General features: G+C 40.5%; 12 protein-coding genes and 1 pseudogene across 17 annotated transcripts; 7 read left to right on the forward strand and 6 right to left on the reverse strand.

Moving 5' to 3' along the window:
• The first annotated feature begins 1721 nt into the window (after positions 1–1721).
• On the forward strand, positions 1722–8151 carry LOC116255752 (G-type lectin S-receptor-like serine/threonine-protein kinase B120). Its single transcript, XM_031631717.2, has 7 exons — positions 1722–3313; positions 4513–4629; positions 5830–6050; positions 6182–6392; positions 6601–6838; positions 7337–7487; positions 7705–8151. Exons 1-7 carry the CDS (start codon positions 2017–2019, stop codon positions 8017–8019), a joined length of 2550 nt encoding a protein of 849 aa, XP_031487577.1. The 5' UTR covers positions 1722–2016; the 3' UTR covers positions 8020–8151.
• Positions 8152–10917: 2766 nt separating this feature from the next.
• On the forward strand, positions 10918–11882 carry LOC116268289 (calcium-binding protein PBP1-like). Its single transcript, XM_031650004.2, has 2 exons — positions 10918–11196; positions 11316–11882. Exons 1-2 carry the CDS (start codon positions 11184–11186, stop codon positions 11726–11728), a joined length of 426 nt encoding a protein of 141 aa, XP_031505864.1. The 5' UTR covers positions 10918–11183; the 3' UTR covers positions 11729–11882.
• Positions 11883–14043: 2161 nt separating this feature from the next.
• On the reverse strand, positions 14044–18031 carry LOC116246415 (probable NAD(P)H dehydrogenase (quinone) FQR1-like 1). The gene is made up of 4 exons (XM_031618283.2): positions 17902–18031; positions 15484–15577; positions 15129–15391; positions 14044–14421 (listed from the first exon to the last, which is right to left on the reverse strand). The coding sequence occupies exons 1-4, from the start codon at positions 17922–17924 to the stop codon at positions 14190–14192; spliced, it is 612 nt and encodes a 203-aa protein (XP_031474143.1). The 5' UTR covers positions 17925–18031; the 3' UTR covers positions 14044–14189.
• A 7082-nt stretch (positions 18032–25113) lies between these two features.
• LOC116249463 (U-box domain-containing protein 8) lies at positions 25114–27029 on the reverse strand. Its single transcript, XM_031622987.2, has one exon. It carries the CDS (start codon positions 26764–26766, stop codon positions 25591–25593), a length of 1176 nt encoding a protein of 391 aa, XP_031478847.1. The 5' UTR covers positions 26767–27029; the 3' UTR covers positions 25114–25590.
• A 7957-nt stretch (positions 27030–34986) lies between these two features.
• LOC116267038 (calcium-binding protein KIC-like) lies at positions 34987–35628 on the reverse strand. Its single transcript, XM_031648589.2, has one exon. It carries the CDS (start codon positions 35370–35372, stop codon positions 35022–35024), a length of 351 nt encoding a protein of 116 aa, XP_031504449.1. The 5' UTR covers positions 35373–35628; the 3' UTR covers positions 34987–35021.
• Positions 35629–42223: 6595 nt separating this feature from the next.
• On the reverse strand, positions 42224–46589 carry LOC116246451 (transcription factor bHLH123-like). The gene is made up of 7 exons (XM_031618338.2): positions 46173–46589; positions 44654–45266; positions 44203–44316; positions 44041–44106; positions 43825–43890; positions 43626–43679; positions 42224–42926 (listed from the first exon to the last, which is right to left on the reverse strand). The coding sequence occupies exons 1-7, from the start codon at positions 46508–46510 to the stop codon at positions 42783–42785; spliced, it is 1395 nt and encodes a 464-aa protein (XP_031474198.1). The 5' UTR covers positions 46511–46589; the 3' UTR covers positions 42224–42782.
• An 11351-nt stretch (positions 46590–57940) lies between these two features.
• Positions 57941–63035, reverse strand: LOC116246152 (uncharacterized protein At4g14342). 2 transcript variants are annotated; one of them, XM_031617874.1, is made up of 5 exons: positions 62880–63035; positions 60639–60707; positions 60462–60547; positions 60227–60350; positions 57941–58196 (listed from the first exon to the last, which is right to left on the reverse strand). In XM_031617874.1, exons 2-5 carry the CDS (start codon positions 60642–60644, stop codon positions 58149–58151), a joined length of 264 nt encoding a protein of 87 aa, XP_031473734.1. In that variant the 5' UTR covers positions 60645–60707; positions 62880–63035; the 3' UTR covers positions 57941–58148. The 2 variants fall into 2 exon arrangements, with proteins under 2 accessions (XP_031473734.1, XP_031473735.1); XM_031617875.2 differs by having other exon boundaries at positions 62803–63001.
• A 309-nt stretch (positions 63036–63344) lies between these two features.
• Positions 63345–70632, forward strand: LOC116249298 (uncharacterized). 3 transcript variants are annotated; one of them, XM_031622540.2, is made up of 5 exons: positions 63345–63638; positions 64880–65038; positions 65473–65957; positions 66679–66713; positions 70528–70632. In XM_031622540.2, the coding sequence occupies exons 1-5, from the start codon at positions 63404–63406 to the stop codon at positions 70601–70603; spliced, it is 990 nt and encodes a 329-aa protein (XP_031478400.1). In that variant the 5' UTR covers positions 63345–63403; the 3' UTR covers positions 70604–70632. The 3 variants fall into 3 exon arrangements, with proteins under 3 accessions (XP_031478400.1, XP_049932381.1, XP_031478391.1); XM_050076424.1 differs by lacking the exon at positions 70528–70632 and adding an exon at positions 68269–68368; XM_031622531.2 differs by lacking the exon at positions 70528–70632 and having other exon boundaries at positions 66679–67225.
• A 9943-nt stretch (positions 70633–80575) lies between these two features.
• Positions 80576–83424, forward strand: LOC116248229 (indole-3-acetic acid-amido synthetase GH3.6). Its single transcript, XM_031620895.2, has 3 exons — positions 80576–81065; positions 81363–82291; positions 82665–83424. Exons 1-3 carry the CDS (start codon positions 80743–80745, stop codon positions 83246–83248), a joined length of 1836 nt encoding a protein of 611 aa, XP_031476755.1. The 5' UTR covers positions 80576–80742; the 3' UTR covers positions 83249–83424.
• Positions 83425–90514: 7090 nt separating this feature from the next.
• On the forward strand, positions 90515–91900 carry LOC116265729 (uncharacterized). The gene is made up of 2 exons (XM_031646558.2): positions 90515–91048; positions 91710–91900. The coding sequence occupies exons 1-2, from the start codon at positions 90586–90588 to the stop codon at positions 91757–91759; spliced, it is 513 nt and encodes a 170-aa protein (XP_031502418.1). The 5' UTR covers positions 90515–90585; the 3' UTR covers positions 91760–91900.
• A 9349-nt stretch (positions 91901–101249) lies between these two features.
• LOC116246265 (probable amino acid permease 7) lies at positions 101250–105172 on the forward strand. Its single transcript, XM_031618042.2, has 7 exons — positions 101250–101629; positions 102161–102394; positions 103474–103567; positions 103648–103862; positions 104028–104161; positions 104274–104501; positions 104702–105172. Exons 1-7 carry the CDS (start codon positions 101548–101550, stop codon positions 105113–105115), a joined length of 1401 nt encoding a protein of 466 aa, XP_031473902.1. The 5' UTR covers positions 101250–101547; the 3' UTR covers positions 105116–105172.
• Positions 105173–107344: 2172 nt separating this feature from the next.
• LOC116256122 (amino acid permease 3-like) lies at positions 107345–110920 on the forward strand (annotated as a pseudogene).
• Positions 110921–111194: 274 nt separating this feature from the next.
• On the reverse strand, positions 111195–112987 carry LOC126409690 (uncharacterized). 3 transcript variants are annotated; one of them, XM_050075554.1, is made up of 3 exons: positions 112732–112987; positions 111825–111895; positions 111195–111334 (listed from the first exon to the last, which is right to left on the reverse strand). In XM_050075554.1, the coding sequence occupies exons 1-3, from the start codon at positions 112864–112866 to the stop codon at positions 111238–111240; spliced, it is 303 nt and encodes a 100-aa protein (XP_049931511.1). In that variant the 5' UTR covers positions 112867–112987; the 3' UTR covers positions 111195–111237. The 3 variants fall into 3 exon arrangements, 1 of the variants encoding a protein (XP_049931511.1); XR_007572264.1 differs by lacking the exon at positions 111195–111334 and adding an exon at positions 112474–112568 and having other exon boundaries at positions 111769–111902; XR_007572263.1 differs by lacking the exon at positions 111195–111334 and having other exon boundaries at positions 111764–111902.
• Positions 112988–113914: the final 927 nt, after the last annotated feature.

The raw sequence follows: 113914 nt of genomic DNA on the forward strand, positions 1-113914 counted from the left end.
CAACGGCCATCTTAAACCGAACCCGTTCGAGTCAAGATCATCTGAACTCTAGTTCTGGATGCAAACTTAAACTCAGATCAGATACTCTTTTTCATCGGCTGAATCAAGCACACTTGGTAAATCGACTTAAACGGCTCGGATTCGAGTCAAATATCCAACACTGCAGCAAGTATCCTACAACTTCTATCTGGTTACAAGATCCAGTTGAGATTTGGATCATAACCGAGTGTCCATTAATAGTGAGACTAAACCTGGATCCTACTGAGTATCAAATTCTCACTCGATTGCAGGTCTCATCTAGATTTACATTAACAAAAAAAAAAAAAAGGAGCATAACAGCTGTTGCGACTTATTTCTCAAAAACATTAATGCGTCAGAGTGTCTTTTTGCGGAACCAATTCAACAAAGGCTGCTTAGAGAAATTAATGGAGATTGAAGGATTGCTAGATTAACGAAGGCATTAATGAGTTTAAGATGAACGATAAGCTCCTCAAGAGAAGAACATGGAATTACAGATAGCCGTTCAACAATTGAGTGATTCACAAAAGCGGTTCACCTTTGAAATTTTACATTTTTGTGCTCAATATGTCAAGATAATTTTCAAATCACTGCTGCCAAAACATTTCTACTTAGAATTAGTAATTCTGACGTTTTTGAACAAGAGATTATTCAACGGAAAATCTTTGTTAGGGAACGAATCGTTCGACAAAAATTGCACCACTAAGTCAGATGGCGTTGATGAATGTCGGACCTTCAGGATGGGAAAAAAGACACATTTAGAGGCAGAGCCTACACCTATATGTGAACTAAACCGATGGATATTCGGCAGATAAAGATAAATAAATCGTGTCCGAATCAGAACGTTCGGACATCAAAATAAAAGCAAGCTGGACATCAATGTGAAAGAATAAAAGCAACTAAATCAGATTTTTTGCTCAAATCCAAAGTAAGTGTACTGTCCAGGGGATCTTCTCGGCGCTTCGGATTCAACTGCTCCTGGAAAAATCTGATTAAAGTTGGATTGGCCAATGTTTGAATCTGAACGTGGATTCCTACATCCAGCCTGAAAGCTCGTGTTTGGATCCAAAATCCAGACAACGGCCTCACCAATCAGTGTTTGGATCCAAAACCCATTGAAGCGGCCGAAATCTAATTCTATTTCAACCATAGTTGGCTGACTCGTCAAGTTGGCTCGAAAATTGTTAGAGTCAGCTCGAATCGCTAAAACAATTGGCCACGAGTCAACCTAGCCACAAGTCAAAGTTGGCTTGAATCACCCTTGACTCGGCCTGATTTGACTCTAACTGGGCTCTGATTCCCCGACTGAGACTGACTGAGTCGACAAATCAACTCGCTGACATGACGGTCATATTTCAAATTGAGTCCAAGTTACATTAATTAAAACCTCAGCCGTCGGTGTCGAAAGTTCTTCTTTAAGGGCAACGTGGCATTTGTTCAACCCACTCCTGAAAAAATGCAATATACAAAGGAGAAGCCGTGGAGCCGAGACGGCACACAGTGCGTCCGGTGAGTCAAACCGAACACGCCCACGCGTTGACCACAAGCGCAAGCTACCAGCTTTGACTTGAGCGACATCGATCTTTTGCTTCTTCTGCGGGGCCCACCTGGCCATCGAAACGGCGAATGGTGGGGCCCTTTTCCCTCCCGCTGGCTGCTATATCCCATGCAATTCGCAACTTCATCCTCCTCCCTTCGTTTTCTTTGTGCCTCCTCCTTCCTTCCTTCCTTCCTTCCTTCCTTCCTTCCTTCCTTTCTTTTTCCCCCCGTCAGCCCCTTATATGCCCGAAGCTCCACGCAGTCTTTCCTTTTAACGGCGAACAAGGCCATCGAGTTCTTTAATTTGCATGTTTAGCATGCCTTATGTTGATCTTCAGCGCGTGTAGATAGTTCTCAAGGTCCCTTACATTACATGACCGCGGCAACAAATAGTGTGGATGTAGATGCATCAAATTTGAAGACAATAGCTAGCCAGGCAGATCATGAACCGCTTTTGAGATGAGAATCTTGACAAGAATGAGAAGAATTGCCTTTGCCGCTTCTCCGTCAGGCCTCTCTTTCGTTCTTCTGTCATGGATCCTGGTATTGGCGTCCTCCTACGCGCAAAACTCTTCTCTCTCGATTGGCGGAAAACTGAAGCTGAACCAGACCATCATCTCAGGAGGGAAGGAATTCGAACTGGGCTTCTTTACACCCAGAGGTAGTGCTTCCAACCAGAGATATCTGGGCATCTGGTACTATAACATCACTCAAACGGTTGTATGGGTGGCCAACAGAGAGAATCCCATCGCCGCCGACGACTCCGACGCTGCTCTTGTCCTGTCCGACAACGGAGACGCCGTGATTCTTGACGGCAGTGGGAAGACGGTATGGTCGGCCGGCGTGTCGACGCCATCCCCTAACGGCACGTTCGCGAGGCTCGACGACACCGGGAATTTTGTCATAACCCAGGCCAGCACCGGAGTTCCGCTGTGGGAAAGCTTCAGGCATCCGACCGATACGTTCCTGCGCGACATGCGATTTTCCCGGAACACGACGACGAAGCAGGCGTTAGTATGGACTTCGTGGAAGAGCGCCACCGACCCGTCGCCGGGTCAGTTCTCGCTCGGTCTCGACCACAACAGCTCCGAGCTGTACCTTTGGAATGGATCGGTCCCAATTTGGCGCACCGGTCTGTTGAAGGGCCGGACCTTCACCGGAGTGACGACCATGTCGGCTTTCTACATATTCGGGTTCAATCCAGAGACCAACGGCGACGAATTCTCCATCTCCGTCTCCCCGAGCTTCGCCGGCAAGATGAGATTCGTGCTGGACTACACCGGATCCATTGTAGAGTACCGGTGGAACGAGAGTTCCGGGAAATGGTTCGATTACTGGGGCCGCCCTTCAAACAAGTGCGATTCCTACAACCGATGTGGGGCATTTGGTATATGTGACCCGAGCCGCAGTTCCATCTGCAGCTGCTTGCCTGGGTTCGAACAAAGCTCCGGTGGGTGCGCTCGGAGGATCCCCGTCGGCTGCGCTGGCAATAGCAGCAGCGGACCGGGATCCGATTCCAGCGGGTTTCTGACCATTCCGGCAGTGAAGCCACCCGATCAAGCTCTGTGGATCCGATCCATCCAGAGTAAGGATGACTGCCAAGCAGTATGCCTGAATAATTGCTCGTGTACTGCGTTTGCTTATGCACCGGACTTGGAGTGCATGATATGGACTGGGCGCCTGCTGGACATCCAGCAATTCCCCAGTCCGGGAAACGGTGTGGACATCTACCTCAGATTGGACCGCTCCGAGTTAGGTACCGATTCGTTCTCTCTTTCTCTCTCTTTTATTTAATGCATACATAAGTAAACTGATTTGGTTAAATACAATCTTAAATAATCTAACAAGCGGAAGTTATATTGTCAGTAATTTAATAATATAGAATAGCAGCAGTTACAAATGACATATCACTCTCTGTTCGTTCCTGATTAGGTTAAGAATGCAGCTTAGTGAAATTCTTTTGAAATGTGAAATTAGATAGTAGTTGACTCGTATAGATTTATTAACGAAAAGTTTAAAGCATCTTGGGAACTCAACAAAACTTCAGTTGTAAATATATATTCAAGGCAACTTGATATATTTATGTTGTCCACTTGATCCAAATCATGGTTCTTGAACACAACGACGCATTGAAAACTATTTTCAATTTGTGGATTGAGATTGGCCAAAAGTATTCAAAGAGGTTGGTGTGCGTATGTTCCGATGATTGAATTCATATGCATGGTTTACATTTATGTTGAACAAATTAGCCAACGGTTTTTTATTTGTGTCCGTGGTATTGCTGTCGCCAAATTAGCCACCAGCCGTTAATTTATTGCTAAAACCCGCTCGCGATTTGCTCACCAGATAGTTGACGTCGTTTATATCTATCGCAAGATCTCCCCATGTGCCAGTTGATTCGATCGTAAGATTTTTCTCGAAATCTATAGTTCAAAAATGTTCAGCTAAACCGAACAGCCTTTTTTTTTATTGACCGGCGGTACTCATGTTGCCCGGCCGGCCGTCGGAATTAACGGGTGCGAGAAACTGACTTTAAATGTTGAAAAATATAGAAAAGCACATTGTTTGCATGTGTTTGTTCTTTAGTGAAAGTCCAAATACGCCAATATGACCCCCCCCCCCAAAAAAAAAAAGTATTGATCGAGCCTCCTTTGTATATCACTTTCATTAAGTGATAAATAATCAAAGAAAAGAGACTAGAGAAAACGTTTAATCTTGGAAAGCTAGTCCTGGGCCCATGGGATCATACTGAGATGATGGGAGCATTTACCGAAGATGTGGACACCAGGAATATGTCATAATCACAGTGGTATTGGTTTAACGTTATGCATGATGGAGATGTTGGAAATTAATCTCACCATTCATTCTTCATGTTACCGGATAATTCATGATTTATATATATATGTATTGCAATCTTTCACAATCTAACTGGATGATTAATCTTTTAATTAGCAGAGAACAAGAAGCCTAAGCCTTGGAAAGTGGCCATCTATGTTGTGATTTCCACAATAGTAGCAATATGTTGTGCCATTTTTTTCTACTTTATGTGGAGGCATAGGAGGAAGCCAAGAGGTAATGATATCCTTTCTTTTGTTCATTTTCTTTTATTTCCACATTAAGATGACTATGTTCTTCATTAAAAAAATAACTTGGTTCATGGTAGAATTTAAATTGCCTGCTCAACGTTGAACATTTTTCACAAAAATAAAAGTAAGAGATTTAATTGAACAAGAACCCACTAATATATGGCCGGTTAAAAGAAAAAAAAAAAAAAAAGAGACAAGGAAATGTTACTGGGACCATGTATGGGAAATTGATTTTGAAGTGGTATCTTTAAGGTGCTAATGTCATTCTCAACTTTAACACCAAAGATAGACACGCAACTTTCTTGATTCATACTTTTTAAAAAGCTTTAACTTTTGTGGTAGCCTTGATCAAATTTTACGAGTCAAACAATTGCCGCCTGGTTTGCAAAAGCATAACTAGGGAAAAGGATTGGCCGGCTACCTTATTTGAAGGGACTCCATGACCTGCATAATCCGCTTTCCGGGATTGATATTTCCTTGGTCATTTTTCAGATGATTAATTAACTATATATTGGCAGAGTCATGCACCTAAAAAAGTCTAAAATGACTCGGAATACGTATGAAAATACTTTTTCTGGCTTTCTTCCTTTTCTCTTCAAGTTGAAGTTAGGTCTATTTCGACAACAAGATTCCGGCGACATGGTTGAATTTTAAACACCAGAAGAAACCAAAACTGAATTATGTAGAAGGTAGCCGATTCCATTACAGCTTGGCCAAAATGTCATGATGCTACAGCCATTAGCAATATTGACCTCCAGCATGGGTCCGTCCCGCGTGTCATGTATATTAATCCCGACGAAAGGTCTAATTCTGTGGCCGGTGGTGGGGAACACTAGTTGTCCACATGGATCGATCATATATTTTTCTTATGTCTAATCTGAACCAAACATTTTATTTCCAGATTCAGATGTTCAAACCGAATCACTGTCTTCATTATGAACCTAATATCTACTCACCAAAAGTTCAGCCGCTCTCGATCCTAGTGGTCGAGTACTTCTCCCTTGTATATGGAGACAGCCAGCGTCCCCACGAAGTATTATTGTTGATGGGACCGCTAATGGCTGTTTCATGATATGAGAGGAAGGAACGTGGCTGTCTTGGTAGAAAGCAGTAAACTAAATTTATGGTAATAAGAACTGCAATTTTACGGATTGTGTAGTTAACTATTCCTGTCTGTGTTCGGCAGAGTCGACGAAAGAGGAAGAGAAACGTGAATCAACAGCATACAGGCCATGCAGCAGCATGAACTCTTGCAGTGTATCGTTTGACACCATCCTGCCCAACAAAGAGGGGGAGGAGACAGGACAGGGGCTGCCATTGATAGATTTGGGCACTGTAAGGGATGCAACAAGTAATTTCTCCAATGAAAATAAGCTTGGGGAGGGTGGATTTGGGCCAGTTTACAGAGTAATTGTCATTTCAGAAAACTTTCTTTTTTGCTCCATAGCCACGAAGACAGAAAGAAAACATTGGAAACTTACTTGTCTTTCATATTTTAACCTACTAAGATCACTGTCGCAATGTTTTGATCCATGTAGGGTAAGTTACCAGAAGGGCAGGAAATAGCAGTGAAGAGGCTGTCAAGGAGCTCGGGGCAGGGGCTAGAGGAGTTCATGAATGAGGTGAAACTGATAGCCAAACTTCAGCACCGGAATCTAGTTAAGCTTGTTGGTTGCTGCATTGAAGAGCAAGAAAAGATCCTGATCTATGAATACATGCCGAACAAAAGCTTGGACGCTTTCCTCTTTGGTTGGTTCCACTTCCACTGCTTACGATCATTCAATCTCTTTTCGTTTAGAATATATGTCTATGCATCATAGATACAGATGCTGTTTAATCCTTCAGATGACAGAAAACTTGGAAATACCTACACCGAAAATTCAGCGGTGGAGTTCATGACTTTAGTCACGTTCTGTGTGATACTGAATGTAAAGAGTTTGTGAAATTTCATATGCAGATAAAAAATTGATTCCCCAATTGGACTGGGGGAAGAGATTCAGGATCGTGATGGGGATCGCAAGAGGGCTGCTTTATCTTCACCAGGACTCCCGGCTGAAGGTTGTGCACAGGGATCTCAAGGCCAGCAACATTCTGCTCGACGCCACATTGAACCCAAAGATCTCCGACTTCGGGTTGGCCAGGATATTTGGTGCTGACCAATCTCAAGTAAATACCTGCAGAGTGATGGGGACGTAGTAAGTGCACTCTCTCTCTCTCTATAAACAAAAGTGTAATTTCTATTACTTTCATCTTACCGGTTCAGGGGAGCACTTTTTATACCTTTTTGCCTTCTCTTTTGTGTTTTATAGAGAGATCCAGCCGTATGCCATGTAGCTTTTTCTGGCATCCAAACACTTTATTTGGGTTTTTGAGGCTTAAACACAGAATCTGCTTTGATAAAAATACGCTTCCCTTTTCGAATAGGCGAGCGTCAGTTAAGCCGCTATCAGATCATGGTAACAAAAGTTTATCTGAGATTGAACTCTTACTCCTCCTCAAGCGATATATGGGATTTAAAAGTCTAATCCCTAGTAAAGTGTATGTAGTTCTTGTTGGCATATAGTGCATATACAGGGAAATTTGATTCATTTATGCACATAAACCATAAGCAAATTGCATTTTCCAGTTGCATGATTCAGTTTTTCTCAACAAGTTTGTCTTATGCTCAAACTTTTGAGTCTTTTGGGTTGCAGTGGCTATATGTCTCCAGAGTATGCCATGGAAGGAAGATTTTCAATCAAATCAGATGTCTTCAGCTTTGGGGTACTGGTGTTGGAGATTGTGAGCGGAAAGAGGATGACTCGCTTTCAGCATGAGGAACTTAACCTGAACCTTCTTGGATATGTAAGTGCAAATTAAACCAATTGCCTTCATTGCCAATTAAGGAGAGAAAAAAAGAGAAACTCATCACTGTCCATATTCATATCCAGGATCAAACTCTACAGGGTTGCATCTCAATCGTTTCTTTCCAAAAAACACATCAATACATTTTGGTTTCTGATACCTTCTAGATGATAAAGTTACGGTTTCAAAAATTAATTTGGGCACCATGGTTCTGCAGTCGTGGAAGCTATGGAAGGAAGGGAAGGCGCTGGAGTTATTGGATCCATCGCTGGACGGTCAATGCAACGAGGATGAGGTGATGAGGTGCATCCATGTGGGGCTGCTCTGCGTGCAGGACGAGGCCACCGACAGACCCGCCATGTTCTCCGTCGTCCAGATGCTCGGCAGCGCGGCCGCAAACCTCTATGAGCCACAGATGCCTGCCTACTCCCGGAGAAGACACTTATTGGAGAGTGATACATCGTCCACCGACGGCGACCCCAGATTCCAGTCCATAAACAAGCACACCATCACCATTGTTGAGGCACGATGAGTTTTGCTCAACAACATTACCAGTTTGTAAGAAGATTGCTACGAAACTGATTCGGGTTGCTCAGTGCTTCGTGTCTGTTGTTGAGTGAGTCTACCTCACATAGATTATTGTTTTGTTTTTTGTGATTTTTTCCGTCAGTGGGTTGGACCAAGCTTCTTCATTCTTTCCGGCGAACGTCCTCCCAAGAGTTAGCAGTACTGATTTCATCGAATGTTCAGAACTCTAAAACGTCGCCTCACCTTACAAACACAGCTAGCCTGAAAATTCGTGCTTAATTGATTTTATTTTGATCCCCTTTGGAACAGAGAACTTGATCTATTGCTCTAAACAATTAACATTTAAACAAAAACTGTTGTTTTGATGAATGATTGAGACTTGATGATCTGGATAGTGGCCCTAATTACTCCCTGCTAGCGCCTCAAGCGAGGACCAACCATTTAACTCTCAAATCAAGTAGAAGTGGGTACGTTGTGTTAACTCGAGGACAAACCAGCCCCCACGACATATGCTTTCCTTGTTCGTGCAAATTATTATCCAGCAGAAACACAACACACAAAGAGGCAAAAAACAGATAGAAGACACAACTGTCACTCTTTCGCTTCCCCAAGTGAAGCACATAGCAGAAACAAGCTACTAGTGCAGACAAGAAGACACAGAACAGAGTTCTGCAAATGAAAAAAAAAACCCACTTTCATTTTTTCTCACTGACAGGAGCTACAGTCAAATTGTCTTATCTAGGCATACACAAAGGGCAATTAACACTGACATGGAATGGAAGGAGTAAAACAGGGAACAGTTCCGGTTCACTAGAATCAGACAACCAAAAACATCACACCCATGAAGAAATTGCATCATATTCAGTCACCCTGTTGCTACCATTATCTCATAACACTTTGCACGCCTCTGAGGTAGTAATATAATTTCAGCTCATGTCTTTTCCAGATCATGTTCAGGAAATTAAGGGCTTGCTATCCTCGCTCGCCCTGAATCACTTCCATCCAAACGATTCTCAAACAAGTGATAGAACCAATGATGGTAGCCGAGAACTCCGATAATGCTCATCCGTCATTGTGGACCTCTTTAAATGGAGACCGTATTTGACAGATTATGTTACTTGCTCAAGCAATGGCTCTCCATGTTCGTTCTTGAGCCCTTCGCAGTTGGGGGGATACGAAAACGAAAGGTATCAAAAACTGATCAAGTTTTAACTTTTTGCATGTGAATCGAGCTCGCACCTGTGAGCAATATAAACAGTCCCGCTGCAAATTAAGTGTGATCACACCCACCATGAGAGGTGGACTTGCCTATTTGTAAGACTCTTTTTCCATATTGTGCGACTGGGTTGGGGAGGGCCAGGTGGCTGCTGCCCATGTGAACACTGGTGAACCGCATCGCACCGACTTCTCGCTTGGCTCTACTTGCTGAAAAGTCCTTTATTCTTCATGTCATGGGAACAAGTGGTCTAGAATCTAGATTATGCCGAAGACTACAACTTTATAAATTATGAAAGAACACCGAAGTTTCAGTAAATAATAGATTGCCTATCAACTTATAAGAGTTAATAAATAGATGCTCAAGTTGCAACAAAAACTACCAAAGAACCGCCAAAGAAACAGTTAAATTTTGACGCAAAATTGCAAAAACCCTTTTCATAAAGAACCACTCCTTCTTCGACCGACCAAACATATTTTCATTTTAAAGAAAGTTATTTTGTCATTTTATATCAGAAAATATCGTTTTTTGTCTGTTGGCATCTCTTTGAGAAGCTTTCTCAAAGATTAAGTCCCTTTCTTACATCTGTTTGTTAACTTTTAAAAGTTGACTGTGATTCGTTATGTACCCAAATGCTAGGCATCTTAGTTTTGTTTTTCTTTAATATAGTATTTTCGTTTCTCCTTTTCATTTATGAAAATTTTACGCCTAATGTTTAGACGAAGCTTCCATGGGACTCGACCGATTTTTAGATTTGAAGCAGAATCCAGGTCCACACTCAGATGCCTTGTCAACCTCGAAAATCAGCAACACCCCCAACCATTACCAGTTCACATAACTCGATAGCTAATACCAGTTCTACATGGATCTTTAGGTTTTTTGAGTTTAGAAAGTTAGATCTACGGAGCCCATGGCAATTTCCTACTTGACTCCATCAAACCAAGTACTCCAAGATCGATCAACATAGCTTATCCCAATTCCATAAACCTCATGGCAGCTATTGAATCATTGAAATTTTCGACCCGAATAAGTGTGTTCATCTTTGAAAATTCATACCAAAACCTGTTTGTGTTTTTGACCCAGTTTATCTAATCTAACCACATTGAGTTCATGCCAACAAACCTATATCTACTCATTCAGACATTCTTGGTTTGGCCCCACTTTACAATAACGGATACAGTCTTTCTTTGTCACTTCAATGTTTTTGCCCCCTAAGAGCTGAGTGGAAAAGGTGATGGTGGAGCTGCCGTCTACCACCACAGAGACAAAAGTTGAAATTAAATCTATTTCCCTTGCTGAACCTAGTGAATCCATTAAAAAATACTTGAAGGAATTCGAAGTATAATTTTAGGAAGTGAAAATGGAAAACGGAGAACGTACTAAGCTAGCGTGATAAGACTCAAAATTATGATTCAAACAGAAGCTTTCAAGTAGAATTCTATTTTCTATAATCTGAAAGCCGGAATGCAGTATAAGTAGATGGAAATTCTTTCTTCTTTTTTTCTTTATAGATGTCTCACTGGAGTTGTACATCCGTAATTTTCAAAAAGATCGCCGATGTCTTTCATTTTACGTTACACACGACTCAGATCACTTGATTTCGATTGCCTTCATCACACGGTGCAGACCGTCCCGATCAAAACCAAAGAAGAAACGTGAAGGAGAAAAAAGCAGAAACGAGAAAACGACGAGGGGACTCAAGTCGGGCTCAGGCGCCGACGTCCTAAGTCGGTGTTCCGACTACGACCCACCTCACCCCGGAAACTTCCTCCACTTCCCGTTTCTAACCGAACCAAGAGCGACCCATCTCTCTAAAGGCCATTGATCTTCACTCAACTGGCAACTCCTGGCCTCTCAACTAGCTAGGTTCCCCAGAAATTAACCAACCCCTTTCTCTCCCAGCAACTTCCTGGAAGCACGCTGCATTCACGTCCAGATTCGTCGCCACCGTCATGGAAAAGAGAGGTAGACAGCCAAGCTCGCCTTTATGTATCTTATTTAAAGAGCCAACCCATTCGCTTCCCTCTCTAAGAAGAAACCTGGTATTGACTTCGGTTGGTTCGATCTTCCTTTCCTTCTTTCAGATAAAACAGGAAGGAGGCGTCCGACCGCCTTCTTTCTTGCTTGCGTTTTTTTATTGGTTTCTCCTTTAGTAAGGCGATCAATGGAGAACTTCCAAGACTTGCTACCGGTGATGGGGGAGAAGCTGGGATCGCAGGGGCTGATGGAGGAGCTGTGCAGTGGGTTCAGGCTGCTGATGGACCAGCAGCGAGGGGTGATCACGCCGGAAAGCCTGAGGAGAAATGCCGGGGAGGCTCTGGGGATGAAGGGAATGACGGAGGAGGAGGCGGTGGAGATGGTGAGGGAGGGAGATTTGGACGGTGACGGCGCTCTCAGCCAGATGGAATTCTGCGTCCTCATGGTCAGGCTGAGCCCGGAGGTGATGCAAAGGTCGTGGAGTCTGCTGGCGCAAGGGTTGGAAAATCTTGGTCACTAGCTCACTCACTCTCTCTGCGCATCGAGAATATAATCGTCGTTTTGGTCACAGCTTTTTAACAGGAGTTTTGGGTGCATTAGCCGGATTCTATTTTAGCAGTCCACTTGATTGTATGTGAATAAGAACGTTAACGTAATTGATTCTGCCAATATTATTTCTCTTGTCTATTTGCATTCATAATCAATCTCGGTCACCCGGAAGTCTGAGGAAATTTTCAATTCTTCGGTCTGGTTTTTTCTTTCCTTTGGAGAAATCTTCGACATGTACACATGGTCCGACTCAGTTTAAGTTCGTGAACGGAATCCACAAAAATGCAGATCGCAAACCGGATAAAAGACCAAGATTAGAATAGAAGTCTACAACTCGTAATCTCAAAGGCCAAATTGCCGCAAAAATGTAAATAAGTGTAATGGATCGAAGTTAAGTTAAAACACAAGTTTCCTGGTTTAATCTTCTTTCTTCAGGTTTTGACAGTGATGAGAGAGGAGTCCATGGAAACTGGAACCTTGTGATGGTCATGGCCTACACAACAGCACCGATCCCTCGATATAAACAGCCCTCAAAGACTTGCAGGTCGCCGCAGCTTTATACTTTGTGGCCGCGAAAGTGTTGAGTCATTTCCCGTGGTTGGTCCTTTAACGTGATCATGTTATGGAACTTAAAGTATATAGACTTCTTCAAAGGCTTGCACGGCTTTTCCTCCAAGGCATTGTTTGATGGCAAAAGTTTTGCCAAAAGAGTCCAGTTTCACCGATCTCATCTTTTGCCTATTTTTTTAAACAAGACTTCCTCAGGTCTTTGATCTCCTCCTCTTGGCCTATTTTTTTAAACAAGACTTCCTCAGGTCTTTGATCTCCTCCTCTTGGCTGTTTCGCGCTTCTTCCCGGCGCTGTTCATGCGCTTTGTAGTTGAGCCCGTTTTACGACTGTTCAGATAATCTCATTAAGCATACATACCGTACGGTCTTAAAAGACACTTTTAAAGTTCATTTTTAAATTTGAATAAATAAACGACTAACCTCTATATATATATATATATATATATATATATATATATATATATATATATATATATATATATATAATGGTTGAGAGAAAAATCAGAAAAAAAAAAGATATGATATGACAAAAATATCCATCAATTTCCCTCATGATTGAGCTGGGCCGGAGCCATCATCAATATATGGTATTATTAAACATATCTCTTGCATAGGGCAGTATGCTATGAAAGGCCAAAAGGTTTCACTGTCGGTAAAAAAAAAAAAAAACATAACTTTATTTTGAATATTCTATAAGTTCTTTCACTTAATCTAACATTGAAGGTGATGATAATATGATTAATTAAGCAGCGAAAATATGTTAAAAATTAGCCATCTTCACTGACGGAGCAATGGCTCATACAAGGCCAGCAAACAAGCAATGATGGATATGGTTATATGTTTAGATTAACTTAACACTTGTAAACTGATCGTCCTTGAGGTATTTGGTTGAATTTTGCGGGCATGAAAATGTCAAAAAGGTCTAAAGTGTAGTCTTATCAAACAAATCTAAGTAAAAGGGTATATATCCGACGGTGAGATTCAACAAGAGCTAACTAAAACATTAAGATACGAAAAGTTGTACATGGGCTTATAGTCGACCATGGCTGGCCTCGTTTGATTGATCTTTCAACAGTAGATCAAACCGTTAATCATAATCAGCCATTTTAATCCAACTAGGAAGCACTTGGCGGAAATGAGTAACTTCTCAAAGTCTCTCGTTGGAGAAGCCACAGCAAGCCCCTACTGGCTACTAGCACGGAAGGTGGGGCACCCTAATTCCTCAAATCTCATAGATCCTCTACCTCAATACTTGAAAGAAAAATTCCAACCACTCATTAAGCAAGAAACAGTATTGGTCTTCGGATATCATTTGAAATCATGGGCAGCAATTATCTGATTTATGATCAAGGCCAAATTGTTTATCATGGCGAAATAGCGAAAACAGTGAATCATTTGGAGTTGCTGTTTTGATTGTTTTCAAATGCTCTAAGCTTCAATTCGAACACACACACAGGGTGGCAAACCATTGCAAATGCCTGCAGATTCGGTTAGCAAATTTACCAACTGCTAAGTTTCCAACGAAGCCATTTGGACAAGGTGCAAAAAGTGACAACTTCCAGTCACTCAAAAAATTTCCTCTTGTTTCTGGTGATCTTTCTCGCCAAAGTTACTTCTTAATTGCACACTTCGTGGAAAGAAAGTTATGAGTCGAATCCCGCCGTTTGGATGTGTTTATGAACAAACATCTCCATGTCAAATGTGTGCCCAAAAGAGGTAGAGAACAACAAACCAAAATACATTTACCACAAAAAATAATACATCTCACAGACGACAGGAATCAAATTATACTTCAAAAAATAACCAGAAATGTTCAGAGAATGACGCTCATACAATGATGTGATTCAAAAAACATAGCCAACTTCAAGCAGACCCCTTGAGTTTATTTGCAATGCCAGCAATATACTTGCCCTGGTGGAAAGCCTGTTCCAGTTCGAGCTCAGTTGGCTGTCTGGAACCATCACCAGCGTAGGTGCCTGCACCATACGGACTCCCGCCTTTGACATGCTCCATCTCAAACATTCCAGCTCCAAACGTGTACCCCATAGGTACATATATCATTCCATGATGAACCAGCTGAGTGATGGCTGTCAAGCTGCATAAAAAAACAGACAACTAAAGCTGGAGTAAACAAATATAATAAAGACACGGCAACTACAGTCTAAAATTCTTAACTAAAGTTAAGAATATAAGCATGCAAGCAAGCGAGTCATCCACCATATGCAAGGAGGTCAAAGAAAAAATTTCACACCCTCGAGCCTGATGGACACAGGACAAACATATGATACAGGCCAGGCTTCTGTAGATGAGGGATGGAAGATAAACATATAATACAGGTCAGGCTTCTGCAGATGAAGACCAGGGTGAGAAGGTCTTGCCAATTAGTATACGATGGCCTGATGTTTTCCGACATAGATAATCTTTTTCTAATCGCCACCAGGGATACAGAATTAATTGAAGTAATTCAGAGATGATGTTATATTTGATCCATCCTCCTGAAGTGCCCTTCCCTGGTAAGGATTCTTAATATTGCAAATGTACCATGACCTCGACGCAGAATGTATTGATGCTTCTAAGGTGCTACATAACCTCAACTATAAAGCAGACAATTTTCTGTATGTGGACTTGTTTCCCATATGAAACATATGATGTGATGGTCGTGACCATACGAATAACATATACCTAGCGTGGTTAACGCTTGAGATGGCAAGGTCTTAATATACAACTAAACAAACAAGTCAAAACCTAAATAATTGGTGCAAAATAATTCAACTGTTTGGTCCAAAGACAAAAGCTACTCACGCTGTGGTCTCTTGCCCACCACCCTGTGATCCTGTGCTGTAGAAAATGCCTGCAGGCTTGCCAGCAAGTTGCTGGGTTCTCCACAATCCACCGGTTGCATCAAGGAAAGCCTTAAATTGAGCTGCCATCATCCCAAACCTTGTTGGAAAGCCAAATATGAGACCATCGGCCTCTGCAAGCTCACTGGGGCTTATGATTGGTGCATCACCTTTCGGTGGCGCACTCATCTTCGCAAGAACATCATCAGAAAGTGTCTCTGGAACCTGTAAATGAGATAAAGGTGAACTTATCGTGCATACTATTGTCACGAGAACTCTATATTTATTTTTCCTTGACATCATTATTAGTTACTTACCTGCCACACCTTGGCTTCTACACCTTCCACAGATGAAGCACCCTTCTTGATTGCTTCAGCAAGTTTCTCAACATGACCATACATAGAGTAGTATCTGCATGTGATGAAATTAAGAGCCTCATAGTGCAGTCTTGTGAAAACCTTAAAAAATCTCGCAAGCAAAACTGATTCAGCCAATAAAAAGTTTTAGACTGGGACACACAAATGTAACTTTGCATTAGCAACAGCAATTTCCATGGTCACCGACTAAAGAGGCTATCTCAAGTTAAAACTCGTGTAGTGATGGATTTACAAGTCTTGAATATAGGATAGGAGAATATATGCTACATGGCAAACAGATCCTGCAGAGCAGTACACATGTGAGAAGAATACAGTTGCGTTACAATTAGTGATTAACCATAAAAAGAGCTAAACAGTTTCTCATAAGCTTATTTTCACACAATTGTAACAAATCAACAAATAAGATCAAGAAATGATGAATAGACTGCCGGAAATCAAGAAGCCTGAAGCAGAATTTGAGAAATGTCGAGGAAAACTTTTCTTTAATTGTAACCTATAGATTGTAGGATCTTTTCATATGCAACATGTAAAGAATAACCATACATAAAGTCATAATTTGACCTTGAGGCTTGCTTAAAACTGTGTACAGCGAGGGGAATTGCACCCTGCTCTATCGAGCAGCATATCAAGGCAATGTTTTCACAGGTCTAGGAGATTTCTTTTGTAAACCTATTTGTCAAAAAATGAAAACATAATAAAAACGATCAGTTACTACTGAAAAATTAACTTGGATAGTTCATGCCGTTTCGGACTTCTAGGACAGAGTATCATGAGGTTCTTATACTAAAGAAAAGAGCAAAAAGGAATTACAATTTCAATTCGCCTTGTGAGAGTGGCACTAGGATCTCCAAAATTAGTCTCGAAGAAGGAACCAAGACCTGAAAGTTACCGACCAAGGAACAAAGGAAAAAAAGGGACTCCGATATCAAGTACATGGCCAGTGATGAATATTTGCTATATTTTTAGACTGCTACGTGGAACCCAAGACCTAACTTTCGAGAATAACGGATGCAGATGAAAATATCCTGACATGATTCCTCGTGGAAAAGTTGAAGTTGCACTGCCACGAATTGGCTACCAGTACTGAAACAACTATAACCATCTTCAATCCCCAAACTAATCACGATACCTTTTTATTGCTAACAGGCAAAGCGAAAAGGACAACTGAGAAACAAACAAAGGTCCACCTGGAATTTCACCACCGTCTCCCCCAGCCTATATAGGACAGTTGGTGACAACCATAAAAAAGAAGGAAGGTGAAATATTGGTCACAACGAGAACCATGTCGCACAGTTGCTCGACCAATGAGCGCATGTAAGTGATATGACAAGCCACACTTTCCGAAAATTGGAAGCGCAACATGAAGAAAAAGGCAAGGTTTCTTCGCTTTGCATCAAACATCCACTTGCAGTAATGGTTCGAAAACTCCACGAAGTAATAGTCAAAAAAACAATCCGGCGGATGAAAAAAGGAGAAAAGGACGAATGACAATTATGTCCTAAATAAAACATAAATTCGAACAGCCAATATCAGTAAATTGTGCTTTAATAAAATTTAAAAGCTTTATTGTAAAAGATAAATGCCCGTCAAAGGACCCGGAAGAAAGCAAGAGAACCCAAATATGGAAAGAAGGCCAAAATTCTCAACGACGGATACTCGGACACAAACTGTTAAAGTCCCTATGAACGTCGTAAGAAAAGAAACATTTTCGGCTTTAGCCATAACCTGGTCACATTGCCGAACATCCAGAGTGTGAACGCCACAGAGATGAGTAGCATTGGATGGGTCATCTAAACTACCAAATCTCAAATGATTAAAAGGAAAAAAGGAATAGAAAAACCCGAAAGAAAAGGCTAGTTTGGATCCAATTTAATAACTGAAATAGATCAGTAGAGCGCTGAAAAGGAAATTGCAGAAAGAAACGAATGTAATTTTCCTTTTCTGTGGAAGAACGAAGGCTAAGTGCGAGAGAGAAGACGTGATCCGGAAAAAGAAAAATCTGATCTAGGTGTTCAAAACATGAGGAAAGGGGAAATGATCCCCAAGAATGCTTGCAGAACTGGATCAAAGTTCAAAATAGGAGAAACGCAACCAAGAAGAAAACGAAACAGAGCAAATCCGTCACGGAAGGAAATTCCAGAAGCTCGTCGAAAAGCAAGAAGAAAAAAAAAAACTCAAAGACACCAGATCATGGGTCTCGATGGAAAATGCGGTGAGGGAATGGTCACTCCTAACCCAAAAAAGCCCGGAAATCATAGTCGAAATTTCCCAGACAAAACGATCCGGGAGACCTGGAAAGCAAATAGTCTAACAAGGGGAAGAATAGTGGAGGAAACAGCCGCAAGAAGAAACGCTTACACAATGTAAACTTTGGTGGCCATTATCGAAGGACTCTTCGAGATTCTTCCTTCCACTTTGCTCCTCGGGTCTGCCAGAAATGGAATGAGATGAAATGGAAACGGGAGGGAAGACAGGGTATTTATGGACCTCCTGCCTGCCCCGCTGACCCACCCTCTTAATATCATTATCAATCAATTCTAATTAATTAAATGAATAACTTATTTCTTTCGAATGCTTCCGGGGGTTGATATCTGCTGCTTCTCTCAGCTTTCCTTATAAAATTAAAAAAAGTAATTCAATTATCTTTATACCCCTGAACTTAAAAGGTTTTACCTTCAGCTGTCCCCTTTAATTTCTAAAGCGGAAAACGGATTGATTAATTAAGAGAGAGGTATTTTGGTCTTTTTGTAGTGTTATTATTATTTTTTTCACTTTTATTGGTGTAGTTATTTTTACTAACAAACCCCATTACACTCTCAATTGCATTGAATGTATTGAATGAAAAAAAAAAAATTATAAAATGATCATGTGACTCTTTCGTTATGTTCATATGCGACCTCCTTATTCCTAATCTCAATTATTTATATGAATCATTAGTCTTAAGCAAGAATATTTTAGTGACGCCACGGCAACCTTCTGGCACACACCTGCCTTCTCATTTCGGCTTCCATGAGCCGTTCATCTTGACCGAGGCCCCGAACGTTCGGGCGCGTCGGGGCACGCGAGCCGTTGGATGGAGCGACTCCACCGGTCGCCGGAGCCTGATCGAAGCGTGACGCAGAGGTGACGGGGGCATTTTTGGTACTGGAAGACAATGGAGGCCCGATATCGTCATTTTGGAGGAGAAATCAGAAACTAGTTCACGATTTTCCGGGGATATTTTATTCTTTCTTTTCTTTTCCCAGGAAAACTGCCGTGCAGATTAGATTGTTAGTCAACTGATGGACCTTCCGGGGTAGTTGGTGGCACTGACCGGCTGCCATTGGATCGGGTCGGAGCTCACTTATCCGCATGGCATTATAAATTAGATCCATTTAAGGATCCGCTTACAGACAGCGCAGGGTTGTCTCCCGTCCCGTTCGAGCTCCTCCTTCCCAAATATTTGCTCCGAAGAAATTAAAAATTATAACAAAAAAGAAATCAAATTTCATGAATGTGGTGCATTTTTTTGCCACGAAGTTGGCTGGTTTTCTGGTTTAGTAATCAGAAGGTAAGAAGAGGCACGCATGAAGAATCCACTCATGCCAATTATGATGGTTGCATGTGACCGTATAATGAATTTTCCCCACCCCCTCATGAGAATCGGAATAATTGTTAATACATATGTGGTCACTCTTCTCTTATTTAATCATATCTTATCCATTAATAAGGCACTTTTTCTTTTATATATATATGTGTGTGTATTTTTTCAGATTTGATCGTGCACGTTGTTTATACGAATGAGTTGGAACTTGGAACTCTTATTTGATGGGCATTCAACCAGAAGGGATGTGAATTTGAGATTAGTGTTTTTTTTTTTTTTTTTTGGTATATGTCAAACTTGTATTAAGAATGTTTACTTAGGGGAACCTAATAATTTCTCTCAAGACCATATTCTTATGCCACCAACATTCTAAGATGCTTGTATGAATAATGGTGCTGCTACATCACATCTCATTGTCAGTATGTCCAACCTAAGCTTTGATTGTTGTTCTTTTATTATTGTTAATGAAACTGTGAAACTAACCTTTTATGAATAATGTGCCTTTAGAAAAACATAATGTTCTTGTTACTTACTCTGCATTACAAATTGGATTTACAAAATCAACGCTCTAAGTTGAACAAACTTACAACGTTGCTTCAAGACAGGTAGAGATGGACCTGGAACTTGGGACCGAAATACATACATCCGAAATGAGATCCAGATCCAAATTTGAATGGGCCCCACTAAAAAAGTGGGACCCACACCACGGTCGTCCTGTCCTCACCTCATCATCCACTATCGCCGGAACAGGACCGACAAAAAAGATTGATTCTAGAAGAAGTGCTCCTTTAAAGTTTTTTTTTTTTTTTTTATCCTTTTCACCGTACCCTTATTGTTGTTAATTTACATGCTTTCTGCTCTCTGTTTTTTTTTAATTTAAAAAAAAAACAAGAAAAAAAATTGTTTCATTTGTATTGTATTTCATTGTTAGTTTTATTATAATGACTTTTTTAATTAATAAATTTTAACCATCGAATAGCATACCACAGAATCCAAATCTCGTTTCCCACTCTTTTGTTCACACAAGTGGTGACATAAGATATCCAACAAGATCAAGGCAAAGCCAAGGGGGGCGGTTGGGGCCCTGGCACCCCTTAAAAAAAATAAAAAATTTACATATATAAAAATAATATTTTATTTTTATCCAAATTTTAAAAACAAGTAGAGTATTTCATATACATACTTCCCCGGCTTCATCGCAGGTGATGACCCATCAACAGGAACCGGCACACTCTATTAAACATAAATTTTATCTCATGAATCAACCATGGTGAAGTTTTCTCTCTAGTACTGTATTGTGCGTCTCTTTTAACCAAATTTACTTTAAACACAAAAAAAAAAAAAAAAAAAAAAAGTCCCGGACATTTTAGTTCCACGCACAGGTAAGGTGAACCCCGGGGAATTTTTGTCTTTCGACTTCTTTTCATTGAAGTGGGCATTCAAGGAAGTGGATCCCCTTGCTTTCTCAAGACCATTAGTCCAGGTTTGCGGCGAGCTTCGTACAAAAAATAATAAAAAAGAAACGGTGGAAAATGAATAATTTATATCTTCGACACACAGCGCATCATCCATCTATATTAAAAATGTTAATAAACCGAAAGAAGCAAGCTCTGTAGCTAATCAGACTTTTTGTATCACATGAAAACGAAGAAATCAAGAAGGTGACAAATAAGAAGATGATGCATGTTCCCTCCATGATGCAATGTGCCCTTTTGTTTCGGGGTTGAATGGAAAGGGAATATTCATTGGAATGAACAGTTCATGACGTGTGGTCGCTAGGATGATTTTGCAAACGACGACAAGGAAATGGACCAGCGACACTGTTTGAACAATTCACAAATTCACCAAACATTGCCTGTAAGAGAGCACCATGTTTAAACTACTTCCCTGTGTCCCTTCTATTTCTGCGTAAAACTCAGAGACATGGGTTCCAATGGCACCTTCAATTCATGCTCCCTACTTTGTTTGTGATTTTTGGTGGAACAGTCGAGGCTGGTGGCATAATGAACAGCAGGTCCTTTAATATCGACTACTTTCCCAAAATTTTATGATTTATTAAAATCTGTTCGACTTTTTAAGTCTTTTTATATATAGATGCGTGTGTGGCGTGAAGCAGAACATAAAATAAAAGAAATGGCCAACTGGTTACCTGTGGCTTCAGTTTCACATTAGGAACTCAAAACAATCCGGCTAGTTTGGTGACAAAAATCGCATGTTGCCCACTGAAAGTAGTGAGGTGCATGGACATCGTGTTCCAATGGACGGCCGGCTTTGAAGAATACTCGGCGGTCTGGCAAAACCTTGATACAAGGTTTATAGTTTCCGATCTGCACCTGAATCCTTCTTCCAAATGGATACGGCAGATCGAGTCATCATTGCCGACCTTAGTAGCGGAGACCACATTCTCTACTGTTCCAGGAGTTTTTTTCTGTAGTATTTAGCACTTGGTTGTTCTTCTGCAAGAAAATTCTTTCAAATAAACACGATCAATCGCTTGAACTAACAGGAGAAGAAGAAATTAAAGAGATTGAACCAATCAAAATAAGTACAAGGCTCAATTCGATGTGGTGGCTGTTCTTTGGTCTTCAGTAACAGCAAAAGAAAAGAAAAAGCATGAAGTTTATGGTTGAGCTGAGGAGTGAGGGTTCCCCAAAGGTGCTGTTTATTGGACCCACATGGCATGTTTCCAGTGTTGGAATGAACACTTTATCTAGAGACCTTCTGTCTCAACCGTATACTCCACAAATCAAACAATTGTTGGATGAAGAATCGAACACATTCTCCGACTTTGTCATGGAGACTAGTCTGTGCCTTGTCTAGCTATGAGGCAGAGGAATAGGAAATGAACATGGTATGGTCGGAAGACAACGGCAGCGAAGTTATTTCATAATTCCAAAATAGTTTCTGTCATTTATTTAATAGTAGTAAGTAAACCATTGTTCTGTAGATTACGATTGCATATATTTTAGAAAAAGAATGATGATCATACGTCCGGAGTCGAATTAACTATCTTCTATTCCGGCCGATAAACTTTTCAGATGCGGATCTGCAGTAGACAACATAACAGATTGAAATTTTGTTTTACGCTATATTATATTTTAAAAAATGAGGCTATTAAGTGATTTACTCTTCGAATGTTTTTCCGTAATGAAAAAAAAAAAAAGGAAGCTACAAGTTCCTGATTAATGGGCGCTCAGCAGCCTAAATGCTGAAACCTAAACCAGGGAAAAAAAAAATAAAAGAAAAGGAACACTTCCTTTTTTTCTTGTTTCAAACACTGCCTGGTGAATTTTGTCCTGACAATCTCAAGAAAAAGGCGAAACTTGGTTCCTCTCAAATCGGTGAGGAGTTTCATCGACTAACAAAATATATTAATAACAGGGCGACTTTTTCTCCTTGGAGCATTAATTTGCAAACATGCAACATTTTCAACATGGCGCATTCGGCAACTCGGTTCAACCACAGAAAGCAGTGAGAAACTGGAAAAAAAGGAAAGGAAAAAGAAAGAGGCCTCTCAGCTCGATTGCACAAACAAAAGAAACACATTAACACCAAGAATCTGAACAATCTAGCGGCCAATGCTCAATGTCACAGCGGAGATGCTGTCGCTGCTGTCCTTTGGCATTTCATGAAACCTGGTTTTGTCCTCATCTTGAACAATAATGACGGAACCTCTCTCTCTTCCTGCTTACTGCATGTTTGGCTAACTTCTTGTCGGGGCTCCATTTTTGGAAGTAATTGTATGTGGCTACATGAAAAGAACCACTGTCTTTTCAAACACGCATTCGTCTAAACACCACATAATTCTCTCCCTCTCTTGTTTGCTTATGTGAATGAGATGTTCATTTTTTGCAGCAAGTATCGTCGAAGAGTTTCATCACCTTCGGGAACCGTATGGCCTGTATCTAGACAAAAAAGTTTCCGTGACGAATGCTCGTTTGCATAATATTTCCATGGAACATTCATCTTTTCTGCCTTCAATATAGACACGCATCAAACACTTTCGATCACAATTATACTCTACCGAACCATTCAAGCGGAAATCACGAGTGACAAACACATACGGCGCACAGTGAACATTATAACTGCAAAGATACGAAACAGAGACTACGCTTGACAACAGTTTATGCATATATCAGGAATCCACCATACACCCAACTATATCACAAGCTTTTGCAGTATGGTACGATTATAAAACAAAAAGACAAACCCTTATCTCCAGTTGTATAGATTTAGAAAATGGGGACAAGGCACCGATCTTCTCCAAATCGAACGGTGTCTAAATTGTCTGAAAAGAGAACAGTATGCCACATTGGTAGCGGATACCACTGCTGACACAGACGGGCAATTGTTTAAACCATTGGGCTCACTTTGCTCCTTACTGCTGCCCCAAGTTTTATTTTCCATTCCATTGTTCACTTCCTGACTCAGCAGCATTAAAACGCACGTTGTTTGCCTGGTCATCCGTTCCCAAATTAGCTTCTCTTTTATAGATTCCCAATTGAATAAGCAATAAAGCTGTTTTTCCTGTAATGGAAAGGGTTCAACAAATTCTTCCAGTTGAAAAGGTGATTGCTCAACCGCTGTTTCAATACTCTTTCTGGCCAATACTGCACACTTTCCTATCTCAAAAATAGAGCGCCACACTATATTTTGAGGGCCCTTTCATTAATCAGCTCAAGTTTATAAGATCATCGAAATAGTGACCAGTTTTTTTTAAAACAGCAAAATGGTGAAAAACTTATTCTCAATGTAGTGGTGCAGTGGATGATTCCCCTCTACACTATATCAGCCCACTCGAGAGACAGGTACTTGAAAAGTGTGAGCATCTCCTGGTGCCCAACAATCAGAGGACATGGTGAATACGAATGAAACCTCTTTAGAAAATAAAACGGTTATGACGACGAATGAAAATTTACACATTTAAAGAAGAAGATGATTCAAGTGCCCACACCCACAGGAATGGGAACATGCACTGTTTGTGAACAACAAATTTTACATGCGAAACAGGCCTTTGCTTTTCTTTGAAAATAAAAACCTATGCAGGCTCCATCAGTTTCATGAAGCACGACGAAGGCTACCATTTACTGATGACCAAGGGCTGTTCAAATCGAAGCATCTGAGCATGAGGAGATCAGGAACATACTAAAAGAAACGCGCTGCAGATTCTTGCAAGTGAAACACATCAAATAATTTCTGCATCGACCCCAACGGCAGAACACAATTACAAGCTTGTAACAAATTCCAACTTGATTTATAATTTCCTTGCAGAGAAAACACAGAATATTCTGTTATTGACATGAAAAGAGAAAGTAACTGCAGCATTGTCTTAAGAAACAGCAGGAAACTCTTGTGATTTTGGAAAAATATAGCACTTCCATGCATCTATCAAGTCTAATGTGTCCCTTCGTTTGTAGGAGAGAAAATCATGAATTTTGAAAAATAAAAGACCTTTTCAAAGAGCAATGATACTTGGAGAACTTTATTTTTACAAACAATACCTGGACAAATCTTCTTTGATATTGCCCACAGGAGACAAAGTAGTCTGAATCCACTGCATAACGAATAGGAAATATGCTGAAAGCCTAAACTTCTCGAACGTAGAGAGCCATAAGCCTCGGGATGTTTCCATTGCATCCCTTTTGAGGACAACATAATTCACAGTATTAGAAGAAGGTGAATTTGAGATACACAATGAAGCTACACTCTCAGAAAAAACATGTTAATTCTATAACATTATACAAAAATAAATAAATAAATAAATAAATAAATAAAACAAAGATTAACCATCTCACACGAGTCATCAGTTATTGGTGGATGCTCAAACATTTTTCCCATCAATACTTTACGCTTCCTGCCAGTACATTGTGCACGAAGTTCAGCACAGCACAAACTATTTCCTGACTCGCACCTGACCCACCGGTTGTCGCTCAGATATTAAATCGATAACAAGAATTCATCATGTCAAAAATTAGGAAAACAAACGGTAACAATAACAATAACACTTCAACTTTATATTGCAACTAGCAGTCATAATTACAATGTAGATATATATTAAAACATAAAAGGAAACCCATGATCCTTCCCATACTCATCAATTGGCCTTTTACTCAGTTGCGCTCACATTGAATATATACATAAAGTTGAGCAGACAAAATTTGGTCATCCCCGACTACATACATTGGAACAAGAAAATGAAAATAGCTTGAATTCTATTCTAAGAAGGAACTCGAGACCGCATTTTACATAGCAAAATGGACCGTGTTAAGTACATTTCTTTGCACAGCAGGGCAGGGGAAAACAATAAACAGAATTTCTGCTATTCCAACAAACAGGGGCAAGGAAAATCTCCATTGTACAGCAAGCATGAACCTCCTCACCTCAGGAACAAGCTTTGCAGGTACCACCAAACAAAACTACCAGTTAGAGCCCACTCCCCAGCAAAAAAACGGCAATAATAACCGTCACGAGCCATCCCTGCACCTTTCCAATGCTTGAATTAGGATAGAGGCGTTCCTCTTCACCTTCCCGTTCTCATCCCCAATGAACTCCAAGCAGGATTCATAGACTCCCTCCCTTTTTGCTGCCGCGGCGAAGCTCTCACTGTGCGAGCATATGGAACTTAGTGCAGCTAAAGCGTGTTCCCGCCGGCTCTGCGGCCGCCCGTCCTTCAGGATCCTGGATAGCACCTGAACGCCACCTCTGCAATTCCGGATTGCCTCCCGTCCCTCGGCACACCTCGAAAGCAGGCTGAGCACCTCCACCGGGCGCTCCATCGACTCCTCGGCCGCGGCCAGGGCCAGCAGAATGGGCACGGCACCGGCATCCACCGCTCTCCGCTTGTTATCAGGGAACGAGCACAGAGTCGACAGCGCTGTGGCTGCCTCCCTCTTTCCTTTCAAATTCCCGTCCCTCAGCAGCTCCACTAGCGACTCGACGGCCCCTGGGTACCGGCCAATGGTCCCCTTGTTGACCTCCACGATGGCGAGGCTGGTGATGATGGTGGCCGAGAGCGCACGGGCGGCCGGGAAGCCCGAGGAGAGAGCAGCCACGACGGGGCCGAGGGCGCCTTCGGCCACGAGTCCCACCTTGTTGTCGTCATCGAGGGAGAGGTTGAAGAGGACGGAGAGGGCAGAATCCTGGAGCTGGGGGTCGGAGGCACATAGTAGAATGGCGGAGGCGCCGCCGGAGTCCGTAAGAATCTGCCGGAAGTTGACGTCGTATTTGGAGGGCCGGCGGAGGAGGGAGAGGGCGTCGAGCTTAGAAGAGGTGGGGGACTCCGGCGAGGCGAGGGTAGAAACTAACTGTTTGACCTTTTGCCTCTGAGAGGACGGGTAAGATTGGAGGGTACCGGCCGCCGTGGTGGCAGAGGCGGAGATGGTGGCGGGGAGTGTGGGCGAGAGGGATATGTGATGGGCCTGGGCGAAGTGAGAGATGAGGGAGCGAAGAGCGTAGTTGGGGATGAGAGAGGGTCGTGGAGGGAGAGGTGTCTGGGTGATGGGGCAGGTCCGGTGGCCTGTGTCGAGCCACCGCTGGATGGAGGAGCGGTCGAAGGTGTAGCCGGAGCAGAGGATGACGGGGTCGGACATGATCTCATGTGATATTGGGCAACAAAAATCCTCCGGAAGTTGGGTCTCCATCTTGGCCTTCCTCCTTCACCTTCCACCTTCTTTTCCCTTTTCTCCACTTATCTGGTTCTTCTTCTCCTTTGCTCTTTGTTCGTGGAGCCCAGAGAGAGAGAGTAAGATTACTCAGACTTTAAAGCTCCTTCCTCCTTCGCCTGCGCGCCTGCACGAAGAGAGAGAGAGAGAGAGAGAGAGAGACCTCGTTGGCGTTTGCCCCTGTGTGGTGCGGAGTCTGCAGAGACAGAAAGAGAGAGGGAGAAGAAGGAGAGAGAGGGGCTTTGCTTGATTTTACCGTACAAGGTGGGTTGGGCTTATAATTGCGGCCGACGGCAATTTTGTAATGACGCAAACGCCCTCGGTACAAAGTATCGACTCGGCCACCAATTCGGAACACGTTGATAGATGGACCGGACTAATCTTAAAGTAGAACGGGATTCAAATCTGAAATCCGATAATAAAAATTTAACAGGATTCTAAAACCAATTGAATCCATTAGGAAAATCGATTTCATTTATTGATTAGGTTCAGTTTTCATTATCAAATCTGACAAATCAGATCCAGATTTAAAAATAGCAATACTAGATTTTCTACTTGAACTTTTTACTATAGCAAATTCCTTTTTCTTTGTGATTTTATGTTTTTTTATTTCGCTTTCACGCTCGGCGGCTGTAGCAATCAAGGTTTAAAGATCTCGTGTGAATACAACCCAAGAACCGAGAGTTCAACGAAGGGAAAAAAGAAAAAAAGAGAGTTCCAAAGAAAAGTCGTAAGAACGATATTGAATGGGAGTATCGAAGAAAAAAAGGTTTTTTTGAAAGAGTAGAAACAAGACCCTTGCAATTGTTTTATGAGAGGGCTAAATTATGTTTTCAAAATTTTAATAGGAGAAAACTATAATTCTTTTAAAAAAATGTATAGAAGAAATAAAATTTTTTAAAATTTACATGTGAATTTTTTTTATGAGAATTGAGAAAACCACACTCCAGTTGGGGGACTTTATAGTCCACCTTTCCACTGTTTAGACTTAACTTTTTTAGTTGAAATACGTCAAGAATTCAATAATTTAGTGTTGCCTAACTTAGGCTTGGGCTTACTAGGGGTAGGCCCTGAACCTTTTTTTTTTTAAATAAATAAATTAGTTCATGTTGCCTTTCGGCTTTTAAGATTTTTTTTTTTCTTTTTCATTGATTAGATGAGCATGTAATATGTAGGGATTGACAAGTCCAACCGTGAGTTTGCACTTGGAGACAAACTTTTTCTTTTGCTATTTTAAATATAGTCGACTGCCTGCTTTGCTCCCTTGACTAAGTTTTACGAAAATGAGGTTTCTATTATATTACTCGAAAAATAATTGCTCGGTAGCTACTTAGGCATCGTTTTGTCAACTCATTTCCTCTCTCTTTTAATTGTGACGTTTTTGTTTTTGAAAAAAAAAAAGTGACGAATAAAAAATCAGAAAGTAATTTCAGATACCAAGACAAGCACAGGAGATTTATCAACAGAAATATCGCAAGAATGCTTATTAAATCAGAAAAAACATATAAAAAAAGAATTATATATATATTAAAAAGGCCTTGGTAGTTGGTCGCACGCAGACGCAGCATGCGACTCGGAAGCCACAAATAATCGCGAAAACCGAGACGACTTCGAGGGACAGTTTCGTCATTTAGGTACCGTCATAGGCCTATGGTCGCACTTCAGTGACATCAGGGAGGGAGGGAGGGAGGGTCCCCCGACGTAATTTTCCGAAATTCCGGTGGCACATTTCCACTTTGACTTTCTTACGTTTCTTGTGGCTCTTAGCGTCTCAACCCTGCGATGCGAGCCCCGCAACGCAACGGTAAAAAAAATGGAAAATCAAGGAGCTTTTAAAAAACAAAATTCAAGTGAAACCCGAAAGTTTCTTCATATTTTGGAAACCCGCGGGATACAGAAAGGACTTTTGGCCCCAAATAGATTGTCAGAGAATTATGAACCAACACGAAACGCTGCTTTTTTGTTTCATGGTTCCAATCTTTCCATCTAGATTCGACCAAACGTCTAACAGTCAATCAAAACATGGATACTTGTATTATTTTTTAATAGAAACGAACGTGCAGAATTAGTTTGCTTTCACATCTCCTATTTGAAATGTTGAACGAGTAGGGGGTGGGACACAAAACGTTTCAAAATAAAAGAAATTGGTGGTGGAGTGTGGTTGTAATTATTTTTCCTAAACTAAACTCGCTTCACTTGCCCATGAGAGAAAAAGAAGTCGAGTTCGATTAACAGATAGAATATTAGAATCAGCTTTCTGAGAGAACATACAATGACGTCGAAAATTGTAAAACTGGGGGGCGGAGAAGAGAAAAGTTTGACAATGGAGGGGAAGCATTAAGCAAAGCCCGTGATCCGTTAGGTCTGCCTCGGGCGGACGCTTCCAGAACCCCAGCATTTCCGCGTCGTCCAAACCGCCACCAGAAACCCACTGAATTACAAAACTAACACCACTTTCTCGCTCGCGGAAGGAGAACTCTGCACGCAATTCCGCGGGATTCGATCTCGGGGCGTCGGTGAGCCAGCAACCATTGTCCATTGACCGTGACGGTGACGTTGCATGATCGGTGGGCCACAGACGTTCTCCGTCCAAATCATCGGGGAGTTTTCCGTAAATTCGCGAATTCATTTAAAAGTGGCGTTGGCGTTAAAAATAGTTGCCGTTGAAAATAAACGGGATATGGCGGTCCCTGCCTTCGAGGGGCGTTCTTGTCGTTTTCTGTGATCTGGCTTGGACCCGATCCGGTTTCGGGTCGGGTCGGGTCGGGTCGGGTCTCCGCTGCAAAACGCTTGTGTCGAATCGCTTGAATTTGGATGCAAATCAAATCCAGATCCACCTTAAATAGGAGTGACAATTATTACTCCGTTCTTTTCGCAATTGAATTTTACGGAACGCAATTTACGGCGGTGGCGGAGTCTGGTGCCCGTTCAGTTGCTGCAGAATTTTCAGTTTTGCCCCTCATATTTCAGCGGTATTGTAAACACAGATCACTTGTGTTGTTTGAGAAACATTCCTACAAAGACACAATTATTGTTTATTACGCTTCATGCAGTCATATACGCACGCTTCACAGAAAAATCATTGGAGAAGTCTGCGCTCTTTTCTTATCTGCACAGCTTATCTAATGAGGAGACCAATTTAGTTTTATAAAATACATTTAATTAGAGCTGAGTTCAGTGCAGTTTTATTTTATGTTACTTTTGGCAGCAAGAACATCAACTGTCTTATGGATTTGTTTTAAAGATTGAAGTAAGTTTATTGAACAATAGTTCAATCTTTAGGACGGACGGGTTTATGAAAAAAGCACAAAAGATCTTTGCTACCAAACCGCCGTTCAAGTATCTATTTTCAAAATTATGTTGATTCACTTGCGAATGGAAGAAAGGGAGAGATGAGTCCAAATTCTCCACCTAAAAATATAAAAAGTGAAGTGTTAGATGGATGGTAGCAGAGTGGAATATGATATATACGTTGGAAAGCGGAGAGACTGGCGACGATTAATGGCGAGGGCAAGGCAAAGCGCGTGGTTGGAGAGAGTCATAAAGCAGCGGGCTACTTGTTGACTTGAGCGTGAGAGCCCCCGCCATGGAGGAAAAGAAGGAAGGAAGCTTCCCCGCCGACGCGGTTTCTTATCGGCCACGCCACAAAACCCGCCGGCCTCCTATGTCAAAAACATCCGGCACCACCGGCCCTTCCCCGCCCCTTTGATTTTGTTTCTTAATCCCAGGGATTCCAAGGCTCTGTAAATTAGCCGACGGCATTTTTCAATCTACGAGAGATTTTGATTTCTTCAGATACATTCTATTTGATCAAATTCATACCCTTTTTTTTTTCGCTGGTCTTCTCTAAAACAGACGACGAATTATCAGTCGCTTGTTAAGTTTTGACAAAAGAGAGAGATTTGATTTTCATGTGTTTTTCTTTCTTCTTCTTCTTCGAGTTACTGAGGTGATGGGCGATCAAATGACAGGCGAGTGTCGAAATAGAAGAACGAAGTAATTCCAAGAGGAAGGAAGAAATTTGTTCAATGATTATATGGTTCCTGCATACGACATATAAGCCGCCGTATCCAAGTTACTTTAGCAATGTGTTCGTTTTTCCTAGTACGAGCGACAGTTTATGCTTTCTCTGGCAGTACCTTTCATCCTTTCGTTTTACGAAATTCCGTCCTAAAATATGACATTCCGGCGCATACGTCCTGCTACTACATTCGATCCTTGAATCAAGGAAAGAAGCCTTTATCTCGCTGAAAGTTTCATGAATTATTATGATCGAGTCTCTCACTCTCTCTCTCCCCCTTCTCTGTAATCAAATGACGTCAATTATGGATCCGACCCAAGTATCTAGATCAAAAAGAGAAGAAGAAAAATTCAGTTGTAGTTTTGAAATTTGGTTTGATAAGTTATTATTATTATTTTTTTATGATAAGTGGCCTTGCATTAGCTATTCTATTATCATGAAAGGCTAGGTTATGCTACGCTGCCGTAATTACGATCAAGAGTATGCGCATAAGCTTGTTTAGGGAACAACCAAGGGATACGTCACGAATTTTTACTATCGAACTTACACCTTCATTCACATCTTGAACAAAAATGGGGCTCTCCGTTCTTTCTCTTTCAATTAATAGTCTTTGTAATTGGGATAAAATTTTTGTTCGTTTATCGATTTAACAACGCATCCAAATTATCTGAACAGTGTTTGATGATTATACTGAAACCAAGTTAAAAATCTATGTTTTTAACTAATAAAAATTAACGCTATGTTTCTTGCAATACTTGAATTTTTTTTTTACCAATTAAACAACACAATTGTGAAGTCAAAATTTATATTTTAACAACTAAAAAAAGTTATTAAACGTCCGATATATAGCTGAAAAATATCTTTGTTATTTTCGCCACTGCAAAGATGCGGCGTTTCGCGGGAAGCGGGGTTTTTCCAGGAGAGAGGGAAGCATGCAGAAGGCTGCCGGGCGATTAGGCAGAAGGGGAAAAAGAAGAGGAAGATGAGTTGCGAAGATGCAAAGAGTCGTCCTCTACGGGTGCACCATCCATTGGGAAGTTACAGAAAGAGAAGATGGTTCTCCTGCTCAGTGTTTCTTCTAGGAAGAACAGGGGCAAGCGAAGGAAGAAGATCCACAAGAACAGCCAATCGTGAATGTCATTCTGCTTTTTCCGAACCGAAGGTATGCAGTTAGTCTCTTCCTGCAGCAGCGTGCTCTTCTTTCCGGTTGTTGCCCGGAGAGGCGAAGACTGACAGAAATGTGCGAGTTATCGAGCTCGATGGGCAGTTATGTCTTCTTCTCTTCACTCCTTAACCTACTTCCCTGGTTACCGGTGGATTACACTGGCAAATCATGGGTCAGCCACCAGACAATCCGATCTTTACACAGGAGCGAGTCTATCCTTTTGCCAAGGTTGACGATTAAGAGTCCAGATAAGGGTGCTTCTTGATGTGACTGGTGGCGCTTGTCGTTTTGGTTGCGTACCATTTTCAAAATCAAGACGGTACAGAGGACTAACGTGTTGGGGACTGAAGAAACCAGGGCTTGCGTCGCTCCTGGTTTCATTTCTGCCATATTTATATGGACAACTTGGTGAAAGTTTTTCCCTTCTTGATGGAGACACGGAAGGGGTATGTTTCATGCAGAAATTTCCTTTTGAGTAGTTTTGTTTTAACATCCACAAAAGCCCACAATCAGACAGATTACCATCTGATTGTGAGTTTTGTAGATGTTAACTGATGTTTTTCTGCAGTTCCTCTGCTCTAATTCTGGGAAAGAATGATAGTTCCAGGGGTGAAATTTTCGGATGCTCTTATGTCTTTTGTGTTAGAAAGGAACCACTTCTCCAATTACGTTATTTCACATGGTGTTTGCGTTATGTGTCATTTCCAATGGTTCGCCGTTATATTTGGAAGACTGAACACTATCCACCACTTCACGCTGAAATTCACATAAAGTTCAAGATGATGCCTCGAAAGACTACGCCAAGCAATTCTTTTCTGTGAAGGCGAACGATGAAAAATGAGCCTCGGTCGAGGAGCTGTCTATAGTATACAGAGTCTGGGAGACAAAGACTGAAAGTAACATCAATTATCAAAAAGTAGCAATAGAGAATTGCGGACAACAAAGAAAATGAAACAGTTGAAATAGTGCGAGTCAGAGAAATTAATGAGGACTTACCATTTTCAGTGGCCAAGATTGTAGAACAGCCTGCGAAGACACCTGATACGACCATTGGTTAAGAAATTCTGGACAGATACTGAAAGAGAAAGGACAAACCGCATTCTGCAAGAGCAAATAAAACACAAAGAACAGATGCCACCGATCAAATCGTTTGAGCGGAGAAATGGTAACGCTAGACGTGCAGATCAACGTTCAGATTAATGATTAAACACAACAATTGAGTTGTTTAACCGCAACCTCAAATACGAGGCTTACGAAGTCATCAAGCTGATGCATTATTTTCCATCTCATAATATAGAATCCAAAGTACCGGATGGTTCATGTGGTCAGGGGATTTTCTATATTATATTACATAAAGAAAGCCCTTTTATATTACATCAAGCTGTTCAGGTGCTTCACCTACATAACTACACGCGTTTGAGATGCTTAATTACTTTCTTTCTTTTTTGAATTGTTTGTGGTGAATCATCAGGAGATTTCTGGAAATGGAATAGTTAATGCCACTACTTTCTCTACAAAATTCTCATTTTTCTTTGATTCTTTGTCGCAGATTATCGACAAGGCTATATATGCGAAACTAATTTGCTACATAGTTCAACAAGAGAAGGTGTGTCGTATCATTTTCCTTGCATAATTGTGTTTGCACAACGTAACTTATTATGTGATCGACTAAGTTAGAAGGACATCGTGACAACAGGAGGAGGTTCTATTTTCCAAGTCATAAATTTGGAAACTGCTGTGTGGCCTAATATCAGTTGTTAAAGTTCGTTCATCCATCGTACTCATGGTGTGTAGTTCTCCATTGAATCAACATGATATTCGGATGTTCACAAGCTTTTGTGGGCACGACCTGTTTTATACATTTTCATTTTCTGAAAGGCTGTAGTAACGGTAGAGGGCGTTTGATGACAGGAATACTGCGTTCTTTGGAATGCAGTTCCTCTGATCAAACTACCTCAAATCACAATATAATTTGAAGGTTAGACGTGCGAATACTTCCAGAGTGTTTTATTCACATGAAGAAACACTAATTGCAACGAATACTATGATTAATGATATGAACTACAAAATTTATTTAGATCTGTCAACACTAACAGTAAGATCAGGCACACAAGGTTAATAAATCACAAATGCATCAAAAATTATCTGCAGGCATAGGTGAATGGTTGCTATTGTTAACGGAATCGAGACAAGGTGGGTTTGGTATTTGGCTGGTCAGTTTGTTCCACCGAGTGTGTGATATTGGTGGCGTTTTACATTGACAAGGCGTAATGCTAGTCGTTCGATGTGCATAATCATTAATGTGATGCCAAACCAAAGTAATGGAGTTTTTGAATACTTCAACTTTTGATTCATAAATCTAATATGATTTATGTGGTGATGAATCCAACTAAAATCCATGAGTGGTGAAACTAAAGATCTTAAGTCAATCTTGAACTTTATGATTTTTTTTAGGGAAATAACTTAATCGTTCGTCCAGCAATGTAAAACCTAAGGGTCATATCATGCATGGCAGGAGGAAGAGACCGGCGCCTAAAAGATTTAAACCAGTGACCGGCCATCTAGCAGTCACTGACCTACCCAAGTGCGCCGAACTCTTAGGAAACACTTGCAGACCTTGATTTAAGATCGATCTGAAAGTCTTAAACCTCAAATCAAAAGCAATCAAAACGCTTCCTGAATGGCAGTTCCTCTTATCAAAAAAATGGAAATATGACGATCATTGTATTTCAAGCTGCCGTCTGTTAATTAGACATTCAAGCATAATGCGTCAGCCGTTAGTAAATCTGATGTACAAATAATTGATTAGTCTCATGACTGATTAGATCGTGTCGAAATTTCGGTGGAATGGGTGCTGACAAAAGTGGCCGGTGTGCTGCCGTGGAATGGCTTTTCCGGTGTCGATCTAAAGAAGGCAGTTCAATGGAGACTGTAGATCTCACGAAAATTGGGTACTCAGAAACGGTTTGTGTATGCTAAAAAAAAAAAGAGAATAGTACTAATGAGCGCCAGAGAGGGAAAGAGACATTAGTCATTGCATGAAATTAGTCATTGCATGAAATCTACAAGCTCTTCGGTTAAAGACTCCTCGACCAATGTCCACGATCTTCTCATCAGCTCGGGGCTGAGCCTGACCATGAGGACGCAGAACTCCATCTGGTTGAGCGAGCCGTCGCCGTCCAGGTCTCCTTCCCTCACCATCTGCACGGCTTCTTCGTCCGTCATCCCTTTCATCCCTAGCGCCGCCGCGGCGTTCCTCCTCAGGCTGTCCGGCGTGATCAGCCCCTTCTGCGGATCCATCAGAAGCCTGAACCCATTGCACAGCTCCTCCATCAGCCCTTCCGCCCCCAACTTCTCCCCCATCACCGGCAGCAGATCCTCGAAGCAGCTCTCCTCCATGTGGGCAGCGATCGTTTGAACCAAAACTTCAAAAACAGAGAGAGATGGATTGATTCCGGCGGGATGGGACAGAGGCAAAGTGGGGAAGGGCGCGAGGCCATAATATAGGGAAAGAATGGAAGGATGAACGAAGGATTGCCAGCCAAGTTACAGAATGTGAGGAGAGAGAGTCGGTGGTGGTGGTGGGTGTGCCTCTAGAATTCCGTGTTGACGATTTCTTCCGCCGCTTCACCTTTTTCCTGTGAAGTTTCTCTGTTTGGCCTCGTAAACGCCTACTTGTTTGCCAATCAAAGGTTGGTTTTGACCCACTACCGACCCTTCTTGCTTATCTAACTCCGCCTCATCCGTAATGGCAGCGCCATGGATAAAGCTCAGGCATACTTTAACTCGTCCATCTTCATGTCTTCAATTTGATTGATACCTTCCACGTTTTGCTCAAAGAACGTCAGTACCTCCATATTTTGAAAGTCAGTTCTTAGTTCTTACCAGAGCATAACTCATAATCCAGCTTGGATTCGGCTGCATGTTTGAAAGTGGATCCGGATTCGGCTATGAATTTAAAAGACAAAATTCAAATAGCATTCCATAGTGAATTTAAAATCTTGATTCACATATGATACAAATACTTTTTATTCATACCAATCTGAATAAGAATCAGATTATATGAACATTTTGATGAGTCAAATATGCTAACAACATTAATATTCCTGATCACCGACCTCCAAATGGCCCCTAATTCTGACCGGATTTGGGGTCCTCTGGAACTTGCCATGAAATCGGAAAATTCTTGGTTAGCACGCAAGGATCTAGTCGGTTGAGATGACATCTTTTTCTGGAGCGTGACGTAACGGATGAGGCAACGAGCAGGTTAAAAGCAGTTTTTTACTCCAGATATTAACTTGGGACACGAATCAGATCACAACCCCAGAAGAAGAATTCGATGTAAATGCAATATCAATGCTTGCATCCGTGCAAATTCATCATCTAAAAAAGATCATTGTAGGGATCGTACCCTGATCCAGATCTGGATATGCTGTTCAGTTTTCAGGGTCCGGATTGGATGTTCGAACTATAATCCCATCTCCTTAGTTTGTCTAATACAGAAAGGGGGAAATTGACAAAACGTTTTAAAATGATTTAAGAAAATAAAAACCCACGATCGCAAGAATGAAACTCAAAGGAATTGACAGTCCAATGCTAAGTCACAACCATGGGGCAAGAAAGAAGTTGCAGTTTTATCTTTCTGGTTGACTTTGCCTCGTTCGGTCAAAGAACCGGGGCCCAGTAAAACAGGACTCGATCAGCGTCACGCAAGTGGTTCCAATTTGGTTTGACCATATTGTCAATGACCGAATTTAATGTTCACAACCCATTTTGCTGTCAAAGCTTTATAGCAAAGGGGATGAGAATGCTAATTAAATGGTCCGACCGATATGAAGACCGCCAACCCAAGCACATATTTTAACTTGTATACTTTGTGTTAAGAAGGAAACAACAAAAAGTATGCGCTTGTGGGTTTGACGTTGATCACCTAATCTTACTCATAGATGGGTTTGACGTTGCTCACCTACTCATAAATATCATCTATATTTAAAAGAATAAGTTTTTTTTTTTTTTTTTGTAAATGGAATTTCAAATAAAGTGCTTTAAAAATCTTTAGTTTGCGTTAATACAAATTTATCAAAAATTATTTAAATTATGTACCCTGTTTGAGCACAAATATACTTTCATTTACCCTTTTACTTTTTTGGGTTGGATATATGTAGCATAGTTGATCGGACTGGTTAGAGCTGAGAAACCGCTGCGAACGATGAAATTGCAGTACCCAAGTTGATGGGTATACCAAACCTCACTCAAATTCTCAAAACAACCCAAGGATAGAAAGGGTGATAATAATAAAAAAAAAATAGTTAACGTGCTTTTAAAACGTGTTATTATGTTCCAATATAGAATAAAAGAAGGGATTAAATCATATTATTAATTTTTTATATTAATGAAATTGCACAAAATTTAAAATTATGACGGTAAACAGCCTTCAATCCTGATGATGGGATTCAAGGGGATGTGCGATTGAGGTGCAACAATCCGAGGGTGGGGTTGACGGAGTGGAAGAAAAACGCCGTTGTTATCAACGTGGAAAACAAAACGTCGACATTTCTTAGGCGATATCGTGTTCTCACTTGGACCGTTGACAGAATTAAGTCTGGCACATCGATCTGTCGCAAAATGTTACTGTCCTGTTTATTAAGTCAGGCCTTCTTCCCCAATGGGTTGGTAAGGGTAATGGATAATCATATATTGGACGTTGAACTGAAATTTGGAAAGCATAAGAACACAATTTACGTTTAAAGTGCAGTAAATTCTAGTGGGTGAAATTTTTTTCTTTTGTTTGTGTTCATGAGATCAGGACGTCCAACTAGAAATTAATGGACGGACGATTGAAAAAGAGAGACAATATAAAACTTATGACTTAACCCGGCCTAGTCATTGATTCAACTTGGATATGTATTATAAAATTTATCTCCCATGATGTAAGTCTACGACATCTCGTTTTTCAAACAACGGTAAACATACATTTACTGTGGATGTGTCGAGCACCCCCCCTCTTGCCAATCATTGATAACATTCGAGCACATAAAAAATTTGCTGTCTTTATTCTTTAGTTTTCTGCTTTTGTATATTTTGAGTCGAGTCTGTTTGTTTTTGTTGAGGTTGCAGAGTATGCAGGAGCAAAAAGTTTCATCCATACTTTCTATATATATATATATATATATATATATGTAGAATCTCACAATCAAAGATCTCCAGGGAACAAGGTTCTTTACCAAAGTCTTCTTTGGGAACATTTAAAGCCATCTTTTTATTTTTTCTTTGAACTGAGAATCTATGCACATTAAAATCATTTTCTTTATGCCCTGTCTGCACTATAGAAGTGAAGTGAAGTTGGCGGAAGAAGTGACCTTTAAGCGTAAGATCTTGATTGGTCAAAACAAAGCTTCTGTGAAGCAATATCGCCAGTACCATACTACAAAAGTGAACTAATTCTCTGACCCAATCATGTTCCGAACAGTATGAACATATGCCGATTTACACTTTAATTATAATTGAAGAGATTAGCATGAGAATCAAGCATCTATTTGCGCCAATTTAAATGAATTGTCACTATCAAACTTGCTGTTTTCAAAGAATCCTGCATGGACAAGGTCGGATTGACAAAGTTCTCTCTTCTTTGAATAATAATAATCTTTTCATGACCATGTACACTAATAATGAGCCTCTCTTGTCAATTGGTACCCTTCCCAACTGGAATTAAGCACTTTCGTTATCAAAATACCTTGAATTCTTAAGCATTGATGCCATAGTGATAATTAGTCTTTTCGATCAAGCATCATTCTGAATTGTCTACCTCGCTGATCCTCGGTTGCAGATTCTGCCAAATGTACTTTCAAAGGTGTTTTTCAGAGTTACACACTGCAGTAAAGTCGATTCCTAATGGAAGCCATGTCATTTCCTTGCTTTGTGCAGAACAATAAGTTTGTGCAAGCTTCTTCTGCTGTTTGGTATGTACTTGAGAGTTTCTTTTTCCCCACGAAGTCCACTGGTAATTCTTGTCCGAATCTATCCCGTAAAAGTAAGCAAGGAACAAGGCAAAATACTGCACCTAATCGTATGAGTTCTTTCAATTAGAATAGACAACACTAAACATGATCCCCATCTGAATGGAAGTGCGTAGGAGAGGGATGGATGTGCCTTCGGAACTAATTAAGTAAAGTTTCAACTATATTCAATTTGGGAACGAAATCAACTCTTTCTTTCACATGTATGATGTGCATATATATATATATATATACACACGTCATTCTAATGCACGCATAAAATGTTTTGAGCTCTTGGTCTCCATAAACGCGAAAGGTCTTAACTAAGTTCCAGCATCCAGTTTCATATCTCTAAATCCTAATCTGCGTATGATATCCAACTGGAGTCCGATAAAGAAGGTAACCATCAGATACGTGCTAATCGGATCTGAACTCGGTTATGCAATTCAGATTTGGTGTTTAAATCTGAATCTGAATCGGATTAATAGTCCTACTAAGTCAAATCCATTAAACTACTGGACTCAACCAGATCAAATCTGACCATTTATTCCTAGTTCTATGCAGGGGGAAAAGGTGGAGGAGGTGATGAGACTGATCTTTCTGGTTGCTGGGCGAGACGTTGGCAATAAGCTTGCATGGTCAGCAGTGGAAGATGGTGGCGGGACCGCTGCCTTTCAGGGCGGAGCTGGACAGCATCTGGTCTAATCGGTTGATGCTCCAGCACATGTATAGTCTCCCAACTCATCCTTGAATTTTATTTCTCTCTTCGTGGCCTTCCACTAAAGAGTCATTTGCCAACAGTAACAAATTGTTACTGTTAAATAAATCTCTCCAAGAAATTAATTAGGATAGAGTCACAGAACACTACGTTACAGTGTTTCATGAATCTGCTTCATTTTTGTAGGGCAAGTTTATAGAGCATTTACAATTTGTAACCATTGCCGAATTACCACAAAGGACACTGAAAATGTTATGTTCTGGCCTGACCCAGTTCAGATCCACTGCTTACCTGAATTGATCATTGATGTGACCGATTCTCCTTTAATTGGTGTTGATTTGAAAGTTTAAAACCAAATCCCAATTCAGCACGCATAAGTATGTTGGCAGTTACAACTTCAGGTTGAATCGGTGTTGGATCTGGAACTCTTCCACCCAGATAATAATCATCTGAAGTTGTATAAACTATGGGCTGGAGGCCCGACTCCAAAGTCCATGATACTAGCTCGACCCTCATTGCATAATAGGGTCCAAATCCATGATAGTCTACAAAGTTGAGGCTTCCAACAAGCAAGCAGCAGGCGCACAAATTGTTGTTCTAGAAAAGAAGCTTTGCTCCTCCATCTATGTTTCAGGAAGGAACTTGACTTGTAAGAGTCAGTTTTTTGCGGCATAACTAGAGGGTTTTTGGTAACAGGAACACTGTGTTAACCCAATATTCCATAAGTATTCACTTGTTGGAACATATTCATGGAACGACTTAGTGATCACATCACCAAATACGCTTTTAAAAGGAACGCCACAAACTTTTCACCTTTTAGTGGCAGGTTTGGAAGATGAGGTCTTGAATTTTCAAATCTGGATATATCCATGATGGGCAGGGTCCAGATCTGCGTGCTGGGTGAACGAGAGAAACAATTAGGAATGAACAGAACGGAAACTGATGAGGAAGAACATATTCTAGTTTATCCCATTCGAGTGGGTTGCCTGCCTTTGCGTTATCGTGCGATTGGGTTGTGGAAACTGAGTATTCTCGATCTGTGAAGAACTCGTTTCCGTCGAGCCATGCATCAAAGATTCGTCATTCCTTCCGCTGCAAATTTGAAGTATAAGATCTGATATGGCCTGAAACTCAATATTGTTTGTTTGACACGGTTAAGATCCGCATCATGAATAACCATCAGATGTACAGGGAGGAGATTATGATTATATCAGTCAAACAGGTGGGCATGAGATAATTAGTAATTGATTAGACTTCTTACAAGGATATTGTTATAAATGAACTGTGAACAGAGGTATAACTTGTGATTTTATTGTCATGGGCCTCCTCCAATTTTAGTAATCTTAGACCTAACAAATGGAAGAGTTTCTGGCGTATCTGGCCTTTCAGCTTTTGGTGGGCTCTCTGAATGGCGAAGAATGATGCTTTTCTTTTCGGGACGTATCGATTTCCTTTGATAAGCTAGCTACGAAGGCAATTGCCCAACGATGTATGGGCTTCCTGTAGATCCTCAGCCACTGGTGCTTTTGGCTTCAACGTTCCATTAATGGGTCTTGCGTCGTTGTATCTTGTAATATATATATATTCTTACATTTCTTTTTCACAAGCAAATTTCTTGATCACATTGAACATGTCTATGTTACCTTCTATCTTTTCTTTTCCTCTTGGCGCCAGCAAAAAAAAATGTGAACTTCTGTTCCTCTTTAAATATTTGAGTTGTTTATTCATAACTTTATGAATGTGATAAACGTCCTTTCAGTCCTTGAATTTATTTATTGTCATTCCCTACTTGGCTACTTCCGCAAAATCATAGCCACTGATTCAAAAAACTATCTAAAAAATAGTGTTTCCAGACGTACAATGGCTTGTAAGATAAATAAATCATTGATTACGCATGAGAATATTGTGGAAGCTGCTTGTAAAGCTCCCAGAATTATTGTTCAAAACTACCATATATTCCATATCTCTCCGTCTCTCTCTCTCTTCCCCCTTTGTACTTTTATGTTTTGTTTCCTTCTTTTGCAGAATTTTGTAAAATCGGTGTCTCCCACTTTTGTTTTATTGTTTTATCTTCCCATAACGTCGGCCATCTCTTATACACACACTCACACTCACTCAAGAAAAGAAAATGGACGAATGGTGCAAGTTGGTATATATTGAACAGATGTGGTTTAGTGTCTTTAAGAAGTATAGCATCAAACCTAATATTCCCACAGAGATCAGCCTTCGATTACTATAATACAACTCTTACTTTCTCTCCGTTTACAAGGATGGCTGTTTATATATTCTCTCACACACAAAGAGAGAGAGAGAGAGAGAACGAGAGGAGCTTTCGGATGGATGGTTTCTTTTCCATCACATCGATATGAATGACATCGCAAGACAATTCCAAAATCAGAACCTCTCTCTCCGAATAATGGGTACACCAGAAAAGAGCAGACAGTGGGGTATCCTGTAACTTCCACTACCTCATGTCAACATGTAAATTAACAAAAGTTAGATCCTCTCGCAGATTAAGCGAGATCAACAGTCCCCAATTCCGGAACTCAATCATTTCTTTTTGTTATTTCTTCTTCTTCTACAGAAAAGAATACTTTCTTCCTGTTTTCTTTAGATTCATCAGAAGACACATCCCTCCTTTCCTGCAAAATGCAGCCGCGCCCCTCCAAATATACTAAAGAAAAAGCCATAAACAAAATGAACTTACACAACTTTATTATCACTATTTTTTTTTCCAGTTCTTTTAATCAGAATTACTACACACAGAAATTCTCTTCAACGGCCCTGAAATCTTGGCCGTTCTTCCATCTTTTCTTCTGTAGCTGTCCCAACGTGGACCGTCTCTGAACTGTCACCTCCCTTTTTTTCTCTTTGCTTTTTCCACCAAAGGCCACAGTCACCCTTCTCCTCGACTTCAATCTTTTCTTCTTCCTTTTTCCTTTTATCTCTCGCTTTTCCTTTCTTTACTTTTCATCCTGTCCTTCTTTTTCTTTCATTTTTAGTATTCACTCTATTCTTTTGCTTCACAACTTGCTGTAGTTTGAAGCCCGAACCTGATGAGAATTTGTTCCTCCAAGTTCTTGGCCTTTTCTTCCCCTATCTGTAATTCACTCCAAATGTTGGCGTCCAGAAATCTGCTGTAGCCTCGCTGGGGAACGTACTAGAGATAGGGACAAGGCAGAGTCCTCTACTCCTTAGATCTTGTTTGGGACGTTCATGGTCTTTTAATTTGTCCGAGTTCTGCAGTAAAGTGACAATAGGAAATTATATATTAGTATCCACCTGAGAAGTGATCCATATAACAAGCCGGTTTGAGACGAGTCTAACTACGATAGCATAGACAATAAATTTCATCCCCATGCAATCAAGCCATGGCCGGTGGTTGGCGAGCACTCACCAGTCTCTTATCAGAAACTTGGAGTTGCATAAGGAGAGTGATCAGAACCCTCCTTGTGTGTGCTCGAGTTAAACGGCGAAGCTTGTCTTAGCTAGCCGGACTGAGCTTGTTAGCCATCTGCGGTTCGAGCTGCGCTCAAGCACAAGGAAATTTTGGACAGAAATCCTACTTCAATAGGCCAAGCTCAACTGCTTTATTGGCTTGAATCCCTTAAATATGACAACTTTAACAGGCAAAGATTAAAATCTGCTCCATGATCTCAACATTTAATTTAATAAATAAACAAACAAACTAATAAATTATATATATATATATATTCTTAATCTTGTTAAGGCAAACCAGTCGAGTTAGACAGACTTTTAGCAGATTATGCCAACACAGACACGCCAGGAGAATTGAACTCTTGACCGTCTTAAAAGGTTCCAAATAATTCCGTGCGGTGCAATGTCGGTGAACAATCGATGTGCAATTGCTGCCAGAACTGCACCCTATTTGAAGTGAAAACAAGGTAGAGGAGTTGTAAAGGCGTTAAAGATGATCACCTGGTGATGCTGATGCATCTGCGCTCCACTTTTCATATATGGATTGCTAAGCACCTGCAAAAATTATTTCAAGCATTAAAGGCACGGGTTTTGCCGATCTTCTGCCATAGGTGCAACTTTTTCTTTTTCTATTTTGGATAATCAAGCACTGTAAAATGCCACTTTCCGTCATAGCTTGTGGGGCAGAAGTTACACTTACATTAACTTGTTCATGGAGGAATTTGATGTACTGAATTGCTTCTTGAAGGACTGATGCCGTATCAGTCTGAGGAAAAGAAAAAAGATTGGGAATTCAGAAAAGGTAAACGCTTTTTGCATATTCATGAACAAGAAAGCAAAAGAAGAAGAAAAGGGAAGAAAAGAAAAAGGAACCAAAATCAATTGTATTCCGAGAGAAAGATGGGAGGCAAATCACCTTCCCGAAAGGTGAAACTAACTGCTGCAGCGCAGTAACTCTGTCACTTAGTTTTTCTTTCCGAACCTGTGGAGAGAAAAGAGAATGCCATGATTTTATACAGAGACACATGCAGGAAAAGAAAAGATGGTTCTTCTTTATGTTGTGTAACTGTTCCTTTACCTTGAATGCCGGCAACGGAGTTGGGGTCTCAATTCGAGGCCTTTTAAATGATTCTGTACTGCTACTTTTCTTCATATCAGGAGAGCTCACGTCGCGAATTTCTTCGGCATTCCTCTGGAAGAACAGAAGTCAAGATATTTAATAGTTTCTTTGTTCCGAACATCTCCATAAAAATTTGTCCCTCTAAGGAGTTCAATGACATAAAAAGTTAGGATCCCCATGCCTATCAATTATCATGGAGCCACCAAGTTTTGGCCTCTGGTAAGGAATGCACAACCATGGCAGATTCCAAGTCGTGATGTCTAGCTGACATCAGCCTAGCTAGCTAATAACAATTCACAAGTTTTCTCTACCAAATTACGGCCGTATCTTTGAGGTTAACAAAGATAAATATTAACCAACTCAATGAAAAGTAAATAATTGGTGGCAATCTATGTTCCTGTTTTCTTACCTTGGAGATGATATCATGGATACTTGGCTTATCTTCAAACGCTGGGCTGAGAAATTGTGGGGTTGGGGAAGCATATAGGGTTGGCCGAATATCTGCTGCCATGGTCGCCGTTGCATTCCAGAATGGAGCGCTATTTTGGAACTGCAATTGGCTACTTGGGTGATGTTTATGAGGTGATGAGGACGAGGAAGATGATACTGGTTTGAGAAACTGGGGGAACTTAGGCCAAGAAGGAGAAAATTCATCAGCAGGTAATGACTGTGAATTCAAACGGCAGTTCATGGTGGGCATGTTTATCAAATGAGCCTCTTGATCAAGCAACCCTTGCAGCATGGCTGAAGGGCATCCATAGCTGCTGAAGTTATTCATCGAAACATTAGTACCCCTGCCAGAGATGGAGGAGTCGCGAGAATTCAGGCGTTGTTCAAGTCCAAAGAAGCCGTTTTGTTGCATCTGCTTCATTACGTTGATGTTTGAATCTGTCCCACAAGCCCAATCCTTATGAAAGTGACCGGAACTCATTGATTGTTCTCGCCGGAAAATTGGCAGAGAGTTCAGGTCTTCCTCTTGAAGCATGGTATGCACGCTGCCCTCTGCTCTTCCACCACCACGACTGCATATATATGTGTGTGTATATTAGCCCATGCTGTCAGTAACAGGACCAGAGATAATTCGCAGTGCAAAATGCCCATCATAGCTTCAGCAATTTGTTAAAACTTCTACCACATGATGAGGTCCTTAAAGTTTAAGCAAAGACAAAGGTATACAAACAGTCGAAAGCACAACTTTATGATAATTAGGATGCCATTGGTAAAGGATTTTTCGGCTTCAAGAGTCGTCATCTAATCATGTAAGCTTCGCCAAGCAAAATCTATGCATGGTTTGTTCATTATTCTCGGTAAATCCCATCAGAAATGGAAGGTAAAAAGGAAAAAGGAAAGTGCAACCCCTTGCTCTGCAATTACCATCCATTAATGACTTCAGATTGTGAATAAGCATATGATCTCTCAACGTCGCCCATTGGAAACTAAACTGTACGTGGACAAATAAACATTAATTAAGAACAATGATCTTGATGATTAAAATTCCAACACCACCATCTATGGCACTTTAGCAAACGAGTTCTTCATTCAAAATCAGGGCATACTGTGCCAAGAAAAGGTTCTGTGTTTCTCCCCTCACAGAGATTCAAATACTGTCGATCTCCAACTGAAACGTGACTGACTTACACTAACGTCAAAAATGGAATTTTCTTTGTGAGAAATAGTTTTCGAGCATCATGTCAAGTTCGTTGTTTTGGATATGAAGATAGATCAGCTTACGTCTTTAATATATGGATCCCAATTTTTCAGATCTCACGTAATTCTTAAATTGTTTTTTTCGTTAACCACATAAGAAGAACTTTATTAGCGCTTGCACCCGCCCTGCATATTCAACTAGAAGAGTTATATTAGAGAAAAGGAACGAAACAAAAATTCAGACGACAGAACACTATGGTTCCGGTGATGTGAACACTCACATCAAAGCGTGGCCCCAGTCCGGTGCCATAGACGGCGAGAGATCGAAGCCGGCGAGCTGCAAGGGCGAATCTATGAGCACGCCGCCTGAATCCTGCTTACTGGCCTCTTGAAAGACCATGGAGCCGCCGCTGGAGACCGAGTTCGAGTGGTTGTCGACCGACTCCTCGCCGGACCTTGCCTTCACCTCTGTGATCTCGGATGGCCAGCGAAAGCTGTTGCCCAGCTCAGGCATAGGCGCCGTGGCCGCGCACAGAGAAGACGACGTGCCACCGAACCCGCCGCCACTTCTAGCCCACCAATTGCCGCTGCAGACTCCACCCTGGAGATCGTCCGCCATGGTCACCGCCTCCACTTCTTCTTCTTCTTCTTCCTTCCTTCTTCTTTAGAATTCTAATACACAAGTCCTAACGAAAAAGGATCCGACGCGTGGTCCTATATATAATCGGGAAGAGCCAATCGTACGGTGAACAAGCAACCGGCACCCTGGTTCAACCTCAACCATCATCAAGTCATCGCCCTTCTTCTTCTTCCTTCACCCTCACTCATACTAAAGTAATTAACAGATAGCCGCCTAATCTTCCTTATATTTACCGAAAACTGGCTACCGCTCCGAATACTTTCGTAAGTCTGACCAGGTTGTCGTAAATACTTTCGAATTTGCGCAACTTTTCGAAGTCCCCGTTGTCATTATTGTCAAAAGAGACACAGAAAGTTGAAGAAAGCTTTAAAAATGGAAATTCTCTCCGGCTTGTCGTCAAAGCAGTACAAATATTTTATTTATTTTTGTTCAAAAGAAATTTCTTTTAACTTTTTATTATATTCCCATTTTTTTCATCGTGCGGCATTCTTTTCTTCCGCAAGTGTTTTTATCCGGAACGCCACATCACCGTCACCAAATTCCTCCTTTTTCTTTTCTCTCTCTCTCTCTCTCTCTCTCTCTCTCCTGCGGGAATAATGAAAGAATTGATTACAATATTGTGGATGGTTTGACTTGATTGCGACAATTGGATGCATCTTGTATTTATTTGATATGCTCCCTCTTTATCGTTTTTTTTAGCACCCGGATTCCTTTTTGTCATTAGTTGGGGATTAATACTCTTCTTTGATTATCATATAATGAGAATAAGAAAATAAAAGCTACTTTATATATATATATATATATATTGTTGATCAAATACCTTAAATGTGATCCGCAAAGTTTGTTTAACGAAAAGTTGTGGTTGCGCTTGCTTGAGCTGTTTAAGTAGTCAAAAAAGAAGAAGCTGCTTCTAAATTCAGGTGATGCGACTACCACCCACTGTTTAGATTAAACGAATTATCTTTTTCTTTCGGTTATCGTTTCCGGTTTAAGATTTCAACAGCTAAAGTTTTACCGCATAACAAAGGACAAGATAGCAAGTATTTCAGACGTAAGCATCATTTTTTATGAAACCAATTACAGTTTTTGTTTTTTAGTGTTTTTTTTTTTTTCAATTATAGTTAAACTCATCTAGCTTATATTCTTTACTTTGCTCTCATATATATATATTTTTTGATAAAGTGGGTTTCTCTTCTCTTTTTATCTGCCTCTTTCTCTCTACTCTCTAAGGAGTTGTGTGCTAGAGCAAACAAAGGCCCTCACCTTTTTCATTGTCTCCCAAGTTTAAGGCTACTTTAACCTTAACCTGTGCATACAATTGTCACTTAAACCCACCCGCGACTGGAGGAATATTAAAAGTAAACCCAAGGGTAACTAACATTGAATGCTTACTAGATTCGAGCCATTTATATCTCTGGTTACATTACAGTGGCGAAGTTAGAAAAATTGGTTAAAGAAACACTCGTTTATAAATACTCATATCAGGTGGGGCACTTATATATATATATATATATATATAAGATAAATGTTTAATGATGTTTATTTAAAAATAAATTTTTTTTAACATACTGGTGTGAGCAACTGCTTACACAAATCATCGTGGTTAGTTATTGTGGTGTGATAACTATAGTTAAGGTTCTCAATTTAACCGTGGTTAATGATGATTCTGTTTTTTCAAGTTCACTTGGAATTACATGCGTTGACTTAAGTTGCAACCAGCTTTTGCATTGACCGAATTAGGACCAGTGGGCCAAAACTGATTGAAAAATTAGGGCCGCATGGTCTTTTGTTTGGTTTGGTTGCCTTTTCCTTTCTCCATGCTCTGGCGCGCATTACGGAACATTCAATAGAATTCCACAACTCCCTTCGCCAGTTTAATCAATGAACCGAGTCATCCCTCACGTGGAGGATTAGGCAGATTCTAATTAAACCGGATCGGTGGCAAACCGTATCGAATTTGGAGGTACGAGTCGACGGCAATTTCTTTCACCGTGAGACGAGCACGTATCGGCCGGCATGGAGAGCTAAAAAAGGGGAAGAAGCATCATGATGATGAGTCGGAACAGGCGTCCGACGGCGAAGAAAACAAGAAAACATGTTCCCCCGGAATTCCCTCCCCGAATCATTCCTCTTCCTCAATTCCCCTGTCCGTCTCAAACGCCGGAACGGCGTTCTCGGGGGCCGGGAAAGAACCGGTGTGCTGACGTCAATGATTGTGAGCCACAGGTTTGGTTAATGGGGTCAACGTGGGGCCCTTAGTTGCATGCGCGCGTGCTCCCCTTTCCCCCCCCCCCACCTGCCGTCGGGTCAAAGGCTGAGAGCGACGGCCGGAAAGAGAGGCGTCGATCCGTTGACGAGAGGACGGCTAGGTTTGGCTCGCCTACCGGCTAGCCCCTCGAACAAGTGGGCTCGAACCTACCAAGTTCCATGTACCCTGGATCCGGGTCTGGCTATCCCACCGGAGATCGATCCGGACTGGACACCCCTGAGTGGGTGGGTAGATGTGAGACGCTTGATTTCAACGGGCATGTTGATGGCGTTGCTTGACTGCAAAAGAAGAGCACACGTTCAATGGCAGAGGGTGTGGCCGGCACACAAATATTTTGAACAGATCGTGGCATGTTTTGCGGGTGGGGGGACATCTGCACGCCCTTTGGTTTTGGTTTTGCTTCTTGAGACGTCGACTGCACCCGACTCAAAAAAAAAAAAAAAAAAAAAAAACCCATTTTCTTTCTCTTTTCCCTTGAAATGTGATTCGAATTACTTCTTTTCCCATGGCTGCTATTTTATCTGCAGGCTTGACCATGATCATGAGTTAGACATATTATTTCTACCATCTTATCTTTTAAGTAGCTTCACCTTTTTACTGTTATGATGCATATGATGTCTTCTTGACAATGATCGTGGAGAGCTATGACGACCATAATGGTGATCTTGACTTGGATGGATTTGATCATCCTTAATTGGCTTCGTCCTTAAATCTTTGTGGGACTTCATTACTGCAATTTGTATAGTATCCTGATCAAGTCTGGTCTTATAGACAGTATTTACTTACATGATTTAAAGCTTGACTTATATATATGTTTCTTCAGGCAGTCAAATACATCTTTCTTCCTTTTTATTGGCTTTTTAAGTTCGGCTTTCTATCGAATGCACCATATTGCATACAACATATAAGATGTTTATATCATCTATATTTTTATCTGAACGAATCTTACCATGCACCTATGATTCTATCTAATTGATGCCAACTGCCTGGACAAGGGAAAAGGTGAACTACAACAATCATGCGTCGATCAGGATCAGGATCGACCAATTCAATCTGAGTGTCAAAGATTCATAATGGGAAGGTCACGCTTTTCCTTTGGAAAACATGATTCAGTATCCGATCTTTAGCAGACAGTCTATGCTCAAACATTTCTGGCCATAGAGGATCGTCGGGTACAACTTGCGTCTACATTTTTAGGTACAACAATTCCATCTTTTTATTAGCATAAAATATCACCTCCACTAACTAACTAATAGATATACATACATATAGACACACACACACACACACACACACGACAGGGAGACAGAGAATGGAGTTTGCTTTTCGTTCATGCGTTTCAGAGCTATCATGAATGCTTGAGGATTAAAGTTTTGCAGTAAATGATAGATATATAGCTTGGTGAATTATTGGGAATTCATGGAACTCTGCCAACTTTGTAGTTAAAATAATTTGGGTTGCCCTTAGAATGTGGACTGTGCTTAATGGCCGACGTAGGTCTTCATCTCGTTGATCGACACAAATAAGTCTGAAGTTGATACGAAGCAGTAGTGCAGGCTCTTAGCAAAACATAGAAAATAGGAGCAGCTGTTTTGCAATTTACTCATGAAGTATTACGACACACACTAGCCAGAAACTGGAGTTCACTTTTTGAAGAAAGAGTGGTCACCGCCTGCCGGCAAAGGTTTTAGTGGTGTCTGTTACGGGTCATCGTCTAGTCTATTACGCAAGATTTGACGTGATCTTTTGCCGGAAATCGATCGGAGGAAGTCTAGTAATGTGCCAGTGCTCTTTTCACTTTACACATGGAAGAAATAAATTTGTATACGCATTCTTTTCCTCTTCTGTATAAGCGAGAGAGAGAAGGAGAGAGAGAGACTGTTGCTTGGCTCAGTTCAGCTCACCCAGCGTTCGTTCAGGGCTGATGGCTCGTTAAGAAAGTGATTGGCGAGGATAGGTTTTCTTCTTATAGATAAACAAGCCGAGTATGAGCGTAGAGTGTCTGCTTCAACTAAGATAATTACGTGCGCTCGTTTTTGTAAAAGTATTGGATATGTATCTTATTTTTGTCACTGTCCTTCGCCTAACCTTCAGCACTACTGTCTTTTATTTCAAAATCAGGAACTTTCTCAATGGAATGAATTGATAGCGATGTCCTTCCTTTTTTGAGAATGAAAGGTGTACCTCACAAACCGAGCAAAAAACATTAATTTCAAGGCCCTAATTAATATGTCAGCACAAGTGTATCCCAAACATGTTCATCGGAAATTCTGAGTAATTACACATCTTATGTACATATAACATGATCAAATTCGGGTGTTTGGAAATTTGAAGGAGAAAGCGAAGAGCATCTAGAAATTAAAATGTTGGCTTCTTTTCTTGGCATAAAGCACGAAATGATCGTTTCTGAAAAGGAAGTTTTTCTAACAAAAGGCTACAGAAGGTGGAGAGTATGATACAGGGAGGAATACACAGGAAGCTGCTTGGTCGGTTGATTCATGTGAAAATGCAACACATCTGTGCACACTATGAGGCAGAATAGCATGGAGAATTCAGCAATGGCGCGCCGCTTGGTTGAGTCACCACAATTAGGTCAAGTTCCGTCTTCTTACTCAAAGTCTAACAACATCGCTAGCTTTACGGCATGACCCCTCCTTTCATGCCCCTGTCGTCATCCCCATTAATGGAAGACCATGGGACCCCCATAACCAGGGGACCAACTTCGATTTAAGGTGTGTGTCTGTGCGTGCACGCACCTCCTCCACGGCCACGAGCGTCAAACCTTTTTAGAAAAATCTGGCACTGTAGATGAGGCTAGATCCATGTCTAAATTTATAATATGAGTGGAAAAGAATGTTTGTGGAAATTAAATGTGTGGATGTGTTTCTGCGACTCTCTGTTCTCCAAGTTGGTGGACTAATATTGATTTAATCTAGTATAAAATATAAATTTTATTCTATACATTTATATATGTATATAAGATGAGAAATCTTCTGAGCATCCGCCCTGAGCAAACACACCACCTGGTTCCTTGAGATTTCTCGGCACAAGCTTGAAACGAAGAATTCGAAGGATTCTCTCTCTCTCTCTATCTATCTATCTATATATATATATATATATATATATATATATATATATATATATATATATATATATATATAATCTTGCCCTTTCTAATGTGTTGGGATAGTGGGTGGGCAGTGGCGGACGAGACGCAAAAATTTGACTTCCCTCGACGCCACACCTCTCAGCTAATGCTGTTGGTGCCTCTTCCTGCCATCGAGGAATTACATATAGTCTCCGTTTGCCGTTGAACGAAAAGAAAAAGAAAAAGAAGAGAACTTTTGAACACGATTCAAAATTTTCTGGTCCCAAATCCGATCTGCTATAAGGGTTTCGTTCACCGCTTGCATGCATTCACCTTTCAGTTGTTGGTTAGCAGGAAAATGAAGCTCTGTAGAGATTCTGATTAAAAGTAATGTACAGTGGCAACTGGTACTACTACTCGACGCTGCCCGATCTTATATAGTATCAACCCCTAAAATTAATGTGATGGCCACAGAATAAGCGTGCAAGTAGCGCCATAATATCGTGACACATATTGCAAGATGGAAGGTGGCAGTGGACGGGAGTCAACCACCCTTTTCTCTGCAAAACATTCAGGAAAACACAGCAGCGCGCGCGGCCATCTATTTCTATCTTTAATCTTTCACTGGCAACTGTTTCAAGGCTTCACGCGCATACACGCAGCATATTTGTGTGTGTGTGTAAGAAAGAGAGAGAGAGAGAAAATAATTAATTATAGGGGCGCCGCTAAGAGACATATACTAGCACTTAAATCTACTAGTTAGGTCTCAACTTTTAGGTTTTAGATGAAAGGTTGCACATTAAAAATGGAACCCTTTCTAGTTTATCATCAAAGTTAATGGTTTTTTTTTTTTTTTATCTCATGTCCAAATGATATCGTGGCATAGTCTCTCTCTTTTTCAAGAATCTGTTCCAATGGAAGTTTCTCGAACGCATGACACAATTTTGCTGCGGCCAGTCCGCTTTCGCTTTCACTTGAATTGTTGATTTATCAGCTATTCTATTCTTTCTGTTTAAAGATTCGTTCACCATTTGCCGGTTCATAACTATCTCAAGCCAACCAAATCTAAGTTTTTGTTGATCAACTATTTACTGAACCCAATAACTTGTTGGGTTCAGTCTGACACTGCCCAGGTTCTCCAAACAAAGAAATTAAAAGAACATTTTCTTTTTCTTTTTATGTTATGTACTGAAGAAAGCAAATCCTAAGCAGTCAACAAAGTTGAAATTCAACTCTGCTCCCACTAAAGTTGACTTAAACCCTAGCTCTCCAGAGACCATCATGCCTCCAATTTGAATTTTGGTTCTCATGTCCAGACTTATGCTGTACACACTCTGAAAGTTAATGGGTTTTACATGGACAGTTGACTTGTTGCAGTGAAAAGTGGGGGTGCACCCACACTGTTTGTAACCCTAAAAGCAGTGATAGGTTTTGGTGATTTTGTCCTCTTGCAACACTCACTTCTTCCCTTTCCCTATTCTTGGTAAACGCTAAAGCTACATATGTGAGGTTTGAGTCATTTGTCCTCTTGCCATCCTCATCTTCATCACCTTTCCCTTTGTTTATGTACTATCATTTTCCCTTTGAAGACATGAGTAAAAAGAGAAAGTAAAGAAATGCATGCAGCAGAGAGCCTCCCATGACTTCTCATGACTCACAAATATGAAAACATGAGATCATCATTCCATGTGTATCCAGTTGTAGGTGACCTAGTGCACTGGATGACATCATGAAAATGTCATAAATTTAAGAGAGAAAAAAGCAAGAAGCAGGCGGGCTGTCCAACTGTTAACGAAGTAAAGATAGAGCAGCTGTGGAGTTTTATAAAGCATTTGACTCGGGGAATTTTTCACTCTTTTGTTTGTTGTTGGGTTTAGGATGAGAGGGTGGTGACGAGGAATAGGTTGGACCTACTCTTTTTTAACACTACTTTCTATATTCCCATCATTGCTATCGAAAGTAGAAAGGAAATTCATTCACAAAACTTGCTGTCCACGACCACTTTCAATCTAATATATTTTCTCGGGCCTCTGATCCTTTGAACCCTGCACTGTCAGCTTTCCTACTTTAAACTTTGTCGTTTCCTTTCTTTAGAAAGCCCTTTTCTTTGTTTTCTACAATGGCCATGATGCAACTACAATCATGATCGAGACGAACTAAGCAGATCACAGGATACTCTGAGAAAGAGAGAGAGAGAGAGAGAGATCCACAGCTACAGATTGCAGTACTTTAAGATGGTGAAGTCTGAGATTGGTGGTAATTTTATATATGCCGTTGTTATGTTTGTCATTAGTGTGAGATTTGAGATCGGACGTACGCAGTGCCTGTGAGCATGCGAGATGCAGGTCAAAGGAGACATAATTTAGTGGGTGTGAGGTGATCATTGAGTGCTTAAACACTTTTCAAAACTCTGAACTAATAATCAGTAATTAAACTCAGGCTTCAAAGTGGGCTCACACACACACACACACACACATATTTAGAAATAAAAATTTCAGATTGCTTTCAGATTAATATCAGTAACCCTATATGACAGGGGAAATCGGCAGTTCTTTTCAAATATATTGTGATTTTACCATAAATTAGAAAGCAATAGAATTCCAACAGAAGCATGCCATTTCCAAAATGCAACTAGTTAAAAATGCTCACCATCCACATTAGCATAATTTTAAATAGTTTCGTGATCTTATTACTTCATAATTTTTAACTCTATTTTTATGTATTCTTAAATTTGAAATATCTATTTTTCTATCAATCGTTTTCTATTTCACTACGAATATCTTCTTTTCAAGAAAAAAAAAAAAAAAATCCTATCGCTGTAGCGCTCCGTCCGTTGAAGGTGGGGTTAAGATCATCAAGTTGAAGGTCAAGAATTCACCAGTGCTCTATCGGCATGCGTCTTTGTTATATAATTCAGGAAGTGGGCTTAAGATCTTCAACTCAATCGAAGGCGACGATGAGATCGGACACTCAGACAACATTCTCTGACGAAAAGAAATCCGATACAGTAGAACTCCCAGTGACAACACCATAAACGGCAAGATCGGCACAATTTGCAACAGAAAATGTCCGGAAGGCCGGAGAGGACGGAGACATTTTTCTCTGTACGTCATCTATCGAGACTCTAGGAGCAACCCTAGTCACTGACAGTTGCATGCTCGTCAGTTAGACTTAAACCGCTAACGGTTTTTGTGCCCATCTACCCAGAAAGAAACACGGGGTCAACATCTAATCTGGGAGTGACCTCACTTAAGGTTGAGCCCGGAAGAAACCTACCAGAAATTGTGCAGTTAAGGAGTCTTTGATGTTGATGTAATCAATTTTGGAAAAGTATTCACAGCAGTTGGGGGCCCTGGGGGTGGTTGCTTCCATGTCTCACGGGCCCTCTGAACTTGGTAGCCTTCTTCTTTACGATCGAGTTGACAACAATGGCGGCTAGCTGTTTAATTTTCTTTTGTTTTATAGGAATATTGACCGCAGCCTCCCCTTTTTGTTTTTTGTTTTCATTTGGCAAGTAATACTGACTGCTCCACTTAAGAACAAGATTTGGTACGGCGCTGTCAGATCCAAAACATCTTTTAGGTGTAGCTAATTTGAGGATATCAATATTGATGATCGTAGTAAAGTCATGCACGGCAAATTGATACATAGGAATAGGAATCATATATACGATATATTCTGTATTTGAGGAAGATGCATGTGGCGAAGTCGACGTGGTGTCACACGTTTGACTCGATGAACTGCTTGTCCAAGAAATGACCTTCACCAATACATGGCCGCAGTACCAGTCACGCCAAACTGGCCTTCTAGGTGGGACTATCCAGAGTTCTCGCTTTGTCTGCTTCGACGGTTAGTCGACTCATGACAGTCGGCTCTTCCGGCCCCTATTTGTTGCTTTGTGAATCTCCGTGACAAGGAAACTATGAGCTTCAGAGTTTCGCAATTTCTATGCAGCAGAAGCAGGTGAAGTGAATACAAAACAGTTGGTCCAAAGTTGACGACATTCACAAGACTAAGAGCAATATTAAAATAAAAGGTTAGGTATTACTCTTACCTAAGCATACTTTGGACTTTTTATTGGAAGGCCCACCTTCTTAACATGCTGTTACATTGTTAATTATATCTTGTCCTTTTCCGAAAATCTCCCTCACACTGCAGCACATTGGCAGGTCTCAAGTTGGTGCAGTAGGCTGGACTAATCCGAGGCTATGCTCGTTCTTGTCGTGGCAAGCTGATTTAGGCTTTAGTTCATGGTAAACAGACCTACACTAGCGACGTACACTTGAACTCTATGTCACCGAGGTACGGGTACGAGAAAACAGAAAACGGGTATGAGTACGGGTACGGGTTCGACGGTTTTGTAAATCTTGATACAACGGTACGGTAATAATATTATTTTTTAATTAAAAAAATTGTAAATTTTGAAGAAAACAAATTGTAAACCTATGAAAATAAGAAAATACAAGCAAACAAGATTACTCTTAAAAAACAAAACAGAACAAAACAAAAGAAACACCTATACGAAATGGATGTTCAATATGTATCTGCAAAAAAATAAACAATAACTTGCTGTTGCACAATAAAGAAGGAGAACCAACAAAGAAGTTTTCCTTCTGCTAGGTTTTAGTTTTTTCTCAGGTTTTCCTAATCTAAAAGCAGCACTTGGCAGATGGATGAGCCACACAACAATGTTTAACAGTCACCGTGCCGTTTACAAGCTCCGTTGGTTCACACAAATCAGAACTAACAAGTATACGTCTTCAAGATTTCTGAAGTTAAGAACCCTACGGCCATTTTTCGTTCTTCAGATTACCAAATAGTGAGAACATCAGGATTATCAAACAAATGGAAACTGACAAGAATCTCACCGTCCGTCGCCGTCCAACGGTCGTCCGTCACCAAACGAAGAAACTCGAGAAGCTGAGAGGGAGAAGGAGAAGACGAGCGATCTGAGGTTGGGGTTTTCGGTTTTCCTTTTTATGTTTTTTTTAAAAAAATTTGATATGGTTTGGATCTGGTTTTGACCCGAAACCAGATCTAAACGTACCGCCACCAAGCGTACCACGATGACATAGCTTGAACCATGCTTTTGGCGTTCGACGAGATTCGGTTTCTAATTATGCTGAACTAATTTCAAATTGGCACATATTCAGAAGGCTTTATTTCAAAGCCCTCTGCAACAGAATTTGTACTTATATCAATGTCACTTTATTAATGGCAAACTAAATTCTTCAGCATCTGATCTGACAGGCGTTCATAGTTTCATAGTTACTAGGCAACCCGGCCACTTCCCTTTCCAAAGTTCGCCTTTTGTAAATCCCATCGAATATGCCATGCTAATCATGCTTCACTGCCCGCATTGCTTTAAAATAGAAGTAGCACGCATACGCAAAACCAAAAACAATCGAATGAATACGTATCTGGCCAATCTAACATTAAGTCCAGCATCCCGCTTAAACTTCAACCACCTAAAGAGGATATCCTCACAGGCTTTTCGAAGCCAATACTGGACAATCCATTAAGTGAAATTATAAAACACACGAATAATATGACAGGAGATCTCAGAAGCAGATTGCCAATGACGGCCGGTAAAAATGTTGGCTCCATGCTGTGGGGTTTTGAGCGGCAAATAACACCAATCATCTCAGTACAAACATTCAATGATGAGAAACAAAGTTAATATCCGATTATACTTGAGTGACCGACATCCATCCAACGTAATGCCAGATAATATGGGTGTAGTCCGCAGATACATGGATAAAGACGTCTCCAATAAGTTTCGAAGTTAGTACATTGGGTGAAACAGGAGATCATATTCTTTCGCACGATTTGATCTGATAAAAGAACAATTTCAAAGAGCCATAGTGTTCAAATGGGCTATGCTGTCCACCATTTTTGCACAAGGCACACGTCGTCTGTGCAAGCACGTCCAAATATATGGAAGCAAAGAGAGGGAGAGGGAGAGGGAGAGGGAGAGAGTCTGCACTGTCTCGTTCCCACAAACTGTACAGACAAGCGAGCACCATGGCCACTACAAAGTACACTTACGAGGTTGATAAAATGCCATCTAGTGTCCTGGATTGTGCCATTTGTATAAACTATTCTAGTACAATCTCAAATACCAAAAATTAAAAATTCACAGCACTGTTTCATAGCATATTCTTACAATGTAGAAGAACAGCAGCGCACACATGTATCAAGTATCAAACCAGAGTACACTTGCTACCAGCGAACAGGATCAGTACATGGGACCCCGAAATTCAATCTTCCTCTCTTTCAGGAGGCAGACCACAAGGCAGCAACATTTTCTGTCAAAAAAAAAATCTCATATTGAAAATAATTTGCAAAACCAGTATGAAATTTCTAGATTAAACAATACACTTGAAAATCCTAAATAAAAAAAAGACCCAGCCAGAAAGTTTCCAACAAAATATTTAAATGACTGCACAAAAATAGCATGTGTAGCATGATTACTGAACTTGTTCAGAAGAATTTTCGTCACATAAGATCCCTGATTATAGAAATCCTGAACAACAGAGGACATAGCTACATAAACATTAAGGCTCTCTGAAGTATTTCACTAACTGATTCACCAGTACTGCAGTCTACATCCCCTTATAAACCAATGGTGTAGAGCTGGTAGGACAGCATGTTTGAGCTTGTTCAGCACATGGTAGTAAGTTAGATTTTTCCATTGGTTGTGCTTTGCCATTTACCAATAAAGGCTGAAGCGCCGACAAATGTAGCCCTCAAACTTCCAACCATTGTATTTTTGGCCAAATTTCTCATGACATCACTTCTCATATTTATTATCAAGGAAAACTGCCAAGTGCTAGATGTGCCAATCCATGGCAATATGACATGCATGTTTAAAATGCCCTGTACGGTTGTCCCTTGTTGTAAAACCCAAGTGCCCTTCCCACCAGGAACGTAAGCCCCCATTGCTTCAGATTCATAGCAAAAAGGAAAACAAAACATGCATTGAACCCTAACCGCCTTCAACTTGGAGGCTTTAGGTCAACCAACTTCGTGTTCATAAGTTGCTTAACTTGTGATTACAGGTAGCAGAATAGTTGCAAACAGCGACCAACTGTACTCCATTATCTAATTTGGATTGCAAATGTAAAAGACAATTATGTGCCTGATTTCATTTTCTGTCAAGATTTTTAATTGCAGATTGATGTAACAGACATAAACTTCCACTTTCAAAACTATAGCATTTGGATTACAAATGTGAAGGACAGTTATGTGCTTTGTTTTCCTTTTTCCTCAAGATGTTTAATTGGAGATAGATGTAATAGTAACTTTTGGTTGACAGCATTAAGCATGCATAGCAAGGCGAAACCATCCATAGGAAGCAAATTTTCCTGTTAATTACTCTTTCCCCAAGCTAACACAAAAAGTGATGCCAAAAAAGAAACTACTTTTACGATATCTACAGCAGACAAAAATTGTACATTCCATTTCATCTCCAAGTTAATACAAGTATTATGTTCCTATTAAGTTTCTCTTTCTCAAAAACAAAACCCCAAGGAAAAATAAATCAATTTCTAACGATAGGTAATGTTCCATGCATCTAAATAAGCTTGTGAAAAGAAAAAACAGGAAATTTTTATGATAAGGAATTGCAGACCAGAAACAATTTCTGGCCATTTGATCAGGACGTACTACAACACATCAAGGGGACCAAATAGAAGATGCTCCCATTATAAATTATACACATGCCCGCACACACAAATAATAAGTATTTCTAATAGTTTAGTTTTTTGTTCTTTATTTTTTCTAAAAGCTTTTTGATCACCAAGATGACCAGTTAAGACTAGGTGATCAGTTAGTCTACAGCATTTCTTCCTGAGCTTTTGAACATTAATACAAATAATATTTTTTTTTATACTTTGTGGGCAGCTTGTGTGCATTGTTAATTCAGTATGTACACTTCGTGAAGCATTTGCTCATCCAAGATCTCTGTTCTATCCAGTATTGCCAGACCCCTTGTTCTGGCCTTATTAAGCTTTATCTTTTCTTGTGAGCCTTGTGCTCGAATTGTTGTTCCTTGCATGAACTAACAGATGGTGACTGCCCATGTTGTCTATGAATATCATACTGTGTGAGGCTATCGTGTACAATCATGCATTTTTTTATGAAGTAGATGTCCTATGAGTTTTCTGTCTACTCTGTTAAGCAATTTGTGGGATCTTTCAGTTTGGTCTTTTAATATCATCCTTTTTTGGTAAACCTCAAGGTTGCCACATTGTTCCTTGCATGAAATAACAATCACCACTGTTCATGTTTGCCTAAAATTCCAGCCACCAATGAAAACTGAGGTTGAAAAGATTACCTGCATAAAGTTGTACCGCTCTCTCCCTATGGATTCATTTTCAGCAATTGCAAAATAGGCCAGCATTGGATAGTGGCCAATATATGATGCATAACTGTCACGTTGAATGTTCACAGCCCATTCACTGCACCAGGAAAACTTGGATCATCTTTCAATCTCAAGGGGATGGAAACATGAGATGTATTCTATGCATGACATGAATAAACAACTGGATAATAACTAATAAGGAACTCACAATCTGCTCAGATCTGCATGACCAGTTCCGACATATTTTGCTTGGAGGTGCTCAAGTTGAGAGTTGATATTGAATCTGTCACTTGCCTATAGGAAATGATAACATAATATGGTTGCCATTAAGCTGCCATTTGGCAACAAAGCACCAAAAGAGAGTAGATAAATTACTACAATTTACCTGCATGATTTGTAAATGCCTCTTTCTTTATTGACCAAGTTAAAAGATGACCGTTAACTTTTGATATACCTGATACAGGTTACAGAATTAGTACACGAAATATGAAGGAAAGAATCATGAATGCATTAACGCCATTATAAGAATACAATTAGTAGCAGAAAACTAGAAATTTCAAATTCCAGCAGATAGGGGTCGGGCGTTTTGTAAGACGCAAGTTTACACACCCTATCGAAAGAAGGTGGCATACTTGGTGTTTGGAGACAAGGAGTTGGAAAGCTGGGTGGATAGCCTCTCCATGTCTCAGGTGCATCACCATCATGAAAAGAACCTAGCCCATTCTTGAATCCAGCACCCTTCTTCTTTTTATGCTTTATAGAATGAGGATAGGAGAAGCTGGGTCACATGGAGAATTTATTTATGAGAGACAATCGAACTCTTGGCCAGCCAATCCAGTCAAAAGGGTGTAACTTTCAGGTTTCAATGTCTAGTCGATGAAAAGTTTCTGAATCCTTTCAAGAAGCTAAGTAAACAGAGGATAGGGCAATAGTGCAACTGCATCTCCTCTCATGATATTCTCTTTGCACACTCTTTCCATGTCCCTATCGGCATTTAATATAAACAAACTGCTAGTAAAATTTTCAAATATGCACATTCTAGCTGAAAAATAAAACAGATTGCCTTTTCTTTCTTGAGTTACAGTTAGTTCCATCATCCATGTTAGTCCTTTGCGAGGCTATTATTAGGTCATTTGAGGTTCGACATATCAAGAAAAACTCAAGCTTATAGCTACTGAAAAAATTATGAGAACCCTCCTAGCAATTGCCATTTTGCAAACAACGAAAATTCTGCGTATTTTGTATACGTTTAGCAGTTCATGGCATATTCAGTCACGTAGGGCATATTAATATAACTCCCTTTCAAATATTCAGATTCACTTATGCATCTTGATTATATTTCATATCCTAAAAAAGGCAAAGAAATGAGCCCGTCTTTTTCATTAAGAAGTGCCAGTCGGAAGGTCAAGAAATAAAAAGGAAAACCATATTCTTAGGATAAGCAGACACGTCTATGACGCCTATAAGGACTAAATCAACGGATAAGGTGAACACAGTAGCTGAGAAAGAAACAAACTAAAAAATAAGTCGAACCAAAAGCGTATACCAGTGAACCTATTCCAAATTTCCAATCACAATGTCGTCAAATTTCTCATCACCGCAGTTCTTAAATCACCATCCCTAATGACGCACAAGTAAATACCAGGAAATCCAAATAACCCATCAACAAGACAGAGCAACCACATGAAGAACAAGAAGAAGCCTCGCTGTCATATTGACTTCTCGCTAATGGATGCAAAAATTAGGGCAAGGATGTGAGAAGGGTCAAGGGGAACCAAAGGAAGCCTACAGGAAACCATGGCCCAGAGAGAGAGAGAGAGATGAACCTGAAGGACGGAGACCTATGTCACCTAGGTACGGGTACGGTAAAACGTTGCCAATCTTGGTACAGCGGTATGGCGATAATATTATTTTTTTGTTAAAAAATTGTAAATTTTGAGAAAAACAAAAAAATTGTTATCGAACTTCTTAATACAAACCAGAATCTCTGAGTCAGAAACAGCTAATGAACAAACTAAGGAATTGAAAATCAACAATAAAAAGCAAATGAAATAGGAATTCGTGTGAAAAAAAAAAATCAAAGGGACGGATCGTGGCTTTCCTCCATTAAAATCAGAATTTGAGTTCCCAACTTCCAAGCTATATATCTGAGCGAAGAAATAATCCGCCACAATCAAAGGGACGGATCATTGCTTTCCTCCATTAAAATCAGAATTTGAGTTCCCAACTTCCATATATCTGAGCGAAGAAATAATCCACCACTTTACTTATCGCTGAATGAATTTGATGCAAAAACGACAAAAGGGTTTCTTGTAGCATATGTATGAATAAAATGAAATGAATGAAGAAATGAATCAAAGGAATGGAAACTAAAATGAATCAGAGAGGAGACTCCAAGCGACTCAGTTTGAGCAGTCGGGAGGAAGTAGGGGATCAGAGAGGGAATGGAAACATATGTATGAATAAAATGAAATGAATCAAAGGAATGGAAACGAAAATGAATCAGAGAGGATCAAGAGGAAGAAAAGTAGGGGATCGACGCATATTACCGATTGACCTAATGCGATGGAAGAGGAACCCTAACAAGTACGAGGAAGAAACCGAACGACAAACGTCGGCCACGCACCTTCCGTCGCCGTCCACGGGTCGTCCGTCGCCGGTCGCCGTCCGCCGCCGCTGCCCAAAAAATCAGAATCTCCAAGCACCCGCCTTTGGAAGAACGCTCGAGAGGCGGAGAGGGAGACGGCGAGAGTCACGGCCGAGTTTTCCTTTTGTTGCATTTTGATATGGTTTGGATCTAGTTCCGACCGGGAACCAGATCCAAACGAACCACCACCGGCGCACCATGGACGGAGACAAAGCATGAAAGCAGAGCTCGAACGGACCGGGTGGCCCAACCAAACCACCCGCCCTGCCCCTAATATACATTCATTCGGTCTCTCATAATAATAGTGGCTTCGGGTCGGATGGTGCCGCTTTTCTGGGTCGATGCTCGATGTGGAACAAATACCCGACCCGGAAGGACTCCAACGTGTCTCGTGTCGGTATAATTTCGTTCTGTGCCGCGAACATCCCGAAAGCGCGCGAGCGACCTTCTATCTCCGCCGCTCCCTTCCAGAGACGCGAAGTGAAGCGATATTGAAGAGGGAGATGGATCTCCTCCGTGGAGCTTACGGCGCTGCCTCCGACGAGGAGGAGGAGGAGGGGCGACGAAACTCCTCCGATCGCTTCTCTAAGAGGCACCGCCCATTGCCGGTAGCTCCTCCATTACCAGGCTGCTACGTCTCGAAGAGACAGCGGGCAGCGATGGCGGCGACGACGGCTGCTCAGACCTTGTCCAGTTCTCAGACCTCGGCCGTTCCTTCCCCTGTTGTCTCATCATCTGGTTTCGTCTCGTCTCCTCTTCTTCTCATCTCGTTTATTTATCGCTGTATTTTGTTCATGCTCCACTGACACTGATCACGTTGTCTTTGCTTCTGCGTGAGGTTGATTCGTGTTCGTCATCGTGATCCTCTTTTCTAGATTTTAATTCTTTAGTGTCCTTTAGCACCCCATTTCTATTAGAATATTTAAATTTTAGGCTTCTGTATTTTGTTGGGCAAGTATGTGAAGAGTACGCAGAAGTTTGAAAATACATTGAACATTAACATAAGTAAATTTATTGGCTTGGAATTGACAAAAGATCCACGTCTTGCTCCTTTCTTCTTAATCCAGCTCGAGCTAGAAGTATAGTGCTTACCCCAATGGTGATGGGTGTGCTTCTGTGTTGTTCCACAGTACTACCTGGTCTCGGTCGCTTCCATGCACACGGAACTCGAGTCGTACCATGGAAATTTTATTGCTTAAACCTGCTTGTTTCGTGCACAATAAATATCAGAAATGGCAAACGCCACAGCGCTTATCAATACCAATTTCAGAGCACCTTCCCAGTTTTCATTTTGCAAGTTTTCGTGGTTAAATCTGCCTCCTCTATGCACTTGAAATAATATATGTATACATTCCATAGTATCTGGAAGACATCTGTTTATGAGCATATCTTGCTTTCGATTTGCTGAATATAAGTTTGTCATTTCTCACCGAGTTATTGTGCCTTTTGGTGTAGTCAAAACTGCGCCTAGGGATTCGACTAGGCTGGCTACCGAGGCGCCTAAGTGGATGAAATGCTTTAAAATTCTTTTGTTACCTTTTCTGTTGTTTTTCTTCTTCTCCATGTACGTCTTGTTCTTCCTCGTCCTCTTTTTATCTTTGATTTACTGGCCCACAAAGGCCCCCGTCGAGGCACTGTCTAGTCCTTTTCAAGGCCCATCGCCTATGCCTGCCTCACGCTTTTGATTACTTAGCTCATTTTCTGCTTATATATACTATTTTGAACTGGTTGCATTGCTACAATGAAGTTTGCAGATGGATCATGAAAGTTCTTCTAAAATTAGGTCATCTACTTGTCTCGATGTTCTCACTGTTATTGTTGCCTTTTTTCCTACTTTTCTTCTTTATTACCCTGAAAATGAGACATGTTCTGCTTCACTAAATGTGACAGTGTCTTGTAGATATAGTGATTCGACACGACATGCTTTTGTAACATTGTTGTGCATTTCTAAAATCCATTTTTTTTTCCTCTGATTTCAGGCAGTATTTCAGATGCTGATCTGCCTCCACTGATTTTGTCTTCATCGAGACGCAAAGGAAATTTTCATGCTAATCAAACTAAAATTCCAGAAAGATGCTCAGTTTATCTAACTGGCCATTCAAAAGCTGTCAATGCCATACACTGGTGTCCTACAACAGGTAATAACCTTCTGTTCTGATTGTAGTGCTGGTGTATTGTAACTTTTCAGTATACATAGACCTTGATAGTGCTAACTTATGACTTCCCTTGAAAAGTTTGTCCTGTTATTCTTGTCAAAGGTAATGTTTGGCTACACATATATTGTGCCAGTTATAGCTTGTCTTTGTTAAATGGTTGAACTGCATTTTTAAACCAACTTCTTTCCATTTTGAAGGATGAAATTTCAATGAAGCTTATATTATGCTTGATTGTCAAGCATGTAAATCTCTAGAGGTGACTTAACAACCTTGATGTTCATTTATGCAATCACTTTAGTTTTTTTGGAAAGAAGAATTTTAGGAAAAGAAAATATACATTTTATTTGAATTTGAGTGTTAGTTTACATTCTACATTATGCCATGCATTATTTTTCTCAATGGAAGTAGTTTTGCAGCACATCTTCTTGCTTCTGCTGGAATGGATCAGACTATCTGTGTATGGAATGTCTGGACGAGAGGTCAGAAGAAGGTGCGCACTTTCCATGGACACAATGCTGCAGTCATGGATGTGAGGTGGTCCCAGCATGGACTGTATCTCCTAACATGTGGTTATGATAGCAGATCAAGATTTTTTGATGTTGAGAAGGGGGTGGAAATTCAGCATTTTGAGGAGGACCAAATTGTGAGAGTTGTTCGATTCCACCCTGAGAACTCAAATCTTTTCTTGTCTGGTGGTTCAAATGGTAGTTTGCGGCTTTGGGACATAAGAGTCAACAAGGTAGTGAAGGAATATGTCAGGAAACTTGGGCCTATCCTGGATATTGACATTAGTGTCAATGGCAAGCAATTTATTTCCTCCAGCAATGTCTCAAAAGATAACGCGAGTGAGAACTCTGTAATTGTTTGGGACATAGCACGTCAGGTTCCTCTTTCCTATCAGGTACAAGTTTCACGTTATTTTTCTTGTGCTTATAAAGTATAAACTATAAATCGTAGTAACAAAAAACACATTTATTTTAAACTACGTTAAAAAAAGAAAAAATGGGTCAGCAAAAAAAAAGAAGACCAAGAAATGCATTTTTTGGAAGTCAGCCGAAAAAAAGGACAAACAAATGTATTTTTTGGAAAAATAATGCCAAAAAAAAAGAGAGAAAAGGACACGGCATTTTTTCAGCTTTTTTTGCGTTCTTTTCACATTTTTTTATATTTTTTTCCTTTTTTTTCCGTTTTCATGTTTTTTTACATTTTTACTGCCACATTTTAATGTTCACATTTTTCTTTGAAGATCTTCTTCTTTTTAATTGTTTTAAAATTTGCCAAGATTTTTCTGAGAAAAACAACTCTGCCATATTAAACCCGAGAAATTTTTCTGTTTAAAACCTGTAAACAATATTTGTGATGATGCTATGAAGTAATAAAGATGACCTTTATTGGTGTAAGACTTTCATTTTTGTGTTATGTGGTAATAACTTTTTTTTCCTTCACATGATTGCATGAACTTAGTTCATGGTAGTTATGAACTATTATTTAGTCGTTAGCCAACTATTACTATCCCATATGTTCCATTTATCATTTATGTGTTTTTAATAAAATCAGTTCTCTCAAGGTCACCGGACCTGTTATGCTGTTGAAAATTTCTCAGTAAAGTTTTTTCTGAACAGGTTTATGTGGAAGCATACACATGCACAAGTGTCAGGTATCATCCATTTGATCCTTGCTTTGTTGCTCAATCAAATGGAAATTATGTTGCCATTTTTTCATCCATGCCACCTTTCAAACTAGACAAGTACAGGAGGTATGAAAAGCATGGAGTAGCTGGCTTCCCAGTCAAGTGTAATTTCAACTTGAGTGGGGATATACTTATTTCAGGATCATCAGATGGTTGTGTATACTTTTATGACTATAAATCCACTAATCTTTTAAGAAAGATGAAAGCATATGACGATGCATGCTTAGATGTTGCATGTCATCCAGTCATGCCTAATGTTCTCGCCACATCAAGTTGGAATGGTGATGTTTTGGTGTTTGAATGAGATTGGGAATGGCAATTTTCAAAGTTATGAAGAATCAGGTCTTATTCTCCAGGCATGGGATGGTTGGATTTGCCAATTGTCATCTTATGAACTTGCATAGCACAGGCATGTATATACAACAGAAAGCGGTGCATTGTCAGTTAATGCTTTATAAAAATGGATATTGCATCTTCCATATGTATGTGTGCTTGTTCTTGGTAAATGCTATGGTAAAGACTTGTTGGTTGTTCCTGGTTTCCACACGATGTCCTATACCGTATCTGACCTTTTGTGATTGTATAGGTGCATTTAATCTACTTAAATTAATCATGTTTGAAATGTTAGGTACAATCAGTTAAATTTAATGACCACAATATCAGGGAAACCAATGTCATCTTGAAATTCAAATGATTTTACAGGGTCATTGGCATATTTGCTTTAGACTTTAGATTGAAGCACATTACTCAAAACATTGTTTTTAGTATTACAGTGGATTTTGGGAACATGCAAGTGATCTTTTTAACCCAAAAAAGTAACTAGATGGTCTATAATGATGCTATTTTTTAAAGCATGGTCACTTCATTTGGTTTCTAACTAGTATTAAAGGTAACTAGTTTAATATGACATATACACATGCATGCTAGTATATATACACATACACAGGGATGCATGCATACATGACTGCATGTATATAGTATATACGCATTCTCGTATGTATAAGCTTGCACTGTGCTTATCTGCAAGGTGTGCTAGTCATCTCTGGCTCCTGCCTTTCTGATGCTCATTTAGAAGGGAATTTCCATTGATGCACTTGGACTTGCAGCTCGTCCTGGCATGATAGTGCTTCAGGTGGTAAAGAAGTGGAAGGAAACATGTTCAAGCTATTAGGGAACTTGAATATTTACATGTTTCGATCATAACTTGATCTACGTCCTTCACAGCAGTCTGATTCTTCTCTCTTCAATGATTTAGTGAGAGAGAGAAGCAGCTGTTATATATCTTTATTGAGTAGTGCTGAGATTATTACATTTAGATGATCAATCAACCTTATGTTTCAGAAATGTATAATCATCTGTCTTGACAGATTTTCTGTTACAACCAGATCAGCTTGAGAATATTTCCTTTTATCTACATGATTGGATTTTCTGCCATCTTCATCATGATCTTCAGATCTGTTTCCATTTTCGTCAAGTTGATATAAGCTGGGATTTTGATCACCTCTTGATCCTTGACTTGCAGCAACTTGATCTTTATCGTTAATAGCTGCCCTCAAGCTAACCATGGGTTGACCAATGGTGAGCTTGACCTGATCCAGTTGAGCTAGCGACTTTCTGAGTACATCAGTAAGTTGATCCTTGGATGAAATATGAACGTACAGAGTGGTGCGACTTTGTCCCTTACAAAGTGCATCACCCCTCAATATGTTTACTTTTCACAATATGTTTACTCTTGCTATGAAAGTTAGGATTTGCAGCCATTTGCACAGGAAGTAACTTTTTAATGGTTATAGGCACAAACACTATATGTTTCATAAAAATGACTTAGAACTAGAAGAAAGGTAAGAGCTCCCTATACGAGCGATGGACGAACATGATCCACTTCTGAACTTTGATGGAGTCATTGCCTTGATATTGAGATTGAATTGTCACGGAATTGAGATCCAAAGTTATCTGATGAGATGCTCTAGAATGTGGATAAGAGACATCGTTGGTGGTCAATGATGGAGAAGCTGCACAGGCATGAGGCCATCTGGTCTAATAGTCTGAGCTTAGCAGTCTGCACGTCTTTGTTGTGTGAGCAACTTTGTTGCATTGACATACCACTTGGGAGAAGATCCATCCTTGGTGTTTCTCTTAGTTTTGATACCATTGCTCTTGATATCGTCCACCATGTCCATGTCATCCAGGTCCCTTGTTTATTTTTAAACATGTATTTATGGTTTTGATCTCGTCTTCAATAATTTAATCCTTTTGAACAAAGTTGGCTTCAGGGATGTTTTCATTCTTCAGGTCTTCGTGCTTAGAAAAATGGACCTCTTGGATTAAAAGGTGGCTATGTTTCATACAATGAAGTCAGCTCAACCCAGTGAAAACAGAAGTTCTGGAGGCATCATAATCAGCCTGTAGACGATGCAAGAAAATCATAATCTATGTCACATGAGTGCGGGTACGGGTGCCGGTGCGACGTATCCCAAAAAATTTGGGTGCGAGGGTGCGGCGAGTGTGTGTATGTGTGTATATATATATATATATATATATATATATAATATTTATTTTTCATATATAAATGTATGTATTCATAATATATATAATTTCAGCTTGTTTCTTAGCTTAGTATGTCCTTTCTTTTTAGTTTTAGTATTATACATAAAGAAAGAAATGGACAGGGAGAAGAAAAAAAAAAGAATAGAATATATTTTGAACTTGCATAAGAAAGGATGTGGTTGGGGTGCATGTAGGAGCTGCACCAGCACCAGTGTCGTGTCGACACTGGTGCGGCCCCTTTTTTGAAGAGTCCATGTGACATAGATCATAATCAAGTCATCCTCCTGAACAAGCTTTCCAGTTAGAGCAACTTGGTGTGCAGGAGATTTAGGATTATGAAAATATTCATTAATGACTTTATTGCCCTATTTTGAGGTATCAACTGATTTTATCTCTGGAATTAGCAGCGTATGACTCCTGCAAACTTTTCCAAACATGATAAAACGTTTCAAGCCCAACGACTTTGGCATGAATGGTCTGTGAGGGAGGATAGATCCAGCTCAACAAGAGCTAATCACAGCATTCCAAGTGACGTAGTATGGATTGACTACAAACTTATTGTATTGGATAATGAACTGAGGCGGTTTAGGCTTCCGTCCATCTATATCCCCATCTAAGCCATGAAAGACTAATAGTTGTAATTGAGAAGCCACAAAGCATAATCATTGGCATTGAGTTTAATATGAAGAAAATACCGAAATGGATTGGCAGCGGGCAGTGGTGGCAGATTGAGGGTGAAAGAACTTATCTCGTGTGAGTCGTTATTGCTGAATCCTTCAGAAGCCATGCTAAAGGGTGAAGAACTCAGTCCAGAGAAGCTGACTCACAATTCTGGCTCTGATGTAATGCTAAGAACATGAAGGAAATAAATTCAAGCTATCAGGACACATGAATATTTATGTGGTTTGATCTTAACTTGATCTTCTTCGAGCACAACAGTCTGATTCTCTCTCATGGTTCAACGGTTCATGACACCTAGGATCAGCTGTTATACATATTGTTAAGCAGTGCTGAGATTATTACAATCAGAAGATCAATGCACCTTCTGTTTCAAAAATAGATATTCTGTTTTGACAGATTTTCTGTTATAACCAGATCAGCATGAGAATACTTCCTTTTATCTACATGATTGGATCTGCTTCCATCTTTATCACGACCTTCAAGACTGTTTTCTGTTCTCGTCAAGTTGATTTTGGTTTTACATTTTGATTACCTCTTGATCCTTGACTTGCAGCAACTTGATGTTTATCCTTACTGCCACTGCCAGGGTGCGCATGCAACCCAGCATGCCCAACCTGGTCCAATGCTAATCAAGAATATGAAGGACGGAATCAGCAGGTGCCTCATAAATGTGTCTTCTTCCTCAGTTAAAATGGAAATTAGTGGAGGGAAAGAGTCTATATCACCTGTCTAATCAAAACTTGTTGATAAATAAATGAGAAAAAACTGAAAGTATGTGAGATAGGATGTAAGTTTCAGGCTTTGTTACATGGGTACCCGTACCGGTCAGGTACGACACTGGTACTGGTACTACCTATCTTGGGTACTATCAAACAGTACTGGATAAGACAACTTACCCAGGATTTTATATATATATATAACCGTATCTTTGTACTCAAGTTTTTTTAAAATAGTACAAACTAATACATGTACTCGTACATATGTGACATAGTGACATAGGTTTCAGGTCTGATTAGATTATATATTCAAATTTGTGTACATCAACTAGTTCGTCTTCCATATGCCTATTCTAATTTTTTCCAAAATTAGTGAATTTATCCCTTGAGTGTCGTATTTGTGCACAAAATTGTTAGTATCTTCATGTTCATACATGTTCTGCTTACATAAGAGTGGACCTGTTCTTTGATTCATTCCCCGAGGGCAATAGAGTTCACCCAATCATGCAGGAGTTCGGGTAACTGACGGTTGATCTGTCTCGGACTGAACCGGGGACATGTACATGAATTCGATAAGAGCTCAAACCTGGATGTTCAAACTCCCTATGTTATGAACCGCTATAAGCTGAGGCTTAGCAGTTCGAGCTCGGACATCAAAAGCCTTTCCATGAGCCGGCATTGGAAGCATAGAGTTGTCAAAAGTTATGACCTCCCACATCCAAAAGAATGCCAATCTCCAGACCAAAAACTAAAAAATATCAGGCATAGCAACTGTATTAATGTGTTAATCGATGAACTCTTTAGCTTATAACTTCGGTTTTCTAGTTGAGACTGATTTATGAGCTGGGATATGATGTGATGCTTGTCTGTGTTGAGACTTCTATCTGTGTGTGCACGTGAGAGAGAGAGAGAGAGAGAGAAACAACGAGCTAGAGTTGTATGAAGCACTCAGGTGCTTCTTGGGATTTGATGTTTGAACTAGTTAGTGCCACGAAAGTATATTTGCAGGTGGTGTAAATTATTTAGGTCATATCAGGTTGTAAGCCCTAAAAACTAGAGTTGTATGAAGCACGTTATCAATCTTGTAGGCACTGGAAGTGGGACCTTTGATAATTGCTCGCACATTCAACGGACCTCTTAAATGCACCCCTTTTTGTACAACTAAAGTCTCTGTATTGTTGGCTGATTGTCAACTATCTTCGGTTCTTTTTCTGCAATTCACTTACCTTTCGTAGTCTAATTGGTGCAATACATCAAAGTTACCTGGATGCTGTCTCTGAGTGCCCAGGTAATTTATCTACATCAATTTTCAGATAATGTTGCTTGAGTTGCGCCTCTCAAGTGCATGAATGCTTTCATTTCATCATTTTATCCGAACAATGTACATGTATAGTTGGTCTTGCACACTAAGGCTATTACAATTCTGTAGCTCATTAAGATGAAACCAAGTACTCTCAAGCACTCATGCCTGTGTCCATCACTCGGTCTTTTGCCCAATTGGACCACGTAGTGCTCCTCTGTATCATTGACACCTGACCTCTGTTTTGCGTGTGGCCTAGATGCTAGTACATGATTACGCAACAAACCGATTAGAAATGTAGGTTAAATGTTTGAAACCATTCGTAGGAAAGAACATTTCAATAAGTTTTTCTATGTAACTTTCGTTAACAAGCTTATGAATAAAACCCAGACAGGCACCTATTGTTCATATTGGGCATGTCAAACTCATTGTAGCATAGTTGAGATGAGCCCAATACATGCTGAACCGAGTGGAGACAAGGTGTCTTGGCTTGTTTTTCGAGCCCTATCTTCGAGGGATGTTTCAAGTGGGCACCTACGTTGTCACTGCGATTTTGGGCATGTTGCTCTGGATATCACAGAAATTCCTCAACAAAAAGATGTTGCTGGGTTAGGTTTGGTTCTTAGTGCATGGTCCTTCTTTAGTCCAACTGTTGGATGGGTTTACTTGAACATGACATTTGGTGTAAGAAGGAAACCGGTAGCGTCACAGAAATTTCCAACCGTTTTTGCTTGTCAATTTTGGTTGGCAGCGACAAGGGAATCAGTAACAAGAGCATACTTGCGGAAAATGATGCTCCCTTCCATTACCTGAAGAATATGTATTTCCAATTAAGTGTTTTTGAGGCAACTACTTTTCGTGGGACTCCTTTTCCCTCCATATGTTAGGAGTACAAGGATGAACACGACTGTTGCACGATCAAGGACAGGAAGGATCAAGATGAGGATGAAATTGTGGTGGAAATGACAAGGGATGTTGGTTACTGTCTTTTCCATGTTCTCTTTGGCAGTTTGGCAAGGTTAGTCCCCTTACAGGTAAAGGAGTATTTCCCATAATAATTGGAGATTATCCCATTATCCTTGGATGTATACCCATCTTTCTTTATCCTCTTACACCCATTTTTTTTATCCTCCTTTTTGTTTCACATTTAACTTGATATTCCATCCTCATCTCTCAGAAGCCTAACGAATGGGGCACAGTAGACTGTGATGTATATCACGTCAAGAAAAAGATTGCCTAGTACCTCGACCTGGGTCTAGGACTCTAGAGTGTGCCAGCCTGGGTAAGCCTGACTTGATTTTTGATAGGCTTGACGGGGCTGCGTTGATGCGTTCACGCTTAGTCAAGCCTAGCCATCAACTTTTGATTAGGCTATGGTTCATTTTAGTCAAGCCTAGTGATCAACTAGTTAGGCTAGGTCCTAATAGTTGATAGTTGAGAGAGAGAGGAGGAATAGAGAGGAGGACAAGAACCAGCCTCATAATCAGGCCTTTAATCTCAAGTTAACACTACTCATACCATTTGAACTGAGGACGAGTCTACAACAGACTACCCAACCCAATTGGGCTACCCATCACTTGGAGAGAGAAAGAGAGGACAACTTCCAGAACCATTGAATAACAGCCTTCAGTCCAACTCTCAATGCCATCAAGGGAGGAAAAAAGACTAGTTAATAGTTCATGGTCCCATTGGGCCAAGTGTTACATTCATCCTCCCTTCCAGCACATTAGAGTCTAGAGATTGGGTAAGGCGCCGCAACTAGTCAATGCAACAGCGAAGAAGAGGAACCTGATGCCTGTGCTTCTGGCCCCGCTACTAGTCGTCCCTACGTGCAGCCATACGCCTAGCTAGATTCTTTTTCCCAGCCACTAGTCATGTTCGGCCAACGTAGTGATACACAACTGGAACCCCTTTTGTAGTGGTAGGGTTTGACCGTATGCCAATCCATATGCGCAACATCTGCATTCTCTGCCATTTATCGATGGATGACGAGTTGCATCTTGTACTTGCTCTCTTGCAGGCGTTGGTTTCAATGCTACTAGTGAATCAAAACTGCGATGCTCTCACAATGAAGTTTTCTAGATACTCTCACAATAAAGTTTTATAATAATCAGCAGTCAGTTGATCTTTCAAGACTTTCATATTTCAATGGAAGTAACCGTAAAGATGTGGCGTACATGATTGATTTTGTGAAACTCAACACCTGGATGGCTCAATTGTGATATATATTCAATCTTTTCAAAGGTCCGAGAATAGACACTCCATGGTTCTAAACCTCGAAGTCATAAGTATTTATGGGCTACAGTCAACACGCTCATGCAGCGTCAGATTTGTGAATTATTCTGCAAATTTTGGTTGTCATATTCCGTAATTGCATTTCGTGTTCGTGATCTGATATCATGTCCTTCCACACATGCCCACGCATAATTTGAATTACCTCTGTCGACGTAATTATTTATGCACTGTGGCTGAAAATTTTACGCAGGTTTGCGTTCGTAAAACTAGCTGCATAATCCTGACTTACAAGGTCTTATCTCCACACTGGCACGCAAGCAGAGACGAGAGAGAGAAGGATGGCTTCCATACAGATAACTGTGTAATGCGTCCCTTCCTTACGAGACACATTATGTGCCTCCCACCTCGATTTGTCTCATGGCCCCCCTTTCCCCAAATGGCACAAAAAGGAAAAGAGTAGCCAAAAATCCCAAGCCAATCTTCTTCCCCACATGGCTGTCATCCCCTTTAGAAAAGGTGTGTTCATCCGTTACGTCAAGCAACTGGTCACGTCAGGTGCCTCACCAGCAACCCAAACAGGGGACAGCTGGTGATGGGCCTAAAAGAGCCTTACATATCCAATCTCCATACCATAAGTCCACTCCCTGAGATTGAACTTCAACTTCAGAGTCTACATAATCTGATGACAACTTCAGAGTCTACACAATCGATGACAGAGCAAGATTTCTGAAGAGGCTTAGAACATCAATCAGATTCGATCGTGAAATATGTGAACTAGAACCGACGTCCTCCTTTTCTTTTCAGTTTTATTTTTTATTTTTACCGTCATATCAGCTTTCCATGAAGTTGATAAAAGGAATAGTTCACTACCTGCTTTCACGGAGATCCTGACAAGAGTGGTAGTCTTTTCAGTATCCACCGTGAGAAATTGAGGAGATGACATGACTTGGTTACTGCATGGTACTGTTGGATCAATCATGCACAATGGTGGCTCCCCGAACTGTTGATCTTTGACTCTGAGAGGGGTGAGGAGAAAAGTATACCCAGATTCATGGTTACTCTTTGTTGGATTTACTCCGCGCATGTTTTGATTTGGATATAAATTAGTACTTACGTTCTGATACTAACGAAGTGCCAACGGCTGGAGTTCGTGGCAGAAGAAATGTTCTTAGTGTTCCTGTAATAAAAACTAGTAACAGAGTTAAAGATTTACTTACATGAGCATTTTTCCTTTAATTTTCTCTGAGTTAATTTCTTTTTTTTTTCTCCTGCTTTTGCCATGACATTCATCACCCGTGGTTCCTCTTGTATATAACGAAACATAATTAACTGTAGCTGCTTTTTTCCAGGTTCGTACTCAAGGATAGGACATGCTTCTTAGTTATGATCTCTATTACAAATTGTATACTAAGTTGAATATGCGCCACTTATTGTTGTACAAGAAAAAACATTTGCAATATGAGACCAACACAAAAATGGTTTAGTTATCTAAACAAGAAAAAACATGAAGCATAAAATGAAAATCGTATTTGATATGCATGATTTCTAAGAGAAACAGAAAACGTAAAAGCGTAAAAGATTCGCTGCCAATGGACAGTTTCTGTTGGCCAAAGTTGCAACATACTCCAAATTCTCTTGGTTTTTTCCTCTTGTTCAAAAGCCTCGCAACTTCATAACACTTGGTCATTAACACAAGAAGCTAGAATTAGGAGACTATTAAACTGGCATTAGTGTAATGTGGAACCACAACCGACCTTACAGGGCAACATTGCGCGTCTCGTCCTTACCTAACCAGGCCTACAAAAGGTGAAAGGAAAAGAACAATCAGAAAGGAAAATGTCTATTTGCTGCAAGACATGGATCGCCGAACAAAGCCAAAATGTTGGAAAAAGCAAAAGTGCAGCAAGGCCTAGATGTTGAAATAGGCTTCCGTCAGTCTTTTCAACCTCTTCAAACAAGCAGCGGTTTCTTTAATTTGAAGTATATGTGAATCTCGAGAGCTTGAAGAAATACAGCGAACTCTTGGGACAGTTTTTCACGGCTAAACTCGTAGCCAGTTTTGGAGCCTTTCAAATAGGAGACTTCCATGGATATTTAATTCGGACAACTATGGTGATGTACAGATCTTGGAAAGCATTCAACAATTGGGCTCTTTTAACCATGCCCGAGTTGATAGAGTAGAAATTTAAACCCCCTAAGAATTAAACTTGCAGAAAACTGTGGAGCATATATAACTGTGCAGCTTGTTCGCTATCTTGGCCCTTGACATTGTAGGATGAGGATAATGAGAAGTTGATGTTGGCTGGTTTCTCTCCATGAGAATGGGTAGAATAATATGAGTTTGTTTTTTAACTGAATAGTTTTCCCAAGGAAGGTAGGTAATAATAGCATGTGAATGCCGACACAATACAAGTTGATGATCCTTAAACAGGACGGGAAGTTGTGGAGAATAATACCCAACCAGTTGGCCTAGTTGAGCATCATGCGTAGCCCCTAGACATTGTGATGGCGTTGGACGGCGGCATGCTGGCAGACCATAACAGTGAATGTGCCAAAACATTTTTGACACTTTTATGGATAGCTGCTTATAAGAGGCCTTGTAACAGCTGTGCTTGCACCACCATGATTGTCCATTTTCTCTAAGCGCTCTAGTTCTTTCCTTAACCTCATCTGTTACGATGTCTGTCTGTGCTCCTGTGCTTCACCATCATAGTAATAAATATTGTCGTCTTTAAAGAAGAAAAAGAAACAGAAAAGGGGAAAGATATGGAATGGCCTGTCTCTGTTAAAAAACTAATCTCAACTCTCAAGGTACGTTATTTTCTTTCTATGTTTACCTTTTGTGAAGCTTGTCGTATGTTTTTTTAACTTTCTCACTTCTTGATACTAAACCGTTAGAAGCTCAATCGTTCAAACTTGATCTTATCTTTTGATACTTTAATTTTAAGCGTTCAGTCTACACCAATGGTATCAACAGTAATCGTAATATACTATTGTGATGTCCATGATAATAGTAAGCATATGCAGACAGGGTACCAACGCCTGCACTAGCATGAGCTTTTTGACATTAAGCCTTGATATCACAACTCATAGAAGTGAAAGCAAAAGGAGAATATACAGAAAGCCATCTTCAAGAGCTAGTATATAGACACTATCAGCCTTCGCTAACAAGAGGAATCATAGAAAGGGACCTATCATTCTCCACAAGGATGGAGAACCACAGACAGAGTTGCTTGTTCCACAATGACTCGAGAAAAGCATCAATCCTTTGAGACCCTTCACCAATCTCCTTACGCGCAAAGAAGACATGGTGGACCTTCTGTTCTTATGTTGTTCATTATTGGAAGAACTCTCAGACAATATACAGCCTAGTCTATGGACGAGGAAGCTAGGCAGCTATAAGCCTACTTCGTACAATTACAGAAGAAAGACGGTTGCATCAGAGGAAGGATGTGGGTGCAGAGTTTCTGCTACAGAACTTATGATGCCATACACGTTACACATGCACATGCTTCATTCATGATTGGTGGTCACTGGGAGAGATAATCACCTCTTGCTTGACTTCTCGAATCATTCATGATGGGTTGTCAAAGACTGACCTCCAGTACATCTCACTTCCAAGTTTCAGCTGGAATAAGGCCCTATAATTGAGAAAGAAAACGAAAACACGTTTGGATCCTCTAAGGATTAGATAAACCAAACTCAGTCACCTACACCTGAAAATCCTTTTTCTTTGTTTCTTTATAAATAAAAAAAAAACAGATATTAGTAGTTGTAACACAAATTAGACCTCTGTCTCTCCTATGAAATTTGATGAGCCATACCTGATCGAGACCACATCTTTCATTATGACATTCTTCTTTATCACCAACTCCAGACTCCTATATCACCAAATCCAGATCTGCTAACATCCTTTGATGAATGGGTTATTGCTCATTGTCTTTACTTGGTGATAAATCTGATGTCATGAATGCTCGGTACATTGTTCGTCAATGGAACAGAAGACAGGCTTAGTCGCGCGGAGCTTATGTCAACTTGATTGGCCATTCTCTATGGATTATTTTGTATGTTATGCATGTACCATGGTCAAAGGGAAAGCATTAAAATATTCATAACGATAAATCTAACATTAGATCTCTTTTGCTTAGTGAAATAGCATGCATGCAAAACTGAAAAGATTAGGAACCGCTGAGCGCCAAGGCACTATACGAATTAGACGTTTTCTTCGACAAGATTCATGCTTTCAACATGGATGCAGTCTCATCTTCCTCCCTATAAAGACTACTCATCTGACAGAGGCGACTTGTGAGCGTTCCCAAACTGATGGGATGTTGATTACCAGTGACATCCTTTGCCACAAGGTCAAAACAGAAAGTAATCAGGCAGCGGGGAGGGAGGACAGCTAGACTTAACCAACTGGAGATTTGACAATATCTGGTTCATGACAGGAAAGTCTTCCTCAAACTTTTTTTTAGCTTGTCTATTATCTGGTCTAACGGTATCGGTTGCAGGACTTTTAATTTACCTTTTAATGCCGAAAACATAGTACAGATCAGGCACAAACATAATCTGTTGGACAAATACAATTCTATTAGAAACCAGCAAATCTTCACAATACCCTGATTGCCTCGCGTTGTCCAATTACATGCATTCCTGCCCTGAAGTACATCTTTGGTTATGATTTCTACCTAAAAGATGTAATTGCATGTAAGCTTCTTCAAGTTTTCTGTCTAATTAAGACTCCAAGGTTCAATAAACTTTCCCCAATTTGTGGCCAAGCACATAAAGCAAATATACATGATGCCCTCCTGCATTTAAGTGAGAAGCCACCACCTTCGATCATATTAGTATTTCCATTATAAATTATTGCGATCCGAAAAGCCAAAGAGAAGCCCCTCCATCCCGGCCTAACTCGTACCCCACCTGAGTTTCTTTGACAAATACTGCCCCTGCGTGACTAACTCAGATGACATGCACTCCGGGGTTGGCCGTAGACGCCGTACCAAAATAATTAGAGGCGACGATGCCAGGGATCTGCCATGTGCCGCCTTCTGCTGGGTTCGGCTATGGCATCGAAGAGAACAGGTTCAGAAAGCCTCACCCATGTTGGTTCAGTTCTGCTGGCAACCGGGCCACTGTGTTCGTTCACCGTGTGAGACTTGCGCCAGTTGAAGACGGCAAGCTGAAGCAGATCAAGTTTCAACTCTCTCATTATTTTTTATTAATAGTGTATATCTTAATAAAGCTTAGTGGTCGGAGCCTAACTGAAATTATATTTTACTTCTTTGAAGTTCCTTTGTCATGAGGATTTAGAACCTGGCATCCATCTTGGTTCTTGGAGCCCACACTATATGTCATGCATGGCTGATTGTACATTTTCGGAGTATACTGAACAAGCCAACATTATATTGTCCTTTCCCCCTAAATGCAAGGGGTTGTTCATTACTTTTGGCTTTTTAATATGTTCATAAACATTAAGGGCCGGGCATTAGAGACATGTCACGTCCTAATTCAATCATGCCATGCGTCTCGGCCACTTGCTTAACAGGCAACATGAGCACGCCTCAAACGAAAAGAAGGGATCAAGAGCATCAACTTTAAGGAGAATTCATTTTATCTACCTCATCATTAAACAAAACTGAGATGTCAGAGTATGTCAAGCTGTTAAGATTGGTATATAACTTTTAAAAGGGTAGAAACACTAAATATGAATCAGAAATTTTTTATGAGAGTGACGAATTATAGTTTTATAATTTTGACAAGGATGGAAATATCATCTTTTAAAATTTCTGTATTACATAAATAAAAATTTTCAAATTTTATATGTAAAATTAAGACTTTTTTTTTAAAGGAGGCAGGGCCCCTGCCAACCCTCCTCTTCCCTTATGACATTGATATGTACATAATTTTTTAAAAAGTTAACCGACACTTATGTGTACAAGTCATCAAGATTTCTTGCAGTTGGTCGCTTTTATAATCGTAGATTTTAACATAATAAAGTGGTTGAGATTAGCGAATAACTACGACTTACAAGGATCTTTGATCATGCTTTACACACACACATATATATATATATATAGTGAGCTTTAACAATGTCTTTTTCCAAAAAAAAATTAAGAGGTAAGAATTAGTAGAAATCATTTTGGTAGGAGCTGACCGTTCAATTTTTCCTATAGCAGTCAACGACTCAACTTTAGCAGATGAAGCAGGAAACAAAATAGGGTAAAAAAACGATCATCAATCTTTGATCCTTGTAAATCAGTGAGTCTACTGCTGTAAATTAGAGTCGCTAGCCCGCACCATTCTATATATAGAGGGTCAGTGGAGTACTGCCGCCACGGCCCATTCGCCTCAACATCCTGATAACCCATTCTCAACCTCATTCCTCTCTTCTTCACTATTCTCTCTCTCCTTACAGATCCATTCCCCAGCAGCACTTCCCCAGAGCACATTCACATCCTTCTTCTTCTTTCGTCATCACTGAGCCATCATTATTGAGAACCCACTTTCTGTAGCCATGCCGGAAGCACCAAAAGACTCATTTGCCTTCACACCAAAGGCATTCAATCAGCATAGTGAAGCGCTGCAATACATTGAGGATGTAACCAACAATGCCAATCAGGTCCAGGCGAGGGTGCTTGGCGAGATCTTGTCGCATAATGCGCAAGTTGAGTACTTGCGGCGGTGTGGCCTGGACGGCCGCACCGCCGACAGGCAGAATTTCAAGAATCTCTTGCCGGTGATCAGCTACGAAGACATAAAGCCAGATATAGATCGAATTGCGAATGGTGATAAATCTCCGATCCTCTCATCCTACCCCATATCAGAATTCCTTACAAGGTAACATATAGCCCTAGAACTTTAGCTGGCACTCAGTTGAGTAAGAATTTAGGATATGTCGTGCAGACGATGCGACGACAATGATATTGCACCATTTTCAAGAAACAAAAGTGAAAAGAGAAAAAACTTTTGCATGATCAGCTACCATCTTCTACGGCCAGCTGTAATTGTACCTGCAGATTTTTTATTCTGCTGGACTTTGTCGTGCATATATAATAGCCGTTCTCTGAAACACCATCCACCATTTTCTTGCTTTTCTAATCATATATTGCTTCTGTTGTTTTCTTTGTGACACAGTTCTGGAACATCAGGAGGAGAAAGAAAGCTGATGCCCACCATAGAGCAAGAGTTGGAAAGGAGGTCCTTGCTCTACAGCCTGCTCATGCCTGTCATGGACCAGTTTGTTCCTGGCCTTGACAAGGGCAAAGGAATGTACTTCCTGTTTGTGAAGTCTGAAGCCAAGACACCAGGAGGCCTAGTAGCCAGGCCTGTGCTCACCAGCTACTACAAGAGCAAGCACTTCACCGAGAGGCCCTTTGATCCATACACCAACTATACTAGCCCGGATGAAACTATCCTCTGCCCGGACCCCTTCCAGAGCATGTACTCCCAGCTTCTCTGTGGCCTCATCCAGCACAAAGAGGTTCTGCGTGTCGGGGCCGTTTTCGCTTCTGGGTTTATCCGAGCTATCAAATTTCTTGAACACAACTGGACAGAGCTTGCTCGTGACATCCGAAACGGCCATCTCAATTCTCGGATCACTGACCTCTCTGTCAGGGAGGCTGTGACTAAAATCCTCAAACCAGACCCTGAGCTTGCCGAACTGATAGAAGGGGAATGCATGAAGAACTCATGGCAAGGGATCATTCCCAGGCTGTGGCCTAACACTAAGTATATTGATATTATAGTGACAGGTACCATGGCACAGTACATACCAACACTTGATTTCTATTGCAATCGACTGCCACTTGTGTGCACTATGTATGCATCTTCCGAGTGTTATTTCGGCCTAAACCTTAACCCTTTGTCTGATCCCAAGGATGTGTGTTATACCCTAATTCCAACCATGGCCTACTTCGAGTTCCTTCCTGTTCATAGGAACAATGGTGTCACAGATCCCCATGTCATCTCCAAAACGCAGTGGGAGAAAGAAGAGAAGGAGCTTGTGGAACTTGTTGATGTGAAGCTTGGCCATGAGTATGAACTTGTGGTCACCACATTTGCAGGTCAGAAGCATACCTTTTTATTATAAATATCGTCATCATCTTTATCATTATCATCTTCATTACTGTTATTATATTGAAAGGCTGAAGAAAACTGCCTTGCAGACGATTCAGGAAGGACACGGCTTGGTAAAATTGGCCTTTTTCTATATATGCAATGTGCTGCAGAATATTCATTGTTTTGCATTCTGTTGTTTTCAAACTCATGATATCCCACTAAGTTTGTGATTATACTTACAAGAGTATTCTTTCCAGCTGCTGCCAAACTTGTTTTCGTGCTTCTTAAAGAAAAGACAATGAAATTCTCCTTTTCTGTTTGTTTCTTCTCAAAGACACTTATTGGGCCTCTTCTTTCTTTCTTTTTGTTGGGTAATAGGATTGTATCGCTACAGAGTTGGTGATGTGCTTAGAGTTGCCGGATTCAAGAACAAAGCGCCCCAATTTCAGTTCATCTGCCGAAAAAATGTGGCTCTCAGCATCGACTCCGATAAGACGGACGAGGTCGAGCTCCAAAATGCGGTGAAGAATGCCATACACCACCTGGAGCCATTTGGAGCCACTCTGGTTGACTACACCAGCCATGCAAACACTAGCACCATACCAGGCCACTATGTCCTATTCTGGGAGCTAAAAAATGGTGCAACTCCAGTGCCGCCCAGTGTCTTCGAGGACTGCTGCCTCACCATAGAGGAGTCCCTCAACAGTGTCTACCGGCAAGGGCGAGCTGCCGATAAATCGATCGGGCCGCTGGAGATCAAGGTGGTCGAGGCCGGAACTTTCGACAAACTGATGGACTATGCCTTGACCAATGGGTCCTCAATCAACCAGTATAAGACTCCAAGGTGTGTCAAGTTCACACCCATAATTGAGTTACTCAATTCCACTGCCCTGTCTAGCTACTGTAGTCCTAAGTGCCCGAAATGGGCACCTGGGCACAAGAAATGGGGCACTCATAATTAGCTCTGGTTCTTCCTTTCCATTCAGGAACTAGCCTAGCCCCCTTCTTTTGACCACTATTTTCTAGTTAGAATTTGGAATTCCGAAGTCCGTCTTTAGTCGTCCTGTTGGTACGTGTTATGTTTAAGTCTTACTGAAGAAATTCCCCCCATGTAAAAAGCAGTTCGCATGTTAAAGACTTCCCCTTTCTAATGTTGTTTGGTTTGCAGGAAAAAGAAATATGAGAAAGCGAGAGAGAGAGAGAGAGAGAGGAGGCGCAGAGTGAAAAATATAAATCGAAGAAAAATCCAAACAACAGAATATTGCACCATCAAGATAATCATGATCTGTGACTTCAATTTGGAAACTGACCATGACGCTTGACCAAGGAACAAAACATGAGACTTCGAGTGATTTCAGCCATGACACGATATATCTTGCATGGTTGGGGCTTCGTACAGATTGATGGATACAGAAGAAGACAGAAACCAGCCTCGTGCATAAACCAATAACGCAGATCAAAATCTAAGCCATATCGATCGAGCTTGTCATTTTGGCCTTGTGCTTTGATCATGGCATCCACTTAACAAATGTTGCAGATGGGACCTCGTTATGTATGGACATTATTTTGACCATATAACTTATCTTTTATTCTACGACGAAAACATTTTTCTAATATTAAAGCATAAAACTGTCATTAAAAAACTAATAGACTTGTCTCCTCTTGCCTTATTTTCCAAAGACATAACGGATACGCATCAGGAAGACAGGAACTTGTGGCACCCATCAGATCGCCCCATTATCTTTCTGACATGGGTCCAGATCCATCAAGACAAGAAGAATAGAAACAAAAGACATTATGGCTTCTCCTTCTCTAACATTAATGAAATAAATTCATCCTTGGGACTCATTTTTCATGCTATATTTGTGTAGACGAACCAATCATAACATCCTCATGAAATAACATGTAAAACAGCGCTTCTCATCGATAAGTGAGCGGCCTTCTCGATATCCGCATCAAACATAGAACTGTGGTTCATATCTGAATGCGGTTGCACACACTCACATACATTTATATATAGGATCTGATCAAAGTCAGACTAGTCCCGGCAGAACTAGGACCTGGGAAGTCTAATTAATATACAGCAGCTTAGACATGTATCATGTGGCAAGCACCGCAACAAGGCTAAGCCAACACAGCCAACAGTCTGCGCAGATTAGGGAGCATAATGACAATATATCACGAAACAGAACTGTGTTGCATAATTCGTGGAGGTCTGATTGTGATGCAAAATCAGTCATTATATCATGCATTACTTCGCCGAAAACGTCATTTTCCTTAAGATCTCTTCCATAATTATGTGATTCTGTTGCTAACTCGGGATTCCTAACCTGCGTGCCGGTAAGTGATACCACTGATTGGAATCTTAGCCGCGTGCTTAGGCATGCCAAATGAGAGATCATCCATCCTACTTAATGTTGGTTCGTCATGACGACCCACTTAGTTATAAAAATGGTGTGAGGACCATCCTGGCCAGAGAGTCTTTCCTCCCGGCCGGCTCGACGGCATAATGACCAGCACCAGGTCAAGGCCCCTTTAATCTGTGGGCTGGGAAATAGACAGGCTTGTTTGGTGTAGAAGTGGCTAAGTAATTGACCCACACCACCGTCGGGAAAAGGCCATATAATGGTTCCATGAGCTAAGTCCAAACTGTAGATGCACGGCACAACCCCACCCGAAAGTATGGAATCTTTGGACTTGCAAAAGAAAAGTTTGGGTGGAGGAGGAGATAAACCTAGCCATGCACAGAGGAGACAGGATGTAGACTGGTCAGTGCAAGAAGGCTGGCTTTGCATGAGCCAAGTCATGGTTAGAGGAGACAGAAGACAGACTATTCAGTATGGATTATGTCCACCAATTGCCAAATTGGTCCTACCTTCTGAGCCACCCGTAGTCTTGCCTATCATAGTGGGGCGGTTAACTGTATGCCGCCCACTTACAGCTTCATACAGTTAGGTGTACAGTAACCTTCACCTTCTTAGGCCTTCAATCTCTTCTAAGTAAAGTTGCTTCAGTTAGAATTCCTATTCGAATTTGGCAGTGCAATCTTACATAATACAATATGTGTGTGATCAATCAAATAGAACAAGCAGTTCTACTGAACCAGATGGACTTGTACCGATAGACTCTTCCTGATTCAGCCTCCACCAGGTTATTTGCAGGAAGCTCGATTCGGGCGGCCAAATGTAGAGCAATTTTAAAAGGTTACGATGTATTGGTCCCTGCATCATTCTGGTGTCCAGAATCCGATCCGATGCTGATCAGTATTTGCAACGATGTTAATTACAGAGTTGCTGGCCTGAAAGCTCACCTAACTGCGTAAATTGGTTCACAGTTTTAAGTTGAAAAGGATTTAAGAGAGCTGGTTGCTCAACTCACTGTGTGGCGCTGTTTTACATGCCCCAAGTGATAAGGAGGCGCTTTTGGTGAGGATGGCAGGTACAATAAACGGGTAGTTGTATGCTAAAAAGCGAATGTGAAAGTTGGAAATGTAAACATGAACCTCTCTAGCCACCTACCAGATTTTTATAAATCAAGGAAAATCCATGGGGTTCTGTTCCTGTATTTAAGATTTTTGTTAAGAATGGTTGGAGAAAAAGAAATCCTTCACTTGTGTAGTTGACAACTTGAAGAGAATGGAGCCTGCTGACTTTGGAGCCGTAATAATTATGGATACCAATGGATTGGATTCAGATAAGATATTGGGTTCACAAAAAGCCGGATATAGAAAAAATTTAAAATTCAATTAAGAAATCAAATTCAAATGCTTTTTTAGATTCAGTTTCAATCAAATATCCTACGTTTAACATCTACATATTTCGAAAGTTGGTCCTTAACATTTCATAATGTGGTATAGGTTTGGTTTTGTATTTAAAAATTAGATTTAGATTCAGATACGAAAATAAAACTTGGATTATGAATTTACAAAATGGATTAAGATGTGGTATATATATATATTTCTTTTGTATTTGAATCTGAATTCAAATCCGAATATGTAAACTGATTTGAATCCAGTACTTACATATCACGCCTAATAAATTGATTTTCAAGTAGATTCCTCAAAGACTAACGCATCTAGGTCGTATTTGCGTGTTTTTAGGTTTTACGTGATTTGAGATCTCGGGATCTTGAATTATATAGGACCTTATGTCCAGATTTCGATAAGAGGATCCTCATGTGCCAAATTCAACAAGGATCTTGCATCTCTTGTTTGAAAGATTCATCACGAACTAAGCAGAAGTATGCAATTTATGCATCTTTAATCTACGAACTCTCAAGTTGGACGCTGTAACAATAATATAATTCGGTGGACAAAAAAATAAATAAATTTTATGGTCTCGAAATCCACAACTTTGTAAAACCAAACCGCACTCAAGTCCTATAGAACATACAATAATATCCATACCTTCTCATTTTGTCAAAAAAAGAAGCTATAATATCTTCACATTTTTGTTTATATCATCAAAATTTTCATATGCAACCACTAAAGATAAAGGCGCTTTGCTTTTGAAAAAAAAAAAACACATTTTGGTTGTTTTATTTATGTGACAGAAAGCAGAAAGTACATTAAGAAGCATTATAGACAATAGTTGCAAATCAATGAATGTCTTTGGCATCACTTCTTTGGTACGCATAAACGCGGCCACCAAAGAAGATTAAATAAAAGAGGCATCGGGAGGTGCAGTTGCCCAATCATTGCCCTAAAACCTAAGGGTGGAAAAACTGGACCTGGACAAAAGGCAATGAGATGTTTCAGAGGCCAATTATATGAAATCTTGGAAGAATATTTTGGTGGTTTAGAGGAGCACATGGTTTTTCGAATAAATGATATTCACGACCTCAACTTTATATTTATTTACAGCCGATCTTTTGAGGAAACTCCATGCAGTTGAGATTTCTAGAACTTGAAAGCTTCACTAGTAGGGAAAAAAACTTGCCCTTCTATGTTCTTTAGTAGTTTTGAAGATGTCCTGCAGTATTATAAACAGCGGTTTTCATCTCAAAACTCGTCAATGACATGCCATATTGGCTTATATTTGCATACATTACTCTTTCAACATAAAAAGGAAGTTATTTCTTATTATCTTGTTGAAACATCAGCCCATATGCAGAGCTCATGCCATGCATAAACCAATATTTTTGAATGGCCCTAAATCTGCATGCACTTGCCTTATATTATATATTGCCTGATACGCATTAATACTTGCGCTTGTTTATTTAAGAGTATTTAATGCATTTAAATGGCACGGAAAACATTTAAAGGAGACAACGGTTCTAAACTTTCCATACACACCGGTGCCCAAAATCGATCATGAGGAGTAACAAGTGTCGATTGTGGGTGCATTAATGCGTGTGTGTCTTCACGTTGTTCACGGTAGCTTCATCAGGCTTTTTCCCGAAAAAGATGCATGCCAAGTAAGTTCGGTTTATTAAAACAACCACAACCAACTTCATGAAATCTGTCACCTGTAAATTTCATTGAAACAGATAAAAATGTTAATATTCTCCATCATGAAAATCTTATGCTGCCTTGTGTATTGATTTCGTCTGAAATATTAAAGAAATTGAACTCGCGTAGAATTTGGCATTTATATGTCTCAATTAAACTCTGCAGAATTTGGCTTTTATGTTTCTTAATTAAATTTTGGTGTTCATAGCACCCTTATAGTTCAACTCAGCAAAAAGGTAGCTTACATTTAAGACGTATGAGGTTCCGCTGCCCTGTTTTGAGTTGAAGGATGTATTGTAGGTTCACTCAAACTCAGAAATAAACTAAAACCTTGAAGGTATAAGAAGGTGCAGTTTCATTTAAATAAACATTGAAAAAAATGGTGTTCATGATGCAAAGCAGGAGTCTCTTTTTTCTTTTTTCTTTTCTTTTTTGGATGATGTTTTAACCTTTCCAGTGGTAGCAAAATTTTCTGACAGAACGCCAACAAGAAGCACCATGCAGCTGACCGGAAGTCGGTTGATGACCTTCAAATTCTTTCTAAGAATTAGTGAAGAGACAAGAACTGGGGGCGTAAGATAAAGATTCGGAAGCTAAGTGAGAAAATGAGTGCCACTATTCAGTGACCGAGAATTTCGCTCAATCTGAATTTGATAAGAGGGAGAGATGGGGGAGAAGATTGCTCAACCACCTGATCTTCAAACCAAGTTGCTGTTGCTGGTGATAAGAATCCGTAACCTCTGTTTGCGAATTAAAAATCGAAAAAGAAAAAGCGAGAAAAGTTAAGATTTGGTTGTGAAACGGTAGAGGAGGGAGAGTGAAGGCAGAGAGGCTGACAGGCAACGTATTTTGCTCCGTTTTTTGCGGTTGTTTTCTCTCATTATCTAAAGAGAAGGCCAAAAAAAAAAACAAATCACACTGTAATTCCCCTGACAAACAGGCTTTTCGCCTTTCCAACCTGGGAATCCCTTTCCTGCCCCCCCCCTTCTTCCCCCACCTCGACCTCCTCTTCTCCTTTTTCTCCAATCGCCCTCGAATCTTGAAACCCCCATCTTCTTCTACCACTATTTTGACTGTATTGCCCATCTCCTCTTCAATATTCGTAGAAAAATTTTCATAATCCCATCAAATTTTCCTGTTCATAAGAAATAAGACGCAGGTCAACCAGAAAGGTTCAATGCTCCTCATCCATCACATTAATTTCCCACATCAAGATTTTCTTTCCGTGAGAAGAATGGAAAGTTTGTTTCTTGCCATTTTCCTCTTTTCCGATCGATAAGACGACGATGAAGCAAGAGCTCATAAATTACCAAGCACTTGGAAGGAAAAAAAAAAAAAATAGTAACTATGAGAATCCAAAGTTTAATACCAAGAAAGAAACGTAATTTGACAATACGTTGGTCGTTTTGACTCTTTCAAATCTGCTTAGATTTGGAACGAAACCGAACTCAAAATGGCAGAAATTAACTGTCAATTAATGTCTCCGATTTTCCAATCCATTGATCTTAATTACTGCAGTCATTTTACGTGTATTTCCTTGTAAGGACTTCCTTTTTGTGTTTTATTGGCCGGAACGGAATGTTCTCACTTACTTGATCCAGCTCGACTATTTTTTTTTTATACATAGACTTTGTGTAAACACAATTTTATTGAGCACCATATTCTCTTAAACAAAATGGTTTCCCTGCTTTATTCATGTATAATTTTCAAACTAAGTTCTTAAATGGCAATAAAAGCAGTTGATATTCATGACAGCGACTACGAACGACGACCTTCAGATGTGGCAGCTAGTTATGTCAAGATTGTTGCATTAAACATATAATATTAAGAGACTAAGACTTATATGAATCGAAATTGATATTCTCTACATTTAATTTAAACCAACAAATTTTACATAATCAATACAAAGAAGTGCGGCGCTTGTCAAAAAATGAAAAGGAAAGAAATATATTTTTTAATGGAAAGTAAACTTAGAAGGGCAGCATGGGCGTGGACAATTTTACGGAGCGTGAATGAAAAGGCCCACTTAACATACCTTCAACAAGGGCAATATCGTCATAATGGAAAAGAACGATGGGAATATGTAAAGCCCCTCTGGCCCCCACTTTGCGGCCGTTTCCAAAATTTTCATAGAAATGAAAAAAAAGGACTCTTCTTCAACTGGCTGCACTGTTCGCGGCAAAATAGAAAATTTCACCTCAAGCCCAACCTTTTGCAATATAATACGAAAGGGTCTCCTCACTTTAAGACAATTGCTACTGCCCCCATAGATGTTTTTAGCGACAGACGGACCTAACTTATGAATGGAGGAGAAGATATCAGTTGAACCCATAAAAAATCAAGGGACAATTTTCACCAACAAATAGAGGTAATTAAAATTCACGTGTGACGACTTGTCTTGCGTACGTTTCATCTGCAGTTACGCACTCTTCGACTTGTGTTAACTCCCACTTAAGTTAAAATTATACTCATGTCGTTTATTGTCTTCCTACATCGCTTCAAAATTGTAGGGAGAATAATTTGAACTTCAAACTTACTTGCAAACGAAGCAATGCACATGACTTACGAGTCCACTTCGATGTATTTGTGCTGCAAAAATTTCAACCTTGTTTCTCTCGCTTGTGTTGGAAAAATGGAAAACTAGTGGTGCACATGGGAAATATTAAAATTAGTTAAAACATCAGGGATGAAAGATCGCCTGCCAACTGTAAAATTTCGCTTTACCAAGAACAAATCTTCCTCATGGAATCTAATGGATTTATAATCGCATGATCGGGTTTCCAGCCTTCGTCTCCCGGTAAAACCCTCCCTGAACCCACCCTCTCTCTCTCTCTCTCTCTCTCTCCATCCATGGCGGCCTCTGCCTCGAGAAACATGGTTGTCTTCTTCTTGGGTCTCTTCGTCCTGCTCCTCCCTCTTGTTTCCGGCGGCGCCATCCACGAGATCCTGCGCAGCAAGGGCCTGCCGGAGGGGCTTTTACCCAAGGCCGTAAAATCCTTCTCCCTCGATGAGAGCGGGCGCCTTGACGTCTATCTGGATCGCCCCTGCTACGCCAAGTTCGACAACAGGGTCTTGTTCGACAGCGTTGTGAGAGGTAACCTCAGCTACGGCGCCCTTACTGGCATGGCCGGCCTGTCCCAGGAAGAGCTTTTCCTGTGGCTCCCCGTCAAGGACATCAAGGTTGAGGATCCCGGCTCCGGTGTCATCCTCTTCGATATCGGCGTCGCTCACAAGCAGCTCTCGATCTCCCTCTTCGAATATCCGCCTGACTGCAGCCCGGAGGACGCGGATCGAATCGTAACGCCATCGTCAGGTTTGTGGTTTGTTGGACGCTCTAGGCGTTTCTTTGTGTCGAATTTGATTCGGGTGCCGCTCGTTTCGGTTATATCAGGATGTTTCTGACCTTTGTTTGAGTTCTTCTTTGTCACTTTTTGGGTTTTCACTGGGGTGCTTTGAAGGTATGCTCTGAAAATTTTGTTTCTAGGCGGCTTTCAAATCTTTTGATTTCTAAGAGTTTGATTGTCGTTGGCTGAATGTTTGCATGTTTTCTTTTAATTCTTATGGTCTGATGGGTTTTGCTTCTTTTTTTTTGTGTGTGTGTAAAACCATGTTTGTGATCCCGGATCCTGCAACCTATGGGTTTTGGGATCCCTTGATGTCTGATGCCTACTGTCTGTTATGTTATCCTTGCAGTCTTTTTTGCCGGAAAATGTTAAGGCTATGATTTTCTTGAGGCTTCTAGTTCCCTCCTTCCCTTTTGTTTGGCTCTGATTTTTGAGGGTCGGTTCTGATTCTTCGGTTTCATGCATTATTTCCTTTGCGAAGGTGCTTGGTGCCTCTGATATCATTCTTATCTAAGATGGGTAGAAATTTACGAAATTGCATGGACTCTTACTGCGGCATCGATTTTTCGTATTTGGCTTGCATATGTTTTATGTCGGTATAACTTTGTTTTATTGTATCTCCTGCTGCAGGTTTCCTTGGAAGGAAAGCTGGAAGGGAAGGGACGGCTGAACAAAGATGAACATCGGAGAGTTTTTTTTTTTTTTTTTTTTTTTTTTTTTTTTTCTTGTTCTGATGGCCTTTTCAGATGATGATAGTTGTTAGCCTCTGCTAATTTAGGCTTGTAAATACATTGGCGTTGAAGGACCGACTCTTGCCGATATGGAGAAGCCTTTGCGTTTTTCTGCTTCTTGGTGGTGGTTTTTTGTAGGATTTGGAAGATCTTTTTGTTAGATGAATCTCAATTTTGATGCTGATTTCCCATGAGAGGATTGGAAGCACTTGCTGCTGATAAGTTTGCAGCAGCATCAGTTTAAATTTTAGGCTCAATTTTTTAGTCCTCCACGGTCTCCAAGGAGACAGAGGTGCATTTGTTTGTTTTGTAGTTTAATGAAAAAAAAGAATCTGCTCCTCTTTGTAGGCTATTCTTTTCCTGTCACTGGTGACTGGAGTGGAGGATAGACCTGCAGAAAGAGAGGGGGGAGAGGAATAAGGGCATAGGGATTCGTATTTTTTTAGTTTGTATTTTTTTTTTTGGTTTGTTCGTACTACAAGGTCAAAACTCGCGTTGCCAATGAAAGGTTCGAAAGAGAGAACTTGTGGTGCGTGTTGTTTTCTAGAAAATCCGAAAACTAAATTATACCTTCCTCTGAAACAATGGTGAATCTGCAGTGCAACTTGATCTGCTGCTAGTTCGCTAAAAATAAATTATGCCCCTTTTAAGGAAAGGAGTACTAAAACTAAGTATCTCTCTTCTGTCTCTTTCTCACACAAATTAAAGTCTGGTTGATACAAGCCCCTGAAAATCTGCTGCTAGGGGCGCGCGAGAGATCTTTGACATGAAGGGCATATTTGCCTTACCCTGAGCGTAGACTCGTCTCACATGGGCCATTCACACAAACATCATATCAAATTTTATTGAGTTGCACATAAATCAAATCAAATCAAATCATGGGATTCCTTTTGCAGGGTGGGTATGTTATGTGGAAATTAAATAGATGCCCTTTCACATTTATTAACGTGAATTCTTTCTCATTTCTGGCCTTGAATATTTCGAACATGTGTGTGCATGTATATCTAAGCTTTGAGTCCGTCTATTTTTCTCTTAATCTGCATCTTTCTTTTCGAAATCTCAAACATTGTTAGCTGACATCGATGCTGTACAAAGCATTCGTTTAGTCGAGTGAGAAAGGTCTTGAGATTGTGCACTAAGGCATAGAGAATACCAATATGAAATGAGTTTGAGCACGCGTAGGACATCCATCACTGTCCCACGTGTATCCCCTTTTTTAGGAGTGTCTTCATTTCCAATTAGAGTCTCTTTGGCTGCCACAGTAAAGCTGGTAAAATGGGTTCTCATTTCCAACCTGCATAAGGGGATTCAGCTTTTTGTTATCATGATGGCACACTTTTCAATGTCAGAGAGAAAAACTTTGATGTGCTTGTTGAAGACAAATGAATAAAGCAATTGGGTGACACATGAACGCTATCCTGTTGACAATTAGCAATCTTCTTAAAGAACAGAGAGGCACTTAAAAGAGCAACACAGCTATTATTCTATTGCAGTATGTTGGAGTTCTTGCCCGACCATTTGTTCTTTTGAAATTAGGCATATATCCTGGTTTCATTCGACAACCTGAAGCCAAAGAAGAAGGTACGGGTTCCCCCTGAAAACCCATCAAGGATAGGTCCATGTGTCCATGAGAAGTCAAGCCCAAACTGATTCCTCTCCGGTATTCTTGCATAAAACCATCTGCAATGCATGAAAAGTAAGTTCCGAACATGAATCCAAAGTAGAAAGCTATATTCTGAAGTTGGCAACTGAAATTTCTGTAAGAGATATTTAACTAGGTGTTCTCTTCTCATATTGAGAAATTTGAATGTCTGCTTTTGTTAAGCGACAATGTCTCATGTTTGGGTTTGACATCTCTGTTGATACGCTGTTGATACGGCTTTTCTGTTCTATTTCTCTTCCTCTTTCTTGAGGACTGGCGAACTACGATCAGGACGAGTTCCAGTTCAGTAAATGAGTGAACTAAAATCTTTCCATAGGTTTTCCATATGTTTCTACAGTCATAGTTTCACTATTCTTGTGGATGTAATCGATGTCTTTCTCCTGTAAGTGCAAAGACTGTTCAGCTCAACGACACGTCAGGCCCGACACAAAGCTAAACCATGATAAAGTGCAGTCCCTGCGGCTGCCATAAATATTGGTTCACTCAATTCTTCATCTTTCTGTTTGGCGGAAACTGTTCACCGGCCTTCTGTCTCATCAGGTCTACAGTCTCATCACTGCTAACTTCTAAGCGTGTCAAGCGGTGGAGTGTGATCTTTAATCACATGAATCTAAGAAACTTAGCCTATAGTTCTGGAGGAGGACTTTGACGTTGTGAAAGAAAGAGGACGATGATGACGACTCGGTGTTTCCTAACTAGATCTTGTCGTTCTTGTCGCTGCGAAGAATATTCCTTATTGTAGTTATCGGTGACTCATCTTTATGGAACATCATGATAGAAAGATATACTCTGAAAAATCCCCACAAACTTTGCTACAGAGAGAGACATTCCATTCCTGGTCCTTTGTCAGAACTGCAAAAGTGCACCAAAAAATGCAGAGAGCACCATGACTAGCAACAACTTGATGCGGTGAAGTTGCTCAGCCATGGGTCACTTAAGGCCCAGTCATGCTTTGAAAAGCACTCCAACCATGTGACTAAGACAACCTGTGAATGCGCACAGGTTTATTGCAACCAGCAAAGTAAGCCGGTTGAATTCGCTCAACTTTCAAAACCCACGTATCAGAATTCAAATCCAGAAGCATTCCCAGTTTAGCTGAAACTAGTGAAGGCATCTCGTCGCCGGCGAAGGTGGCTTGCTGTCTCGATTTAAAAAGAAACCCTCACGTATTTTGCCGACCAAAAGGGCCAAAGGTGTCCCAATGTAGGGCCATTGACAAGGAATAAACAACAAGATATGTAGGTGTCTATGGTAAAAATCTCACAAACTTTACAGGTGAAGAGATTGTAAAAGAAATAAATAGAATGATAGAATCAAGAAAGGCCAAGGTCCCGAAACAAATCAAGCATCCTGAAAAATCATAAACTTTATAAATGAAAAGTAAAATTGTGCAAGAAGGAAAGTTACATAGAAATACAGATACCCTTTAAAACACACCAAGAAAAAAAAAAGAGGCCATGAGAAACTCATCTACAGATCGCACGTGATTGGAACAAGATTTTTTACCGGGAAAGCCTTAATCAAGAAACGTAAAGATCCCGAAAACTACAAAGATATGAAAACAGGGCTTAGTGAAGGGGCGGTTCGGAGGTTCGGGCGCCGTGGATTTCGAGGCGTCGATGGTTGGGTTCAGACTGCTGGTGGAAGGTGAATAGGAGTCTAAGCTTCGGGTGGCGGCGGGCAGGGTGGTCACTTCTGCAGGAGATGCCGCCGATTGCCCTCGCGGCGACATGGCGTTGGTGACTGAAGCCGCTTGAACATGATGGAGCAAAGATCCAAGCGTTGTGCAGAGAGAGAGAGATTTGTTCTTCCAAAACGGTCACGCCGTTCTTGTTACGGTAAAGTCCTAATTAAGAATGAACCACTCGATTTAAAAGGTCGTTATCGATTTCTTTTTTATCATTTGCAGTTGAAGAGGAGGTAGGGAGCGAAGTTGTTTGGACTTTGGATTGGACAATGAGGAACAGAATGAGGAACTTGACCGAATGGGCCTCCTTACATGAACTGGTTGGATGTGGAGTCATTGACGAATTCTGGATGTGATAACGTATAGACAATTGTAGATATCAATTTGATCAAAGCAGAAGGTAGATACGGAAGTAAATTTTACCAACTAATATTTCATGAATCTGCATAAAATCGTCTACTTGTAAGGACCAAGAGTAATGGGTAACTTACAAAGGCACACTCCTAGTCCTAGATTCATATTTGAAATATTTGCAACTGAAATTTATGTTCAAAGACTTCCCCACTATCTTTTCGATCTAAGCCAAAAAAATGTTAAACAGGTTTTCTTGCTTCTACGTCCTCCATTGCAGCAGCAAAAGCCAAAGATAGATTAGCAACTACTGACCGCTGGCAGCCAGAAAACCTTCACTTACGAGCATTCCTTCTTATCAACCACGCAAATGACAGGGGGGCGACCGCAACAAGCAAGCAGAAGAATGCAAGTCCTGTAGCTCTTTGAAGAAGTCCAATGTGGTTAAGTGAAAAATCAGCATACGATAGATCCTAAGTCAATCCTTTCTTTCCCAACTTACCATGTACCTTAAGCCCTTGAATCCATCCATCCATAGGACAATACTGTGCCTCAACTTTAACCTCCTTCAAACGTGAACCTATCTCACAGGTGTATGAAGCTGCATGTTCGATTTATGCTTGCGCTGTTCCTTTCTGAAAATAGTTGCTGCTTTAGATTAATCGTTGCTGCTACCAGCTTTAACATTAAGCAAGTTAAGATTGCAGTCAGTTAAACTAACTTCATGATATCATCTAAGCCAGCATGTCCATTTGTTGTTGGCAGCCAGGAAAAAACTCATGACGGTGTCATCTACAAAAATCGTGAAAGATTCCATTCAGCACAATAGATTCAGCCTGATTCTCTCCGTGCGCAAAATGTTAATTATCATGGAAGTAAAGGCATGAAGAAGGAACAACTCAATATTTAAGTGGTTCGGCATTAAGAGCCTACATCCACGAAACAGGAAGCTCTGTTTTTCTCTCTTATTTGCTGCTTATGTTCAAGTAGGAACGAACTCTATTTAAAGAGTTACAAGATACAGCCCATTCTTCCCTTACATATCACGATGGATTATGATCCCTGGAAATTAGGGAATTACAGAAAAAATGGTTAACAGAACAAAATGGTAAGACAAGATTTTTGCCCTGCTGCTCCTCTATCCAAAGATACGATAACGAGAGTTTGCTGCTGGAGATATCTTTCCAAAGATATAGGAAGGAGATGAACGAGAGATTTGAATTATGAAAGAGCTTCCTTTCATATGCACTAACACAAAAAACCTGATGTTTCCATCCCCAAAGACCACTACTTTCCTCGAGTTCCTGCTGCTGGTAAAGAGCTGAATGCTGAGATCTTTTGTCTGGCACCGATGGCACTTATCCACAACGAGCCCTGAATTGAGCCACATTTCAAGCTCCTGACGCTTTCTTGTGTCTTTGCTGAATTCTAAGATGGAAGTACATACAGACATGCACACGTACTGATGGTAATGGTACCCAGCCAAAAAATACATCTTTTTTCATTTATTCCTTAAGAGTGTATCCATGCCTATGGCATTGTAGGACCCTCTAATCCATGAATTAGGTTCTTAGAATTAAATTCTCAGGGTGACTTCTGTCACAAGAACTAATTTGTGGACATGGAAACAAATCCCACTACTGTGTTCAACTTATGAAAGTGGGATTAATTCCAGATTCAACTTGTCGACAATCGCAAAGCTCTCTCTCTCTCTCTCGCTGGATGGAGATCATTCACTACGGCACTGAATTTCCATTTCTTGCTAAAACCAAAAACTTTATCGTGTTGCTGACGGTTTCCAATAAAAGTGAATCGTAAAAGGTTCATTATTGACTCATGCTTTGTTCATTTTGAGGAACCACACCAAGTGAGCAACTTCAGTTTGAACAAACTCGTTAATCATCTTCTAACTCACATTCGGGATGAACTGTCATGCCTCTGGCAAATACTGCCTTTCCCTGACTGCAATAGTAAAATCAGCATCTTCTGCCACACCAGATATGCTCCCTTGAATGCAATGTCTCCAGATTCATAGAAACTGGCAACAGGTTGCAGTAAGGCCAAATCTCTAACTATGGTCTAGTTAAGCAAATCACCAAATATGTAAGGGAGTGCCAATGATGACAACTAAGTGGTAAAACAGTTTACAAAACGTGAGTCAGAATGACAACTAATGATGCACACCGAACATGGACTATGAATATCACTCGAACAGGATACAGAAATGCCAAAATAAATTGAAGGGGCGGAGCCAGAATTTTTTTTTTTTTTTTTTTCCATGGGGCACTAAGCATATAATTAACAAATTTATGGGACAGTGACCTGGGTCCTGTGGGGCTGTCCTAGATAACTAGACCGAAATCCACCAAAGTTTAACCACTAATTTAAACTTTCATACAATGAGCTCCGAAGGGCATACGCCTCACGGAGCCCCCACTTAGTATACTGGTAATTAAACCAAGCTGCAGAAAACCAAATTTAATTATGAAAATTTAGCTTCATTAACCACCTATATGTAGAAGTAAAGGTAAACCAGAAGAAATATTCACCAGAACCAATTCTTAAAGGTAAACCAGTAAGGAAATTAGAAGAAACAAAAAACTGCAGTCATCATTGCTGTCACCTCAAAGAAGCGATGGTAACCACAACTGATGGGGTGGTTCCATCCTTTCCGATGGTGACAAAAAAAAAAAAAGAGAAGGCACAGACTGATCTTTCTAAGATGTTGCTAAGGCGAAGTATCAATGACAAAGTTGTTGAGGGAAGGCCACTTGATCAAAGTGATGTCAATGTGGCTGAAAATTCATCAGTCCCCAATAATGCAGCTCTACAAGGAGAAAGCACCCCTAGGTCGTGCAAATATGTTGTGAAAGAAATACTTCAAAACTGTGCAACTTAGGAAAAGGGATCTTTAAGCTCACCGAGATCACCAAACCGTAGATTCCATATGCTTGACAACCTGCCACTTCTAAAGGATAGAGAGCTTGAAGAAGATGGCTATAATAGATCAAGGAAATGTGATTTAAACGAAGAAAAACTACAAATTGGCACATTTGATAGTCACCAAGTGACATTTTTGAAGCAAAACGGCTATTTTAGAGTGTCACCCATACACGCCACGTGAACAAGTATTATGTACAAGCTACAATCAGAAAAACCAAAATATGCTAAAAAGTTCACGATACAATTTGTGAAAGAAAAACTTCAAAACTGTGCAGCTAAGGAGATGGGATTCTTAAGCTCACAGAGATCACCAAACCATAGATTTGATAGGTTTGGCAAACCTATCACTTCTAAAGGCTAGAGGCGTTGAAGAAGGCAAATGCAATATATCATGGACATGTGATTTAAACAAAGAAAAACTGCAATTTGGCACATTTAACAGTCACCAAGTGACAGTTTGGAAGGAAAACGACTATTTTAGAATGACATCCATGCACGTCATGTGAACAAATATGAAACACATGCTACAATTAGAAAAACCAAAGTATACTAAAAAATTAATGATACAATCTGCAACATTTTAAAATAAAAATTCTCGCCAATATATCAACGAAAGTGGCATCAGCTCCTCCGATTAGTTCCTAGACACTTGCTATATTCATATATAGTTGGAATGTTCAAAGCTGGTGGACGCAACAGATCATTTTACTCAACTTAAGAAGACATTAAAGCCGCTGCCTCCCGCAATTTAATTCATGATCATAATTTGCTAGATTTTGCACCGCTAACAACCTTGCCGATCTCATCACCTTCACTAGTTTAGTGAGGAAAGAACTTCTGCCAACCTGTTAATTAGTTGAAAGGTGGATTTCTCCGAAACAAGAGATCAAAGTGCTCCTTTTTTTCCCATGAAGTCGGCGGCGTTACACCATTGGGATACTTCGAATAAACAAAGCACTCACAAAGCGAAGCTTCAGGGAAAAGCGAAGCTCTGGTAACCCTATGTCCGAACAAGAAATGTTCGACTTAGTCCTATAAGAGTATGAAACCGCTCTTTCTTGGACGTCATCATTCAAAAGGAATGAAAAGGAACCTCCATGCGAGGATTGTGAGGAATAGCAATAAAAGAACAATTTGGTTTGGTTCATTCTTGGACTGCCCTGCTCCCGAATAGAGAGACTTGACCCTCGGAGCGAGTTTCCCTTGCCTACTCACGGCAACCTGGTTATCTTATCAGAGTCTTTCTTTTTCTTTCCTGAAATCCATCAAACCCTGAAAGTCAAAGTTGTTCCTGAAGCGTACAAAGCACTTGCGAATTTGAACTTCAGATGTGGCAATAGGCTGGGGAAGGTCCAGCCCATTCCGAAGTCTTCGATTGATCTGATCGTCGCTCGGACATCCCTGCAGCAATCTTCCAACAGTGGCCCGCTCAAAGATTTGAAGCAGCGGCTGACAACAAAGATAGTACTCACTCGTTCGTAGACTTGGAATACTTGGGGCGAGGTAACGAGAGAGCACAAGCCATCGAGCGTGTCGAGTCTAAGGAGATTCATATTCCCCTGTTCCCTAGGGGTACTTCTAGGGAGCGATCCACGGAGCTCCTCTTCTCTGGAACGAGGAGGAGGATCAGGGCAGCACCGCCCAGTTGTCAGGTCTCTTTCACGACTGGAAAAAAAACGGCTTCTCTTTGGTGAATAAGCACACTCGCTTATGTCACCTTTTTCTCATCTTAGTAGCCTTTGGTTCATGGCTCCCTACAAAACCCTGCATATTTTTTACCATCTTTACACTTCCTTCTTTTCATTTTCAAAGCATCGCTTCTCTGTTTCTCCTTGTAGAGATTCCTCTGCGCCCACGATATATATATATATATATATATATCCAATTTTCATGCAAAATATTGTTCTCCAGTCAAAGTTTGCAAGTTTAAGAGGTAAGATACTATTCTCTAGTCAAGCGTTAAGCAGCGGATGCTTTAACTCCCTAAAACCGAAAAGCCGTAAGAGTAACAAGTGAACAATCAAATACCATAACAAGAAAAGGAACAACATTACGGGCTTACGACGATACTGAAAAATTGAAACATTGAATAACAGCAAGTCCCGCGAATCATCAAACGTTTATCTTATCAATTATTATCACTATTGAGGGCTAATACTGCAGTACAATGAGTAATCCAATAATTGTAAAAAAGGATTGAATGACGAAAGGTGATCTGTATCTACATATGCACCTTGAGCAGGGCCATTCAGTAAAGTCTGCTAAACATAGGAAAGGAGTTGTAGGAGAGAAAGATACATGGCATTTGCAATATGCTGTGGCAACTAAAATTAGTTTAAAGCTCAACGCCTGGAAATTATTGTACTTAGTTTACGAAAAGCGATCCGGATTTAAGAAACTTACAAGAATTAGAATTCAGGTAACTGGCCGAAAGTGAATCCACAAACAATGAATAGAGAACCGTGGGAAATGGGAATTCAAACTTTTTCGTTTTCGTGACTCCATAAACAAACATAAGGAAAACTTTTTGCTGAAAAAGATTAATAAGAATTTGTTTTTCATGCTCAACGCGGATAAGTAAATGACAGTACTTTACAGTTTACAAAGATAAAACTTAAAACAATTTTTCAGCCACGCCTCTAAGGCGCGCGTCCGGGGACATTCTTCACCTGCAATCATACGCATCCAAACATTGTTTTTTGGACCTCCAAGTCTTGGATGCTGCCAAGGACAGACAGCTTATCCACGCTTTCCAGATGTGTTTCGAACCACAGGCCAGGCCAGTAGAAACATGGGGACTCTGTTCAAAGTTCAAACCAAATTTCAACAGGAATCCAACGGCTGATAGCGAAACAATGGATTCCTTAAGCTCTCTTACCTTCTTCTGAGATCCCGGCAGAATATCGGGCCCCTTCTGCGGTGGTCTACTTATCCACACCCAAAACCACCAAACGCCGCCTTTTTTTTCCGGTGGGTGGCTTCTTGAGTTCTTTGACCTTCGAAAGCCTGACCCCAAAATATCACCAACTACTCTTCTGCCTATTTATAACCGAGAGGCTCAGCCCCCCAACTACAACTAGGCAGCTGAGAAAGATGGAGATTGAAGGGAAGAGTGCTGACGCGGAAGTCGCTGCAAAATATTTTTCAGAAGATGGCGAGGAGTGTAAAAGAACTGGTACTTCCTTTTTTTTTTTATTTCTGTTCTGCTTGACATGTTCGATGTCTCCCATTGGTGCGCTGATGCTGAAATACGATTAGGCAATCCGCAATGTGGAATCATGGAATGCATTTACTCTATTTGTGGTCAAAATCGTTTCCTCTTGGCTCTTAGTAACGAAATGGACCCATTTCCAATCTCTGTAAATGCTGCAGCATCTATTGTATAATTTGTGTAGATACGACTATGTGGGGTTTCTGTGCAACTCGAATTCCCCTTCTTTCCCTTCACTTTAGCTTAACATCACTCACCACTCTCTGCACCCCTTTTTTCTTCTGCAATTGGCAGCAGGGGCTTGGCAGACATTGAAGGCACATACTTTTTAACTTGAATGCCTTGTGTCCGATCCGCTAAGCTAGTTAAGTGAGCTACTCTTCATCCACGCCGCTGTCATAGCTCTTCATTAACTTGCCTGACTGATTAATTTTCAATGGGTTGGGTTTTAGTACCGTTTAAGCTCTCACTGACCGTGGCGATCTGTCTTACCAGGGACTTTGTGGACATGCATCGCTCACATAGTCACTGCGGTGATCGGCGCTGGGGTGCTGTCACTGCCATGGAGCGTAGCCCAGCTTGGTTGGATCGGAGGCCCTTTAGTCATGGTGATCTTCGCGTTCATCACGTATATATCTGTTCATCTGCTTTCAGATTGTTACAGATCTCCCGACTCTGTCACTGGCAAAAGAAACCGAACCTACATGGACGCCGTGCGCGTAAACTTAGGTAAATTTGCTCATTTCTCTCTTGATTCAAGTTCATGTGAATTTAGATCATCCATTCCATCGTTCCTTACACTGACTATCATATGTATGAGAAAAAGATAAATTACATTGAAATATCCGGCAAAATGTGAGTGCTACCGACATTTAAAACGGAGAATGTCAGTGAAAAAGAAAACATAGGAAAATTTTGTGACGAGAAGGAAAGTTTGCCATTAAGCAAGTGTCATGATAATGATAGTGATGACTGATGATGACAATGTTGTGGCTGTGGAATAGTAAATCATCATAGTTTTGAGTCATTATCAGAGCACATTATAAATATTTATTAATGTTTTTCTGAAGTTGCTGTTCCCGTGTGTAGATCCAAAGATATACCAATATGCGCACGTCCTAATGGTTCATCGAGTTCTCAGTACTTAATTAGATGAACGGAACACCAATCTAGGTCAAGCACACATGTCATGCGCGCTTGAACTTAATATAATGTATACGAATCGGTACTACGTGCCGGGCCGGGCCGGTCTGCCATTATTTTATCTTTGACAATATAAAAGCAAAAATGAGCTGTTTCTGATACATGCCAATTGCCAAGCCTACATGACCATGGTCTAATATGAAAAGAAACGCAAAGTAATATGAGCTTGCAGCCGTTGATCATGCGGGTCTTCATCTCCTCTCCTGTCAACTCCTGGCCACCTTTTCAGAAAGCCAGAGGAGTTGGCATGGCAGCTTAACCCTGTGGTTTTCGTCCGTTTCAGAAACAATGGGCCTGGTGATCATCTGCTATCCGCTTTCTGACCTGTTGGACTCTTTGTCAATCCTTTGAACGGGTGTTGATTGTCAACCACGAGCCCCACCCGTCTACTTAAAAATATTCGTCTTATTGTTAAAACGTCGGCGATGTTATATATATATATATATATATATATAACAAGATGGGCAGTGGGACATGAGTCGGTAAGTTGTTCGAATCGTTGCAGATTGAGGCGCTGCTGAGTTTGGAGTCCTTAGGGGTGTTATGTTTTCAAAGTGAAATAAGCACGTTTCCTCATTTTCTTTTCTTATTGTGTTAATTTTCAGGGAAGAACCAGATATGGGCATGTGGGCTACTGCAATATCTATATATGTATGGGATTGCTGTAGCCTACGTCCTTACTTCTGCAGTGAGCATGAGGTCTACATAAACTCTCTCTTTTCTTTATTTGTTTCTCATGCTTATGTGGTTCTGAATTCAACACAACGTGGCTGATGCAGGGCTATACGGAAATCAAATTGTTATCACTCGAATGGGCACAATGCTGATTGCCAGTTTGGGAACACTTTCTACATGATCTTGTTTGGGGTGATTCAGATATTATGCTCCCTCATCCCAGATTTTAACAACATGAGTTGGCTTTCTGCTGTCGCTGCAATCATGTCTGGCTTCTATTCTACAATAGGATTAGGCCTTGGAATTGCTAGAGTAGTGGGTGGGTTTCAAGTTTATCGGGTGCATGTGCATGTGCATGTGTGAGTGTGGGTGTGTGCACGAGTTGCATGAGTATAGACACATGTATGCTTTTCTTTGCCCAAGTCGGGCAATGCACAGCCTTAGTCTTTCCTTCTGCTGAAAATTCAAAAATGATGTGTTTCAGATAATAAAAGAATTTATGGGAATATTAGAGGAGTGCAAACGGCTACCACAGCGCAGAAAGTGTGGAGGGTCTCTCAAGCAATTGGTGACATAGCTTTCTCTTTCCCTTACTCTTTCATCCTCCTAGAGATTCAGGTGAGGACCCGAACTTGTGCTTCAAGTCAATTGATCAAGAACTTTTATTTCATCGTCACTAGAAGTCCAGATACACATGCATATTGACTTGTTGTAAACCAACTGATTGTAGGATACCCTGAGGTCCAAGCCTCCGGAGAACTTAATAGTGAAGAGAGCATCGGTTGTCTCCATTTCCATAACAGCATTGTTCTATCTTTCTTGTGGCTGCTTCGGTTATGCAGCTTTTGGGGACGACGCACCTGGAAACATTCTCACTGGATTTGGATTCTATGAGCCGTATTGGCTCGTTGACTTTGGAAATGCCTGCATCGTGTTGCATCTTGTTGGTGGTTACCAGGTGAAGTACTTTCTATCACCTGCTCTAATTTGCTTCTAAAGTGGTATTCCTTATTCCTTACTGATGCTCGATCATGAATTAAGAAAGTAGGTAGTTTTACAGAGAGAGGGACAAGGCAAAAGTTAAGAGGCCATCTGTTTTTGCTGTTTTCTTTTTTAAACTTCGCTTCTTATTTCATCTGTCAATTGTACAATTTGCAGGTATTCAGTCAACCGGTGTTTGCGTTTTTTGAAGGATTAATAGAAAGAGTTCTTCCCAAAAGCATGACGTTCCTAAAGAAGAACTACAGTATGTGCCTCCCGTGTCTGCCGGTTTACCATTTGAATCCAATCAGGCTGGTCTTTAGAACCCTGTATGTGATCTCTACAGTTGCACTTGCTATGTACTTTCCCTACTTTAACCAAGTGTTGGGCATCTTAGGTGCCCTTAACTTCTGGCCTCTGGCCATATATTTTCCAATAGAGATGTACATGGGGCAGAAAAGGGTGAGATCATGGAGTACCAAGTGGGTGGCCTTTGAGGTGTTCAGCATCTTCTGTCTTCTCATTTCATTGTTTGCGCTGATTGGCTCGGTTGAAGGACTTGTAAGAGCCAAACTTGGTTGGGCTTCATGATGTGAAATCTTAGTGTAATTATTTCAAATAAATGTTAATAAAGTCATTTTTCAAATAGCCAATGATGCCATTTGATATAATTTATTGTGTGTTTCAAGGGGCAGGTTCATCAAACACTTTGTGAGTGTTTTGGCTGTCGATAATATTTTAGGGTCAGTTTGACAATGAGAATGGTTTTTCATTGGTCCATGAATCTACCTCACAAATAAGACAAATTTATGGCATGAATCTCTTCTATATTTAAAGTAGATCTATGGAATCATTTTATTGGCACTCTCTCTCTCGTCTCCTGCTCGTTTGCTTTTTGTTCTTGTTCTGTTTTTGCATGTTTTTGTTTTTGTTTTCTTTGCTAATTTTTCTCCTACTTTTTTTGCCCTTGTAGATTGGTGATGCCTTGTCATCGGGTTTTGTTTTTTTAGTAAATTTCATCGGATCTTTCTCTCTCTTTGGGAACAATCCCCTGGGAGAATAGGTGGGGTTCTTTGCAAGAAAAAAAAAATGCTCCAATTGAGAGAGATATACGTATAGAAGACGGATCTGGTCCTTGGAAAACTTCAACAACTGTCTCATCAAAATTAAGCACTTGGTTGTCTTTTTTGTTCGAGACAACTTTCTCAGGGTACTTTAAGAATTCAATTCTCAGTGAGTGTAATTCGTCCCCCATATTCGGTGTTCCATCGTAATGTGGAAAAAATGCGCGCGACTTGGTGCCTGACTTTGGACACGAGATCGACCGGCGTAGCAGAGACTAGAGTCTAGAGAGGGCGTGACCCAATGAGCAGGCGAAGCGTCAACCACGTCTGAGAATCCTGTTTGTCAACAGTGTGGAAGCGCGTATCAAACACGGACTGGGTCGCCGAGTTGAATATTCCGCCTCATGTCTCACTAGGTTTGGGCTTTATCGTGATGGGACTTTACTTGCTTACCGAATCTGGATATTTGGATCCAGAATTGCACTCACATTCTTCTCATTTCTCATTTCTAATCGTGAGGACCCCAGGTGGGCTTGAGGCATATTCATTTATACAACTTTCATTTTCTTTTAAACCGCGTTTTTTACATTTGTTAATATGTCTTCTTTGGTTTTAAAAAGGGTGGTTTTTATATGTTTATGAACGCTGTGGACCACGTTGTATGTCCTTAATCATCTAATGTTTGATTTGTATAGCCTAGAAGGTTAAATGGTAAGACTGGCTGAGTAGTGAAGGGTCTGTGTCAGTTTCAGTTGGGTTCCTATCAGTGCAGTGCTATTTACTTGAACTCAAATCATGGATGGGTGTCTTATGTAAGGATCATTTGGTGGGTCGGTATATGTCAATGAGAAATTTCAAATGTACATGTTCGATTAAATGATTGCGTTTTGGGATATCATGTTATTTAATATGATATGAAGTATTTTTATAATGTATAGATACTGTACGCAATTACGGATTCTTTGATGAGTTGAATCTGAAATTTGTTCATAATATAAAAGGTAGTGGTACTGCAATCTCACCGTCCAGTTGTTCAGATGAATTTAGGTACGCTTTTATTACAGTAATTTAACATGAGATCATGGTTAAGGGCATATTCCTTTGTTTGTATGTGCATGTGAAAATCTCCCGTTCATCTTAGGCGTCAAACAGCCTTGTCAGGAAAAGGAAAAAGAGGGGACTTTGGCACATCCTCAATAGACTAGATCCTGGGGTAGGGAGAGGGGGACATCTTCTATAATGCCAATGAAAAGTGCATTTCTGCGGGTGATTCATCTTTCTTTTTCGTGATTGATACATGCTCTTGTAAGATGACATCCTCGAAGACTTTTGCGAAATTTTTGGAAGAGAAAGGGATATTGGGCAGCGGTAGACTTTATCCTGTCAAATCTTCGTGGACTCGACCGCCTATATATCTGAAAGCTTCCTCGTTTATGTGCATGGAGGTTGCACGAGTTTCATATCTAATATAATCGCTTTTTTTGTGTTTTCTGGTTAAGATACAAAAAACTAATATTTACCATGTTCAATTCTTTCTGTGCATCAAACATGATTAAATTTATCATGTTAAATTCTTCCTGTGCATCAAACAGGGTTAAATTTACCACGGTAAATTCTTCCTGCCCATCAAACAGGGCCTTAGATTGGAAGAAAGAGAAATTTCATCCTATAAATTTTTCCAAAAAAATTTACCATGGTAAATTTACTGCGTTAAATTTCACCTACCCATCAAACGGACCCTTAGGGAGTGCAAAAGATGGAGAGTGCAACGAGAAAGGTTGATTCAGAAGTCGCGGCGGGGATTCTTTCAGAGGATGATGAACACTCCAAAAGAACAGGTAACCATTCTAGGTTTCACCATTAAATATATCTCCTTTGCCTGTCATTGCTATCATAATGTTGAGTATGGCGAGGAATGATGGCTTAAGCCTTGTTTGCTGGCTAAGAGTGCTTCATTTATGGTTACAAATTGCAGAAAACCATCTCCAACCTCCATAAAATGATGAAAACTCTTCTATGTTCTCTATGATTTTTTTCAAAGGATTCATGTAGACCAGAGGCCCACATGCCAATATGCCATGGTGCGGCTTTACACGGAGTTCCATGCTTTCTGTGTTCGCCCTTAGTTTTGTTCCAAGTGGCATATAAATTACCACTATTTAAACTTTAAAGTAAGGAACTAAAGTTTTATTCGGAGTTGTACATAGGAGTAGCTTGGATTTCAAACTGAAGTGGATTTATCATTCATCGCCTCTGAGCTGTAATACTCCTGGAGCTGTTACTAACCATGGCAATCTGTCTAAGCAGGGAATCTGTGGTCATGTACCTCACACATAGTAACTGCAGTAATTGGTGCCGGGGTGCTCTCACTGCCATGGAGCGTAGCCCAGCTTGGTTGGATCGGTGGACCTTTGACGATGGTTGTCTTCGCCTTCATCACTTATGTCTCTGCTCATCTGCTTTCAGATTGTTACAGATCACCCGACTCTGTTACCGGCAAGAGAAATCGGACCTACATGGATGCAGTGCGTGTAAACTTAGGTAACTTTTCATCAAATCTTTTCAAGCTTGTATTTCAGGTGAATTTGAATAGGATGAGTAATTTCATCCACAGTTAAATTTTGAGTAGCCTCTTTATGTGAAAAAACAAGGTAATCATAAAATTGTGCATGACACTGTGAGCAACGGTCTTAATGGTAATTTAATGGTCTGCCGAGAGTTTTTCTTATTTGTACTGTATGTGTCAGCGAAGGAATTACGAGAAACATTCCCACGTGGCTTTTTTAAGAGGGAAAATTTGTTTCCATGTAGTGGCATTTGGACCAGTAAGAAGGTTATAGAACAGAAGTTTTTATGAGAAATATTAATTAAATCTCATATTTAAGATTACACTTCTCCAAGTTATTGGTCGAGCACATCATCATCCTCATGTCACGCGTGTGGACGGATATGTGAAGACTATAAGCACCAGTCACGAGTAGTCCAATTGACTGATAAGTCACAACTCCTGTATATGCAAAGCACTTTTTAAAGGTAATCTGGTACCTGTCCTGTACATTTTTGGGAATATTGTTTTACACATAGTAACTTATTGGCCGCCTAATTATGTTGACAAACGGGTGGAAGTTCCTACGAAACCATCTTCTTGACTGCTTACTTGAGTCTAGTACACATCCATAACCTGCTGCTAACCCCTCCCAGATTTTCTCTGAAGTCATTATTTTCATTTCCTATTTAAGGCTCATCATGGAGAAAGCCTTCATTCACATTTTCGTTCGCCAATGGTGTTTAATTTCAGGAAAAAATCAGATATGGGCGTGTGGGCTACTGCAATATCTGTATATGTATGGAATTGCTGTGGCCTATGTCCTTACTTCTGCAGTGAGCATGAGGTCTCTCTCTCTCTCTCTCTCTCACATATATAATATTAAGCCAAGACAACAGTAACAGTATTGTGTAAATTATGCAGGGCGATAAGGAAATCAAATTGTTATCACTTGAATGGGCATAATGCTGATTGCCAGTTTTCGAACTCTTTATACATGATCATATTTGGGGTGATTCAGATATTTTTCTCCCTCATCCCAGATTTCAACAATATGAGTTGGCTTTCTACCGTCGCTGCAATCATGTCTGGCTTCTATTCTACTATAGGATTAGGCCTTGGAATTGCTAGAGTAATTGGTGAGTTTCACATTCCTTCACGTGTGATGTTTGTGTGTGTCAGCATATTTGCAGACGTGTGTTTCACGTCGTTTGAGCTTATGCCTGGATGCATGCATGTGTATGTGTGTGTGCCTGCATGGTCCTTCCTTCTGCTGAAAGTTCAAAAGTGATGTATTTCAGATAACAAAAGCGTCTATGGGGATATTAGTGGAGTTAAAACAGCCACCGCAACGCAGAAAGTATGGAAGGTCTCTCAAGCCCTTGGAGACATAGCTTTCTCATATCCTTATTCCTTTGTCCTTCTAGAGATACAGGTGACGTGCTTCAGACTAACTTCGTACACAGTAAAGGTGTCATTTTGCTTTCACTGTGAGTGGGAGACTACAGTTTTTGGACTAATTTGTCACTGTTGGCTGAATGTAGGATACATTGAAGTCCAAGCCTCCAGAGAACTTAATAATGAAAAGAGCATCTGCTGTCTCTATTTCCATAGCAACACTGTTCTATCTTTCTTGTGGGTGCTTCGGTTATGCGGCATTTGGGGATAATGCACCAGGAAACATTCTCACTGGATTTGGATTCTTTGAGCCTTACTGGCTTATTGACTTTGCAAATGCATGCATCATATAGCACCTTGTTGGTGGTTACCAGGTAAATAACATCGTTGGTATTCTACACTAATAAGCACATCTTCAAGATATGTAAACTGGTAATTATGCAATGACTAGCGGATTGCCTATCTAATTCTCTGGCATCAAGTGGTCTTCGCTTTTTCATCTTTTCCTTTTACGACTTTGTGAAGAAAATATAACCCACGTATTTCTATCAGTCAGATTCTTACCAAGAGACATTGGTGATTAAATTAACAAAATATCTTGCCTGCGGTTTTTCTGATTGGCGCTTTCTATTGATACCAGGATCATGCATGATTTTACCTTTAGAAAGATGAAGCTTCATTGCTAGTTAACAGGAATTCCACTCACCTAGAGGTTTGACGTGAGACCTTTAAGTTGGAAACGTTCAAAGAGTTCAACGCTCTTGCTGCATCTCTATTAATATAATCTGGCAATGATCCTTCTAAGCCCCGAGAGAGACAGAGCCTGAAGGGAAGCACGTTTACTATCAGTCTTAAAACTGGTTAATTTTTAATTTATGAAAGAAACCAGCCGACAGGCGTGCATTCTTTTCCCTGTTTTTAGATTACCATCAGTGTTAATTTCATAAGATGACTTTTTTCTCTTTTTTTTTGCAGGTATACAGTCAGCCAGTGTTTGCATTTGCTGAAAAAGTAATAGAAAGGATGCTCCCCAAAAGCATGACGTTTCTGAAGAAGGATTTCTGTATTGGCGTACCACGCTTGCCAGTTTACCATGTCACACTACTCAGGCTATGCTTTAGAACCCTGTATGTGGTCTCCACAGTTGCACTGGCCATGTACTTCCCTTTCTTCAACCAAGTGTTGGGCATCTTGGGTGCCCTCAACTTCTGGCCTTTGGCCATATATTTCCCAATAGAGATGTACATGGTGCAGAAAAGAGTGAAATCATGGAGTACCCAGTGGGTAGTCTTTGAGGTCTTCAGCACCTTGTGTCTTCTCATCTCATTGTTTGCTCTGATAGGCTCAGTTGAAGGACTTGTAAGGGCAAAACTTCATCAAGGCTCATGATGCGAAGCTCTTCCATAAATATATTTCTGGCCCTGCTAGTGGGAGTACTGTTCTAGTCAATGGTGTCATATGATATCTTGTAATGGGTCGATGTCAATGATTTGGATACTATCTTCTGAATCCGTGCATAAGGGTTTTGGTGATATAGCCTCTATCCAACCAGTGATCAAATTCAAATTCGACATGGAATACAGATTCCACTAAATACCTGAATGTGACTATATATGAAAATTTTGAACTTGGTGTCTTGCATCTTCAAGATATGTAACTCAGAGTCCCACTAGGAAATCTGCCAATAATTACATCTGCTCTGAATCTTATTTATTGACATCACTAGGGGCTGGAATCAACTGATCACAAGCTCTAAAGCTGACTGCATTCTTCACTACAGAGGCATATTTAAACATGAGGTGCCTGACCAAAAGCATGTGGTGTCCTTATCAAGCCATATTCAGAATCTTCAGATTAAGCACCAATCATGCATATGCCTTACTAAAACATTTATATATTGAAAGTAATATCTGTTAGGGATCTTCATGCAACCTTATGTATCCATATATGCATTCATGAACACAGAATCTACATGCAACCTTATACATCCATACATCCGGCTGCACTCACCCCCTTTCCGATTTGCCAAAAACATAGTGGAAAAACACAAATACATAAGTAAATAAAGAACACAAGAAAGCACCATCCAGAAGAACTTAAGAAAAGAAGGAAAATAGTATCATATAGAAAAAGAAAGGTAAGAGAATTCCAAATGGCCTCAAAATTTACTTCAATATCATCAAGGTTGCGAAATAGGACGTAAGATTCATAGAACGACTTTATGGACTCACTTGGGGAAAAGGAGAAGGGATCACATCCAAGTTGCAATGAAAATAAATTTATATCAGAGTACCTTATCGGAGTTGTACCAGGCTCTCGACCAAACCACATATCAGGTTGCCCTTGACCACGTTCTTCCCCTATCTGTAATCTACAGCCAAGCACATAATTGGTCTCAGACAATGAGAGTGAAAAGCCAATTGTTTTTCAAATAACCAATCATATCAAACAAGCCTGAATAAAGAATTTGAGGTATAATCATATTTATCATATGATAAATCTATTGAACAATTTCTTCTACTAACACCTTCGTATGCATTCGATCTCATTTACGAAATGATTTAAATTATTAATCTTTCCAAAAAAAATCTTGTTGCATCATGCCCTCCATTTGAAACCTCTTAATAAGAGAGAGAGAGAGAGAGAGAGAGCAGAACAACCCAGAGTTGCTATTTCGTTCATTTATTCTCCCGACCTGGCTTTATTACAGTTCAATCTAGAAATTAAACCGCAAATAATAATGTCCACAGGTCAATGAGTTTACAATCTCCTAAGTGACTAATTTCATAGATAAGCTGTTAAAAGGATAGGAAAATCTTAGTCAGGGACTCAGGAGCAACATAATAATGAGCTCGACATATTGTTCCACCTAGATCATGCCCAACGAGAAGATAAATCACATGCTAGAAGGAGACCAATAAAAGGACATAGCAGGCTCTTACTCAAACAAGCCACTTCCTGGATCCCAATAATTACTTCTTATAATATTCGTTCATTGGGGAAAGGATCACTTCACAGACCTCGTCTCCAGTTCAAGCTGAAACAATAAGCATGATGTAGGAAACACGAGAAAAAAAAGAAAAAACTCGCCTCTTTTCCACGGACTTGGAAATCAGAGCGAGAATTCCGAAAGATTAAAGCCCGATAATTAGATTTCACCGTGGTTATCGTTGCTAAGCCTAGCAAGCAAAAAGGCATACCTTCACTTTCGAGATGATCTTCACCGAGACGACTTGGCCCTTGAACTCGCCCTCGCCAGCCCTAGCAGACATCACCTTCGGCGGCAATGTTCCTCCCATAACAGTCTCATTCGATGCCAACGATCTGACGCACATAATATGATCGGTCTCCACTCAACACAAGCGGAGATCAAGAATCGAGGAATGAGTCTGGAAGCGAGCAATCGGCATCAAGGCTACTACTGATTCGGATGTGGAGTCATTGACGAATTCTGGATGTGATAACGTACAGTTATCAAATTTTGGACTTGTAGATATCAATTTGATGAAAGCAGATGGTAGATACGGAAAAGTAAATTTTATCAATTAATATTTCATGAATCTGCATAAAATCGTCTATTTGTAAGGACCAAGAGTAATGGGTAACTTACAAAGGGACACTCCTAGTCCTATATATTCATATTTGAAATATTTGCAACTGAAAATTTATGTTCAAATACTTCCCCACTATCTTCTCGATCTAAGCCAAGAAAATCTTAGAAAGGTTTTCTTGCATCGACGTCCTCCATTGCAACAACAAAAGCTAAAGATAGATTAGCAACCACTGACCGCGGGTAACCAGAAAACCTTCACTTACGAACAGGGGGCTACCACAACATGTCACGACTTAATTTTTGACACCAAAAATTTTCTTTCATTTATATAATAGCGGAAGCAATATTGAGTCATGACCAGAACATAAGACATTGTTTTATTTCAATAATAAAATACTTGGACCCAAACAAAAATAACCACAAATCCCCAAAACCGATGCATGTCCAGAATGCCAATGACCGTCCATCACAAGACTGAGGTCGTCGCTCCAAAGCCAAAATCTATCAATGACTACCTGTAGATAGAAAGAAGGGTCAGAATTCCTCTGAGTATGAGAAAATCCAGCCATGAATGAAACATGGCCCAAAATAATGTTTAGTTTCGTAAAACAATTCCAAAAAGACCTTATGAACTACAACCATAGGTTTTCTGAAACTTAATACATATCACATCACCAAAGACAGAACGAGGTGTGCACAACCTCCAAAATTTCGTAGGCTTCCAACCGTGGTCCTCTGACAATGTCAAGGTCATCGTGCCGAGCAACAGAAATCCCCGTGGGCACTCACGGGCAGAACATAACATCTCTTCACCAGGCGATCCAACGGAT

Source organism: Nymphaea colorata, chromosome 1 (genome assembly GCF_008831285.2).
Source record: "Nymphaea colorata isolate Beijing-Zhang1983 chromosome 1, ASM883128v2, whole genome shotgun sequence".
Lineage (NCBI taxonomy): Eukaryota > Viridiplantae > Streptophyta > Magnoliopsida > Nymphaeales > Nymphaeaceae > Nymphaea > Nymphaea colorata.

What these genes read in the sequence shown, in the direction of transcription:
- LOC116248229 (XM_031620895.2), top strand. Translation starts at nt 80,743, where the DNA reads ATGCCGGAAGCACCAAAAGACTCATTTGCCTTCACACCAAAGGCATTC. An exon ending in ATATCAGAATTCCTTACAAG is followed by an intron (nt 81,066 to 81,362) that starts GTAACATATAGC and finishes TTTGTGACACAG; the next exon opens with TTCTGGAACATCAGGAGGAG. An exon ending in TGTGGTCACCACATTTGCAG is followed by an intron (nt 82,292 to 82,664) that starts GTCAGAAGCATA and finishes GTTGGGTAATAG; the next exon opens with GATTGTATCGCTACAGAGTT.
- LOC126409690 (XM_050075554.1), bottom strand. Translation starts at nt 112,866, where the DNA reads ATGTGCGTCAGATCGTTGGCATCGAATGAGACTGTTATGGGAGGAACA. An exon ending in AGATCATCTCGAAAGTGAAG is followed by an intron (nt 111,896 to 112,731) that starts GTATGCCTTTTT and finishes TGTAGATTACAG; the next exon opens with ATAGGGGAAGAACGTGGTCA. An exon ending in CCTGGTACAACTCCGATAAG is followed by an intron (nt 111,335 to 111,824) that starts GTACTCTGATAT and finishes GCTTTTGGTCAG; the next exon opens with GCACCTCATGTTTAAATATG.
- LOC116249298 (XM_031622531.2), top strand. Translation starts at nt 63,404, where the DNA reads ATGGATCTCCTCCGTGGAGCTTACGGCGCTGCCTCCGACGAGGAGGAG. An exon ending in CCCTGTTGTCTCATCATCTG is followed by an intron (nt 63,639 to 64,879) that starts GTTTCGTCTCGT and finishes CTCTGATTTCAG; the next exon opens with GCAGTATTTCAGATGCTGAT. An exon ending in AGGTTCCTCTTTCCTATCAG is followed by an intron (nt 65,958 to 66,678) that starts GTACAAGTTTCA and finishes TTTTCTGAACAG; the next exon opens with GTTTATGTGGAAGCATACAC.
- LOC116246451 (XM_031618338.2), bottom strand. Translation starts at nt 46,510, where the DNA reads ATGGCGGACGATCTCCAGGGTGGAGTCTGCAGCGGCAATTGGTGGGCT. An exon ending in TCCATGATATCATCTCCAAG is followed by an intron (nt 44,317 to 44,653) that starts GTAAGAAAACAG and finishes CTGTTCTTCCAG; the next exon opens with AGGAATGCCGAAGAAATTCG. An exon ending in TAGTTTCACCTTTCGGGAAG is followed by an intron (nt 43,891 to 44,040) that starts GTGATTTGCCTC and finishes TCTTTTCCTCAG; the next exon opens with ACTGATACGGCATCAGTCCT.
- LOC116267038 (XM_031648589.2), bottom strand. Translation starts at nt 35,372, where the DNA reads ATGGAGGAGAGCTGCTTCGAGGATCTGCTGCCGGTGATGGGGGAGAAG.
- LOC116265729 (XM_031646558.2), top strand. Translation starts at nt 90,586, where the DNA reads ATGGCGGCCTCTGCCTCGAGAAACATGGTTGTCTTCTTCTTGGGTCTC. An exon ending in AATCGTAACGCCATCGTCAG is followed by an intron (nt 91,049 to 91,709) that starts GTTTGTGGTTTG and finishes CTCCTGCTGCAG; the next exon opens with GTTTCCTTGGAAGGAAAGCT.
- LOC116255752 (XM_031631717.2), top strand. Translation starts at nt 2,017, where the DNA reads ATGAGAATCTTGACAAGAATGAGAAGAATTGCCTTTGCCGCTTCTCCG. An exon ending in GCATAGGAGGAAGCCAAGAG is followed by an intron (nt 4,630 to 5,829) that starts GTAATGATATCC and finishes TGTGTTCGGCAG; the next exon opens with AGTCGACGAAAGAGGAAGAG. An exon ending in GATTTGGGCCAGTTTACAGA is followed by an intron (nt 6,051 to 6,181) that starts GTAATTGTCATT and finishes TGATCCATGTAG; the next exon opens with GGTAAGTTACCAGAAGGGCA.
- LOC116246415 (XM_031618283.2), bottom strand. Translation starts at nt 17,924, where the DNA reads ATGGCCACCAAAGTTTACATTGT. An exon ending in GCCACCAAAGTTTACATTGT is followed by an intron (nt 15,578 to 17,901) that starts GTAAGCGTTTCT and finishes CATCACATGCAG; the next exon opens with ATACTACTCTATGTATGGTC. An exon ending in GGTGGGCAAGAGACCACAGC is followed by an intron (nt 14,422 to 15,128) that starts GTGAGTAGCTTT and finishes TTTTTTATGCAG; the next exon opens with CTTGACAGCCATCACTCAGC.
- LOC116246152 (XM_031617874.1), bottom strand. An exon ending in CATGCAGATCTGAGCAGATT is followed by an intron (nt 60,351 to 60,461) that starts GTGAGTTCCTTA and finishes TTCCTGGTGCAG; the next exon opens with TGAATGGGCTGTGAACATTC. An exon ending in AGCGGTACAACTTTATGCAG is followed by an intron (nt 58,197 to 60,226) that starts GTAATCTTTTCA and finishes TTTTTTTGACAG; the next exon opens with AAAATGTTGCTGCCTTGTGG.
- LOC116249463 (XM_031622987.2), bottom strand. Translation starts at nt 26,766, where the DNA reads ATGGAGACCCAACTTCCGGAGGATTTTTGTTGCCCAATATCACATGAG.
- LOC116246265 (XM_031618042.2), top strand. Translation starts at nt 101,548, where the DNA reads ATGGAGATTGAAGGGAAGAGTGCTGACGCGGAAGTCGCTGCAAAATAT. An exon ending in CGAGGAGTGTAAAAGAACTG is followed by an intron (nt 101,630 to 102,160) that starts GTACTTCCTTTT and finishes CTGTCTTACCAG; the next exon opens with GGACTTTGTGGACATGCATC. An exon ending in CGCCGTGCGCGTAAACTTAG is followed by an intron (nt 102,395 to 103,473) that starts GTAAATTTGCTC and finishes GTTAATTTTCAG; the next exon opens with GGAAGAACCAGATATGGGCA.